Genomic DNA, 144,179 nt, shown 5'->3' with positions numbered 1-144,179 from the left:
AATAAAATAATGATATGAATGTATTAGGAACAATGTACGTTTGAGATATATCTGGAAGAAGAAAGAAGTATGGGAGAAATCAGTAAGTCAGTTGAAGCTGGAGATTTTGGGTCATCACTCTAAAAACTAATAGAACAAGCCAACAAAGAAATGAAAATTATTTACTATTATAACTTGATTAATAAACTGAAATGAAGAAATGAATATATAGAGTCAATATATATAGAGTCAATATATAGAGTCAACAGAGAAGGCATATTACCGTTGACCCATGAACAACAGAGGTTTGAACTGCACAGTTCCACTTATAAGTGATTAAAAAAAAATGTACAGTACTGTAAATATAGTTTTCCTTCTGATTTTCTTAGTAACACTTTCTTTTTTGTAACTTACTTTTATTAAAAGAGTACAATAGGGGCGCCTGGGTGGCTTAGTCAGTTGAGCGTCCGACTTTCACTTAGGTCATGATCTCGCGGTTCGTGGGTTCGAGCCCCGCGTCGGGCTCTGTGCTGACTGCCAGCTCAGAGCCTGGAGCCTATTTCAGTCTGTGACTCCCTCTCTCTCTGACCCTCCCCTGCTCACGCTGTCTCTCTCTCTCTCCCCTAGAAATAAATAAAACATTAAAAAAAAAAAGTACAATATATAATAAATATAACATGTAAAATGAATTTTTTGACTGTTAGCAGACTTCTGGACAACAGTAGGCTATTAAGTTTTTAGGGAGTAAAAATTTAAATTTTTATTATTTTTTTTTTAGTAATCTCTACACCCAACATGGGGCTTGAACTCACAACCCCAAGATCAGGAGTCACATGCTCTTTTCACTGAGCCAGCCAGGTGCCCCTAAATGGAGATTTTTGATTACATGGAGGGCCAATGCTTCTAACTCCTGCATTGTTCAAGGGTCAACTGCATTTTCAAACACAGATAGAATATCCACAAAAATTAACCAATAATTAAGTCATAAAGAAAGCTCCATATATTTCAAAAACTCCATGCAATGTAGATTATGTTCTTTCATCATTTAACAATTTAAAAATAAACACTAAAAAAAGTGACTGGAAAAAATCCCATTAGTCTAGGAACTAAAGATAACTAATAACCCTTGGATTAAAAAGAAGAGGAAAAAATTGTAAGGGAAATTAAGAAATTCTTTAAGCTGAATGACTGACTTTAAATACATGTATCAGAAAACAAGAAATATTGAGGAGAATAAAGCATGCATTAAACCCAAAGAACTAGAAAAGGAAACCATGGAATTAACATACACAAGCCAGAAGGGAAAATATAATACAAATAAGGAAAAATCAGTAGAAAAGAAAGAAATCAATAGAGATGATTAACAATCAAAACCTTATTTCTTTAAAGACATTTTAAAATCTCTTTAAAATCAAGGTGCTTTGCTGGCTCAGTCAGGAGATCATGAGACTCTTGAATTTGGGGTCATGAGTTCAAGCTCCATGTTGGGGGCAGACTTTACTCAAAAAAAATTACAAAAAATTATATATATAGTAAAATATCTGATAAAGCTGATCAGTCAAATAAAAGAGACTGTAAGTTAAGGGTGCCTGGGTAGCTCAGTTGGTTAAGCATCTATCTGACTCTTGATTTCTGCTCAGGTTGTGATCTCACAGTTTGTGAGATAAAACCCCATGTTGGGCTCTGCGCTGACAGTTTGGAGCCTGCTTGGGATTCTCTCTCTCCTTCGCTCTACCTACTCCCCAAATAAATAAACTTAAAAGAAAAAGAAAAGAAAAAAAAGCAACTGTAAGTTAAAATTTAACTCCAAAAAAAAGAAATCAACTGTAGAAAAATAGAGATTTTAGAAATAGCAAAAACTATTAGCTATATAGCAATAATATTGAAAATCTAAATGAGGGGGTGCCTGGCTGACTCAGTTACTGGAACCTTTGACTTTTGATCCTGGAGTTGTGAGTTTGACCCCCAGGTTGGGTGTGGAGATTAGTTAAAATAAAATCATTTTTAAAAAAAGAAAACCTAAAAGAAAAAAATTTCTAGGAAAATTTTGCCTGAGAAGAAATAGAAAACTTGGATTACCCATTAACTGCAAAGGAAAGAGATAATCATTCAACAGTCTAATTGCAATTTTTATGGTCAAGGTTCTTTTTTTATTTTTTAATTATGGTTAAGGTTCTTAATTTTAGTTAAGCAAATCCACTCTATCTAGTAAAACCTGAAAAGGCTTTATTAAGGAATGTGTATAAACCAGAGAATTATTGGAAAGACTGACATAATAGACTCTGACTGAACTTTCAGGAATGATCTCAAAACCCCAGCAGAACCCAGTAACCAAACGAACCATGATGACTACTATGATCAGGACTTTGCTGCCAGCACAGCTGGCATTAGTCTATCACCTCTACCTTCACGATCTGTACCATAAGAATGAATGCACTGTACCCTGTTTTCACATGACCCAATCTCGAATCAAAATTTCCTACATGAATCTTACTGTCAGAGCTTAATCACATTCAGAAAGTCTAACTGCCAGGGAATCTGAAATATGTAGATTTTACTTTCAGTTTCTGCATGTTACAAAGGGATTAGAATGAAATTGAAAAATTATTCCACAGCCTCAGATAGTTTTAAAGTTTTGAGCTCTTCAAAACTCTGAAGGTAAAGATAATTCCAGCTGATATAAAGTGTTCCAGAAAAAAACATGGAAAGGCTGTGCAACTCATTTTAAGTCTCAATTCAAATTAATTATTTTATTAATTATAATCTTCAGACCAAAAGTGGATGAAGATAATACAAGAAATATATTAGCCTAGGGGCACCTGGGTGGCTCAGTCAGTAAGCACCTGACTTCAGCTCAGGTCATGATCTCACGGTTTGTGGGTTCAAGCCCTGCATCGGGCTCTGTACTGACAGGTAGCTCAGAGCCTGGAGCCTGCTTCAGATTCTGCATCTCCTTCTCTCTCTGACCCTCCCCTGCTCACACTGTGTGTGTGTGTGTGTGTGTGTGTGTGTGTGTGTGTGTGTGTCTCTCAGAAATAAATAAAAAAACATTTTTTTTTAAATTTAAAAACAAAATATGTTAGCCCATTTCATTTATGCATAAAATGTGAAATCCTCAATATATATTAGCTGAGTTCAATGATATTTTGATAAACAAAACATGGTAATATAAGTTTTATTCCAGAAATGTAAGGAAGGTGATCACCAGAAAAGATACCTGTAATTTAGCACATTAATGGCCTAAAGAGGAAAAAATTACCTAAATATATGCAGAAAAGGTATTTGATAAAGTTTAACATCCATTTATGACATTTTTAAGGTGTTAGAAAAATTAGAAATAAAAGATAATTTCTTTAATTTGATAAAAAGCTTTTAGCAAAAACCTCCTGACAAATGTACTGGGGGGAAAAGGTGACACATTATGATTAGGAACAGGAAAGAAAGGCTTGTTAGTACAGATGCATTTCAATTTAGTAAGCAGTTCTTAATAAAATAAAAGAAAAAAATAGAAGGTATAAGCATTGAATAGAATGGATAACGATCACTGTTTGCAGATTATTAGATCTTCTCATTAGGTCTTATGAGAAGACCCTGTTGAATCAATAGACAAATTAATGGAACTAATAGTAGAGTTCAGGAATACTGTGGAGATGCAAGACAATAGGCAATAGCAACTATAATGACAGTGAATACTAAGTACTAGATAAGAAACTTTATAAATATTTATATATATTTAAATTTCATGTAAGTGTTCAAATGTTCTTTAATGTTAGCAGCAACCACCTAGAAATTAGTATAGAAAATAACTTCACTGACAATAGCAACAACAACAACTAAGTACATAGGATATAACTTAATGAAGAATGTACTTCACAAAGACCTTTTCAAGGTGTACTAAATGACATAAAACAAGACCTAGGTAAAAAAAGAAAAATACCAAGTTCATGGGTAGGAAAATTTAACACTGTAAATATCATTTTCCATAAGTTTGTCTATAAATTCAATGCAGTTTTAGTGAAAAATTCAGAAACTGGACAAATAGTTTCTAGGGAGAATAATGGACCAGAAAAAGAGAATTTGTCTTATTGGATATATTAAGACATTTTATAAAACCACAGCAGTAAAAACAGAATGGTTCTGATATAGGAACAGATAAATATTGATTCAACAGCATCATGTTGTTTTTTCAACAGAAAAAACAAAAGCAAAACCAATGAACAGGCCCCATGTTATATATGAGAATGTGTAATGTAGTAGAAATTAGCATCACAAATCAGGAGGAAAGAGGGATTATTTAGTATATGGTTCAGTGGATAGGGAAAGTAAATTTAGATTCCTCCCTCACAACGAATTCAAAAATTCTCCAAATGGATTAAAAACCTAACTATAAAAGACAACATATAAAGCTATTAAAATATATGAGGCTATCTTTGTGAACTTGGGGTGGGAAAGGATGTTTAAATAAGATTTAAAACATTTAAAATTTTTTTAAATATTTACTATTATTATTGTGAGAAAGAAACACAGAGAAACAGAGCACGAGCAGGGGAGGGGAAGAGAGAGAGGGAGACATAGAATCCAATGCAGGTTCCAGGCTCCAGGCTCTAGGCTTTAGGATCTGAGCTGTCAGCACAGAGCCCAATGTGGGGCTCGAACTCATGAACCGTGAGATCATGACCTGAGCCAAAGTCAGACACTCTACCACCTGAGCCACCCAGGTGCCCCAAATAAGATTTTAAAAGTACAAAACTTAAGGGTAGGTGGTAGAGATCAAGGGATGTGATCATATTTATATTAGCTATTTCTATACAAAGAAAACATAACTAAACATAACAGACTGGTGGTAGATTAAATGTTTTCAAAATGTAAAACTGAAAAGTGATTAACAGATAGAATATGCTAGGGACTATTAAAATCTATAAATAAATAAAAATTGGACAAGGAATAAAAATAGATAATTCATGGAAGAGGAATCCTAAGTATCCAATATAAATCTGAAGAGATGCTTAACTTCACTTGAAATCAGAGAAATTCAAGGGGCGCCTGGGTGGCTCAGTTGGTTAAGCGTTCGACTTCAGTTCAGGTCATGATCTCGCAGTTCGTGGGTTTGAGCCCCACATCGGGCTCTGTGTTGACAGCTCAGAGCCTGGAGCCTGTTCCAAATTCTGTGTTTCCCTCTCTCTCTGACCCTCCCCTGCTCACGCTGTCTCTCTCTCTCTCAGAAAGAAATTTAAAAAACATTAAAAAAAAAAAGAAATCAGAGAAATTCAAAATAAGTCAACATAGAATTTATAAAAATTAAAAAGTCAGCTAATACCAAGTGCTGGCTAGAAGGAGCCGAAATGAGAAATCTCACGCACTATTTGTGGGAGAATAAACTTTTACTATTTAGTGAAATTAATTATCTGTATTTTCTTTATATGTATCATTCCCCCATCTGGGTTTATAATGTATGCAAGTCTTTAAGGGGATATTTATGAGGATAAGAGCACAGCATTATTTGTAGTAGCAGAATGAATTCTGTAGGAGAAAACAATTTATGTACATTCAAAACACATACGCACATACAACACCATCTATGATTTCTAAGAGATACATTTTCAGATGCCTAAGGACATATACTGGATATGCTAGTGTGAACATCTCTGATGGGAAGGACAATGTAAATGAGAATGGATAAGACAAAGGGGAAAGAATGATGAAATAAAATTAGAGGGACATTTCATGGGCTTCTAATGATAGTAAAATATGAAATCTGTGTATTTGAGAGCCTTGTGACTCATGGACAATTAGCATGTTTGTCCTAATTTGGAGGAGGAATAATTAATGCTCCCAGCAAAGGATGCACATGTTTTAAAACAGATTCTAGAGGGTTTGAATGGCCTTATGTAGAAGACAGATGGATATTTGATTAGTATAAATTCTTTGCTTAAATATATACCTTCAGCGGAAGTGTTAGAAAGTAATCTGAAATTTGCCTCCAGCAATCAGTCTATGAAAGGAGTAGAAATTTGAAAATGTGGTTATTTAATATGCAAAGAGAATTTCTCTGTAAATCTGGAAAATACAAAGATATTCTTTCAAAAGTTTGCCTTTTGTCAGGTTTCCATGTAATCTGGCACTAGTTTAAAATACATCACTTTGTTTTATTCTTATGGTATTACCTCATTGCACATACCCTTTGACTAAGACATTTATTCATCAATAAATTCTCCCCCATCATTAATTCTTGTGTGAACAATATACTACCAATTATGGCTTGTAGACTCTGCTCTGTCATGCTTAACACACTGCATTATTCAGTAGCTTTGGTGTTCTTGGTATTAATCTTAGGCTCTTTAATAATGTCTCCCATGTATTATGTCATTTCTGTCAATACCATACTTAATAAATCAGCAGTGTAAAGTCTATAATCAAACAAAGATTGAAGTCTGTGGACAGTAATATTCAAAGGGCATTACTTTTCAATAGCCCAATCTCATTTAGAAGTTTTCATGAATGTTTCTCTTTGTTTAAAAAGAAAGTGTTCAATATAATCACATTTTCTATGACCCATTAATTTTTTAGGAATTATATGATTTTTCATTACTAATATTTTAAATAATATCCTTTAATTTAGTTGAATCTCTATTTAAATATCTGACCTGTCAAAAACGTTTCTAAAATGTTGTATATATGTTATTGTTTTTTAATTTTGTGATTTCTTTATTCAATGTTCTTGTTCTTTTCTATCTCATGGGAAAGTAGGCCAGTATACAAGTATTTTGAGAACACTAATGTTCTTATTTCCAGTGTTTTTCATGTCCTGGCAATATAAAATATGCTAATATTGTAGGGCACCCAGGGAAAACCCTGTGAAAATGCTGTTGCCAAGACGACTACCTGCCAGGTGATCCTGCCCCGCCCCTCTGCAGCTGAAGGAGGTGCTACCTCCTACACACTTTTGACAACTATATGTGCTCCAGCAACCCAATTGGGAAGCTCTGAATTAATCCTCTGGGATTTTTTGAAAGACAGAACTTTTCTAGCTCTTAGAGGAAGATTAGTTCTAGAACACAGTGAGATTTCCTCTTTTCCAAAGGAATTAGAAGGAATAAAAGATAGTAAAGTAGTATAGCTCTTCAAAGAGTGGGGATGACTCAGGGAAGATCACTAGGGATTTTCTCATCACTTACTTGTAGTAGTAGCATCAGCAGCAGCATATGTGATTTATATTTCGAATTGTGAAATTTGGTCCATCTGGATAATGTAGGGTAATCAGGGGATTAGCAACCTTAATTCTGTCTGCAACCTAAATTCCTGTTTGCCATGTAACATGTACTAGCAGGTTCCAGAGACTAGGATGTGGACATATTTGAGGGGGGACAGGGCTTGTTATGCATAGCATACTGTACTTTAGAGCAGTGCCCGTTCGGACCAGTCAGACCAAGCTAGGCGTCAAGGTTATATGGTAGCACCAGAGTAATTTAGGTGAAAGAAACCAGTTAGAAGGATGCTATGAACACAGCAAGCATGCTGAGTCTTGCTTATCCATTAAATCTAGAAATTACATAGTGATTTTTAGAAATATCACTAAACTGAAAGATGCATGAATATATTAATACGATTATCTCTTGTGGTAGGATTATGGATTATTTAAATTTTCTTCTTCATGTGCTGCTTATTAAGTTTCCTGCAATAAGCAGGTTTTGCTTTTATAATAAAATAATTAATATTTCAAAATTTCCAAACAGTCTTCATAGACTGTGAAAGTTATAAACAGAAAAGAAATAAATGAAATTACACATATAAAGTTGATATAAATAATAAAATCTAAATATACATAATGGCCACAAACTTAACATAAGTTAGCTAATAAATATACCAGCCACACTGTACTTCTGGGTCACATTTTAAAATATGGTAAAATTATCAAGTCATCCCATTACATTTGGCATAAGTTATTAGTAGCATCCTATTTTCTGAATTTCTAATACAAGTAAATGTATCATAAAGAGGCATCAAAATAGGTTTTAAAAAATAGACCAAGTAAATAAGAATTATTTCTTCTGATAAAGAAATTGATGAAAGACAGCTTAACATATGTTCAAAGAACAGGAATAAAACTCAGCAAACACCATGCTTCCTTGTACTTCTGTCTCTGTACCGAGTTCAGTTGTGAAGGGATTGGGAGGTAGCCAGGCAGAGCTTCTCAAGGTGCTCCATTCTGCTTCTGCTTGTGGGCTAGGGTCACTGAAAGCCCCCAATTCCAAGTCCTGAGCTACTCCTAACCAAGAAAGAAATATACCTCACTGGTTGGTGAGACTTGGGATTAGTTCTTCTGATGATTGGTCCAGTACTTGGCATGCTAGGATACATTCCCAGCATCTGGAAAATTCATTTTCTGCCTCAGTTTTTTGTAGTTAGCGCTCCTTTCCCAACTATAATTAGAGTTCTACCCACAACCTCATTCTGTCACAAATGGGCTGTCAACAACACTATACCAGCACCAACCCTAGAACACTGAGTCAGATATGTCCAAGACAGCTAAAGCCATGCCATGGAAGGTATGATTTTCTAGAATTACCATGCCTTTCCTCAATATAGCTATACATTTTTTTTCATTTTTTCATTATAAAAGCCATTACATGATAGAACATTAGAAAAATTAGGAAATAATGACACATTTTATGCACAATACCGTTACCCCAATTCTATCTTCTTAAGGAGTATGGTATAATTGTTCCTATAAAGTTTCGTGTATATAGTTGTTTCTATAAGCATGTAGAGCAAAATTTCCAATTTCAGAGTAAACTTTGCATACATCAGAACTCAGACATGTCAGGGCACATCTCTAGGTCCTGCTGAAGCTGCTAGGAGAGAGAATCATAAGGTGGGACTCTCAGGTGGGATTCCCTCCAGTCCCACTCAACCACAGATGAGTTTGGGAGAGGACTGTGACTAGATATCAAAAACCCTTCTCACCAACCGACCAACCAACCAACCAACCAACCAGCAAAGAAAAACCCAATTTCATTATTGTTTTAGATCTAGATATCAGAATTTATTGATAAAGTGAGAGGAGCAATTCTCACAACTTCAGTAGTGAATGTGGTGAGACCCCTCCATTTGGCTTGGTGACAGCCTCCTAGCCTAGTAACACAGGGAATAAAGAACAGAGGGCACGAAATGATTAGTGCATTGATTAAGTTCTTGAGCACACATGAGATGTCCTCTGAGAATGTGCAGAAGTGTTCAGGGCCTTTTGAACACTTTTGAAAGAGGAATGGCAGTCCCCACATTTGAAGATTGAGAAATATTGTGAACCCATCCTTCTACTTCCAGACAGGAATGGTTTCAAGGAATCTAGGTCCATTTTGGAGGCTCGTGAGGGAATATGATATCCCAGTGCATTGTTATGTGGTCCAAATACAACTTCCTCACCCAGAATTAATTGATAAATTTGAGACAGTGGTAGGACATGATTAGAAGACTGCACTGCAAGCTTCTGGAAGGTTGGGACTATGCCTGCCTCATTTTCCATCCCCATCTCAGCATAGTGCTACATACAGGAGGTGCTCAGTAAACACATGCTGAATAATGCCAAGTGAAGCCTTGCCCATGATGTTACATGTGGGACACTCAGAAGGCATTGCTGATTTGGGAAGTCAGTAAACTCTCTGTGACAAGAGAACTAAAGAATAAACTCTCTGTGACAAAACTAAAGAGATCCTGCAGACTGGTTGAAGCTGTCTTCAGAGGGTTGGAACTGATCAAACACTTGCGAATCATTTGTGTCCTTAGTACAAACAATCTGTACAATTGAGATGGAGTACTACTATGGTGAAGGTGGCAGTTTTGGAAAGGTGGGTGGTGGTTTGCTGACAGAATATTAAAAGAAGGGGACTGTTTGGGACAATTAGGAACTTGAGAACCAAAAGTGGATCAGGAATTGGGTATGCACACATGAAGTTATATAAGTCAGAGAACTAAATTCAAACCCAAAAGTTTAGAGGCTTTAATATATTAAGAATATTTGCTGCTAGGGAGTGCAAATTCATACACACTGTTTCAAGGGTAATTTGGTAATGTGCTAACAACCAACCATGTGCCAGTATTTAAAAGAATTAATTCCTTTGCTCCTCTCAATAGTCCTGAGTTAGGTCCTAATTTTATCTTCATCATACAGATGGGGACTGTTGGGATGAAGTAATTCATCCAAGAACACACAGCTATGAATAGCAGTGCAGTCTTTAAATATAGGTGGTTTAGCTTTGGAGGGCAGGTTTGCAACCCCTACACTGATCTACACTGATCTGTGTAGTAAGAGGTAAGAGCCTTCTGATGAGATTAGACCTATTCTGGGTAGTATGGCTGTAGACAAAGAGCCCTCTGAATCATATTTGTGTTTTTATGAATTTATTCCAAGGACACTTAATCAAATATATTTCTAAAAATATTTTTATTACAATCTGGATTATATGGTAAAAGATTAAAAGCCTCCAAAGTGAGGCAGCAAATTATAAGTGTTAAGACTCCAAGAATCTGTTCTGGGCCAGATCCTGTCTGTTTCACTTCATCATGGGTTGTTGTTAACACTGGCCAACTCTAAACTTCTGCAAAATTAGAATAAGAATGTGCCTACCTCACAGGAATTTAAAATAGGGGAATGCTGCTCTCTGAATGGCTCAAGATGTAACTTTCTCTACAAAAACTAAAATTCTTTGAAAACCTCCAAATTTATAATATAATTATAATAAATAATATATATATAATATATGTATATATGTAAAATAATAAAGCAGTGACATAACTAATCAATCTTCAGTGGATTAAAATTTGGGAAACTTTGAGGGCAGTTGTGGAGAGTGAAAATTCTAAGAATCTAGAGCAGGTCTGATGAGATGATGAATGTCCAATCTGTGTCTTTCTAACATCTATCTGCATTTTATGTAGATCAACAATCTGTGATCATGGAGGTGAGCTTGTGTCCCCAGAGACAAGGACTACTGTTGTTCCACTTTAGTTCAAAGATGCAAGGCTGCTATGCATGCTGCTTTTTTGGTTTTTGGTTTTTGGTTCTAGAAATTATTCTGCTTCTATACCATTTTAACGTTGGTGTAGTTTCTAAGTTTCACCACCAGTGGTGTAAAAGAAAATACACAGCATGGGGCAGCAATATTTTAGGTGGAAGAGTGGCTTTTGATCCCACCTCTCTTACATTGGTCCATCCAGTGAAACATTTAGTTCTCTGTGCATTGGTGGAACAAAACAGAGGACAGTGCTTTAAATCTTTTATCTTTAGTGTAACTAATTTTTACTATTGTATTGCCTTTCTTTTCAGTTTAGAAAGATAAAAAGAAGAAAAAATTACAGAGGAAACTATATTTCTATTTTGAACATAGAACATAATATTTTGAACAAAGCAATCTATTGAGTCTTTGACATGTCTTAGAAACCACCCACATGTAGGCATTTGGGTGGCACAGTCAGTTAAACATCTGACTTAGGTTCAGGTCATGGTCTTGAGCTCCATGAGTTTAAGCCCTGAGTCAGGCACTATGCTGACAGCTCAGTCTGGAGCTTGCTTCAGATTCTGTGTTTCCTTCTCTCTCTGCCCCTCTCCCGCTCATGCTCTGGTCTCTGTCTCTCTCTCTCAAAAATAAACGTTAAACATTTTTTTAAAAACCCACCCACATGAATTAAAAAAATAAAGTTTGCTCCTTCTTAAGGCCCATTTAAAGAAACTTCAAAATACAAGGAAATATATGACAATTATCTTATGATTCCTGAAATTTGAAGGACTCATTTAAGGTGAGAGTGCCAGAAAAAATTTTGCCACCAAACAGAAACACGAGCATAGATCAGCTGGTCCTGATGACCAGTAACACTGGCAACTGCATGTAGGAACAGGCACTGCATTCTGGAAACTACTGCTCACAATTTGAATTTTTGGACAACTTTTTTTTTTTAATTTTTTAAAAATGTTTTATTTATTTCTGAGAGAGAGAGTGTGAGCAGGGGAGGGTCAGAGAGAGAGGGAGACACAGAATCTGAAGCAGGCTCCAGGCTCTGAGCTGGCTGTCAGTACAGAGCCCAATGCGGGGCTTGAACCCACGAACCGTGAGATCATGACCTGAGCCGAAGTCCAACGCTTAATTGACTGAGCCACCCAGGCGCCCCTTTGGACAACTTTTAAGTGAGGGTTCTTCCTCCATAATCTTCTTTCTGAGTTACATTCAAACCCTTTTTGATTCCACTCCAGATTTTACTTTTGGTCCAGGGCTCCTGGCTGCTGGCTGAAGAAAGCAGGTAGCAGATGCTTGAGAGACACATTGCACACAGGAGAGTACAGTGTGTGTACAGGGGAAGAGACAGACAAAGGATCAGTATACAATTGTGGATGTTTGCACATCTGAGTTTTGTTATTCAGGGAGTACTGCTTTTTAGAAAAAAAAAAGTACCACTGCTAGGATCCAGTCAGGAAACTAGGGCTCAGAATGAGGTAGTACAATAGAAGGAATTTAATATGAGAATTTGTTATAAAGGTCCTGAAATCTAAGACCACCACTAGTTCTTGTCCATAGTGTCTTTTTTGTTTTTAATGTTAATTTATTTTTGAGACACAGAAACAGAGAGACAGAGCAGGGGCAGGGAAGGGGCAGAGAAAGAGAGACACAGAATCTGAAGCAGGCTCTAGGCCCTGAACTGTCAGCACAGAGCCTGACAGGGGGCCAAACCCATGAACTGTGAGATCATGAGCAGAGCCAAAGTCAGATGCCTAACCACTGAGCCACGCAGGTGCCCCTGTCCACAGTGTCTTTATCATCAAGCTGTTTCTTTCATTTAGGGAAGAATGAAGTAAACAGGTCTTTGGCAGTTACTTCTTTCTTAAGAATATTATTTCCCACTTAAATTATTTAAGATATGTGTGTAATACAGTAAAACTCTTATTTACTTTTCTTATTATTCAAAGCATATTAAAAAAGCCTTGAATGATAAAATTAACATTGTACATTTTAGAAACAAAAAACACAGAGGAAAAAACTTTAAAATACCACTTATTCTACCTCCTAGAGATAATACTTTCAAATTTTTAGTTGAAAAGCTTATAGAAAACCCTGGATAGGTTCATAGTCTTGTCAATAGTTATGTTTTGTTTTATTACCATTGAACATATTTTGTTTTCTTCTAGTTCTTTAAATATTTTTCAGAAACTGTCCATTTAGTCTCTTTAATGTTTTCCAAGTCTAAATTTCTTTCCCATTTATGTACTATTGGACATTGAGTCTATGCAACTCAGCTATTTCAATAAATGTAAAGTCTTATAAATAAGCTTTTCCTACCTTTTTGATTATTTCCAAACTTAAGAAAAGTCTCCTTAGCCCCTTTTTGTTTCTTCTTAGATTGGTGAGAGGGGGAAAATCAGTTTTAAGTATGACTTAATGTGAGTAGTGCTAAACAACATGGCTTCTTAAAAATAATGGAAAATTAGAACTTTAAAATAACAGTTATTTGAAATGAATGAAATCTTGTCATTTGCAACAACATGGATGGATATAGAGGGTATAATGCTAAGTGCAGTAAGCTAGTCAGAGAAAGACAAATACCATATGATTTCACTTATATGTGGAATTTAAGAAACAAAACAAGTGAATAAACAAAACAAAAAAACTCTCCAAAAATTGGACCCTTAAATGCAGAGAAGAAACTGGTAGTTGTTGCTAGAGGGAAGATTGGTAGGGGAATGAGTGAAATAAAGGGAATTAAGAGTACACTTATCTTGATGAACACTGAAAAATGGATAGAATTGCTGAATCATTATATTGTACACCTGAATAATATAACGCTATGTTAATTATACTGTAACTTAGGGGTGCCTGGTGGCTCAGTTTGTTAAGCATCCAATTTCGGCTCAGATCATGATCTCATGGTTTGTGAATTCAAGCCCACGTGTCAGACTGTGCTGACAGCTCAGAGCCTGGAGTCGACTTCAGATTCTGTGTCTCCCCCTCTTTGCTCCTCCCCTGATCATGTTCTGTCTCTCCCTCTCTCAAACATAAATATTTTTTAAAAAGTTTAATTGTACTGGAATTTAAAATAATCAAATACAAACACATATCTAACTGAAAAAAAAATTCACAGAGCTATATTTACCTAAACTCTGTGATGTTTTCTTTTGTATTTCACTAAGAAACACTTTTTATAGCCTCCCTAAAATACAATTATTTTGTAATATTAAAATAGAGTCAATTCAAGCAACCTCTAAATACCCTGAAAATGCCCCTTAGGCTCCTAAGTGTTCTTTTCATTTTCTGTTCTCCTTTCAATGAACCCAGTGTTTTTGAATATCATCCTTCAAGAAAAAAATCTGATTCTTTTGTATAAATGTTCCACTTTATTTAATACTGTATTCATTGAGGCAATATTATTTTCTACTTCTTTTATTTTAATAAATTGCATTTCAGCTAAATAACAAACTTGGATATATATTCTTATACTTAATATTGTTTCTGTGGGAAAGTGTTCAAAGACCTAATGTGTACTTACAAGTGAACTTTTAACAACACAATTTGCTTATAATTAAAGAACTTCAAATGTTTAAGAACTAAACTATATTTACTTAATATCATATTGATAATCCATATATAACTGGATAATATTGGGCTTAGATATAGAATTCATAATCAGGTCAAATATAAATATTATCTTTCTAAGAGATATGCGTATATGGTGTGTGTGTGTGTGTGTGTGTGTGTGTACACATGTGTGCACACACATTAGATATTAGATATGGCAGATTCATTGAAGGACCTGAGCTTTGGAATTAGCAAAACCCTTAAGTGATGCTGATCTTCAAAAAAGATTATAAATTATTACAATGAAGATCGTGAGCAAACTATATAAAATAACATTGTCACCTCTGTTGTGACTGTCTCCTTATTTAATTTTTTATGACATTTATCACCATCTGGGTTCTAATATATTTTTATGTTTTTTCTTTATTGTATGCCATCCTTCACTAGACTATAAACACCATGAGAACAGGACATTTCTTTTATTCTCTGCTTTATTTACTATTTAGTACAGAGTAGGTGCTCAATAAATATTTTCCTTGAATGAATGAAAATTGAATGAATAAACAGTGAAGAGTCTTTGTTTTTAGATTTGACATAATAAAAATAATACATAATAAAATATTGAAAATTCTGTAAATAAATCCAACTTTAAAAAAACTTCCAATGTCATACTTTTGTTAGCCCTTTAAAAATGAATGTGTCAAATCTTTGGCTAAATCTGTACAGGAAAGAAATGTGAATTCAGAGCCTCATATGACGTGTGTGTTTTTTTTCTTTCTAAGTAAATTAAAGAATTTTGCCTTAATGTGAGAGAGAGGGGTGCCTGGCTGGCTCAGTCAATAGAATATGCAACCCTTGATCTCGGGGTTGTGAATTATGCCCATATTGGGCATAATGCTTACGTAAAAAATATGACAGAAACATAACTCTTTATTTTTTTTAATGTTTATTTAGCTTTGAGAGAGAGAGGGAGACAGAGCACAAGTGGGAGAGGGGCAGAGACATAATCAAAGCAGGCTCCAGGCTCCAAACTGTTAGCACAGAGCCCAGTGCAGGGCTCAAACTCACAAACCATGAGATCATGACCTGAGCTGAAGTCAGATGCTTAACCAACTGAGCCACGGAGACGCCCCAAGACATAACTCTTTAAACCAAGCAGCATTGCTAATGGTTTTAGAATGTGGTTTCCTTGACCTTTGTGGAAGAGTCATGAATATGTTTTTCATTTATTACAGACTTCATTTGCTATATTCTTAATAAATGAGTTAAACCTCCAACACCTTAAAAAATTACCCTTGTAAATGAGTAATATAGAACTCAAATCTTCTGAAAGTAAGAATTCTTAATTCAAAAATAAACTCTTTGTTCTTTTTTTGGAGAGACAAAACTACAAAGAAATAATAAGATAGCCAGGCCCAAACCTACTCTGGCTTTATTTCTCCACAACTATTAGGCATAGGAATGCATTGGTCACAGTGTTTACCAGAAGTTCCCAAAGTTAAATGAGGGAGTGGACTTGGAATAAATTTTAAACAAATTATTTATTAAGATCCATGACTCTATTCCTTGTTGGTAACTGAACCTCCAAAGCAAATGTCCATTCCTGAACCAATTATGGATTTAAATACACAATAGCGGGAATAACTTTTCATTTTAATTTACATGAAAGGAACTACAAGTTAGGTTGGAAATAATAGAAAAAGATTCATCAACATCAGTAAGTCTTATAAGCAGTCTTTGCTTTATGCATCCTTGCGAGGTAAACCAATTCATATAACAATGCCCTGCACATTTCCATTACATCTCTTTGCTCCTTCTCTTTTCCATTCTAGCCTTCCCTTTCTAGATATCTTCTTACTTCTCCCAACACAGCATATCACATACACATGCACATGCACAAGTGTGTCTTTGGTATAAAGCTAATATCTTAAGTTTATTGTTGGCAGGTTATCTTTAGTAAAGGACCTAGTCACAGTTACTTTATTAGAACAGTTGCAATAGCTGCTCATTACCACAGAAAGGCATATGAATAAAAAAGTAATTCTGTTTTCTTATTATAAAATGCCTACCTAGTGAAGACAGCCATTGCTTTTGCCATTTCCTACAGGTGTCATACCACTCATATTACTAAAGGAGCAGAAAGAATCATTTTTCTGTTCAGTCTGGCCTCTGAAATCACATAGAAAGTTATTTATATCAAAGGCCAAAAAACCATCAAGAGCTTTTACTCAATAATCCCAGTGCTAGCAAATCTATGCTAAAAAAACATTTCCAAAATATGGAAAGTATTGCTGCAAATAACAAACCAAATTCTGGGAAAATTAAGCAAATAGGAAAATTTATTTTAAAGGTAACAGGTAAGTCACAAAATTAATGGAAATTTTGTAAAATTGGTTCAGGAATGGACAGGAGCTAAATAAAACAGCTCTAGAGTAGGTGGTCCAAGCTACAGGAATTTCCAGAATCTCTTGTCAGTGTGTTACTGCTAGAATTAGCCACTGCAACTGCTTTTCCTATCTTGGTTTCAGTGGACTTAAGATTCAAAATCCATGGAAGGAGGGGGAGGTGGGTCGGGAGGGCATCTCATTCTTTGTGTGTACCAAAGCAGTCAACACCCCGAAATGTAATGGGTTGAAAATTAAAAGAAATGTCTCATGTAATAGTTCAAGGCCAATTAGCATCTGTTTCACATCATCAAGGACTCAAGTTCCTTGTGTTTTATTGTTTCACCATCCCTGGGAAGAATTGACGTTATCCACAGGATCATAAGTTGGTCATACCCTTGTATCCAAGCCTGCAGAAAAGTGTATAGAGAGGATGAGGACAAGAAGCTTCTAAAAGATATGACCCAGAAATTATATATAATACTTCTGTTCATCTTCCATTTATTGGAAGTTATCCACAAATGCACAGAATTGGAAGTGAGGTTAGGAAATGTGGTCCATCGTGCCCAACTAAAACTTGGAAATACTCTCTTCCTTAAGGAAGAAGAGAATGGGTGTTGGGGGACCAGAATACAGACTAGGAAGAGGCAAGTAAGTCACCCAAGGTGCAAAATGTAAAGAGACACTCAATATTGTGCAGATGCATGTGTTCTTAAGTTTTGTACCTAGTTCTGGCCGTGTTGGGGATAATTAGTAGTCTCTGCCACACCTAGTTAAATTATATAGGAGCATAGGACACCTTAATTTAGAGTCCTACCAAGAGTACAGACATTGAGCAGGAAATATTTACCTAAAAGAAAGTAGAATATTATTGGTGAAAGTAGAACAAATATATGGTAGCTGACCAGAAAAAAAAAATGTCCCTTACAAACATCAAGATGGCTGTAATATATTGCAAAATTCTCACAGCTTTTCATACCCCTATATCCTTGTCCTTTGCCCTGTGAATTTGCAGCTCCCTCCAGTAAGAAGTGGAATCTGTTTTAACTTCTTGAATCAGGGTTGTATTTATCATAAGTTTTAAACAGAAAAATGCAAGGAAAGTGAGAGTGTGCTAGCCAGTTCTGAGCCTAGGCCTCAAGAGCATTTGCACACTTCTGTGCTGCCTGTGGGAATCCTGTCTAGGTGCCATGTAAACAAATGGACTAGCTTGCTACAAAGTGAATGACCCCATCGACCAGAGGCTAGTTTGCTCATGTGATATGAGAGATATTAGCAAAGCTGTTTGCTCAACCTACTGCTGAGAATAGACTCATGAATATGTCCAGCAAAGATCAGTTCAATCTTGCCCAAACCAAAAGAATGACCCCGCTGGGGGTGCCTGGCTGGCTCAGTTGGTGGAGCATGCAAATCTAGATCTTGGGCTTGTGAATTTGTGCTCTACTGTGGGTATAGAGATTACTTAAAAATAAAATCTTAAAAAAAAAAGAATGACCCAGCTGATCAATAGACTTGTGTTAAGTGGTTGTTTTTGCCAATAAATTTGGAGGTGGTGTATTAGGCAGCAATAGTTAAATGACTCTATAGCAAGAGTCATTCATTGCTATATTATTTATCCTAACAAGAAAGTAGAAGCAACCTAAATATTAGTAATAAGTTGTTTAAATAAATTACCCCACATTTCCTTGGAAGAATATTTTATAACCCTGAAGCTCTTCTCATGAAGTTCCCCTATAATCATGCTGACCATTATCAGAACAAAAAGGGGTAGTTGTTTCCCTTTCTCCACTTTCTTCACACAATCTCAGATTCCTTTTTCATGAGCTTTTATGAATTTCCAGGGTAGATTTTGTTCATCCTGAGCTGGCAGGGTGGCTTTTCTAATTTATCCTTTAATTGAGATGAAGCCTCAGCTTTGGACAAGAATTGCAACACCTACCTAAAATCTTGTCTTATGATCCTAGTGAAGTTTTGAAACTCAAGCTGCTTCAATTACTGAATCCAGCAAAACCTTCAGAACAGCAGTTTCAAAACTTCATGTGTTTATTCCTCTGGTTTGCAATTTCTTCTGTAATTTCTGATCCATGGAGATTTTTTTCTTCTGAGCTCATCTGTGTATTACAAAGGGCATTTATTATATTTTATCCAGATTGTCTTAATGTTTTGAAATGTGAAGTTTCTATGGTTATCTGTGACATGTTACTGGATATGGAAATTTCTCTCCATAATCTTTACTCATTGACTAAACAGTTCTTTAAATTACCTGACACATGCAGTCAGTACTCTACAGTAGGTGGGAGATTAAGTTCTCTCTGCCCTATAAGAGTTTACAATATAAATGCCTGGCCTTCTTTTTCTAACCTGATCTACTAAATGTCTCCATACTAAGGGTGTACTAGACTATTCACTTCTCCAAATATGCCACATTCTACTTTTCATGCTGAGCCCTCTGCCTATGATGTCTTTTCTCTTTTCCAACTATGGATATCTTATATCTTTTATCTATTGAGTTTTTTATGTACAATGTACCAATCACTCATTAGGGTTCCAGAGATGTAAAGATAAAATAAAACCCCTTTCAATAAATTTATAGCTACTCAAGCCCTGGTAATGCCACATTTCTACATAGCTTTCCTTAATTCCCCAGCAAGGATTTAAACATGTTTTATCTACATTTTTATAACATGTTTTTTGTCCTTATTTTGCACTTAACTCATTCTGTACTCTATTGTTACTTGTTTTATGCAGAACAATATTGGAAAAAATTTAATTGCTTTAACAGGTCGTATGAGTCCCCCTATAATAAGATACCCACTGATGGCTGGATGCTTTGTAAACCTCACCTGAGATGACCTCTCCCTGACCTGTGGGTCCCCTGAGATTTACTATAGCGTTTGCCTTGAGAATTCTAAATTGCTCTGCATAAGAAAAGCATGTCAATTAGGATTTAGAAATTGCATGGAGAAAAGGACAAAAGAGGTTGATTTTGGACTGGCCTAGTGGAGATTAGGAAACAAATGTTTAATACAAAAACCAAGTATGTCTTTTTATGGTTCTATCTCCTCCAACCATACTAGACTGAAAGCTCCTTGAACATAGGAACCAGCTCATATTCATCTTTGTATCTCTTGAGTACCTTGTATTATGTCTTCTCCATAGTACCTTCTCAGTAGTTATTTCTTGAACTCAAAAATGAAGATGAACAAGAGAATCATATCATATAACTAGGGCCAGAATTAGACAAGTTTCAGGGTCTTACCAATAATTCAATTTAACTCCCTCATTTTACACTTGAAGAAATGGAGAGCAAAGTGAGTTAAATAATATGCACAAAGTCATCGGGCTTGGTAATAACAAAAAATAACTTAAAATATTTATCTGATGTCTCTTTTTTAAAAAAATATTATAGCCTCTTAAAGGAAAATTTGGTGGATATCTGGTGGATCAGTAAGTGGAGCATGCAACTCTTGATCTCAGGCTCATGAGTTTGAGCCTCATGTTCGGCATATAGATTACTTAAAAAATTTAAATATTCAAAATACAAAATTTGGTAAATACATATATCAAAATTTACTATCTTAACCATTTTTTAGTGTACAGTTACATAGCATTATGTACATTCACATTGTTGTGCACCCAATCTCTAAAACTCTTTTCATCTTACAGAATTGAAATTCTATTCTTATCAAAGAGCAGTTCCCTATTTACCTCTCCCACTGTAGCCTCTGGCAGCCATCATTTTACTTTCTGTCTCTTTGTATTTGATTACTCTGGGTACCTCAGATAAGTGGAATCACACAGTATTTGTCTTTTTGTGACTGGCTTATTTCACTTAGCATAATGTCCTTAGGATTCATCAGTATTGTAGCAGGGTTTCTTTGTTTATTTTTGTTTATTTTGTTTATTCATTCATCCATTGATGGACACTTGTGTTACTTACATTTTTTTGGCTTTTATGAATAATACTGCTTTGATCATGGATACATAAATATCATTTCAAGATCTTGCTTTCCATTATTTTGGGCATATATCAAGAAGTGGAATTGATGGATCATACGGTAATTCTATTTTTAATTTTTGGGAAACCCACTACATTGTTTTCCATAGCAGCTGTACCATTTAACCACTAGCTCTGCACATGGGTTCTAGTTTTTCACATCCTCATTGGCACTCGTGTTTATTTTTGTTGTTGTTTTTCTGATGGTTACCATCCTAATGGGCATGAAGTAGTATCTCATTGTGGTTTTGATCTGCACTTCTTTCTTTCTTTCTTTCTTTCTTTCTTTCTTTCTTTCTTTCTTTCTTTCTTTCTTTCCTTCTTTCTTATTTTTTTTAAATGTTTTTACTTATTTCTGAGAGAGACAGCGTGATCAGGGGAGGGTCAGAGAGAGAGGGAGATACAGAATCTGAAATAGGCTCCAGGCTCTGAGCTGGCTGTCAGCACAGAGCCCGATGTGGGGCTCGAACCCACGAACTGTGAGATCATGACCTGAGCCGAAGTCGGACGCTTAACAGACTGAACCACCAGGCGCCCCTTGATCTACTTTTCTTTAATGATTAGTGATGTTGAGTATCTTTTCATGTGATACTTGGCCATTTGTATATCTTCTATGAGAAATGTCTATTCTAGTCCTTTATCCATTAAAAAATTTTTTTCTGTTGAGTTTTAGGAATTCTCTGTATACTCTGACTATTAATCTTTCACCAGGTAATATGATTTCCAAATATTTCCCCCCATTCTGTGTGTTGCTTTTTTACTCTGCTGATAGTGTCCTTTGATGCACAAGAGTTTTTAGTTTTGATGAAGCCTAATTTGTCTGTTTTTTTCCTACTGTTGCCTGTGTTTTTGGTGTCATATCCAAGAAATCATTACCAAGTATAATGTCATCAAGGTTTCCCTAAATTTTCTTCTAAGAATTTATCGTTTTAGCTCTTATTTTTAGGTCTTTGATCCATCTTTAATTAATTTTTGTACACAGTATCAAGTAAGGGTCCAATTTCATTCTTTTGGTTATGGATATCCAATTCTTCCAATACTACTTGTTGGAGAGATTATGCTGTCCCCATTATGTGATCTTGGCATACTTGTTGAAAATCATTTGAACATATATATAAGTGTTTATATTCAGTATTTTCATTTAATCCCATAGGTCTATATATCTGTCTTTATTCTAGTACCTCACTGTTTTGATCACTCCAGCTTTGCAGTAAGTTTTGAAATCAGTAAATCAGGAATCCAACTTGTTCTTATTTATCAAAATTGTTTTGACTCTTTGGGGTCTCTTCAGGTTCCATCTGAGTTTTAGAATGGATTTTTCTATTTCTGCAAAGAATGTCCTTGGGATTTTGATAGAGATTGCATTGAAACTGTAGATCAGTTTGGGTGATATCAACATCTTAACAATATTAAGCCCTTCAATCCATGAAAATTGGATATCTTTCCATTTCTATCTTTAATTTCTTTCAGCAGTGTTTTGTAGTTTTCAATATACAACTCTTTCATCTCCATGGTTAACTTTTAAGTGTTTTTTTTTAAGATTTTATTTTTAAGTAATCTCTACACCCAATATGGGGCTCTAATTCAAAAACCCCAAGATCAAGAGTTGCATGCTCCACTAACTGAGCCAGCCATGTGCCTTTTAAGTATTCTTTTTTATTTTATTATAAATGAAGTTATTTTCTCAATTTTTTTCAATTGTTTATTGTTAGTAGAAATGCAACTAATTTTTGCATGTTGATTTTGTATTCTACTATTTTGTATCCTACTATTTTAGATTTGTTTATTAGGTCTAACAGGTTTTGGGTAGAATCTGTAGGGTTATCTACATATAAGATCATGTCATCTACAAATATAATTTTACTTCTTTCCAATTTGGATGAATTTATTTCTTTTTCTTGCCTAATTGCTCTGGCTAGATCTTCCAGTACTATGTTGAATAGAAGTGGCAAAAGTGGGCATCCTTGTTTTATTCCTGCTCTTAGAAGAAAAGCTTTCAGTCTTTTACCACTAAGTATGATAACTATGAGATTTTAACATATGGCTTTTATGCTGAGGTTTTTTCCTTCTATTCTAGTTTATTGGGTGTTTTTGTCATGAAAGAGTATTGAATTTTGTCAAATGTCTTTTCTGCATCAATTGAGATGATCATGTGATGTTTTTCCTTCATTATGTTAATGTGGTGAATTACACTGATTGATTTCCATATATTGAATCAGCCTTGCATTCTAGGAATAAATCCCACTTGGTCACGGTGTATAATCCTTTTCGTATGCTGCTGAATTATGTTTGCTTATATTGTGTAGAGGATTTTTGCATCATTTTACCTAAGAGATATTGGTCTGTAGTTTTTCCTTGTAACATCAGTTGGTTAGATTTTTGAGAGAGAGACAGAGTGTAAGCAGGGAAGGGGCAGAGGAAGAGGGAGACACAGAATCTGAAGCAGGCTCAGAGCTCTCAGCACAGAGCCTGATGCAGGGCTTGAATTCAAGCCTAAGTTAGATGCTTAATTGACTAAGCCACCCAGGTGCCCCTCTTCTTTAAATGATTGGTAGTAATTGCCAAGTGAAGCCATTAGATCCAGGGTTTTTCTTTGTCAGGATGTTTTTGATTACTAATTTGATCTCCTTAATTATTGTGGGTCTTTTTGGATTTTCTATTTCTTTGTGTTTCAGTCTTTGTAGGTTTTATGGTTTGTTTTGTTTTGTTTTGGTATAGGTTATCCAATATGTTGACATACAATTATATACAGTACTCTCAGAATTCATTTATTTCTACAGATTTGGTTGTAATGTTCCCTTTTTATTTCTGATTTTTGTAGGTGAGTCTTAATCTTTAGCTAGCTTGACAATGGGAAAAAAGAGAGAAAACTCACATTGTCAATTTTGTTCTTCTCAAAGAACCAATTTCTGGTTTTGCTGATTTCTCTATTGTTTTTATATTCTTTATTTTATTTAATCTTTAGTATTTACTTCTTTCACTGTTTCTTGAGTGGATCAACCTTTTCCCAAGTTTAAATCCTTTGCACTAGCTTTTCCTTTGGGTTGGTATACTCCTTACCTAGTATTTCCTGACTAGCTCTTCTCTAGAAACCTTACTGAGCACTTACTCTGAGTAGCCTATAGCTATTCTCTGTTATGCATTCTTTATTCTTTGTAGCCCTTGTGAAATAAATTCACTCTGTGATATTTATTTTTTGTTTCTTCGACTCTCCTCACCCACACACATGCATGCTTACACTCACACACATGCACATAACATGTATGCACACATATTAGGAAAAAGCCCCATAAGAACAAGAACCCTCTTTGCCTTGTCCAACTATTGGCAACTCCACTGCCTAGAATGGTGTCTGGCCCAATAATAGATGCTCAATACATATTATTGATTCCTCTAAGATACTGCAAAGTCTAGTCTTTTGAAAAGGAATGATTGGCAGAAAAGTTTGTTTATCTTGCTCCTGAAAGATTATTTAGAGGAGAGAAATGCATAAAGTAGTTACTTTTAAGATAGCCATAACTAAATTTATATCTAATATACTTTAACAATATATTTTGTTTGACTACATAAATAATTATGTTTTAATATGCTATCTTTATAATATAATGTATCAGCATCTATTTACTTATTATTACATTTACTTTTGAGGCTAATAGATTTTTGGTATACAAATATACCACTGCTGAGTAAGTAAGTGGTACTAAAATGAGCATCAAACTGGGAATCTGGTGTCTTGGTTTCTAGTCCCATCTTCACTACAATGTAATTGTATAGCTTTGGAAAAAAAATCACTTAACTTATTTGCACTTCTGTTTCCTCATCTGTAAAATGAAGGGATTAAATTAGATAGAATAACAAAGTTCCTTCTAGCATCATATCTATAATTTCATAATTCAGAACCCAATTTTACTGGTTTTAGATTTTTTTTTAGAGTAGGCTTTATGCCTGATGTGGGGCCCAAGACAGGTTCGAACCCATGATCCTGAGATCAAGACCTGTGTTGAGATCAAGAGTCAGATGCCCAGCTGACTGAGTTATCCAGGCACCCCTGGTTTGTGATGTTTTTAATTACTAGATATTCATAATACATTTTTCTATACTTTTTATAATGACAAGCTCTTTAATTCACTTGTAATATATACCTCCAAATTTGAGCATGCAGATTCCTTTACAAGATTTCCATTTTATAATGGAGTTTCCAGAACTCAACCACATGGACTTTTCCTACCCTAGGCAAGTTGAGTAGTTAACTCTTGTTAAATGTTTGCTTAATTTTTAATGCATCCACATTAAGGGAAAGGAAAGATAATATAGGCAATGGCCAATTACTAAAAAAATTAATAGAGCTAGATCTAGTAGAGTAAAAGGAAATTATTTTCAAAGATAAATAATTTGGTAAATTTAAAACTGCTTTATTCAATTAGAAGTAAACCAAATGTCTAAATCTGTAAATTAGCCTCATTGTGTTGACTGTTGTCAATAATCCTGCTGCTGCTCATAGTTTGGATGTAATTGATTACATTCCAAAAGTATGTAACACTTTAAATCAAGATGTCTTACATTGAAATAACAACTAAAATCATAAATCAAATTGCATAATAGCTTAAGGAGAAAAGAAAATATTTTCAGACCTTATGATATTTACAAAATAAATTTTATCTAAATTGGTAATAACATTGAAACAAAAACGACATGGATGTATATATATAAAGAGTAACATCAAAAGGTCAGCGTTGATTTCTTCTGGTAAACTTTTGGGATCTTGAATGTAAACAACTGTTATTCATTAGAGGAAATAGATCTCAGAAGATAGCTTTATTTTCTAAACTTCCTGACCTGTCTTTGCACCATCACATGCAATACACACACACACACACAAACACACACACAAGTAAACATATTTTAGATATATTTTAAGTAAAAATTTTAGGAAATGTATTAGGAAATTGTTACTGGATTAACAATACACTTTGATGTTTTTAGAGATTCAAAGTGGGAAGACTAGCTGTAAAGACCCAATAGGCAGTTCTGCTCATTAAGAAAACTGTGGGTTGTGACTCTCTGAGATAAAAAGCTTTGATTTATTTCATTTAAGTTGTCATTTAGGGACACTTGTGTGATTGTAAAATGCCTTCTGTAGTTGTAATTAATCTATTTGATTTGTTATCATTTCCTTATAGGAATGATGTTAACATAAAGGTAATCTCTGTAGAGGTATTAGAGATTTCAGTACTGGCCAATCATTTCACACATTTCAAATTATCTTTTTTCTCTTCTCTGTAGTTAGGTCATTTAATTCATATAGAGTCCCCACTGAAACCCCAGCACATCCTCTACTGTGAACCATTTGTGGGAAGATTTGCTCTATATAATCCATTTTACATGTTTTAATGAAAAGGCTGAGCAGAAGGGATTTGTTAGACCTAATTTACATCTATTGCATAGTCAGACCTTAATTATTTAGTGGCTGATTATCCTGTTTGGGAATTATACAAGCATTTTGTTTCTACTCTTTTGCTGACTGTTCAGCCATTTCACTAATCATTAGCACATCTGCCAAGAGTGGTTTGGGGATAGTAAAGCAGAGGATCATGTTGTCCATCATTTTGCTATTTCTTAAAAGATTTAATAAAATCTTAAATGAGTGAGGGGATGGAAGCTTGTGTGTAAATCAGTGGATCTTAATGTTTTCATTATCCATGTTGTTTTCTGTCTCCTAGGGACAATTAAAAGTTCCCTATTAAGTGCCTATCAAGTACCATATGCTATGTTTATGCTAAGTATAAAATAAAACAATGTATATAAAAGTATTAACTTTAACAACATTAAATGTACATATTTGTGTGTTTATAACCCCAAAGAAAATTTCTGTAAAATTGTGCTTTACAATAGGAATATAATGTAAGTCACATATGTAATTTTAAAGTTTTTAGTAGCCATAGTAAAATCACTTTTTAAAGGTGAAATTATTTTTAATTGTATATTTTATTTTATTCACATATCCAAAATATTATCAAAAATATCATATTTACATGAAAATGTAAAACAGTTATTAATGATATATTTTACATTCTTTTTTTCATTTAAGTCTTCAAAATTCATTGTATATTTTATACTTAGCACATCTCAGGACATACTACATCTTAAGTGTACAATAGCCACATGTACAGCTAGTGGCAACTGTGTTGAACATCTCAGATCTAGAATAATATACATGAAACTACTTGGGAGACAAGGGAGGGAGAGAGATTTACTTTTTACCATGTATTCGTTTGTGCTTTGGATTTGTTTTGTTTTTTTAGGGTTTTGTTTTGTTTTGTTTTTTTGTTTTGAGAGAGAGAGCATGCGTGCAGGGGAGGGGAAGAGAGAAGAGGGAGAGAGAGGATCCCAAGCAGGCTCTGTACTGTCAGCATAAAGCCTGGCATGGGGCTTGAATTCAGGAATGTGAGATCATTATCTGAGCTGAAACCAAGAGTTGGATGCTTAACCAAATGAGCCACTCAGGGACCCCTAAAAATTTTTAATGTTTATTTACTTATTGTTTAGAGACAGGGTGGGAGAGAGCACAAGCAGGGAGGGGTAGAAAGAGGGGAAGAGAGAATCCCAAGCAGTCTCCATGCAGACTTCCGGCTTTCAGCTCAGAGCCAGATGTGAGGCTCCATCCCACGAGCCGTGAGATCATTACCAGAGCCAAAACCTAGAGTCAGACACTTACCCCACTGAGCCACCCAGGTGTCCCTGTTTTGTTTTTTAAAGAGGGGACATCACTATTGATCCCATGGACTTTATTACATATTTTTAAGTAATCTCTACACCCAATGTGGGGCTCGAACTCAAAACCCTAAAATCAAGAATCAGGTCTTCTTCTGGCTGAGCCAGCTAGTCACCCCTGTACTTTGTTTTTTGTACTCCTTGTCTTTATTACCTATTCAAAGAAATTTGAAAGAATAAGTTAATAAATTAAAAACATCATGGTTTGATCTCTGTGTGCATATGCATCCTTCTATGTTAATGGTTCTCTAGTGGGGGTAGTTTCCCCCTGCAGGGAACATTTGTCAGTATAGAGATATTTTTGGTTGAGTGGATAGGAACTACTGGTGTCTAGTGGGTAAATGTCAGGGATGCTGCTATGTACTTACAATATATAAAATGCCAATGAAGCTGAGGCTGAGAAACTGTTCTAGGTATATATTCCAAAAAGTAAAAATTTAAGTGTCTACTAGTTAGTAGTCATTGCCAAGGCCATGGCTATACAAAGAAGGATCACACACACACAGTTCCTGCACCCCAGTGGCTCACAGTTTAGTGAGGAAATGATAAAGAAGTAAATAATTAAAGTACTGTGTAAATTCTAGAATAGAGTACAAACACAGCATTAAGCAAGAACTAAAGTATGTATAAATATATTCATTAACTAGAAAGACACTTGCATGAGACGTCCATTTGAATTGAATAATTGAAACTGAAACATCAGTTATTTCCCACCAAATCCTCTGGGTTGAGAAAGCAGCACTTTATGCTAAGGCTTTGACATTCCTATATACCAACATAATGTCAATAAAAGATGTCTGAAGGGAGCCCTTAATTTGGTTATAACAACTGTTACTCTATTTCTGTGCTGAGTAGTACATCTTGGAACTTTAAAAGGACTTAGTGATATATTTTAGAAAGAATGTATAAGTCACGACTAATGTTGTTGTCTGAAAGAGATGGCTATATTTTATAAGTACAACCGTCCAAGGATTATCGTGTTTTGCATACCTTCTGCCATGAATGTCTCCATTTTTCCATGAGGCTCACAAGTTCAACTATATTTCATCACCAGACAAACCAGATGAAGCTCAGACTCTGAAATCCATTGGCTTTCTTCATTTTTAACTTTAATGCTTTATACTTTTGCATTGGTTAGTTTTTTACTGGTGAGCTTACAAGGTACTGTACACATCTGTTTTGTTTTACTTTTTTAATGTTTTTATTTATTTTTGAGAAAGAGATAGAGCACAAGTGGGTGGGTGGCACAGAGAAAAAAGGACACATAGAATCCAAAGCCTACTCCAGGCTCTGTCAGCACAGAGCCCCACACAAGGCTTGCACTCACAAGTCCTGAGATCTTCACCTGAGCCCAAGTTGAACGCCTAACTGACTAAGCCACCCAGGTGCCCCTGTATACATCTGGTTGAAAGAAAAAATCCTGTGCCCTTCTTGCTGCCTGCAAGTTGCCTGCATACAGGGCAAGGCAGTACAGGGCAGCGGTGAAGTGCAAGTGCTTCAGCATCTAATAAGGCCTGGCTTTGGGTCCCAGTTTCACCTCTTAAGGTCTAAGTACATTATTTAATCTCACCATATCTCAGTATCCTCATACAAAATGTCTGTCTTGAAAGGGTTGCTGGGTTGATTGAATAAGATAATATATCTTTATCTTTGCTAGGAATTAATCAAGTAATCAGGACTTGTTATTTAAATAGCACAAAACATAAAGCAGATTTTTAAGATTATTAGTCAAAATAATGCTATTAGGGGCATCTGGCTGGCTCAGTCAGTAGAACACGGAATTCTTGCTTGATCTTGGGGTTGTGCATTTGAGCCCCACCTTGGGTATAGCGATTATTTAAAAATAAAATTTTTAGGGGGTGCCTGGGTGCACCTCAGTTGGTTGAGCTCCGGACTTGGTTTCAGCTAAGGTCATGATCCCAGGGGTCGTGGGATCCAGCCCTGTGTCAGGCTCTATGCTGAGCATGGAACCTGCTTAAGATTCTCTCTCTCCCTCCCTTTACCCCTCTCTCTGCTTGCATGCTCTATCTCTAAAATAAAATTTTTTTAATAAAAAATAAAATAAATTTTAAAATATTGCTATTAGAATAGTGCTTATATGATTTCTCTTCTAGAATTTATTTATTAATGTGTTTGTAGTCAGTATTTTTTAAAAACCAAGTGATTTCCTATCTTTGTATTTGATACCTTAATTAAATGGAGATATTTGGGTACTCTGGCACTCTGGGTTGAATTCATTCACATTTGTGTTCATTATTTGTTTCCTACTACTTTTGGCCACTATGTTGTTAGAACACAGCTTTTGTCTTTTGATGTTTGTAGTCTATGCCTCTTCCCAGCTAAATTCCCATTGTCTATTTAAAACTGTTTTTTGAAAATTCCCTTGTGCCCTCATTATCACACTAAATAAGCCTCACTAGATAGTAACCTAAATCTCTTTAGTAACAAGCCCATCCTCAATAGCTTGAAGAAATACGCTGCTGTTCTACAGAGCTGTTTATACACAGAGACAAAAGGCTCTTCTTGATTGTAATACAGCAGACCCAGTGATTGTAATGTCACTGTGGTAAAAATGCAGCTGCATTTTTCATGCTTTCTAGAAAAGTTGAGATTAAATCTCACAATCATATCACACATATTTAATAATTTTTTAAAATGTTTATTTTTGAGAGAGAGAGACAGACAGCGTGCAACTGGGAGAGGGGCAGAGAGATGGGGAGACAGAATTTGAAGCAGGTTCCAGGCTCTGAGCTGTCAGCACAGAGCCCGACGCGGGGCTTGAACTCATGAACTGTGAGAAAATGACCTGAGCCAAAGTCAGAGGCCCAACCAAGTCACCCAGGCACCTCTATAAGTTAAATCTCAAAGTAGTTTTGGTTCACTCAAAAAAACTGAACTTATAAATTTCATTTAAGTTTATGTGGAAAGTTATGTTGTAATAAGTAATTTTTATAATATTTTAATATATGAAAATATCCACTGCATGCCTACCTAAAAGAGGCAATAGTTTTCTTATTATTTTAATGTTGTTGATACTACCCTGTTTTAATGATAGCAAGAAATGATGACCAGATTAGAGAAGGTAAATCACAAAGAATATAGGTAATTTTATTGTTTTTCTTTATTACAATCAATATTAGTAATGTTTATATTAATAGAGTAGAGCATAAATAAAAGGCAAATGACTTCTCTAATAGTCTAATGACTTGAGACAGTCAGTTAAGGTTCCAATCCATCAAGAGGGATGAGGAAAAGTTAGTAGGTTTTTCTTAGAGTGGGAGGGCCTGGTTTCTGTTTCTGTCTTTCCCTTAACCCCACAGAGGAAGATGAGAAACAGATCCAATGCTTCTTTCATCTTTATTCCTCCTGTATTTCTCTTTATTTCATTCCTGAGGGGAAAATTTCAGAGCTGGTGTGTCCAATACACAAGTAACAGATTTCAAAAGGGTGATTTTTATAAATGAAGGGCATTTATGTGAAAGGAGAAAATACAGATGTTGCTGAGGGAGAACAATTTCAGGCTGAGTAAGCCGCGTAGAAAAAAATATCACTGAAACGGGCATGGGAAGAGACAAGAGCATTCAGGGGGGAAAATGGCTGAAGAAATTAAGAGAGAACAATTGGAAGTATAGATGTTCAGAAATCACAATAAAAATCAAAAGCATCAAGTGGGTGATTTTATTTTTTCCCAAAAGGACATGTTCAAGTTGATTCTTTTTCAAGTTCTGGAAATCTGTGAAAGGTGTTGGCCATATACCCAGAAGAATTTGAGCTACTCAAGCTACTCATCAAAAGCATCTGCCTCAACTTGTTTTTCGCCTTCACCTCTTACCTGGTCTAGAATTTTAACCTCTTTTCTCATTCCTTTGGGTGATACACCAAAGTGGATTGTTATCTTAAGAAGCTACAATTAAGACTGTTGGAAATGGAAAAGAGTCCCTGAGGGTTCTTTTAGTCTAGCACAAAGGAATTTATCAAATTAACCACTTGCAAACATTAAGTGTTTAATATTGTCCATCAAAAAGTGCTTAGGGAATTGCAGGGAGAGGAAAGCTTATAGCCTAATGGTTGTACTCCTGAGGCTACCTTCTAAAGAGCAGGAAAGCACCAGACCTAAGAAAGTAGGCCTGGGATCCAGAGGGTACCCAAAGTGAAGAATGTGGAAATGCAAGAAGTACAGAGGTTTTTTTTAAAAACTTACCTATTTTACACACTTGGTTTGATGCCTGTTGATAGCCAACACTAGAATGGGCCCGGATGTGGTTCCTCACTGTCTTGAGCAGACTGGTTGAAAAGTTAGATTAGGGGAGCCTGGCTGGCTTAGTTGGCAAAGCATGTGACTCTTAATGTCAGTGCTGGGAGTTCAAGCCCCACAATGGGTGTAGAGATTACTCAGAAAAAAAAAAAAAGTTACAGATTAATTATACTACTCTTGTTCCTAAGAGTCATTTGTCTAGAATAGGCTGGTGGCATTCTTGAGAGTCCTGAGCTACATTGTGGAGCAAATGCCTTAAGGGATTACATACTTGCTGAATAGTCTCTTGAGAACTGGTTGGGATCATAATTGATTGGTTCCAGCCTAAACCAAGGGGGTCATTTGGGTAAGAGTTGACTAGTAACTAAAACTTGGGGCAGACTGGTGAGGAGTTCTAACAAGTAATTCAGTACTCTTAAAAAATGAGAGCTATTGTTTTAATCAATCAACATTGTGTGCTAGAGTCCTCTGGAAGGATATTTATAGGGTGAAAATGGACTTTATTAACTGGTAAGATTAAGATAGGTAGAGAAGAGGGAGAAGAGTTATTGATTCATTCATTCATTTGTTCCTTTGAGAAATATTTGTGAAATATCTTTAGATATTTATATTTGTATTCAGAATTTATCTTAATTTCTTCAGCCATTTTCCCCCCTGAATGCTCTTGTCTCTTCCCATGCCTGTTTCAGTGATATTTTTTTCTACGCAGCTTACTCAGCCTGAAATCATTCTCCCTCTGTAACATCTGTATTTTCTCCTTTCATATAAATGCCCTTCATATGGGCCTTGTGCCAAACACCAGGAATTTTGTAAAGAGCAAAAGTGACAAGATCCTTGCCCTAATGGGGCTTATCTTCCAGAGTGTGGAGTCATACATTAAACACAGTAAAAGGCAAAGATTATTCCAGATAGTGGTAAGGGCTGTGAATAAAAAAGAAAATCTAAAGGGACAGAGAGTGACTTGGGGGGAGGTTTGATGATGAGTGTTTTAGGTAAGGAATGTAAAGACCTATCTGTGGAGGTGATATTTGATTGAGGTCTAAGCTGGCCCTGTGAAGACAAGCAAGGGGCATTCTTAGAAGAGGGAGCATCAAGTGTAAGAGGCCTGAAATAGCAATGAACTTGATGAATTTGAGGGACAAAATAAATGAAAACAGCAACAACAGTAAAAACACAGGACAGCTAAAGAAAGTAAACAAAGGACAAAATGTCTAAGACAAAGTCAATGGCAGGCCACACAGAAACAGTTTCTTTTAATTGCAAAGAAAATTTAAAGAGAAAATTAAAGTAGAGGATAATTGCAACCTGGGGAAGATTCAGAAAAGGTCAAAGTCCCTTAAATTAGCATTATCCTATGCTGGTTTGGACAAAAGAGGGCAACTGGGGTATAGAGCCCATATAACAGTGAAAATAAGAACTAAAACCTGGGTGATGCCCAGTGTCAGTAAGGTTTGGCTTAGAGATTTGTGCCCCAGAAAAAAGGTAAAACCCTCACTGCTGCTGTTGCCAGTAGGTAAGGAAGCCCAGTGATCAACCCCAACTATAATGTTGTACTTGCCACAGTTAGTACTTGAAATGCAGAGGAAAAAGGAGAGGATGACCACTGATTTCTTCATTATTCAAAAAGAAAAGGTACATAACATAAAATTCAATGGGGTGTAAGTGTTTCATATTTTTAATAAAGTTAGAAAAAAATAAAAAATCCTGTGTGGGAACCAAAAAAAGTATTAATGCATAATTTAGTCTTTAAAGGTAATATTTTATTTGTTTTGTGTTTCAAAGGATTTGTAACATTTTAATTTGGTCTAAATTCTTTTGTCTAGGGGTATCTGGGTGGCTCTGTCAGTTAAGTGTCAGACTCTTGATCTGAGCTCAGGTCATGATCTCATAGTTCATGAGATTGAGCCCTATGTCAGGCTCTGCACTGACAGTGTGGGGCCTATTTGGCATTCTCTCTCTCTCTCTCTCTCTCTCTCTGCCCCTTCCCTGGTCATGCTCTCTCTCTCAAAATAAATAAATAAACATTTAAAAAAATTAATTCCTTTGTCTACCAATCTAAAAGACAAAGTTCATTTCTTTCCAAAAGAAGCTAAGATTTTAGTTAAGTACAAATTATATACTAGACTTCAGAACTCCAAAAGCACACTGAGTGAGGGGTTTTTTTCTTTGTTTTTGTCTGTTTGTTTGGGTTAATATGTTCCCAAGGGGTTCTAATGACTTCTCCTGAGCAGTTCTGTTTCAGTCTGGATTATGAAACTGTTTCTTCATGCATGATTTGGTAAGAAAAAAAACTATTAGACTTCTAATAAAATTGAGCAAACATTGAGCTTATACAAAGAGGAAAAAATGGGGGCACCTGGGTGGCTCAGTCAGTTAAGTATCTGACTTTGGCTCAGGTCATGATCCCACGGTCTGTGAGTTTGAGCCCAGCATCAGGCTCAGTGCTGACAGCTCGGAGCCTGGAGCCTGCTTTGGAATCTTTGTCTCCCTCTCTCGGCCCCTCCCCTGCCTTCGTTCTCTTTCTCAAAAGTAAATAAATGTTTTTTAAAAACCCAAAAATTTACAAAGGGGAAAGAAATGGAGCATAAGACATACCATCTGTAGAGTGCCAATGAAGTAGTCCACACAGCACTTTTCATGTCTCTGCACAATATCTCTCTGAGGTGACATTGTTACCACAGATGCAACTCAGAGAGGAGCTAGCAAAGATCGGAGTTGTCACATGGCTGCATAGAATTTGACATAATGACGACCGGTCATCAATCTATGTGCTGATGACCAGACAGTATAGTATTCCTTATTTAGATGGAACGGTGACAATACAAAGAACAATTTTAATTACTAACATTAAGAAAAATTTAGTAAATTCAGCTTATCAATGGTCACATTAATTGTAACATTCCCTTCTTCCATTGATAAAGTTAACTAGTGGAAACCAGGATAGAGATACTTTTCAAAGAGTGTTTATGATGGAGGAGGCCCAGGAAAGGAGGGGGGAATAAAATAGTTTGCAGCTAACTATAAACTATACCCTGCAAGGAAGCATTGAAAGCATTATCCATCCACGGTTGAGGAAAGGGAGTTTCTTTTCATTCCTTTGGTGCTAATACCTAGGAATTCATGCAAAAGCCTAGAGTGAGTATCTTAAAATGTTCAGAAACAAGCAATCTTTGTTTTTTCTTTCTTAACAGAAAAATATGCACAGATAGATTGGAGCTCTTTCAGATAACATTTATGTTAATGGATCAAATATTTTCCCTTGGCAGAAAATTGTTATGCTTGCTCTTAAGCATCAATGAGTTGAAGCCAGAGAACATACTGTTTACCCAGCTCCTAAGAAGGCCAAGTTTGTTATTGAATTTGTGGTTTCATAAACTACATCCAGAACTTACATCTCCTGTCCCTTTCTCAGAAGACAGCCTAGTGACCTAATGAGACGCCATATTCAGTTAAAAGTGGAAAAAAAAAAAAAAAAAGCCAATATTGGGGTGCCTGGTGGCTCAGTCGGTTAAGCATCCAACTTTGGCCCAGGTAATGATCTCACAGTCCATGGGTTCTAGCCCCACGTCGGGCTCTGTGCTGACAGCTGGAAGCCTGGAGCCTGCTTCAGATTCTGTGTCTCCCTCTCTCTCTACTCCTCCCCTGCTAGCTCTCTGTCTCTCAAAATAAAACAAAGACATAAAAAAATTTTTTTTAAAAGAAAAGCCAATCTTCTTTTTATCTCCCCTCACCAGAACTTTAGATTTCTTATTCTGTACTTGCTTTTAAAATTTTTTTAAATGTTTATTTAAAGTTACAAGTAAGCAACTTGCCTGATGTTACTTGAGTAGTAAGAAGCAGAGTCAGAGTTTGAACAGCTTAACCCATAATAATTACATTGCATAATATGACATAATAATTACAAAATTTCTTTGAAAATATTTCTGTTAATTTAAGTCCAGTAGTAATAATTTATTACTATAATTTATTACCCTTCTCAATTTCTCTTTAATTAACACTCTTTTGATCCCCCCTCAAACAAACAAACAAAAAAGGCCCCAAATAAATGCTTTACAAAATTATCCTACTTAATTCTCATAATAATTTGTTGACACTTATAGAAGTTATGTAACTTGCCCAAATGGTCAAATTGGTAGCAGACTGCTGAATTGAATTTGAACCCAAGCTGTCTTGAGGCCAGAGACTGCGTTGGTAACTGCCAACTTCTGCCTTTAGAACTAGCCTATGTGATAAAATCATAACTGGGTCAGGTGTTCAGCTCAGTGGCAAATAGTGGTCCCTCTTTTCAACAAGCCATATATACCATATATATATTCAGCTGGTGCTCAAGTGTAGAAACCTGCCTGATAAACTCAGTCACTAGAACCAAAGAATTCAGATCTGCTTTTCTGAGTTGTATGGCTGCATAGCTGTAGTCACTAGAGCCTGCTTGTAGCCATCAGCTTTATACAGCTTTGTAGGTTAGTGAGGTCTACCAGGATCTTTGCCTTTGCCTTTGAGAAATGGTGAATTGAACACATGTACTGAAATTTATAGTTGAAGATAACAATTAGGAGAAGTCACTTAAAAATAAAACTTATTTTCTATTCTATAATATAGTGGTTACAGGCCTCCAGAAGGATCTCATGCTAGTCACTTTGTACTTGTGTAGGCAAGTTGATGAAACCCCCTATGCCTCACTTTTCATTTTTCAGTGAAATAATAACAGCTATATTACAGAATATGGAAAGGGTTAATATAAATGATTGATAATGTGGTTAGTGCAGAAAATTGAACATAATGTTTTCAATAAATATCAACTCTTATCATTGCCTAAATTGTCAAGATAGTTACTTTGATTCTTCCCCTCTTAGAAATTTTATGCTGTTAAAGTAAGCTTTCAATATGACATAGAGTTCAACAGACAAAAAAAAAGATGTATTTTAAAATCTGATATTTATGTATTAGGTTTATGATTTATAACTCTTTCTTATAGTTTGCTCTTACATTAGTTTATCTAAAGTTCACCTGGGTGACTTAGTCAGTTAAGCGTCTGACTTCTGCTCAGGTCATGATCTGACAGCAGCTCATGAGTCCTAGCCCCATATTGGGCTTTATGCTGACAGCTCAGAGCCTGGAGCCTGCTTTGGATTCTGTGTCTCCCTTCCTTTCTGCACCTCCCCTGTTTGTACTCTGTCTCTCTCCTTCAAGAATAAATAAATATTTAAAAGTTAAAAAAACACAACAAAAACAGTGGAATCTCAGCATTCTCTACATTTGTAAAAGAGTAATGCTTTGTGGTTGTGTAAGTTCCCTGATGATTTTGCATTTGTATGACTTAATTCTCATCACAAAAAGCACTTTTGAAAAAGGTGTTGATATCTCCCCAAATGCATCTCCAGACAATATTATTTTTTGATGTTTATTTATTTATTTTGAATGAGAGAAAGAGTGGGGGAGGGGCACAGAGACAGGGGGAGGGGGGAGGGGGAGGGTTAGGTGGGGAGAAGCCTAAGCAGACCCTGCACTGTCAGCAGAGTCCTATGTGGGACCCTGTCTCACAAATGTGAGATCATGACCTGAGCCAAAATCCAGAGTCTGATGCTTAACTGACTGAGCCACCCAGGAGCCCCTCCAGACAATTTTAAATTGTGTAGGTTACAATCCCTCTAGAATTGTTAACCCATTTCCTGTTCTGAGGGAGTTAAAATGTAACAGGAAAATGCATATTTGTAGCAAAATAAAACATTCTAAACAAAGACAATTTTCTTTGTTTTTATTAACATTTCTCATAAAAATCATTAAATTTGGGGGGGAGCACCTCAAACCCTCTGCATTCCACTGTGTTCCACTCATTTAACTCCAACCAACCAAATCACAAAGGTAAGCCATTGACCATTAAGGGAACTAGATAAGAGACAGGGGATGATCAGTGGAAAATATTTATTGAGAAGCTTGTACGAGATAATGAAGATCCAGAAATGAATAATATCCAATACCTCACTCAAGGTCCTACTTACAACGAGCACAAATTCATCTGACCACTGAAGAGGAATTATCCTGCATTATGAAGCCATCAATAAATCTTTAAGTGATTGATTGGATGTTACTAAGTATGTGTACATTAAAGGTATTTTTACTCTGTGCTCTCTTTCTGAATCTTATCAGACAAATTTTGAGAATAAAAAACTATAGAAAATTATAAGGTACAAAATCATGGCATTGTTTATCTTCTTAAAACTGATATTATTGTTCAGGGTTTTTTGTTGGTTTTGAATATTTAAATATATTCAACTCTTCCCTTCAAAAGGTCTGTTTCTGGAAGGTTTCTTCCTTCTGCTCTAATCATTATATACCCTGCTGAGCTAGTTAGGTTCCAAAGGTTAACATTATTCAAAGTTATTTTTTTTAATGTTTTATTTATTTCTAGGAGAGAGAGAGAGAGAGAGACAGCGTGAGCAGGGGAGGGTCAGAGAGAGAGGGAGTCACAGACTCTGAAACAGGCTCCAGGCTCTGAGCTGGCAGTCAGCACAGAGCCCGACGCGGGGCTCGAACCCATGAACCGCGAGATTATGACCTAAGCAAAAGTCTGACGCTTAACCGACTAAGCCACCCAGGCGCCCCTCAAAGTTATTTTTGATTCTTTGAAATAATTTACTGGAAATATTTCTGAAAACAGGCATTCCACGAGACATACGCATTGCATTAACAGCCATTCTATCACAGAACAAAACCTTCCTAGTTAATATTTCTTATTTTAGGATTTTAGATGGAACCCAACAACTTCATAAAGTTGTCTTTGCTTAGACTCAGCTGTGAGCTTCCACATAAGTGATGCTATGTGCCAAGTATTGTTTTTCATGTTGGCTGATGGGCCACATTTCATCTTTCTAATGACCATTTCATAGTAAAGAACATTGAGTCATATGTAGAGCCTTTCTACACTGGGTAGAGGTTTCTAAGTCTTCTAAAAATAAAGACAAGTCTGGAGTAACGTTATACTTTTAATGCCCTGAGTTTGTTTTATTACATAACTTAGCTACAAATACTGCCAACCAGTCTCTGTTTCAAAACTGTATCTATCAGTACAAAAATGAAGGCATATGTCCTTCACAATGTAACTGTTTTATGAAAGGAGAGGGAAAAAAGAAATTCTTTCTGATTTCAGTTTCTGCTCTACCAGCAAATTTTGTTTCTATTTGTTACAGCAGCATTATGCATAAATATAGGCCTGTTGATGTCTTGAGTTTTTTGTTCAGATGAGGGTGTGTAGAAAACAACAGAAATGCGTGTAGCTTAATTTCTTGAACAAGAAACTTTATTGCATTACAAAAGCTGGGATTTGTTTGTTTTATAGTGAATACAATTTCACTGAAAAGGGTTGTAGTCTTCTCATCATATTAAACCATGGCTATTTTGGTTTTGCTTTATGTTTCTTTGTATGTATTCTCATATGGACAGCCTTACAAATGACAGAATTTCAGGAGGCATCCTCCTTGTCCAAATTATTGCTCTCCTGGACTTAGTTCAGGGAATATCTGAAATCCCATAATTCCTTTGTCCATTCCATACATTCTTTTATCCCATTAAAATGTTAATAACTCCAGACTAGTTGACACAGGTAGTCTTATCAGGTAGCTAGTACACTTGGGAGTCTTTTTACTAGGAGGCTGGATACTTGAATTCATTGATAAAATCTTTTATTTTCTTGTAACCAGACAAAGAACGAGAATGAATCTTCTCATAGAGTGGGAGATGCAATTGTGGGAAAATTCAGACACTTTTGTTTACAGCTGATCCTGTGTTTTATGTAAAACAATTGTTTAATTGACAGTGCACTCCTTAAGATATTTAGTACTTGGAAAATACATAGAGCCACATTACAAATACAGTATCTGTTTAAGTGTTCTGTTATAGATCAATTTTGCAGAATATAACTATGGTAACCAGCCTTAGAGATGGTACCCAATGACCCCCACCTCCTGGAATTCACAGTGTGTATAGTTGCCTCCTGCCCTGTACCAGGGTTAGTTTACTATGTGAACAATAGAATATGTTTCACTTCTGAGATTAGATTATAAAAGTCTTTGCAGATTCTGTCTTGGTCATTTTCATGCTCTCTTGGGTCACTGGCACTGGGGTAAGCCCAGTGTTACAGTGATGTTGTTCCAGTGTCACAGTCATGTTGTGAGTGGCCCTATGGAGAATTTCATATGTAAGGAACTGAGGCCTCCAGCCAACAGCTCCATGAGTGAGCTTGGAAGCTGATCCTCTAGCCTAGCCAAGCTTTCAGATGACTACAGTACCGTCCACATCTTGACTGCAACTTCATGAGAGACCTTGAGCCAGAACCACCCAGTTTACCCATTCTCAGATTCCTGATTTTCAGAAACTCTGTGAGATAATAATAAATGCTTTGTTTTTAAGCTGCTAAGTTGTAGGGAAAAAAAATGTGTTACCTTGCTATAGATACTGAACAATTACCCATTCATTAGTCACCAGAATCTGTAAGCTGAAATGCCTGTGAAACATCATAGTTTAGAATGAAATTTCTGCCAAATAACAAAAGTATAAACTAAACATAATAAACATAAATGCTTACAAAGTCCAGGCAGGTGGTGGCCATGACAAACTGAAGACTGTTCCCTAGGTCTAAGGATAGAAACAGCTATAAACATTTGTTGGGAATTGTGAGAATTTAGGATGCAATGTTGTCAGATCTTTTTGTTTTTCAAGGTATAGTATATACAGGTCAGTCTCTTCCCAAGCACCCATTACACCCCAGATAATTCATCCAGGCTAATCACAGTAAGTCTATGCTATCTGCCAGTTCAGGAATGGCATGTGATCCAGTAATGATAAAAAGAGTGTGAGGAGAAATCTCTTAGGAAGCTTCTGGGAAAGATTTCTTAGCTTTGACAAAAGAGGTATGGAAAGAACAAGCCTTTTCTTTTTCTATCTAGTTGTAACATCTTATTATTTGTTGAGAGTTTGAGATGAAGACAACACGAAGATGAACAAGCAAAGAGATAAAGAGCCTAGGACTTCAAGGACGTAGCGAGTCACTGAAGCTATCAATCCTAGAGAAATTAATATTTCTTATTATATGATATCATAAAGTCTGTTAAAATACCTTCTTTTAAGGCAGTTGGATTTGAGGTCTATTTTACTTGCAGCCAAAAGCATTCTAACAGATACACAAGGGAAGTTGATGATCAATAATTGTATGGATAAACTATTGATTTTTAAAATGCATGAAAATCAATTTTAAAATGATTCTGTACCAAATAAATATATCTGAATGGCACATCCATACTACTGACTGCTGGTTTGTGATTCCTCTTGTAGTCACCATGCTACCATATTATAAAAACATTTATGGGGCGCCTGGGTGGCTCAGTCGGTTGAGCATCTGACTTTGGCTCAGGTCATGATCTCACGGTTCGTGGGTTCGAGCCCCATGTCGGGGTCTGTGCTGACAGCCAGCTCAGAGCCTGGAGACTGTTTCAGATTCTGTATCTCCCTCTCTCTCTGACCCTCCCTTGCTCACGCTGTCTTTCTCTCTCTCTCTCAGAAATAAATAAAACATTAAAAAAAAATTTTTAAATAAAAACATTTATAAACTCATTTGCATTTTATTTGAAGGTCTCATTTGTTCAGTGACTGTCCATTGGCTGCCATTTTGGCTGCTAGAAGAAGTAGGAATGTCCTGATAATTGTTTTCACACACTCAAATGATAGTCATTTGCTCATTGTCCAGCACTTAACATACTGTTTCTAATTCTTACGACTTTGTTAAGCAGAATTCTTTCTGTATTACAGAGCAGCAAACTGCATTTAGAAAGGTTAGTTGTGAGTGATGAATGACTAGGAGCCAGGATCCCTTTATCCTCTCCCTACCCATACCCACATGCCTTCAGGCAATTCATTCCCCAGAGGACATTTATGGATTGAGGACAAGCCTAGGCAAATGCAGGCTCTTTACAATTAGCTGGGGTTTGACCCCAAACCCCAAAGTAGTTTCTTAGTAGCTAGGCCAAACAGGTAACCATTTTTGGTCTCTCACTTTCAACCTCAACCCATAATCAAATCTCAACGTTATGGATAAGATTACAAAGATGAAGTGAAGAAAATCACTAAGCATAAGGAAGGAAAATAGGGCATTGATTATTTATGTGAAAACAGATGTATTTACATCTTACATGATAACAGGACTCTAGTAGAGTATACTAATTACTGTCCTTGGATCTGCCCCTTCAGCGAATCTTTATCTTGAAGGTCCATTGAGAGAAGTGGGGGAGAGTCATTAGTGCCCGCGGAAGCCAAGAAACAACAACAAAAAAAACTTAATAGGAATTTGAACCCAGGTCTGATATAAATCAGTAGGAGGACAGAACCAGAATCACAGCTAGGTGAAGTAGGTTTCTGGCTCAATGGGAGAGATTTTTTTCCAACAATTTGGACTTTCTAGAGATAGAGTATGCTGGCTCCCAAGTAGGAATTTACTCCATCAATAGTTTTCCAGAAATAGTTGGAAGTCCACTTGTCAGGAGATTTTGGTAAAGATTTCTGCATTTGACAGAAAACTGGAGCTCTAAGGCCTTTTCATCCCTAAGTTCTGTGATTCTCAGATCACTCACAAGCAGTGCTAGTGTTGCTTTTCTTCCAATCTTTTCTTCTTTGCATCTGTGACCACAGCCCATTTGCAACAGAGGATTTGAAAATCCTCATACTTTGGCAGACTCCTCAGGAAAAGTGTTTTAGCTCAAAATACTAGTGTTTCATTGGATTTTGGGGACCAAACTTGTTGAGTGGTAGAGAGAGCAGACACCTCTGATAGGACAAAGTCTCAAGTGAGTAGAGTTTAGAGCAGCCTTGTGATTGTCTTTGATCCAAGAGGGGAATTACTGAGGTATGGTGAGGCACAAACTTACTGCAACGGGAGCTCCGCACAAATTTCCTGCTTTGTTCACAGGTTTTCATGGCATGACTTAATTTGAGGGGTTAAGAATTCAGAGGCAGTTACTGAGAATATACTACCATACCATAGTTGTCATTTATTGGGTACTATGTTCATCAGTTTACGTACATTGTCTCAATTACTCCACACAGATTTATCATGCAAGTACCATTACTGTCCCTTTTGTCAAGCCTTTGTCTTCGGGAAGTAAGGGAACTCATCTAAGATCCTACAGTAAGAGCTAGAGCCAGATTGAGCATTGGTTTGATTCTGAGGCTGAAGGAACTATTTTTTTTTTTTTGAGATATATTTGAAATATATGCTCTATATATGCCTCATCTATTAGTATGTATTATTTGAGTAGTCCTGAAAATGAATCTGTAGAATTAGTTTCCATATAGGGATTATACCAAGGTTGGATAAATTTAAAAAAATAAATAAATCAGAGGTGCCTGAGTGCCTCAGTTGGTTAAGCATCCAACTCTTGATTTTAGCTTAGGTCATGATTTCATGGTTCATGAGATCAAGCCCCAAGTTGGGCTCTGCACTGATAGCACGGAACCTGTTTGGGATTATTTCTTCTCTCTCTCTGCCCCTGCTTCACTCATTTTTGTTTGTTTCTCTCTCTCTCTCTCTCTCTCTCTCAAAAATAAATAAACATTAAAAAATAAATAAAAATTTTGGGGTACCTGGCTGGCTTAGTCAGTGGAGCATGCGGCTCTTAATCTTGGTATTGAGTTCCAGCCCCATGCTGGGTGTAGAGATTACTTAAAAATAAAATATTTTTTAAAATCTAAATTTTAAAAAGATGTTTTGTTCTGTTTTATAAAGTTCCGTTTTAAACAATGAGAAATATAGAGATCAAATTCCTTACCCAGAACTTCTCTTTTGCTATTGAACACTATATATAAGATCAATAGCCCTTATATATGGTTACATATTGTTAAATATAGAGCTGCTGTTGTAATCCTGGGTCTGCAGACATCTTCATGGCTGAGGGCTGGCAGAGAAGAATGTTAGCAACACAAGCAGAGGTATAAACTTTAACTCCACCGCCAGACACATCCTGCTGGCAGGAGACCTCTGCCTCTGAATCACTGTACCATTCATTTAACAATTCATCATGTATTTTCTGGACCTTTCTTTTATTTTCTTAAATGTTTGGCTAAATATTATTATTTCATTGCATCCCCCCTCTAACAGCCCGATAATGTCTTATAATTTCAAATCTCCCATAGTTCCAACACAAGCTTCGTGTTTGATTTCCCCCCTTTTTATGTGAAAGAGCAATGCTCAGTGTTCTTTTAACACATTTCTCACTCTTGAAATTGTACAAGTAAATGCTGATTTTATGCCATATGTTCAAAAACTCTTCGTTTTTCCAAATACAAGCAGTACCCAAATTGCAAATTGAACTTTTCCAATAGTTACTTTGTATACTGGTTTCTGGAACTCTGTAAAAATAATATGCATAGTGGTCATATTTCCAAATAGAACAACACAAGAGCTATTCAACCCATCACATATGTGCAGTAAAATCATCTCCTAAACAACCATAAAACCAAATGTTTATATACACAAAACATAGTTGGCATAGAAAATGCAGATATGGGGTGCCTGGGTGGCTCAGTCGGTTGGGCTTCTGACTTCGCTCAGGTCATGATCTCATGGTTCCTGGGTTCCAGCCCTACGTCGGGCTCTGTGCTGACAGCTAGCTCAGAGCCTGGAGCCTGTTTAGGATTCTGTTATCTCCCTCTCTTTCTGACCCTCCCCTGCTCACGCTGTCTCTCTCAGAAATAAATAAAACATTAAAAATTTTTTAAATTAAATGCAGATATGGAGATATATATGTATCCCACCCCTATGCCCAAGACTTCCCACCCTCCCTGCTGTGATAGGAGCAGGCAGACTCTTCTCTTCACTTTTCTAGGTTTTAGGCCTTGAGGCTGTGGGTAGTGGAGCTCTGGTAACTGAAATCAATGAGGTTGGATGATGGAATCCGGAAGTGGCAGAACTGACAAAGGGTATTATGGGGACCTCCTGGGGCCTCCTAAGTGTTGTGGTAGTGGAATGCCTGCAAGGTGTCAAATACTTGTTTCTTTCAGTTCCTTTTCCTTGCTCCTTTGTTTCTGCTGAAGGGATTGCGAGGCAGGAAAAAAAAAATTAGCTGTGGGGTTTTTGCAGTTGTTGCCAGATGGAGTGCCTCCCTTTTCCTTTGGTTTTGATAGAGGTAGATGAAAATCTGCGGAGGGTGCTCTGGCTAGGTAGTGCCTAATCCAGGCAGAAGGAGAGCATTTCTCCTTGCAAACACCTCTCCTCCCCGCAAACACACACTGTGTTGTGGTGGAGGTGGGAGAAAGAAATGCATTTCAGGGATTGGATTGGGCATTGGAAATCCTAAACGTCTGCGTGTTGGTAGCAGCAAGGAGGAATGACCCAAGAGAGAAAAGGGAAACAGTAGCAGAAGAGGGACATGACATGTAAAGGACAGGTCTGTTTAGGTCATACTTTGCCTGTAAAATGGAGGACAAAGCCCAAATGGAGGCCCCTAAATTCACAGTCCAATTGCCTGAATGCCAGTTTATTGTCTAGGAAAGATGTTTTAATTTTTTTAAATGTTTTATTTATTTCTGAGAGAGAGAGAGAGAGTGAGTGAGCAGAGGATGGTCAGAGAGAGAGTGATATACTTATTTTTTTATATTTTCTTTTTTCTGAGCTGTCAGCACAGAGCCTGATGCGGGGCTCGAACACATGAACCATGAGATCATGACCTAGGCTGAAGTCAGATGCTTAACCGACTGAGCCACCCAGTTGCCCATAGGAAAAATATTTTAAGACATAGATAATCAAATCCAGATGTGGAATTTTCTGTGGGGAAGTCCACTTTGTATGTGTCAGCCTTATAATCTGTTAAATGTAAGTAGGCCTTGGGAAATCTTCAGCTCCTTGTAAGTAATACAGGGGGCTGGAGGAGAGGCCAGCCTGCCCAAGCGTCTCTCCTCTCTGGAGTTGAGTTTGAACAACTCAGCTTCTCTTTTATTATCTTCTCTTTCATTATTTCCCTCTCATCAAGGTACAGGAACACATGAGAACTAGGTTTGCCAGCAGACCCCCCACTGAGTTTGAATACAATTGGTGGAGGAGCCTTATAGGTAAGAGAGGGCAACAGGATCTAAGCAGGCCAGCCAGAGTCCCAAAATGAGCCTTCCCTTGACAATTGGGTGGCATAAGATGGAGAAACAAGTGGATAACTCCTGTTAGAACTGTCACCTATTATATCAAGAATCTGTGATTGGTGGACTCTTATTTAGAGAGAATCAACCTCTCCCAGGTAGGTATTTCATCTTTCACTCTCTTTCACAAGTACCGTTTTAACTATGCTTTTGGAGCCAGGAAAGTGTCAGTAAAAAAACCAAAATAATATGTAAAACCATATTGATTAAAAACATGTTTTTTAAAAAGTGCTTTTTAAAAAAAAATTTATTTTGAGAGATAGAGAGTGAGCAGGGGGAGGGGCAGAAAGAGACAGAGAGAGGGAGACCAAATCCCAAGTAGGCTCCATGCTGTCAGCGCTGAAGCTGACAAGGGGCTCAGTCTCATGAACCATGAGATCATGACCTGAGCTGAAATCAAGACTCTTAAGAGACTGACCTGCCCAGATACCCCTAAAAACATTTTGTATAAAGAGTTGACAAGTACATCCTGGGATTCCTGATATTCTTTCTACCCAGTTCATTCTGAAATAAAATCAAATACTTCATTAAATAGGAGTGGGGGAGAAAATCAATAAAATGATTCATGAAAGTTAAACTAAAATGGATTATTCGAGCCAGCTTGGGAAATCAAATCAGTTTCTAATCGAAACCTAGGTTTTAACAATACATGTTTAAGTTATGCTCATGTTTTCTTTGAGGTACATTATATTATGGGCAGTATGGACCTGTAAATGGTTACCAGAAAGCAAAATATTACATCTCTTTGGACTTCCTTTTCCTTGTTTAACTTCAGTGGTCTGATCAGAAACAACTGAAAGGAGAAATCCGAAAATATCCAACTCCAATGATTTAAAAAAAAAAAAATTCTAAACCAACTTCTTTGGAGAGGAGGAGAGGAGCTGTTGAAAGGCTCTGCTAAGGTCAGGCAGAGCCAACAGTGTAGCTTCAAAGTTGCCAGCAGCCAGTCTACTTTGGAGAGGCAAATGTGTAGGCTTAAACTCAAGTCCCTTGGCCTGTAAAAACGAGGCAGGTGTCAGAGGGATGGACTTTTGGATAGGATGAAGACCCGGACGGATGAATTCTTCTCTGGTTAGAGAGGAAATTTGGTATTAAGAGGGCCTCACTGAATCCCAGTAATAACCAAACAACTGGTGTTGTCCAGGGCACCCGGTGGAAAGTGGGAGGCAGGAAGTAGAAAGGCTCAAGCTCCTTTCCCTGGGTCGGCTCGGGAATTTAATTTCAGCAAATGTTTATTGGAGCCTAATAAGTGTTGGGCACAGTGTTAAGCACAGGGATATAGGGCCAAATCAAACGTGGTCTTGTCCTTGAGGAGCTCACACTTCAGTAAAATGTCTTCAACATTCCTCATGTGCTTTGTTAACTTTTATACTGGGACTTGTCAGGGGAGAGTTGTAGCTAAATCCATCCACACTTCTGAAGATTTCAAAACCAAGAAAACTAGACAGGGCATGGGGGTATGGGGTGGAGGAGAGATGGCTACAGGGACTGGTGCCAAGCTTGGGAGCCGCCAGACGCAGGGCTCTGGTGGTGCTGCCTGCCGGCAAGGGGCAGCCAAAAGCTTCCCCCGCATTGGCACCCTCGGGCTTGGCTCCCGCACAGCGAGGCTGCGGCGGTGCCAGCAGCTGATCTGGCCCGGACCGCGGCAGGCAGCCGGGAGCTGGGTAGTGGCCCGAGCCGAGAGGTTCGGCTTCGAGGAGAGACTGCGCGCCCCGCGCCCGCAGCCAGGGGGCAGAGTTTCTGGGCTTGCCACCGCTGGCTACCTGGGGCTCAGGCCCCACCACTCCCGGCGGAGTCCCGGCGGAGTCCGCGCCTTCTCTTTGCGAGTCCTTTGCAGCAGCCGGGTCTCAGCGAGCTCAAAATTTCACTGTCCGCGGTCGCTTCCGAGGGGCAGGAGCGGAGGCGCGTCGCGGGACCCGTGGCGGGAGGCAAGGTGGGGAGGGGAAAGCGGTCGGCACGCGGGGGGCGGGAGGGGACTCGAGTGGGGGATTCGAGGGACGCTGCGGCCCCGCCTCCGCCCCCACCTCTCCTCCCCTTCAGAACCGGAGGAGCAGGGGAGCATGGACCAAACCCTGCTGCTCTGCCACCATGACGCTCGCCCGCTTAGTGGTGGCTCTGGTTTTAGGGGCGCTCCCCGAAGTGGTCGGTTTTGATCCAGTCCTCAGTTATCCCCTCCACCACCGTTATCGCCATTCGCCCCGTCCGGGTCCCCAGCACCCTTATTACCTTTCCACCCAGCAGCGGCAACAGAGGACGCCTCCGTCGCCCTCTCTCCCGCGCGTCCCGCGCCCCCCGCCCGCGCTCCATGCCCAGCGCCTGCACGCCCTCCATGCTGGGCGCACCCTCGGGCAGCACCCCGGGGACTGCCCTGCCGGCGAGCCGTGGGTCAACGTGACGGACTTCGGCGCCCCGTGTCTGTTCTGGGCAGAGGTGCCACCCTTCCTCGAGCGGTCACCCCCGGCGAGCTGGGCTCAGCTGCGAGGGCAGCGCCACAACTTCTGCCGGAGCCCGGACGGCGCGGGCAGACCTTGGTGCTTCTATGGGAACGCCCACGGCAAGGTGGACTGGGGCTACTGCGACTGCAGACACGGTGAGTGGCCCCGGGGCAGCGGCAGCAGCTCGGGCCTGGCGGGGAGCCAGCCTGGCGCACCGCCGGCTTTAGGTGTTCCTTGAAGAGAGCTAGTGAGAGTGGGAGGTTTCGGGGTTGTTGCCCGGCAGACGGCTGGCCGCTGAGTTACGGGCAAAGCGCATTGGGTACCGTGACTTCGACTTAGCGAGGCGTGCTTTGTGTGTGAAGGTTGTCGTGGGGATAGTTTTTGTGCGAGGTGCTGCGCTCGGTGTTCCTGGATGCAGTCTCTGGCCACTGTGTGTGTATGTGTGTTATGCGTGTACACGCGGGCTCGTCGGGTGGATGTGTGTTCTCTAGGGCAGTTTGCCTTGAGGGTGTTACCATATTGACACGAAAGAGGCAAAGTAAAGGAGATGAACTTTCTAATTACTCGTTTTGGAAGGGGAAATATTGAACCTAATGGGACAGCCAGTAACCTTCCCCCCACGCCATAGACCCCAATTTGGAAGAATGTGATACATCTTTTTGCCTTTATTCTCACGCTTGGCCTCTGAAAAAAGCATGGCAAAATGTCCTGGCCAGAATACAACTTGCCAAAGTGATGTTCAGGTTCTGGGGCACACTTTGGTAAATATGATCAGTGAAAGAAGAGAAAAGAAAGGAAAAACAGATAGGAATAGTAACTATCTTAGGAAAGAAGCAACTTGGCATAGTCAAATGCAGTTTTCAAGAATGCCATTTTTTAGCTCTATATGTTATTTGTGGGTATTTGGGATTAGTTGGTGACATTGAGAGATAAAGTTGGTAAGATGTTTTGGTTTTATGGTATAATGATAACATATTAATAGGTTTAACATAAGTGAATGACCTGCCTTTGAAGAGTGTTTCGTTTTGAGTTGTTGGGGCTTTGTTTAATATTAGGGCTCCCCCCTCTTCTTTAATAGCTGGAAAGAAAAACTTCCTGTCCTTCAAAGTTTGAATTTCCCTTCAAACATCTTGTTGGCAGCTCTCCATCTCAGCTATGGGGCAGGAATTTCATGAATTGGGATTCTAAAATATGTTGTACTTTGTACCTTTTGGAGGTGAGTTGAAGGTTAGCTTTCATAGTGACATTCTTTTCCTGCAGACATTTTTATTTATCTGAATTGCATTAGCTTGGAGTTAAAGGAAAGTGATAGGAAGGTTAAGATCAATTATCCTTCATCCTAGAGAATGAAGTCATTGCTATACTCGTGTTTCATGGACAGAATGCTAATGTGGCTATAAAAAAAATTGAGGTGATATCACGCAAAGAGCCCCAGCATTGTCTCATTATTTACTGTAAGAGATTATTTGTAGTAAAATATCATGTTGAGCAAACATTGGAATTTTTTTTGCTTTCCTGCTATTGTACTATATTTCATATCTTTTAAATGTATATTTAGGAAATATATATGTATATGTGTATACTGAAAAAAATATATGTACACTGAAAGAAAAGTGGAATTCAAAGTTAAAACACTATAGTGGTAAATAGCTCTCTTTCTGACACATAACTCCTTTAACTTTATATTCCAAATGAGGAGAGTAGGTTGTTCTTTGTTTTCCCTCTTGTGTTGAATGGAAATTTAAATCTAACTGCAGAACAGACTCTTTGCGATGTTTTTATTATGTTCATAGCTAATTCTCACCAGACTGAATCCCAAACACTGCATAATTGTTGTCTGTGTAGTACTTCCTGGGGCAAAGCTACTGAACACAAGAGAAACAAAAGAAACCACCCAAGATGGGAGATAAATGCTCCCTGCAAAAAAGAATAGGAAAACAATTGGCTGGCTACGTAATAATTAATTACTTTCACAGACCCAGTCTTGATAACTGAAGCTTCCCATCCAGTCCTTTATTCCTCACGTTCTGATTAGGCATGATCCATGCCTTCTCAATGACCGGCGTTTTCTGAACCATACGGCTTTCTGGTCTTGGTCCTAAATTTCACTTTGGAGGGTGAACAACGCTGTCATGAAGTAGTGAGAAGAATATGGAATTATGCTTTAGAAAACACTTGTGTCCGTTTTGGCTCTGGCAGTAGCTGTGTAGTGTTGGGTAAGACTTTAACTCCCAGAGCTTTGGTTTCCTTATCTACAGAAAAGCAGTTTTTGAATAGATTAATTCAAAGAACTTTTCCAGCTCTGAGCCTGTACCAAAATGACCTGGCCTGATAATAGCTAGAATTTATTGAGCATTCAGTCTATGTTGGAGGCTGGGCTAAGCATTTTATATATTCATTTTCTCATGTAATTCTCATAACATTAGAAGGTAGTGTACATTTTCATGTCACAGCTCATTTTGCTCTGGTTCTTTAATTATATAAACATGTAGAAATATATGTGCTATCTGATGACCCCATTTTTGTAGCTTAAGGACTAGTCTGAAAGGAAAGAGAAAGGGAATTATGTTTGGTTCAAGTCACATGATTTCCTGTATCTTATTATTTCAAAATGTCCAGATTTTTTTCTTTTTCTTAAAAAAATAAGAAAAAAAATCTAGAACAAAAGGAAAGAAAATTTATAGTAGTGAGAACCCTCCTTTAAAAAATAAACTGGAGGCCAGAGTCACATATCTGACTTCACTGAGAGAAATGAGGAAGTTGATGCCCTCAAGGTAGAAAGTTATCTACGCCTAGTAGAAGGGGCGCTAGGAGCATCTCAGGTGAGCTAGGGCAGGGTGTGGATGTGCCCGTGGCTCAAATGTCTGAGAGTGAGAAAGATGATGCCTAGGTCCTAAATGTATGAAACCCGTGAATTAGTAGTAAAGAATCGTTTGGTGGATTGGAATACCCTGAATCAGCCCAGGGAGTTTGTTCTCATAATGAGTACGTTTGCCTAGATACCTAGACTCTAGCCTTCAGAAAACCTGATTGAACAATCCTTCCATCTGTCTCAGGAATGTGCTTTTCTACTCAGCTGTCAGGTCAAGGTGATTTGGATTCTGAAGACACTGTGTCACACTTGGGAAAACCAGAGGAAGGCATCAGAACCCATCTAGAATGGAGTAATGGATGATTATGTAGACTGAGTCCATCATTCTATGACTTAATTCTGTTTGGCTGGGATCAAGCTGAAGCCATGTCTATCTATGGTAACTTTTTGTCATTCTAGGACATAGCACCCTGGTTTTTCATTTGACTGGTGTGCAGGTAATAACAACCTAGTTCACCAGAATATGATTATTAACTGCATGTGAACTAGGTTACTTTTATGTTTCTTTCTTTTTCTTTTTTAAAGTTTATTCATTTTATTTATTTATTTAAAACATCTTTTAAATGTTTATCTTTGAGAGAGAGGAAGAGATAGAGCACCAGCGGGGAAGAGGCAGAGAGAGAGAGGGAGACACAGAATTCAAAGTAGGCTCCAGCTCTGAGGTGTCAGCACAGACCCTGACGTGGGGCTCAAACCCATGAACTGTGTATGAGATCATGACATGAGCCAAGGTTGGTCACTTAACCAGCTGAACCACCCAGGTACCCCGTATGTTTCTTTTTTTTTTTAAGGTTTATTTTATTTATTTAATTAAAAATATTTAAAAATATTTATCTTTGAGAGAGAGAGAGAGAGACAGATCACAAGTGGGGGAGGGCCAGAGAGAGAGACACACACAGAATCTGAAGCAGGCTCCAGGCTCTGAGCTGTCAGCACAGAGCCTGACCTCGAACTTCAAGATCATGACCTGAGTGGAAGTTTGATGCTTAACTGATTGAGCCACCCGGGTGCCCCTCTTTTTATGTTTCTACAGAAAGAATTAACAGGCAACTGATTCCCCCCAATACCCTGAAATAATTTAGAGCTTCCTTACTAGGAAGGAAAAATCACTTTCCAATCATTGGTTGGTAATGCAGATGAGGAAGCTTGACGCTGTGCTAACTACTCTCTTACAAGCAGCTGAGTGGAACTCACCCATAGGGGACCGATGCTCGTTGGGTGAAACAGGTAAAATAAATGATGATAATGCTCTAATAATTTAGATTTCACCAGAAAGAATGATTCCTAGATCTGACTTTTTGTCATGTCATCAAGCTAAGCTGTTCATATGCACATACTCACTCCAATCTCCTGATTCAAACAGAGGCAGCAGACTTGCGGGACAGTTGTTTACAGGCTGTACTCTTTGAAGTCCATCTGGTGTTTGAAGTGAATGTTAATTAAAAAGTTGGCTGAAAGCTGTCCCTTGAATTTTTTTAAAAAAATGCTGCATCTTGATTCTATGTAGCAGGTTCTGAAAAACATTAGCAATACCAAATTTGGTACATTTCCTGGCTGGATTTTAAATTTTGAGCTCAATCTGCTCTTCAGGCTAACGCAGATATAAAATGCTTTGATTTGGGGCATTATCTGACTTTTTATTAGTGCGAAGATTTTTTTAAGAAGAAAATAAGATAGATATCCAGTTACGATTGCCTTTTATGAGTGATTATCTGGGAGTGTATATACATATGTGGTCCCTGTCATTGAGTGTGTGTGTGTGTGTGTGTGTGTGTGTGTGTGTGTTAAGGTAATCTTTGTAAAAGTGATTTGGTTCATAATTGCGGAGACAGACGTAAATATCCAACAAAAAGATACTACACAGAGGTCCCTTCATTTAATGGATACTAGGTAGCTTCATGTTGAAATAGGACAGCTTGCAGAAGAAGGAGAGGGCCCCTCCTCACTAGGTCCCATTGAAAGAACAGGAAACCTTCCTAGAATTCCCCCACAGATTTCTCCTGCACTTTATTGACCAAGACTGGATCACACGTTCCTCTGGCATTCTTTAGGGAAAATTCAGTTAACACAATTGCATAATTGAATCAGGATTTACCGCTGCACACCTGGGGACTCTCCTGCCAAGACAGAGTGAGGTAGTTGTTGAGGAGAACCAACAGGGTCTGCTAAGAAGTGTGGTTGCAGTTTGTCCCTCAATTTGGGAAACTAAATGCTATTGAAAAGTACTAATTAGGAGCGTCCGGGTAGCTCAGGAGGTTAAGTGTCTGACTCTTGGTTTCTGCGTGGGTTATGATCTCACAGATGTTGAGTTTGAGCCCCCCATTAGGGTCTGTGTGGACAGTGCAGAGCCTGCTTTGGATTCTCAGTCTCCCTTTCTCTTTGCCCCTCCCTCACTTGTGCTCACACTCTCTCTCTTTCAAAAATAAACATTAAAAACAAGTAGTAAGTAATTTGAAAAACTGTGCTGTGAAATGTTACATTCATTTTTCAGCTGTGTCTAGATGAATTGCATTTAGACCCCGGTTTGATTGAAAAAGCACATTTTCTTATTTTAAGATGCTATTTGCAGGTCTAGTAAATTTATGTTTGAAATGAATAATTCCATAATTGTTAAGAATATGGAAGTTAGCTCAGTTGCTTGGTAAACACTTTTAATTCTAATTTTTAAACTTCCCCCATCCCTGAATTAACTTGTAAAGAAAACTGTTCTCTGAAATCTCTTCTTTAGTCTGCATGGTAAACAGACATTCGGTTGTGCAACTATATGAACAACTGATTTAGACTGCCTTCTACATGGTTGACACGCTGTTACTAGAAAATCAGGAAATGTTTATTTTAGCATCTTACTTTTCTAGAGCCATCCTCCTCTCACCCCTCCCTTTTCTTCCTGCAAGTCAGCACAACAATATTAATAAAAAATTTATTATATGCAAAACACTAAAGTAATGAGATTCTTTTTCTCCCACTGCAAGATATAACCTGAGTACTTTTTATTACGCTCACCAGAAGGACACAAAGAATGGAAAATGCCAATTCTAACAAGGCAAAGGTAGATTTCATTAAATATTTTGTGAGTTCACACTAGGAGCGGCAATTACAAAGACGGATAAGAAATCACCTGTATCCTCTGGTTGAGGACACCCACTCTTTGGTTGAGATGTCAGAAGAATACTGAGCATTTTCATTACCTTTCCTGTGATACCTATTCTGGGAGACAGATAAGAGGATTACTATCAGGAGTAGTTTAATTTCATCAATCAGAGCTGAACAATAAAATGTTAATACCCACACCATTTGCTTATATTTGAATAGTTCAGAGACACACGATGAATTTCCCTCTGGAATTATCTGTATAAATTGTTGGTATACCATAATTAAACCATGGATAGAGTCTTCTTTTGTATAATACTGTATAATGTTTTAAATTAAGGAATAATTGATAAAATTTATAAACTTCTAATAATCTCAGTGTAAATGGGTAGAATTGCTTATTGAATGGATACTCACTCATTGTTTTGATACTTTATCATTTTGAATTAGACCAGTTCAGATTTTTTTTCTCAGCACTGAAGGTATCTACATGAATAATAAATGAACAGCTAATATGAATTATAGATGTGAACTAATGGAGGTAGATGTAGTTCACTTGGATCTCAGGCCAGCAGAATGTTTCATATGTTAAAAGATGATTTAATTTCATTTTTACATGGCATGATTTGAATAAAATCTTTTTCACGATGCTAAAGCCAGTTTCCATTATGGGTAAATATAATTATAGGCATAAACAGTATACTTTAGTACTATCAAATAGGATAGAGGATGAAAATAACAGCAAAATTAAACTTGCCTCCTGTACTGTCCTTGAAAAATGCAACTAACAACTTCCCAACTCAGTTGTTTTTAGGCAATGTGAATTTTTTGTATATTTTATAATTAAAATAGGAAACGATCATTTAATACATTTCCCAAGGGTTTCATTTGGTATAAGACATAAGATTATGTTTAATTCATTTGTGAAATACATGTACTAAACTGTCCAACATGCAATGGACTTTTTTCTTCTGAATGGTTCATAAACTGAACTTTCTCTATTACTTTCAGCTTTAAGTATACTTTTTGTCAAAGATTTGAACTATAACTTGATGTCATCAGCATGCATTCTTATTCCATCAGAACAATAGCAATGACTAAAATGAATCATTTTGTGCTTCTGTGAAGTTGAGAAAAGATTTGTATGATAACAGTAATTTTATTTTATTCATTTTTTCAATTGTGATTTTAAAAGATTTAAAAATATTTATTATTAATTCTATTCAGAAGACACTTCCGTTTTTGTTGTTTTTTCTTTCTCTTTAAACAAGAGAATGGCATTCTCTGAGTACGTTAGGTAGCTAAATAAGCATATCTTGTCATTTGGTTTATTTTGGAATGAGCTGAACTTACAGAACGAATATCGCTGACCCTCTTGGTTCCTTTCCTAATATTTCTTTTAGGTGTCCTTGAAGCATGGAGTATGAAAAGGGTGTTTTCGCTAGCTGTCCAAGGAGGGGTAATACCATAATGGCTCTGTTAGTTTGCTAGAGCTGCTATGATGAGTACCACAACGGAGCAGCTTAAACAATAGAAATGTATTGTTTCACAGTTCTGGAGGCTGAAAGTCTAAGGTCAAGGTATCAGCAGGGCCACCTTTCCTCTGAAGACAGCAGGGAGAGATATTTTTCAGGGCTCTCTAGTTTCTGAGAGTTCCATGGCTTGTCATGGTGTAAACCCCATCTTCAGATGGTATTCTGCTGTGTGGGTCTCTGTATCCAAATTCCTCCTTTTTAGAAGAACATAATTGTACTAGACTAGAGACCACCCTAATGCCCTCAGGTTAACTTGGTCATTGACAAAGACCTTATTTCCAAATAAGGTCACATCTATAGGTAGTGGAAGTTAGCACTTCAACATTTTTTTGTGCTAAATAGGATTCAGCTCATCACAATAGCCGTAAAAAGTGTCAAACCAATAAGACTTATGAAGGAAATTTTAATTTAGTCAGCTGCTTTCTAGAAGATTTCCATTTTGTGTCCATTGAGACATAAAATGGTTAAAGAGAATCCTTCTTTAATGTCTTTCCATTTGGGGAATTCTTGTGTTTAAAAAATGTTTTTTAAATTTTATTTTAAGTAAACTCTATGCCACAAGTAAGGCTCCAACTCATGACCTTCTGAGATCAAGAGTCTCATGCTGTGCTAACTGAGCCAACTGGGTACCCGAAGAATTCCTGGTGTTTAGCAAATTTACCCATAAAGCAAATTTGAGTAACATGAATCTTTTATGTTCCCATTCTTTTACAAAACTAGAGACTACATAGAACAAAAATAAGAGTAAACTAAAATGACAATAAGTTCAACAGTTTTCGTAGGCGATTAAGATAGTGAAATTCTGAGCATTGTTGTATATTGGCACATTTTGTCTTAAGGTGATTGTAATACCAACAGACAGTTAATTTTTTTTGAGGAGAGGGCAATCCATTTCATGAACTCTAGGGATACCTCTCCATGACATGATATTGCACACAGCTTTCAGTTCCAGACTTCCTTCTATTACTGGTTCAGTTTATAATTTTGTAATGCCTGTTATAGTTGACCTAAAATCTCTGATAAGATTTCAAATTTTAAATTATTATTAACACATTTTAAAAATAGGAATATTTAGGGGGCATCTGGGTGGCTCAGTCGGTTAAGCGTCTGACTTCGGCTCAGGTCATGATTTCACGATTCATGGGTTCGAGCCCCACATCGGGCACTGTGCTGACAGCTAGCTAGCTCAGAGCCTGGAGCCTGCTTCGGATTCTGTGTCTCCCTCTCTCTCTGACCCTCCCCTGCTCGTGCTGTCTCTCTTTCTCTCTCAGAAATAAATAAAAATATTAAAATTAAAAAAAAATAAAAATCGGAATATTTAGAATACAATAGTTACCATCAATTTGGCACTTGAGAGACTTTACGACAGTGCAGCCTGTGTGGTACAGAGACGTTAGATGAGACTGTGAGGAACATTGCAAAGTGTTTGGCTGGAGGAAAGTGTGAGGGAAGGAGGAGGGATCAACTTTAGGTAATAAAAGAACTTTATTATTAGGACAGCGATATAAATGAGTTTACCAGGCTTTGATTTTTGTGGAGTGAGTGCTTCATTGTTCTATCCTGTCTTTTTTTCAAGGATATTGCCCTTCCTTCACTTTGTAATTGTGCACCTATAAATTTGTGCGAATGTATTGCCCTACAATGCAGTGGGTTCTCCGTGGGAGAGTCAGCCTCAGATGTAGATCACTGGAAAGTCACTTCTCTCCTGGTGGCAGTGTATAAAACCTCTTCAGGCTGTCTTACACTCCTGCCTGGCTAGGTAGATTAGTTCCAATATTTCAAGTTAGAATAGAATATTTCAAATAGATTGGTGAAAGCCCACATGACCTAATTCATAAAGTACATTATGCAAAGACCATAAATGCACAGACATGGAAGAGACATGAAATGCAAAGACAGGGCAGGGTCTTTGCTCAGGTTCAGAGACAGGATGGTGGCAAGGACAGGGATCTAGGAGATAGTTGGAAACAGAAACAGTAGAAAGGATGGGAATTGAGGAAATGATCATGTCATTTGATTTGGTCCAGATCTTTGTCTTCCATAAATTGAGTTACATTTTTTAAGATTTTGACCACCTTAACCATTCTAAGAAAATAAATGAAGCAAGAATAAAGCAAAAGCGGAAACAAAAACTACGTATCTTAAATGTAGTTTAAATGTATGTAAATTATGTGTCAATCTTTTATTATTTTGGAGCATGTATTATGCTGATAGTTTTTAAAATGCTCTTTCAAATAATTATTTGAAGAATTATGAACTTCATGGAATTATGTACCATTAAGAACTACTCACTGTGATTCCAAAGTAAATAATTTCTAAGAATATTTTAGAAATTGTTATGGCCTTAAGGAAAGGATAAACTACATTGGGGGCTGGGGGATGGAAGCACCACTAGAACAGTGTGTGCATTGGGGATGTTGGTGTTGGGAATGGTTTCTGATAGAGAAGTCGTTAGTCATTGACATGCAAATTGACTTTCCAGAATTGCAAATATTTGTATTCATTTGTTAAAGGGAAATTGGATGAGCACTCCACATTTCTTGCCATGAAGCAGATACAGCTAAATGAATCCAGGCTTTCACAACTTTGGAGAATCTGAGGAATGATGGCGGAACTGATAGTTGACCTGGAAGCTATTTCCAGCTCTGTCACTGCATTCTAATGATGTGAGGGTGATAATTATGCTCTATGCAGAGTTTTCCATGCCTTATCTCCAAATGCCTTAATCTTTAGATGGTATGTTGCATCATTTCTTATTGGAAACTTTTTGGTGATTTAGGCTGCTTTTTTAATTTTTTATGGTTTTTTAATATGCATAAGTAGTCCAATTTGTTTTCATTGATAGAAATTTCTTCCAACCCTTTGACTCGAGTAATCTAGTGGAGGAGGATTAATAGATAATAGAAATTTAAATATCAGTTTGAATATTTTTTTGAGGTAAGCTAATAAATTCTTTGAGTTGAAATATGCTGGCATTTGCAATATGCATAATTTTATGTAGGTCATCTATAGAAGAGATTTTGTGATTAAAAACTCATTAAAGTTCAGTTAAACTCTTTAGACATATTTCTTTAAAAATGTTTTGCAGTTCACACTTTTCACTGAGCCAAACAGGACTTCCTCTTGCTTAGTGAATTAAAGAGGTTTGGAACGTGTGAGTGATTAAGATTTATCTGCCATGTGAATGATCCATGCCCACGCTCTCTCCTGAATAATCAGGATTTGGCAGTGTAATGTTTTCCTTCCATTTAATGTTGTCTTTTGTTTGAATTAAATGACACTTTGTATTTATCATGAGAAATACAATATGTGTTTCTTAAATAGTTACAGTTTTAAATGATGACTTGGAAAATGATAGTGGTAGGTGCGTGGGTCCCTGCAAATGAAATGAATGGATAATTTGTGAATCTAATATTTTGGAAAAATTATTTTAAAGTCGGACTTTGGAACAACTTTGAAATATGCATAATGTGACAGTTTTTTGATAGAACTTAATTTCCTAATTTTCTTAATTCTTTAATTTCTTTATCTATGAAATGAAGCCCATCATAAGTGACTTTTAACAGAATTTTGCGAAATTCTTCAGCTGTCCGAGTTTACTTCTATCTCTGCTTAAATTTCCCACTTGTGGCCTCCGGTTAGCCACTCTGCAAACCAATGCCAATAAGAAGGGAAACCTCAATCCACCTGTACTTTTTTTTTTTTTAATTTGCTTATTTATTTTGAGGACACAGAGACAGCACAAGCTGGGGATGGGCAGAGAGAGAGAGGAGAGAGAGAATCCCAAGCAGTTTCCTTGCTGTCAGCCCAGACCCCTATGCGGTGCTGGAACTCACAAAACCATGACATCATGACCTGAGCTGAAACTAAGAGACGCTTAACCAGCTGACCCACCCAGGTGCTCTGATCCATTCTCACTTTTAAGGGATGGTATTTTTCCTGGACTGTGCTTGCATTTTTTTAAGAAAAAATTAATGTTTATTTGTAAGAGAGAGAAAGACAGAGCGTGAGCAGGGGAGGGGCAGAGAGAGAGAGAGAGACACAGAATCTGAATCAGGGCCCAGGACCTGAGTGTCAGCACAGAGCCCCATGTGAGGCTCAAACTGTGAGATCATGACCTGAGCAGAAGTCTGTTGCTTAACCAGCTGAGTCACCCTGGCACCCCATGGGGGTGCTTGCATTTTAATTTTGACTCTTTTCAAGACTGAAAAGAATGACTTAAGTCATGAACTCTGGAGCAGCTCAGTGAGGATGATGTGTAAGGAAGGCAAATTTCCAGAGACACTCAATTATACCAAATGATCTATCTAGTGCTAATTTCCCTAAGATTGACATTAGGCAATGTTTTTAACACCACCACCTTTTTGAAATTATAGACATAATCTTTAAAATTTTCATGGCTACTGCTTGAGGTTAAAAGGGGAAACAACATTTTGCTCTTTCGTGATAAACAAATCCAATAGAAGGAATATATAATGCCATCAGTTACAGCTAATTTGTAAGGAGAGCACTGAATTTTGTGTCTGTGCTTCTTAACTATGACCTCATGTGAAGTGGAAGGTGATACACAAATGATAAAAATTTTGTATGTGATATAATCCAGCATTTGCGATGTAACATCAGGTATTAGTCATACTCTTCCACATTTTCCCCTTTTAAGATGTAACTGGATTTTCTGTTAGCTTAGCAAAAAAAGAAAACAGAAGTAGTATTGACACCATAATGTAAATTACCAAAAAATAATAGATTAAATTAAATAAAAAAGAATCTGCTAAATCCTCATTAAAGAAAGAAGCCCATATGCCAGGAATATGGAAGCCGAATTGTTCTGATTGGATCTCTGACTGGATTCCCACTTATGTGGGAAAATCACCATTAACTAAGGATTGTTGAAGTAATAATGTTCAAAAGCTTATTTGCTATTAAGGGATTTTGGGATTCTTTTCTACTTCAGGGTCAGTACAACTTCGAGGTGGCAAAAATGAGTTTGAAGGCACAGTGGAAATCTATGTGAATGGAGTTTGGGGTACAGTGTGTAGCAGCCACTGGGATGATTCTGATGCATCAGTCATTTGTCACCAGATGCAGCTGGGGTGAGTTTGCCCATCCTTGACCCAATCAGGCTGCTAATATCTGCGAATAATGGAGAGCACCCATCACTGCTTTCCGTCACTGGAAAGATGACGTCTTCCTTCCTTCTTTCTCATGTCCCATATTCTCCCTTCTCACAAGAGTTATAAAGAAAGGGCCCCAAGTGGAAGAAACCCTAACCAAGAAATATGCAAATACTAAGTTGTCAAAAGTCAAAAGCATCTTTTGCTCTTTGTCTTTAACAATAATTATTTAGTCCTAGGAAATAAGGAATTTGATTCTGAGAATTGTAATTTCTCAGTAGCCCATGCAGTCCTAGGCTGCTGTCATTTGCTTTCAACTGTCTATTTTTAGCCATCCACAGTTTCCATCATTTTGTGCATGAAAGAGGCAGTAGTTCACCTGTGCTCTTGTCCTGAGATGGGTAAGGGGTGATGTCCACGTCTGGGGGTTCTGTGCTTAGGAGGTCCTGCTGGAGAATGGCCACTTTCATCAGCCCCAGCAGTGCCCTGCAGTGACCATGAGCTTCCTGGCAGCCCCAGGCCCTCTCTGTGAAACAGTCTATACACGCCAACTTACACCAGCCCTGACACCTTTATGCCACGTGCCAGGGGACTTCGCCAGGAGCAGAGGGCTCCATTTTGGAACACAAGATTTTGCTTTTGTGGTTGTTCCTATTGCTCTGTTTTTGTGTCTCATTTATTTTTTTCTAAGTACAAATGCCAGATGTTTTTCTTGGCTTTTAACTCTAGAGATCTTTAGAAAGTGTGGAAAATAATCTTGTTATCAATAGGCAGGCCCAAAAGACTGGAAGAAAGTTTTACAGTTTACAGATATTTTGGACTAATAAACAGTGAGTGGTAATATTTAATATGATGATAGAAATGAAAAGGTTAATAAACTGCAGTCAGATCAGTAAGAAATTTAAGCTGCCTGCTCCCTCCTGTCTTCCTACTAGGAGGGTAGGCAATGAGTATTTAGTAAAGACAAACGGTGAAGGCTTAAGTTGTGTTCAGACTTTTGATGCTGTTAGAGCAGCATCAAATAGGCTTAATGTACTTAATTAACTAATTTTTAAAATGAGTGCTGGTATAAGTCAGGATGAAAGGAGGAGTAAGTCTGTAGAGCCTATAAAGTGTTATGGTTTTGGGGAATATTAACTACTGATTTGATCAATGAATAAATATTTTGTCTGGCAAAAAGTCATTGGCAGGTAGACAGAACACAAAGATGCTTGATGCTTTTTCTTTTGAGGGACTCAGTAGGTAACAGATCTGTAGACTGGTGTCTACAAACACACATTTGAAATACACGTTTATATGTGCTTTTATTACCCCTGAAAATCAGGGAAGAAAACGATTTCCTTTGAGACTCTGACACAAAAAAACAAAACCACTATAGTAGAAAGTGAACTGCAGTGTGGTTACTGTCCTTTGGTTGATGAAAGAATTATAAACTATCATTCTGCAAACAGAACTTCAGGCAAGGGGGTCTGATTACTCTGATTACTTATATCATCTCTTAATTGTCCTTTTTTTTTTTTTTAAAGTAATCTCTACAACATAAGACTTGCATTCATGACCCAGAGATCAAGAGTTACATGCTCTTCCGACTGAGCCAGCCAGGTGCCCCTTAGTAGTCCATTTTGTAAGAAAGAATTGTACAGTTAGATCAGAGCAGCTCAGAATTATTGTTGTTAAGACATGTTCATGTTTTTTTGAATGTTTATTTTAGAGAGAGAGAGAGTACATGCATGTGCCCATGAGCAGGAGAGGGTTAGAGAGAAAGGAAGAGTCTCCCAAGCAGGCTCCATCCTGTCAGCACAGAGCCCAAAGTGGGTGCTTGATCCCACGAACTGTAAGATCATGACCTGAGCTGAAACCAAGAGTCAGTCACTTAACCGACTGAGCCACCCAGGTTCCCCAAGACATATTTATATGTTAGATCTATCCTGAATGTTTACTGTTTGGTTGATAGAAGCTGTTGAATGTAGACAATTCTAGAGATTACCCTGTTAATCTGATAAGCACTTAATCTTTTCAAATTTAATATCAATTTGTGAATATTAGAAATTACTTATAAAATATGTACATTAGATGAGTTAAAGCAGAGTCCATCTGCATGTTATTATTTTATTTGTTGATTTCGAAGTCTTGCTAACAAATACGATATATAAGGGTTTAAAAATGATAAATGATTGCCTCTCTTGACACTATCTTGCTTACTTATAGTAATAATAATCATTTTGAAAATGCTAGCCTAAAATATTGGAGTAGGAAAGAATCTCCAAGCATCCAGACGCCTCATTTTATACATCAGAAAGCAGAGCTTACAGAAACTTGCAGCTTAGAGTAATTTGCAGCTGAGTCCAGACTAGAGTCCAAGTCTCACTGAGCCACGTGACACACTTCTTCCACAAAACCACCAGGCTTTTAAAAAAATATCTGTAGTATTTACCTATTTCCCCTCAAATTAGCCATAGGTAGTAAAGGCACATGCATACCATTAGTCATTTAAGATCGATTAAAAAGACTCATAAGTAATCAATCCAAGTTCTGATCTCCTTCTGAGTTTTGATTTGCTTGAAACATAGATCATCCATTGTTTTTCTTTTCTTCAATTTTTAAAAATCTAAATACTTTGACAAAAAATTCACCTGTATTTGATAAATCTCACCTCAATCATTGTACTTCCAGGGGAAAAGGAGTAGCAAAACAAACCCCGTTTTCTGCACTGGGCCTTATTCCCATTTACTGGAGCAATGTCTGTTGCCGAGGAGATGAAGAAAATATACTGCTTTGTGAAAAAGACATCTGGCAGGGTGGGGTGTGTCCTCAGAAGATGGCAGCTGCTGTCACATGTAGCTTTTCCCATGGTAAAAAAAAAAAAGTCTCTTTTTACTTTCATTGTGTTTTCAACAAAATTCCAGATGATAAAATTGTCTTTGTTAAATCATTTCCTAAAAGAGTGTAAACACAGACACAAGTCTGAATCATCATATTTTACAGTCTTCAGTAGGAGTGCGTCTAACATTCTGAATTGCATTTGACTTGCAAATGGTATCTCACCTTTAATGTGTTTTCTATTTTATCTAATTTGTTTACAGAAATATTATATATGAAACAATTATTTTGCTAATGAAAAGTCATGATATAATCAAGATGGGAAATCATCATCTTGAAATCAAATATAAAATACAGCAACTACAATAAAATATTGTCACTCTGCTTATAGGACAATATCATCATGGTACCAGTATTCTCCTTTGAGTTGTAGATAGCAACCTCCATAATCTGGACAACTGCCTTGGATAAAGGCTCCTTCCGTATACCATACACTTGGCCTGTATGGTTTCAGTACACAAATATGCATATGTTCATATGAACATAAGTGGAGGAGGGACTGGCTGCTCTTCATGATTGCTGATAGATTTCCTGGGATCATATTTTAATGTGACCACAAACTGAGACCAGCACACTGTCACAGCGTCCCTTCTTGCATTCTCCTTGGAGACAGAAGCATGATCAGATGTCCCAGGTCTTCAAAAGCTACCAGGCAGCCCAGGGCATTGGTGTCCGTTGGGGTACAGGTATCAGGGGAAGAATGGAAAAATTTCTCACCACAAAACATACAGAGACTCACTTTAGAGTAATTTCTATGAATTGGCTGGAAGAACCAATTGTAAGATAGGGGACAGGTATGTACTCAGAGAACCACATTTCTTTTTTGAGTGGGCCAGGTGCATGCTAAATCTTGATGTTATGTAAATTTTTCCTTTTCTTCCTTTGATTCTCCACTTTTGGGTAATGCTACTTTGGGCAGTACATGTTTATGCATTGCTGCTTCAAGGATGATGCGAATTGGGCTCAATAATGCATTCCTTTTTGTAGATTACTTTATGTTTAACCTGATTGATAAAATGTTTAACATTTTTCAAGTAGTGAAGTAAATAAAATCTTGAAAACAATAATTATTTTTCTTTCAGGATATCTATCTACTTAAAAACATTCCTCCTACTCTCTGTCGTCTATCCACCTGTTTATACTCTGGCTGCAAAGATAAACTTAAGGTCATTTATAAGGATCTGTAAAAATGTAGGAGATTGAGATAAGTTAGCAGTGAGAGTGAAAAAAAATTCAATGAGAATGTGAAAGGCTCAAAGCAGCAAACACTGAGTCTACTTCAAGGCACAGTGATAGACCCTTGACACATTTTTGTTTTTAGTTTGGAAATTACATTTAGTGTCTTGTCATCTAGTCCTTGTTGCTTTTCCAACACTTCCAAAGTAGGAGATGGGTAGCAGCATTGGGTGTAGGAAGTAGTAATCTAAATGAACATATCTCGGAGTTTTATTTATCCATAAGTTAAGCATGAGTCAACTACCTCACTGAATTCTCTTTCAAATGATTTTCAGGGGGATGTGGGATGTTGATGTCATTTGGTCCTTGAGTTTTTTAAAACTTTTTTCACGATTACTTATACAGCCAGAAAAAACCCCACGTGTTTTAAAATAAAATGTGACAGACACAAAAATAAGGTAATATGACATATGGTTCTGGGTTGTAGGTGATTTTAAGTTTCTTCTTAACACTTTGTTTTTCTGTTTTCTCCAAGCTTACCACAGTGGTAGGTGGAGGGGAGGCAGGGAGACTATAATAACTTTAAAAACGTATACATTTTTCCATAATTTTTTCTATATTTTCCAAGCTTTTTAAAGGAAAGGTAAACATAATAACATTCAAATTTAAGTTTCCTACCACCAGTCAGCCATCAGTTAATTATAAGAAACTAATATACAATATTGAGAACACTTACATTTATTAAAACTATCTTTGTCTTTTTACAAATTGTAAGTACTAGTTGATTTTTTAAAAAAAAATTTTTTAATGTTTTTATTTCTAGGAGAGAGAGAGAGAGACAGCGTGAGCAGGGGAGGGTCAGGGAGAAAGGGAGTCACAGACTGAAAAGGCTCCAGGCTCTGAGCTGGCAGTCAGCACAGAGCCCGATGTGGGGCTCGAACCCACGAACCGCGAGATCCCCACGAACCGCGAGATCATGACCTAAGGGAAAGTCGGATGCTTAACCGACTAAGCCACCCAGGCGCCCCAAGTACTAGTTGATTTATATAAATGAGCTATATTCTAAAGATTACAGTATGAGTATATGTAAATATTCACTGATCTGAATCTGTGCTGCAAAACTCAAGGATGATATTTGAACATAAATATGAGTATCCCAATACCGTTCACTGACAGCTGTGGAGGGATTAGAAGCCTATTTCATGTGGGATAAATGATTAGCATTTGGCAAAAGCTGTAATTAAATTTCTGAATAGGGGCCCAGCCTATTCTGAACCTTTTACCATATTACATCCATTATTCTAGAAAAATTATCCTGGCTTACTATTTCCCAAACACATTCAGTGTTGTGCTTCTGTGCTTTTGCTTATCCTTTTCATTTTGCCTGAAATGCACTTACCACATCTTTGACTTCTGAAATCCCATCCATCCACCTTTGCCCTCTTCAGATAACAGCTTCTTTGGAGGAGATCCCCAGACCACTTCACATCCAAACCCCTGCAAGTTCCTGATGATCCCTTCTCTCTACTCACTCTCTCCATGTCCTTAGGTAATAACCTTCACAAGGATGAGGTCTGTCTAGTGCTCCTGTGAATGCCCCGCAGCTCCTGCAAGTGCCTAATATCTGTTTGTCAAACAGTATTGAGTGAATGAATATTGCTAGTTATTTTTCCATGTTTGGGATGCTCTTTCTAGGCTTTTAGCTATCACTTATCAGTCTAATCAGCCCACAAATATTCATTGCGTACCTTCTGTGTATGCTGGAAACCTGAGATATGCCAGGGCACTGTCTCTGTCCTTAGTTCTAGCTATTAGGAGACAGACAATTGACATGTAAACCAATAAATCAGTGGCAATTTTAGATAAAGTTAATACTCAGAAGGCAATTTAGTGGAATGTGTCTTAAGGTGCTGCATTAGCCAAGGTAGCCAGGGCAGGCCTCCTAAGCAAAGGACAATTCAGCATTGAAAACTGAGGGACGCAGCCAGGGGAAGATCTATGGGAACATTATTTCAAACAGAAGGATCAGGAAGTGTACAAACCTTAAGGTGGGAATGAACCTTGAGTATTTTGGGGATAGAAGGATGAGAGCATTGTAAGTATACCCTGGTGAAGGAGGCCAGGAGTAGAGAGAGATGTTCAGGATGCTAAGGGCTAGATCAGGGCATTGTGGACTGTAATAAGGAATTTGCAATGAGAAGCCTTTGGTAGTTCTTAGAAAATGAGTGTAAACTGATTCATATCCAAATGGATTCTCAATATTGTTTTTTATAGGTATTGGCCATGATGTTCACTACCTTGTTATAATGAGTTAGGTGTTAACTTCAACTTGATTTCTGCAGATATAAAAAGGGGGACCTGGGTGGGTCAGTCAGTTAAGTGATCCAACTCTTTATTTCAGCTCAGGTCATGATCCCATATCATGAGATCATGGGATTGAGCCCCATGTCTGGCTCTGTACTGAGCATGGAGCCTCCTTGAGATTCTCTCTCTCCCTCTGTCCCTTGTTCTCTCTTTCTAAAATAATAAGAAAATATTATATGTTGGTAATGCTCAAGTTACTATAAATTACAAAATCAGTGTCACCACTACAATATCATTAAAATCAAATGTGTTTGCAGTAAACTACAGTTTTGAATGTGTTTTTTTCTGGTTTCTGAGGTTGTTGGGGGAAAAGTGAATTTAGACTATATCTTCTTTTCTTTTAAATATTTTTTAAAGTAATCTCTACACTGACCATGGGGCTCAAACTCACAACACTGAGATTGAGAGTTGCTTGCTCTTCTGACTGAGTCAGCTGGGAACCCCTAGACTACTTCCTCTTAAGAGCTATTTGTATGAACATAATTCAATTTGGAGTACCTTTTTTTTATTTTTAGAAAAAAAAAATTTAAGTAAACTCTACCCCCAGTATGGGGCTTGAACTCACAACCCTGAGATCAAGAGTTGCATGTTCTTGATCTGACTGAGAAAGCCAGGTGCCCCCAATTTGGAATATTTTAATTGGTCAGGAATACCATAATACATAATACATGTGAATATGTATGTCCAAATCACTGAAGTGGCTTAATAAATATGATTTAATTACTGAGAATGGCAAATAAATAGAATATATCTAATCTTATCAGTCAATGCGGAGAAGTTGGTGTAATTAATTTGTTTCTAATCTCACACGGCACAGGCCCATCGTTTCCTGTCATACGCCTCGTGGGTGGGAGCAGCGAGCGGGAAGGCCGAGTGGAGCTCTACCATGCTGGCCAGTGGGGGACTGTCTGTGATGACCAGTGGGATGAAGCAGATGCAGAAGTGATCTGCAGGCAGCTGGGCCTGAGGTTTGTTTTTATTCTTGTTTAGTTCCAATTTGGAATCTGTTATTTCCATACCCAGAGGCAGGTGTGTATATTTAAATTGCACATTTCCTCAGAGGAATAGAAAAAGCCACCTGGTGATCTTTGTACTAGGCTGTAGGCTCCCTGGGGAGAATTTATATGTACTTATAGGTCTCACCTGCCTGTGTCTGAATTCAATTGATTTTATATTCCTAAGAATCTCAGCCTTTTACTGCTGTTCATTAGTAGCCTTTACATTGCTTCTAGGTAATGGCCAGCACCATCGGTCACAATGACTTACTGAAGTCATCCTGTGATACTAGTTGTTAGGCTTTAACTGAAATTTTGTTCTTCTCCCCAAATATTATCTAAACTCTTGGCTTTGCTTTCTTATTTGTTAGGTTATGTGCTTAGAACAAAGGATGTTTATTAATGTGCAAAGGAAATAATTCCCACATAGGGTGTGGAAGTGAATGAAGCATATGTAATAAAAACAGCAGTATGAAAATCAATACACCATCTTGCCTGAGTTGTGATTATTCTGCAATAGCATGCTGTAATTTTAGATTTTTAGATTTTTCTGTTTTTCTTTAATGATTCAGAACATTGGTATTACAAGCCTATAAGTTCCTATAAAATTATATTATGTGATCTTTTCAAAGTTGATATTTTACTTTAACTTTGTAAATTTCTTCATTTAGCACTTTGGGGGATTGGTGATGGGGAGGCCTCTTGAGATCAAAGCTTCTCTGTTCACGTATCTTTTTTTTTTCAATGAAGCATAATCCTTGACAGTGAAGCATGATTTTTTTTCTTAAATAGTTTATTGTCAAGTTGGTTTCCATATAAAGCCCAGTGCTCATCCCAACAAGTGCCCTCTTCCATGCCCATCACCCCCCTTCCTTCTCCCCTACCCCCATCAGCCCTCAGTTTATTCTCAGCATTCAAGAGTCTCCCATGGTTTACCTACCTCTGTCTCCCCAACTATTTTTCCCCTTCTTCTCCCCCATGGTCCTCCATTAAGTTCCTCCTAATCCACCTATACCTGCAAACATATGGTATCTGTCTTTCTCTGCCTAACTTATTTTGCTCCGCATAACACCCTCAAGGTCCATCCATGTTGCTTGCTACACAAGGCCAGATTTCATTGTTTCTCATTGCCATGTAGTATTCCATGGTATAGATAAACCACATCTTCTTGATCCATTCGTCCGTTGATGGACACTTAGGCTCTTTCCATGTTTTGGCTATTGTTGAGAGTGCTGCTTTGAACATTGGGGTACATGTGCCCCTATGCATCAGCACTTCTGTATCCCATGGGTAAATTCCTAGCAGTGCTATTGCTGGGTCATAGGGGAGTTCTATTGTTAATTATTTGAGGAACCTCCACGCTGTTTTCCAGAGAGGCTGCACCAGTTTACATTCCCATTAACAGAGGGTGCCCGTTTCTCCACATCCTCACCAGCATCTAGACTCTTCTGATTTGTTCATTTTAGCCACTCTGACTGGTGTGAGGTGATATCACAGCATGATTTTTGAACCTTAAACCATTTATACTCATTTGTTTTGCAATTGTTTTTGCAACTGAAAACTCTTTTTCAGAACTCTGTGTTTATCATGAAGCAATTTTTTTTTTTAATTTTCAAATGCTTTATTTATTTCTAGGAGAGAGAGAGAGACAGCGTGAGCAGGGGAGGGTCAGAGAGAGAGGGAATCACAGGCTGAAACAGGCTCCAGGCTCTGAGCTGGCAGTCAGCACAGAGCCCGACGCGGGGCCTGAACCCACGAACCGCGAGATCATGACCTAAGCGAAAGTCGGACGCTTAACCGACTAAGCCACTCAGGTGCCCCTATAATGAAGCAATTTAAAGGAAAATACTGACATCTTAATATTTTACCTCTAGATACTTCAGTATGTATCTCTTAAAAATAAGAGCACTATGCTACATGGCCAAATTAACATTATCACAACTAATATATTTGGTAATCATTCTTAACATTGCCTAATACCCTGTCACATTCAGTTTCCCATGGTTGCCCTCACAATGTCCTTGACACACAGTTTATCTTAAGCAGAATTTAGTCCACAGTCAAGCAGTGCATCTAGATGTTGTGTACCCGAAGTCTCTTTGAATCTAGAACAGCCTCTTGTTATTCAGGACACTGACTTGTGGAAGAGACAGAACCATTTGTTCTGGAGAATGTCCTACCTTCTGGATTTGTCTCATTTCTTCTTGCTGGTGTCATTTAGTTTACTCCTCTGGCTCTTGTAATTCCTGAAATTGGAAGCTAGATCCAAATGCTTGATTAGTTCAAAGCAAGTATTTTTGGCCAGGAATCATCAAAGGTGATGTGTTCTCATCTTGCATCAGAATAGCAGGGGGTCTTTCCCTCACTGCTGAGGTGAAGCTTGAGCACTGGGTTAAGGTGGCATTGGCCCAATCCTTCACTGTGAAGTTACATAGTCCCCCTGTAACCGATTCTGGGACCTACTCACTATTTCAAGTTTATGTGTGTGACAGGATCAGCATGGCAAATACTGTGCCTCTGGGGCTTACAATGTTCAGTGGTGTTAAGTTTACTGGTACGATCATTTTCTTTGGATGGGTCAGATAGGACCAACTAGTTCCCTTTGAGAAAACTATTATTAATCATTACATTTTGAGAATAGGTTATAAAAGTGTTCTGACTAGATATCAATTTCAATACTAAATTTCCTCAAATTTCCAGGTGTTGTTGGAGTCAACATAGCACAAACTTATCAGCGTGTGTCCTGTTCTCAAAACAACCTGGATTTGAGTCGTACTTCTGGAGATGAGAAGAGTTATAGAATATCTTTTATTCAGAGTCCCTCATCTATAGCATATTTCCTAACATACAGGGGCTGTTGTCTAACACAGGTACTAGAGCAGTTAGCACACATAACAAGTATAAAATATACATCAAGGTCAGTCAAATTAGGGACCATTATAGTTGAAAGATATTATTAACATTCAAAGTAAACCAAGTATTTGGTAGCAAAATTATCAAACACTATTTCTCTATCCAGAACCTCTTTTTAGTTAGCTGTTTTATGAATTAAAATATGAATTTCATATTTTAAAACATTGTAGAGTGTGTATATGTATATTTACTGGGCTATCAATTGTGTGATCATTGTATACTAATTGATTTTCATGTTAGTTACTAAGAAACTTATGTCTTTGCCAAAAATTTTAAGAGCTATAGTAATAGCACATTTAACCTTACCAGTTGCAGTATGGATTACTCTGTATTTAAGCTATAAGGCATTTTTAATTGTTAATATATTTCTGTAGGGAAGAGGCAGGTTTTATTGCTTAGAAAAATGGATAGAAAATTTCAGAGACATACTGTGAATGTTAATTATATTTACAGTTATAGAAATGATCCTAAAAATTTATGTTGTAATGCACAGTTCTGTCTTGAGAGCCAGAGTTTTTTCACTTGCATTTTTTCAGATTACATTAAACAAGGACCATTTTGACAAACAATAGTCTATTGCATAGAAAGAATATAGAGATGGAATCACCAAGAAGACTGTATTAGTGTTGAACACGTGTGAGGGTCATGTGTTCATATCTTTCTCGAGCATTAGCTTATTGCTATATTTTAAAAAACTGTTTATTTATTTTGAGAGAGAGAGTGCAAGCAAGGGAGGGACAGAGAGGATCCAAAGCAACCTGTGGTGTCAGCACAGAGCCCAACGTGGGCCTTGATCCCACAACCCTGAGATCATGACCTGAGCTGAAATTAAGAGTCTGATGCTTCACCAAGTGAGCCACCCAGGTGCCCCTTATAGCTATGTTTTGTATGAGGAGATTCATGTATAGAAAAGTAACAGAAAGGAAAAATATGTCCCAATATATGAGGCAGCAAAAATCCCCCACAAGCCTATGCAACAAGCAACGATTCAACTTGGTAGACATTTGTTTCTATTGTAAGTACTCTGATGCCCTGAGCTGATACTGTTCGTTTGCCTTTCTTTCACTTGATTTAATGGTTATCTCATAAGCTTGCATTAAAGCAGCATTCTGCAACTGTTCTTCCTGTAGAAACTGTTTTGCTTACTTAATGGCACAGCACTCTCAGATGAAATCATTTTCAGTGGTGCATGGTTGCTAGCAGCATAATTGTTGCTTGTCTCGATTTGTGATTTTTTCTTAAGCAAATTTAATCTCAGTCTTATTTGTTTGTTGGATTCCCGGAGGGAAACTACATCATGCCTCCCTGGAGTGGTGGTTACAATTTCTTTGTGAGAGGCTGTTTTTGTTAACTTTTATCTTTTAATGGTGTCTGTAGATTTTTTTTGGAGTTGGCAGGCTTCCTAAATATAATACTGTACTTTTGATACTTCAATTTGATTAACTCAGAACTTGGAGAAAGATGAGGAGGAGGAAAGGAGGCAGCCAGATGTTAGAAAGTTGACTTGAGAATGCATGTGTACACAGTGAAGTTTCAGGTGGAGACTTTTAATCAGAGTTCCTTTTGTGCAGTTAAAGTTAAAACATTTCCTGTGTCTTTCAACACCCTTAGAAGCATAGCTTAGAACTATGACATCATATTTTATGCCATGGATACACCATAATTTACATAGGAATTTAAAAACTGTGAACACATCTTTTTTTTTTTTTTTTTGGCTATGAAATGATCAGACAATTCAATTTTATTGAATGATCAGAATAAAAACCTGGTACAAATTGCTATTAAAAATACTTCTTTCCTTTTTTATTTTACTTTACATTAATTTTTTCATATTTTATAGATTTTACCATAAAGATAAACCTAGTACAGGGAGTTATTGAGCAGGAGAGAGACCTTGTCTAACAAGAGGTAATTAGTCCCTCTGAGATTACCTGAAGTCATACTGTTAAGTAAGAACCAGAATCTTGAGACTTATGGTTCCCAATGTAGAATTTTTTCTTTCATGTTATACTGTTTGCAAAATAGCCAGCTGTTATTAAGAACAAATACCAATAATAGAGCTGAAAGAAATAGGGAAGCCAAGAGATAAAGGTGAATTATAAGGAGAAAATGATGATGACATATTTTAGATGGACTACATTTGAGGTGCCATCGATACATCATTGAGAAAGCCCCAAGAGGCTGTAAGATAGCAAAGTATTTCAGAGTCAGCTCTGTTTTAGCCAAACAAGTTTTACTATCCAGTGGTGGTGTAACACTGGGCAAATCATTTAATTTCTGGAACTCAGTTTCCTCAACTGTATATGGGGATCATAACATTGGGTTGTAGGGAGGATGAAATGAGTTACTACATATAAAGCTGTTAGACCAGTGCCTGGCATATAGTAAGCATTCCGTGCACATCAAGTATCACTATTGGAAAGGCAGGGAATTTGTTCTCCAAGAGAAATCTTGGAAATTGATCATTAAAGGTGAGTTTTTTTACTGATAAGTAAAAAACACTCATAGTGTCACAAACTGATATTTGCAGTGAAAGAACTAATCTTTCATAATCTAACAAATAATGATCTTGCACAATACAGTTGTCTAACTCTATTATGCATCTACTCAAAGTAGTAAGTAAGCCTGGGGATTGAATTAGTTAGATGGTGCTATTTATTTGGTCTTTTACTATGAAAACAAACAAACTTTACACGAATACAATCAGATTAGCTAAATAGGTTAAAGAATGTTTTGGATAAAGATCAGAGGTAGAATCAATTTAGTATTTACTAGGCATTGCTGTTATGTAGGTCAAATAGCTTTGCAGGGAAAAAAAAAACCCTAATCAATGTATGATATTAGAGCACCCCTATTCCACAAATTTATTCTGTGGTCAGAGGGTAAGAAAGTGGGCCACACTGGAAATTTTACTACGGATGAACTGCCCAGGGTTGGTGTGGGAATAATTTCCGTAAGGGAAGGACAAAAGACATGCAGCTTTATCGAATTCACATGGCAATTATTTGACTTTCACAGTCCATGAGTTTTATGTTGCTTTTCCCAATATTACACAATCTCTATAGAAGCAGAGTCATCAGCTTCTTTGGTGTTCCCTAAAAGCCAGTGCAGTCCAGGACATCAGGAAATACTATTGGCTCTGAAGGAATGTGTGTATATGTAAAGTTATCTCCTTAATTTTTCTAAGCTCGAAAACGAGCCAGAAAACCTAGTCTGTGTTGCATTATAGTTTCCTGGTTAACGTCTTTGTTGTTGTCATCAGATTTATTCTTTTTTTTTTCTGATTGGTTAATTTCAATTAAACATTTTGAGATCATTAAAATAATGTTTATAAATAATGGAAAATATGGAAATATATAAGGAAGGCCATAAAATACCCAAGTGGTGTTTCAAAATGCATTTAATCATAGATGACTTTCCTCAGAGTCACTACTAGGGGCTATTCCTCTTGTATCTTGTGTTCTCCCTTAAGGAAGAGACACAGTTCAGAGGCAACTAATCAGGCCTTTTGATTTTCCCTAGGACCTCTATCACATGATCTTTAATATATTTGAAATACAATATATTTCAGTTTGCCCAGTCTATCTTGAATCACTCCCAGCTAATCATTATTTTAGGGTTGGTTTTTGGGGAAGGGCAGGGAATAAAAAGCCTTTAGTTTGTAACCGTTTAACCTAAGTAATTTACAAAAAATGATACTAATCTTTTAAATCTCTAAAAATATGTTAGCTAAGAATGCAATCTTATTGTCTTAATGTGACCATTGAGCATCTTGTCAAATGTTGGATGGCCATGCATATTTCTTCCGTGATAGCCTGATCTTCTTCATTCCCCTATTTAATGTTGATTGTTTTGTCTTTCATTATAATGTAATTATAACATTATTATTATTATTATTAATCTCTAGGAGTTCTTTTCTTTGATTGCTGTTATATATTGCAAATATTTTTTTCCTGCTTATTGGTTTGCCTTTTGATTCTGTTTATGGTATATTTTGCTATACAGTATTTAAATTTATATGTGGTTAATTTTCACTTTTTTAGTTTTTCTGACTTCTGGGTTTCTCATCTTGCTCAGGAAATCCTCTTTGTCCCAAGGTGATATTATTCTTACACTATGGTCTTTATTTTATTCGAGCAACTTCTTAGCCTTCCATTTTTCCTATTCTCCCTCTTTCTCTTCTATTTTTTCTAAAATTTTTTAATGTTTTATTTATTTCTGAGAGAGAGAGAGAGACAATGTGAGCCGGGGAGGGTCAGAGAGAGAGGTAGATACAGAATCTGAAGCAGGCTCCAGGCTCTGAGCTAGCTGTCAGCACAGAGCCCAACACGGGGCTCGAACTCACGAACCGTGAGATCATGACCTGAGCTGAAGTCGAACGCTTAACCGACTGAGCCACCCAGGTGCTCCTCTTCCTTCCTTCCTTCCTTCCTTCCTTCTCTTTCTTTCTTTCTTTCTTTCTTTCTTTCTTTCTTTCTTTCTTTCTTTCTTTCTTTCACTTATTTTTGAGAAAGAGAGAGAGAGAGAGAGAGAGTGTGTGTGTGTGTGTGTGTGAGAGAGAGAGAGAGAGAGAGAGACAGAAAATGAGTGGAGGAGGGGCAGAAAGAGAGGGGGTCAGTGGATCTGAAGTGGGCTCTGTGTTGACAGCAGAGAGCCCAATGTGGGCTCGGACCCAATGTGGGCTCATGAACTATGAGATCATGACCTGAGCCGAATTGGATGCTTAACCGACTGAACCAACCAGGTACCTGCCTGCCTGCCTGCCTTCCTTCCTTCCTTCCTTCCTTCCTTTCTTTCTCTCTCTCTCTCTCTCTCTTTCTTTCTTTCTTTCTTTCAATATTTAGGTTTTTAAACCCTCTGAAGTTTACTTTTTGTTTCTGTTATGAGTTTGGGATCAAATTTTATATTCTTCCATGTTCTTTACAGTACCTAATCCTGGCTCTGTGAATTGTACCCATTGAAATTTTCTTCAGTAGATCTTTTTCTCTCCTGGCTATTTCCCAGGGCAACGATCCAAGGAGTCTGTTAATCTGCCTTTCTCCAAAGCTTTCCTATCTGGCTTCCCCATGACCTGCATCAGTCATCCTGTCTTCTCCACCTGTGTTCTCCAACTTTCAGTGTTCTCTAAATCAGCTTTCATATTTGCTTTCATTAATCTCCTTCCTTTAGAGCAAGGGTCAACAAACTTTTCCTGTAAAGGGCCAGATAGTAAGTACTTTAGACTTTGCAACTACTCAACCGTGCCTTTGTAGTACAAAGGTGGCCATAGACAGTAAGTTGGGAATGAGTGTGGCTTTGTTCCAAAAAACCTTATTTCTGGACAGTGAAACTTGAATTTCATATGGCCTTCCCATGTCAGAAATTATATTCTTGATTTGATTTTTCCCCAACTGTTTATAAAATGTAAAAACCACTCTTAGCTCATGGCCGTATAAAAACAGGTGGTATGCTGAATTTATTCCTCTGGTTATAGTTTGCTGATCTCTGCTCTGGAGCCACAAGCAAGGGATCGGATTCTTTGAGCCTATCCTGGACTGTCCCTGTTTAAAAAGGTGCCACGGTCTCAAGAATGCATCTCCAAGCACCTCCCTTCTTTGAACCAAACTTAGTAAATATTTTAACATATTTAAAATAATACATTTCAGTTATTCAGGCTTCCAAATTCTGGGACTAATTCACAATCAGTACATGACTTTAGGTTTTTATTTTCAGTGGGTATTACAGTGTTCCCATGTTCAGTTTCATGTGAATGTTGTATGAAAATCTTTTCTTGGGGAAGGAGATCTCTACTCTGCTATGGGCAACTTAAAACATTTTAAATTTATTCACAGCCTTAGAGACTACTGTTGCAAGATCATTTGGTTATAGAATGTATTTTTCTGGGAGCATAAATGCTGACATTAGAAAAAAATATTTGTTTTGGCCACTACAATTGTTTTTGATAAAATGCCTTACGTACACTAAAAGTCTTGAAATTGTTGGCCTCCGATTATCTGTGTCTCTGCCACAAGAATCCCAAGTTGAGTGATGCAAGTCATAGCTTAATGATCTTTTGGGCCATCATCTTATGATCCTTAAAAAAAATAGCACAGATTTGTCCAATATCTTACAGGCTACAAATTACTTCCATAAATATATTCTTTTAAAATCATTTCAAAATAAATAAATAAAACATGTCTACAACCTTAAAACCAGAAAAGTTAAGATTTTCATTGATTCTACCTTCCCCACCACTCACCTGAGTCTACCTTTGGGGAGTAGGGAGAACAAACACTGCAATGTTTGTTTAAACCAAATACCAAATGGGTTTTAGATAAATTGCTTAGCGGTGAAAAATATGCTATTCATCAACCATGAAGGGGAAGCGTCTTGATAGTGCCAGAGAGGGAAAGGTACCAACATTTATTCAGTTCCTACTTTGCATCAGTTTAATTCTTATAACCCTGCAGGGAACATTTATCATCTCTATGTTCAAAAGAAGCATTTCAGGCCTGGAAGGTTTTTATAACTTCTCTGGGGCAGCTTAGCTTGGTAAAAATAGAGCTTAGATTTGAGTCTGAAGGCCTGGCTCCACATCTACTTTTCTTCCTCAAAGAGTCAACTTTGAAAGAATAAGCTTTTTGACATGATCAGTAATGTATGAACATTTATGTGTGTCCACATTACACTCTCCTGTGGGCACATAGACACACATTGAAACAACTGAAAACTTCATTAAAAAATTCTATTAATTGAGCCTTTGTTCCTTTTTCACAGAGTAGAAATGGATTTTTGTTCTGATGTATGTATCCCCTAGCAAATCAAATTCACTCACAAAGTTGTATCGTTTGATAATTTCATTTGTGTTAGGATTATTTTTTTCCTTTCACCTTTGTCTGATTAGCTTTAGATATTAATCTTTAATGTTCGTTGGGACAGTCTTCTCAGAGGCCACTGTATGACAAATATCAGATAGTGATACAAGTGCAGAATTCTAAATTTAAAAATTTTAACTTCACCAAAATATGCTGCATAAGCTACTTATTTTTTATTTCCTCCAGCTTTCTTCATACCTCCTCCTATAATCATTACTTTATCCTTCCCCTTGAAGACTCTCTGAATATTAAACAGGAAGTGGGTCAAGTATTAATGGAACAAGTATTTGCTTTAATAGTATTTAAAGGGTTTAACTTCCAGATTTTATTTATTTATTTATTTAAAATTCATTTATTTATTTTGAGAGAGCGAGCATGAGCAGGAGAGGGGCAGAGAGAGGTGAGAGAAAATCCCATGCAGGCTCTGCACTGTCAGAGTGGAGCCCAATGTGGGGCTTGATCTCACAAATCATAAGATCATGACCTGAGCAGAAACCAAGAGTTGGACACTTAATGAACTGAACCACCTACACACCCCTGGGGTTTGTTTTATACTCATGTTCCCTAAAAGAAACGTCTGTAGTATCTAGTAAAATTAGTCAAATAAGCTCTTTTTTAACCATGAAGTTGATTATCTAAGAATTGCCATTGCTGGGGTATTATACTCATTTAGCAAACCTTTTTTCCCTTCAATATATTTTGGTTGTAAATTCTCAAGATAGTTATAATGCTATGATAAAAGGGCAACTCAAATAATTGGGAATAATCAGAACTATCAATGCTCTACTCTAAAAATTAAAAGGCTAAAAGGGGTTGAAATTGCAATATCTGAAGTTATTAACCATTTTGACAATCAATCATGATAATATTCACTGAAATGTGACATTCTAGAATGTGGTATCACTTTGAATTGTGTGAGAAGTAAATTTAATACAAATACATTTGAGTGAAGAGATTTTTTTTACTCTTTATTTATTTATTCATTTTACAAATAGTTTATTGTCAAGTTGGTTTCCATATAACACCCAGTGCTCATCCCCACAAGTGCCCCCCTCCATGCCCATCACCCCCCCCCACATACACACCCATCAGTCCTCAGTTTGTTCTCAGCATTCAAGAGTCTCTCATGTTTTGCCTCTCTCCTCCTCCCCCACTATTTCCCCCCTTCTTCTCCCCCATGGTCCTCCATTAAGTTCCTCCTAATCCTCTTGTATGTGCAAATATGGTATTTGTCCTTCTCTGCCTGACTTATTGAGTGAAGAGATGTTTTAGTTAGAAACATGTTTGGCTGTGAGTAACAGAGAACTGGAAATAACAGTGGCTTAAACAAGATAAGAGTTTATTTCTCTCTCAAGAGACCAGAGGTAGCCAGCTCAAGGCTAATATGGTGGTTCCACAATCATCAGGGCCCAGGCTCTTTCTTGCTTATAGTTCTGTCATTCTTTTTTTTTTTTTTTAATGTTTTATTTATTTTTGAGAGGGAGATAGAGACAGCATGAGCAGGGGAGGGTCAGAGAGAGAGGGAGATACAGAATCTGAAGCAGGCTCCAGGCTCTGAGCTGGCAGTCAGCACAGAGCCTGACGCAGGGCTCGAACCCATGAACCGTGAGATCATGACCTGAGCCAAAGTCAGATGCTTAACTGACTGAGCCACCCAGGCGTCCCTAATTCTGTCATTCTTAACATGGAGCTTCATGGATCAATATGGCTTCTCAAGCTCTAAACATCACCTCTGCCTTGCGGTCAGCAGGAAGGGGAGAGTGGAACAAGAATACTTCCTGGAAATGATACAGGACAACATTTCTACCTAAATATCATTGGTCAGAACTTAGTCATCTAAAATGGGTACAGAGCCTTAGTTTGGGATGATTAAGGAGTTCTGGAGATGGGTGGCAATAGTGGTCATAGTTGCACAAGAATGAGAATGTGCTTAGTACACTTAAAAATGGTTAAAATGGTAAATGTTATGCTATGTATATTTAAAAACAGCCATCTGGAGGAAGAGGCTGGGGAGTGTGGTCTTTACTCAGGATAGCTATTGCCCTCCTAAAAATCTGTGGTTCCATTTCTAATGAAGAAAAGGAGAGTAAATATTGGGGGATAACTAGCAGTCTAAAACATTTGTGATGGCTGGGTGCCTGGCTGGCTCAGTCGCTTAAGTATCTGACTTCGGCTCAGGTCATGATCTCATAGCTCCTGAGTTCAAGCTCCATGTCGGGCTCTGTGCTGACAGCTCAGAGCCTGGAGCCTGCTTCTGATTCTCCCTCTCTCTTTGCCCCTTCCCCTCTCACGCTCTGTCTCCCTGTCTCTCTAAAAAATAAACAAACATTAAAAAATTTTTTAAACATTTGGGGTGCCTGGGTGGTTCAGTCGGCTAAGAGTCTGACTTCAGCTCAGGTCATGATCTCACTGTTTGTGGGTTTGAGCCCCGCATTGGGCTCTGTGCTGACAGCTAGCTCAGAGCCTGGAGCCTTTTCAGATTCTGTATCTCCCTTTCTCTCTGACCCTCCCCTGCTCATGCTGTTTCTGTCTCTCTCTCAGAAATAAATAAAAACATTAAAAAACATTTTTTAAAAAAATTTAAAACATTTGTAATGGCCAAAAATATAAAGAGCAACAAACAAGGGAACAAGAAAGAAATACAGCTAGTCATGTGTTACCTATGGGAGTGAATTGGTAAGGGCAAGTATGGATTAATCATAATTATGCTTTTACTGGGGTAAAAGAAATTACATCAGACTAACTTTTAATGTCTAATCCAGAATTCTTATGTTTGTTCAGTGGCATTGCCAAAGCATGGAACCAGGCATACTTTGGGGAAGGCTCTGGTCCTATAATGTTGGATGAGGTTCGCTGTACTGGGAATGAGCTTTCTATTGAGCAATGTCCAAAGAGTTCCTGGGGAGAGCATAACTGTGACCATAGAGAAGATGCTGGAGTATCCTGTACCCCTCTGACAGGTAAGAACTTCACCCCATTAATCTACCAACTCTTGCCCCCACCATCATCTGGACTTACTTTTTCTTCTCTTCAATTTAAGATAATATAAATGAGCATACAAATGAATTCTACAAATAAAGCTAAAAAAAAAAAACCCAAACCCAAATGAACACAAATTGTATATTAAAATGGTATGTTCTTATTCATAAATATTTCTGAATTTGTCAAACTAAGGCTATACAGTCCTAAAAATAGAATTTAGTTGCAATATATAATCAAATCCAATGAGCAAAATCAGTGTACAATGATAAATTTCACATATTAGGTATATATTTAGTTCATTTATCTATTGCCTTGTCTCGATTCAGAATATGTTCATAACTGGTGAAACCATATGGGATGGTCGGTTAAAGCACAATAGGTGAATGAACCAACTTAATTTGCCTGTGGTCAATTCTCTGACTGTTCCAAATTGTAGCACACTGGTCATGATATGTCATGTGTTATAAAAAGCGCGTGTCTGAGGACAAATTAGTGTGTTTGCATATGTATTTACATGTTTTGTGGGAAGAAGGAGGAAAGGGACAGACGAGAACTTGGTTCATCACAAATCCATTGTTTATATGGTAAAAAGAAGTAAAGAAAAAAAATGGGGAGTTTTAAACTTTCTTTAAAAAATGAAAATAAAAACTTCAGCGTCCCATGAAATGCTGAAGTTATACATGCCATTGTTTTTATTAGCAGAATAACATGTTTATATACAATAGAAATATAAAATTTATACCAGATTTTAAACCAGAGCACATTCTCTTCTTGGGTCCTCCATTTCCTCTTTCAAATGAGTGTAATCTTGTAGTGTTACTGTGATGGTCAAATGAGGTAAAATGTGTAGCAGCATTTTACAGACTGTCAAGTGTTATATTAATAAAACGATTGTGTTGCTAAGAGACCATTTACTTTACAGATCCCAGAGATTCATGAAAAGTATCACCTTTACCCAGGATTATTTATATGTTTCATTTGGGGATGTTTGGATTTTTTTGCATGGATGTGGCTTTTAAATCTGCTTTTCGGGGGATAAATGTATTGTATTATATATCTGCTTAGCAGCTCTTAACAGGGTTTTCTGGGAATTATTCATTGAACTTGTAAGCTTCAAATTCAGATCTGTATTATCAATAAAAGAACACAAATGAGACATATATGCCAGTTTTTATAATTTATGAATGCCTAAGGAATAATAAATGCATTGACATGATAGACCACACTTTAACCAGAATAGCTTTTTCTGTCTTCATATTTCAATATTTTTCTTCATTTGCAGTTAAAATTTTGAACTATTTCCAAGTTGCTCTGTTTTCTTATTTTTTAAATGACTAATTTTCTCATACTTATGGAGATTGAAGCTATAGGAAATTTTCCAAATATTATTTAATCTGGAGAAATCTAAATAACTGTTTTGGAATTGTATCAGAGTATATTTTTCTACTCAGCAATTAGGAATGCAAATAAGGAGAAAAGAACATTTTGTTAGGACAGTATGTGTTTGTCATACTTCAGAAACAATCCAGTGACAGATTGTTGAGCACAGTCTTGAAATAAGTTTAACAAAAGACCAAGAGAGAGACCTGAATAGATGATAATTTTAGTGAAATTAAAATGTTGTTCTATCTTTTTTGCTAATTGATTTGCTCAGTCTCTGTGTCTCCTTCTTACCACAGATGGGGTCATCAGACTTGGAGGTGGTAAAGGCAGCCACGAGGGTTGGCTGGAGGTGTATTACAGGGGACGGTGGGGGACTGTCTGCGATGATGGCTGGACTGAGCTGAATACATATGTGGTTTGCCGACAACTGGGATTTAAGTAAGTTCCATTGATATGATGCAGTTGAATGCAAGTTATATCTTTTAAATTACCATTTTGCAACCCTTACTTATAATTTCTATAATACTAACAGTACATGTTCTCTATCATCTGTCTACCTACCTACCTACCTACCTATCTATTCACCTATCTATATATGAAGTACCAAAAAAACAAAAGCAAAAACAAAAACAATAAAACAAATAACATTTTCTTTGATGACAAATAACCATGTCTTGTTTTTGTCTCATTACCTTTCATGTTACCACCCCTGTTCTTGAGTAATTGATTGGAGCCATGGGTGACTTTTAGGTTTTCTTTGTGTCCATTCAAATAAGACCGTATGCTTTGAATGCTCAACTTTCTTCTGACATATCACTGCTGTTAGATGTTCTTAGTTCTGACATCATTGTGTCTAAAATTGCAGGCAAGTCCAGTGTCAAATTCTTTGGTATTACATTTTCCCCTTTCTTAAATGTGATGACAATTGTCACTTTTATTTGAGAAAAACGGCCTTCTTGTCATGAGATGACCTTTAGAACTCACCCTTGACCTTGCTCTCTTTAAAGCTAGTATCACACTTTGGGCAATATATTTCATGTCACACACATAATGCATTCCAGAGTAAAGACTTCAGTTGGTTGAACTAACTGCAAATGATGTCTTTTAGCTAATATTTGAATGAAGCCTATGAATGCCGATTCTTGTTTTTCATCTTTCTGGGTCATACTTGAATTAATTGTCTCAGGCTTGAAAAAATTGGCAAAATTATTTCATACTTGAGACAGAGCTAATTGCAAATACTCATTAAACCTTAAAAATACACTTTTATCCAAGCTAAATATGATCATGTTTAAACATATTTTTTAAATTTGTAAAAGTAATATAAAATATTAGAGTTTGCAAAATAAAAATTAAAAACTACCCCTAATTTTTCCATTCTTAAACCATTATTATTATAATTTGTATTTATAATTTTGTAACAGCTCTAATAGTAAGTACATGCTTTTTCTATCCACATTTCTTACCTTTATGTTACTATAGTCATGATGTTTATTGATAACATTATGTCCATTGAATATTCATGTCATAATTTACTTAATATTTAGGTTAGTTTATTTTTTCCTGTTATAACTAATGATATCATGAAGATATAAATACATAGTATTGCCCAATATTTTGAATTTTCATGGACAGTGCAGTTATAAATTTTGGGTTGAGGGGTATGGCATAACAGCCAAATACATATTAATGTTTAATTTGTAAGAATTATTTAATAAAATACTATTTCATCTTTAAGTGAATGTTAGATCTGAGAACTGCATTCCATTTTCACAGATTTAGAAAGATTCATTTTCATAGTTACTATTTTCATATTTTTCTTTATTAATAAAAACAAAGTGAGACTTAGATTTTCTATTTTACTAATTTTGTTTTACAAATATATTCAAGTTTTCTTATACAGAGTTATCAGAACTTAATGGTTCTCAAGTATTCTCACTAATATTTGTTAAAAGTTCTAAAAGATTATGTTAAAAGGTTGAATAGGCATGTATCACATTTACTTTTTGGTTTACAGGAGAATTTCTAAAACGGAATGCCATTTTATAATTTTTTTTTTAATGTTTTAATTTCTAGGAGAGAGAGAGAGACAGCGTGAGCAGGGGAGGGTCAGAGAGAGAGGGAGTCACAGAGTGAAACAGTCTCCAGGCTCTGAGCTGGCAGTCAGCACAGAGCCCGATGCGGGGCTCAAACCCACCAACCGTGAGATCACGACCCAAGCGAAAGTCGGACGCTCAACCGACTAAGCCACCCAGGCGCCCCAAAAAATGGAATGCCATTTTAGAATAAGGAAGGGATTAACTCTGAGTTTCTTTGCACAAATAAAATCCCAAAGTAAAATGACCTCTTGTTATCTGTTACATGGTTGATATGGACAGACAGTAATCAGAATGATACATTATGGGAATGTAGAAGTTGAAAGTGGTAGCAATATGAGATTTAGGATAATTTTTTTTCTGGCTCAGACTTGGTTAGTCAACAAAATAGGGGAAATTAGAATAATTAATTAAAAGTTACTCTATTTTAATCTATTAAAATGTTCATCTTCTTAGATAAATGTATTAAATATGTACAAAGGAAAATGGGAAAATTCATGACAGAAAGATCTCTTTGTATGCTTTGTACAGAAATAATAAAAGCATTCAGTGAAGGAAGTGATTGACATAAAATTTTAAGAGTAAGAGTTTAATTATATAGACTCTTAGAACTGAAAGATACCTTAAATAGTTTTTAGCTCAGTGATTTTTGGAGATTTGGATTTTACAGAACAAAGAAAACAAAATTGGAAGGATGAATGAAAGTACAGACTGACTTAGTTACCGATTTTTTTATTTTGCAGAGTTTTCCTATTTATAATGTTTGTATTTATTATAATTTTTTGTAGTGCATTATTACAAATAATGTCAATTGGTCAACTGGAACAAATGTAATTTCTAAAAATTTTATTTTATTTTATTAAAAAATATTTTTGTAAATGTTTTATTTATTTCTATTTTTTTAAAAATTTTTTTTTTTTTAATGTTTTTTTTATTTATTTCTAGGAGAGAGAGAGACAGCGTGAGCAGGGGAGGGTCAGAGAGAGAGGGAGTCACAGACTGAAACAGGCTCCAGGCTCTGAGCTGGCAGTCAGCACAGAGCCCGACGCGGGGCTTGAACCCATGAACTGCGAGATCATGACCTAAGCGAAAGTCGGACACTTAACCGACTAAGTCACCCAGGCGCCCCTCTAAAAATTTTAAAAATCAGATTTATGTAACCTCATGAAAAGCTAAGAATGTTACCATTATTCTGATTTTTATGAGCCAAAATCCAAGCAAGTCTCATGATGGATTGGGTGTAGTGCTTGAGAAATCACTGAACTAATATACAGTTTTATTTTGGAATGGATGATACGAAAGAGGCCTAGAGAAGCTGATGAAATCAGATGAGCTCAGGTGGCTCTTCAGGGCTGAGACAAGACAACTCTTCTAGTTTTATGGTTCATGGTATTATTTCCATTGTCAGAAATTGGAGGTTTATCTCTTGTTTTGCATTCTCTCTGGTGAGTTAAATTATAGCCAAAACAGAAGGATTAATGGGAGAAAGGTATTAATTATCCATTAGTTACCTGTTGAATCAATCAAAAATTGTTCAGATGATCAAAATGTGTGCTGAAAAAAAAAATGTGTGCTGGAGTGAACACTGCTCTAAGAACTGTGTCCTTAAGATAGGAGAAAGAACTGGGGCACCTGGGTGGCTCAGTTGGTTAAGCGGCCAACTTCAGCTCAGGTCATGATCTCACCCTTCGTGGGTTCGAGCTCCGCATCAGGCTCTATGCTGACAGCTCAGAGCCTGGAGCCTGCTTTGAATTCTGTGACTCCCTCTGTCTCTGTCCCTCCCCTGCTCATACTCTGTCTCTCAAAAATAAATAAATGTTAAAAAATTAAAAAAAAAAAAAAAGATAGGAGAAAGAACAAATACTTATCCTCCAGAGTCGTGATCCTTAATTAGGTTGTTTTTATGTTTTGTGGTTCCTTGATACAAAAGACAGCAGTTCCATGCACAATGTTTATTTTATTGCCACAGATATGGCAAACAAGCCTCTGCAAACCACTTTGAAGAAAGCACAGGGCCCATATGGTTGGATGATGTCAGCTGCTCTGGAAAGGAAACGAGTTTCGCTCAGTGTTCCCGGAGACAGTGGGGAAAGCATGACTGCAGCCATCGGGAAGATGTTGGTATCACCTGTTACCCTGGTGGCAATGGACAAAGACCATCACTGGGTGAGGATTGGCCACAGCTTTTGAGTGTCCATAATTCAATAGCCCACGCACCTCTATCCACGGGTCTGGCATATGAAGCATTTCTCAGCTTTGGCTTTTTTAAGTCAGTTTTCTATAATGCTCTAAATCAACTTTTGAGTCTCTCCACCAAAAATTTACTCCTAAAGTTATTGTTCTTTGTCTAGGAACTTAAGTTTCTCACTAAAACTCTTTATAGTCACATGTATCTGAAAGATTGAATAAAGAAGCTATAATGCCCATCCGCCATTCATTGGTCCCCTATTCTGATTCTCATTCACCTTGAATTCTAATGAAAAGTTGGGGACAGGATTTAAAAAAATCAGAACAAAACAGTGGTTCTCTCTCTTATGATTTATTTCTTCTTTAGTCCCAAGGCCTTGTCAGTCATTGGTTACCAGCCATTCATTGCTGTGTCCTAACTTAGATCTTTTAAATTTCTCAGTGGGTTCCTATCTGGATTTCATTGGAGTAAATAGCCTATCCATCTTTTTAAGATAACCTGTTACCTGAAACCCATCAGTATCTTTTACTGTTCCTCAGTTCCAAATTTCTCTAGACTTGTGGTTGGTTAAAAGGTAAGTAGCTCATCTAATAGTCTAGAAATATTTATGGATAAAGATCCTTTTGTGAACAGAGAGCAAGTACATGTCCTTGGCAGACTTAACATCTGACTGTTCTTAACATCTTAACATCTTTTGAGGACAGCAGAATAAATATGAATGGATAAGACAGAGGGAGATATTAAAAAGACTTATCAAGATACTACCATGGCTCAATTATATATCTAAACACATAATTTTTGGTGAATAGATACTAAAATAATCCCAAATGGTCTTTACTTTTCACCTCAGAGTTTAATTGACCCCTTTTGTATCTTTCTGTTTTGAGACTATGAAACTTAGATCTTCACATTATAAAATAACAAAACTTGTTGGTCCCACAGCTTTAACTGTATTGTACATTTCAGTTTGTCAAAGCACATAGTTGATTCCTCATTGTACTCTAAACTGTGAGAACATGGTGATTCACTGCACTAATTGAGCATTATATCAAGTAAAAATAAATTTTACTCTATTCCTTACAGGCCATACTTCCAACTATACTTTTCATTTGTTCTCTCCTCTTGCCCCTTTCTTCTTCTGGAGGATTGTAATCCTCCCAGGATTATGTGATGGAAGATTATATGTGGTTGGGGTGATAGAACCTATTTGCTAAAGGGGTGCCTGGGTGACTCAGTCAGTTGAATGTCTGACTTCAGCTTAGGTCATGATCTCAGGGTTTGTGGGTTCAGGCTCTGTGCTGACAGCGCGGAGCCTGTTTTGGATTCCGTGTCTTCCTCTCTCTGCCTCTCCCTCCCTCTCCCCCTCTCAAAAATTAACATTAAAAGTGTTTTTTTAATTAAAAAAAAAAAAGAACTGTTTGCTAGAAATGGATACCCTAATACCTAGATAGCAGGTATTTGGATCATGGAGTGATCTATTCAGGCACATTAATCATTAGTATTCCAGGGGATGAACTGCTGTAAATACTACACAAAATATCCTAATCTGAGTTATCTGAAGGCTTGTGTGGTTACATACATGCATATGGTTAGGCAACCAATCTCTTCAGTTCCCCTGAAGATCTTTATTTCTAAGATTCTAGATATAATTTTTAAAAATTTAAAAAGCTGAGGATGATAATTATTAATAAAATATGTGATCATTATTATAAATGTCTTGAGTCTTAATTTCAGTAATACATCTATTAATTATTAATTTGTCTGAAGAACATTATGTCTGAGCTAAATATACTTTTGGAATAGAATCATATTACCATTTATCCATCCAAAGAGATCATTACTTTCCCACTTATCAAAAAGGACTGCATATTTAAAATTGAAGTTTAGTGATATACAAAACAGCATTTTAAAAACAATTGGGAGTTTTTACTGCTTGGACACTGTAATAATGAGCTGTTGAACTATTACTGTTTTCAAGTATTTAAAGGGTAACTTATGGAACTTAACTCTAATGAATGAGTGTCTTCAAAATTAATGAAGTGTCTTCAAAATTAATACTTATTCAGTAGACACTTTTTATATTTGGGTGTATGGCAGATGGAATGCTAAAAAGCAATATTCTAATTCAATAAAAGACATTCTAATAAAAATGTAGTTAATACGTGAATTGGGAGAAATCTGTGGAATGCTAAATATGTGGATTTCTCATTTTAATATTGCACTGATTATTTTTTTAAGTTTTATTTAAGTAATCTCTACAGCCAATGTGGAACTTGAACTCATGATCCCCAAATCAAGACTCTTCTGACTTAGCTAACCAGATGCCCCAGTATTGCACCAATTTTTATATTTCAGAGTATTCTATCCTAGAGAGATTTCATCCACAGTGAGCTGGTCTCTTATCCAATTTTGCAGTATAAAACTTTGACTTTTAACTTGAGCTAAATTTTATTTTCTAGTAAAAATACTATTTTCTAAAAATAATGTATTAAATCAATGTTACAGGAAAATTAAAATAAAACATGTAGAAGTCCAAGTTTGAGGTATATAATTAAATTATATGTAATTAAAGATACCATATACCCTCAGGACTATTTAGTTTTCCCAAGCATTTTATACTTAAGATTTTTAGAAATAAAACATGTATATTATTGCTACCATAACAAAAAGAACTTAAATAGTAAGGTGGTATTGACAGAATGGCTTTTGTCATCCAGTTTTCCCTTTATGTGTTGAAAATCCAATGCCTTTGTAAAATGAGGGCTAAAGCTAGGTTCAGAAATATTGCATGCATGGTTTATAGAAAGCATGCAACTGAGGCTTTAAAAACACTTTATCATTTTTATTTTTATGGTATATGAAAAACTGCCCATAAAATAACTAGAATGGAAGGTGGAAATTAATTCCATGTGCCGTTGTTTTCTTAATTTTGGACCTAACATCCCAAAATGTAAAAATTAAGAACTTTAAGAAAAAAACTTCACCTTTTTGGATTTTTTTTCTTTGAGAATCACTTTTCTACCTTATTCCTTTTACAAAAAACTCCAAACTTTCAGATGCTTTAATAAGAAATGTAATGTTTCAAATATACTGTTTTGTGACATGGCTAAAACCCCAACATAAGCCGTGCATAGGGTAGGCACTCCATAAACATTTGTTGATGCCAAATAAATTCTACTATGATGCCCATCCCATGAAGTGAGTAATGATGGGGACAGAAACTAAAGAGCCAAGAATTTTGGGGGTGACAAAGGATAGTGAAGTAAAAATGAATCAGAAGAATCAAAGTAGGATATGTCCATCTTGCCAACAGTATTTTCCATCAGTAAACAAATGCCAATCTAGCAATGTTGTATGTTGTTTGAGAGAGAAATGATATTTTGTTCATTAGCTGCTTTCTTCACCTCTTAAGTTTTGATCATTTCCACATGCTTTATGGTATTCCCTAAATCCTTCCCAGTAAATCTTTGGGGCCCTGAAGCTGGAGACCCTTCTAGTAACTAGGTAATCTAAAGTGTATTGGGTTGCTTGGGCTGCTGTAACAAAGTACCACACAGTGGATGGCTTAAACAACAGGTATGTGTTTGTTGTCTCACATTTCTGGGGTCCAAAATCAAGGTGTCATCAGGATTGGTTTCTTCCCAGGGCTAAGAGGGAAGACTGTGTTCCAGGTCACTCTCCTTGTCTTACAGATGGCCGCCTTCTCCCTGTGCCTCCTCACAGAGTCTCCCCTCTGTGTATCTGACTGTCCAAATCTGCCCTTTTTATAAGGACATCAGTCATGCTGGATTAGGGCCCACCATGATGACTTCACAGTTCAACCCATAACAGTCTGCAAGGTGCAGTGAGGGCACTTTCAATTAAATAGCACCATATGTATGGGTGTCGATAGAGATGTATGAAATTCTTTAAATCACTTCATTTACATAACTTAGATAAACCTCAGTTTGCCAGAGGTCAGTTTCTCAACTTTAAAAAAAATGGAATTACTTTACTTATTTTAAATTTTTATTATTTTTATTTTCTAGCTGCAGCATTTTTTTAAAAAATTTGAGGCATAATGGGCATATTATATTAGTGTCAGGCAGAAAACATAATGATTCGATATTTGCATACATTTGTGAAATGATCGCCAGAAGTCTAATTAACACCTGTCACCTTACATTGTTACAAAAAAAAATGTTCCTGTGTTGAGAATTAAGATCTACTCTCAGCAACTTTCAAATATGAAATACGGTATTGTTAAGTATATTCACCATGCTGACATAACATTTCCCTTCAATTTTAGTTATCTTAGTAAGTTTTATGATTTAAGCCCTTCCTTTGAAAGCAATAGTAAATGGGAAGGCTAAGGTGAAAATTGTTCTTGTTAGCTGCCTTTCTTTTTTTCTCCCCACACATTCAGGTTACCCATGCATGCCAAGGGCATATATATTTATACCTTCTTAAATATTTCAGCTTTGGAGTACAAATTTCTAGCTGTGTTCAAGGATAAATGACCAGACATGCAACAAAAAAAACTCTAAGGAAATATATTTTACTATTTAGAAGGTAGTGGTAATAATAAGAGACTCTTAATGATAGAGAGCAAACTGACTGTTACTGGAGGACAGGTGGGCAGGGGCACGGCTAAATGGGTGATGGGCATTAAGGAGGGCACTTGTGATGAACACTGGGTGTTAATGTGTAAGTGATAAATCACTAAATTCTACTCCTTAAACCAATACTACACTATATGTTAACTAACTTGAATCTAAATTTAAAAAAAAAAGAAGTTAGTGGTAATAAAACGATTCACAATTTACAGTGCTAATCATTCATTCATTCATTCATTCATTCTACAAACAGCTACAGCCTGTCCTCTATGGCACTGTTCCAAGTGCTGGGAATTCATAGTTGAGCAAGTGAGTACTCTGACCCCAAGACTTCAAAAGATATTGCAAAAGTGGATACAGTTTTTTATTAATATTTCTTCTCTCTCATTCATTCTCTTGTATTACTCCACTGATTTTAGAGTTAATTAAAAAAATGATTTGTGTTATATAAAGTCTCTCATACTTTGAAATCAGTTTGCTGTTTTGACTTTTCTAATACTTTTGAATCATGACTTAGGTTTTCCTATCAGACTGATGGATGGAGAAAATAAGAAAGAAGGACGAGTGGAGGTTTTCATCAATGGCCAGTGGGGAACAATTTGTGATGATGGGTGGACTGATAAGGATGCAACTGTGATCTGTCGTCAGCTAGGCTACAAGTAAGAAAAACCTTATTGTTTGGGATGGTTACTTGATGAACATTTCTGACTATTCAGGTTTGTTCTAATGAGTTATTTCCTACCTAAAATTAAATGTCTATGAATCTATTGAAAATACTGGCAGTGTGCTGACTTCATTCAGAATTGTGAAGAGATACTAAGTAGAGTCTATCTAAAGTTTTCTGTTTACCTACAAGCCATATACACTGTCACATAAGGAACATAGCTTTTGAAGTGCCTAGCAGGCTCAGTCTATAGAGCATGCAACTCCTGATCCTAAGGTTCTGAGTTCAAGTCCCATGTTGGGCTTAGAGCTTACTTTATTTTTTTATTTTTTAGAATTATATAAATATAATTTACATTATATTTTACATTTTATTTCATTTTTATTTTATTTTATAGAGTGTGTGAACAGAGAAGAGAGGCAGAGAGGCAGAGGGAGATAGAGAGAGAGAGAGAGAGGAGAGAGAGAAGGAGTCTTAAGCAGGCTCCACACTCAGTGCAGAGCCTGATGTAGGACTCAACCCCATGACCATGGGATCATGACTTAAGCTGAAATCAAGAGTTGGACTTTCAACCAACTGGGCCACCAGGCGCCCTGGGCTTGGAGCTTACTTAAAAAAAATAAAAGTAGTGGGGCGCCTGGGTGGCTCAGTTGGTTAAGCGTCTGACTTCGGCTCAGGTCATGACCTCGCGGTTTGTGAGTTCAAGCCCCGCGTTGGGCTCTGTGCTGACAGCTCAGAGCCTGGAGCCTGTCTTCGGATTCTGTGTCTCCCTCTCTCTCTGTCCCTCTCCTGCTCACACTGTCTCTCTCTCAAAAAAAAAAAAAAAAATTTAAAAATGTAGCTTTTATCTCTAATAGCAAATAGTCTAGTAACTCAACTATTCATAATACTGCTTGTGTCAGGCAGAAGTGTTAGCCTTTTCTCTATGATTTAAGTTTCAATATTGTAGCCTTTTAAGAGACTCTAGAGTTATTGAAATTGTAGTTGGCTCTCCTTATTCACAGTAGTTCCACTCTCTAAAATCACAGTAAACACCGCATTAGCTAATGCTGAACCATTTCTTCTAGAGTTAAGGTTGAATAAGGCAGTACTCTGCCTTCTCATTTTAGCTCTCAATCTTGCAAACAATTGAGAATTTTGTGGTCTGTTACTACCTTTTTTTGCATTTTTATGCTTTTTTGGTTAATCATTTCACTGTTGAAAATGCCCCGTACTCAGTGCTGAAGTACTATCTAGCATTCCTAAAAGCAGGAAGGCTGTGATTGTGATGTGCCTAATGGAGAATATACAGGTTTCACTGAAGCATGAGTTATAGTGCAATAAACATGTCGCTAAGTAGACTGGGAAAAGGACAGTTGTTTCAGTTTGAAAGCTGCAATAAATAGGCAGATTATCTTCTTGTGATCCCTCAGCTGGGCAATGCACATTTTTTGAGACTTTGTGCCTGTCTGCAAATGACTGTGAAAGCACTATGAGTATTGATTTGGCAGCTACAAATATATGTAGCATGTTACAGTTCAGAGGATATGAAATTGAAATGAATATTGAAATTGAATTGATGAGCTCATAATAGATTACTAATATTGGTTTGGATCTTTAACTATACAAGTATACATATCTTAAATATTGATAAATTTAACTGGTTATTCCTATGCAGAATACATTTTTATTTCTAAAAGTATTTCTAATTTAATAAAAATTCAAATGCTTTTTCTAAATTTTTAATTCAAAGTGTTTTTTGGTTACCCAGAAACTTCAATTTACTACTTAGTTTTGGACCTAGTTGCAATTCCAATTGTCTTATGGTAAATGGGACCATTATTTGTGATCTAGATTTTCAGTGTTCAAATTGGTATATAACACAGATTTTCAGCTTTCCATATATGAGAGAGTAGAAGGAAGTTAGGGACAGTTCACGTTAGATGCCTCGGTGAACTTTGTCAATGATTTGTTTCCTTTGCTAACTACATTTCTAACACTCCTTCTTTTATTTGAAAAAAAAATATTTTTCTTACATTGAATTCACAGTGAATTTATCCAAAATCAGCCATTAAAATACAGTAAAACCTTGGTTTGTGAGCATAATTTGTTCCGGAAACATGCTTGTAATCCAAACACTTGTGTATCAGAGTGTATTTCCCCATAAGAAATAATAGAAACTCAGATGATTTGTTCCACAATCCAAAAATACTCATATAAAAATGATTACAATACTGTAATATAATACAAAATAATTAAGAAACTATAAAATGTAAAGAAAAATAAACAAATTAACCTGCACTTACCTTTGAAAACCTTTGTGGCTGGTGTGAAGGAGAAAAGAGAGAGGATTATTGTGTAGGATGACTTTCACTATCACTAACTGCTATCTATTGGCTCAATGGAATTTTTTTTCTTTTCATGCAACTTTAACAAGGAACCTGTCCAATGACCTAGAATGAAGCAAAGCATTCCGAAGCTTACTCATGTATGGAAAAGGAAAGGACTGTCCATAGGTGCTTTGAAGTGACAAAAAATATACTAGTGCCAGTTGTGAGCACCTTCCAATGTTCTGAAAAATCACTGATTTCTGCCAAACACTAGCCTGAGACCAAGCATACGAGCATGGGAGATGATCACCCACCCTGTAGAGAGAAAGAGAGAGAGGAACCATTGGCTCAGTCATAATCATGTGACATTTGGTGTCCCATACTTCTCATGTTGCAAAACATCGCTCATTTATCAAGTTAAAATTTATTAGAAATATTAGCTCATCTTGGGGAACATTTGCAGGATAAGTTACTTGCAATCCAAGGTTTTACTGAATATTGCTGTTTGAGACTGGTTAGTTGGCCAACTTTTATTTTTCATTAGAATAATCCAGGAAACCTAGTGTTATCTTTGGAAATAGGAAGGGAAAGATCAAATTTGATCCTTGAATTGTATGTCCAAGTCAAGTTTAATGAGAGGAGACGTTCATAAGCATATCCATCAATGCATTTTCACTTTAAATTCTTTCTACATTTTTCATTGCTTTTAACTTATCAGTTAGTCCATTTTACATTTAACTTGAAGTTTATTTATTTTGAGAGAGAGAGAGCAGAAACGAGTGACAGAGAAAGAGAGAGAGAGAGAGAGAATCCCAAGCAGGCTTCGCATTGTCAGCTTAGAGCCTGATGCAGGGCTTGATCTCATGACTTTACAGTGACTTTACAGATCATGACCTGAGCTGAAATCAAGAGTTGGACGCTTAACTGACTGAGCCATCCTGGTGCCCCTTTGCATTTAACTTAAATGGTGAACTTAGGTAAGAAATAATATAGATTAAGTGAACAAAGTTGTTAGCAATTTTCAATAATATTTATGTAAGAATTATCAAGAAAAGTGTTGAAAGAAGGTCTTACTGTGTAATTGTTTCTTTAAAGTCTCTTAATAAATAAGTCAGTAATTTAATGTTATAACAAATTAAATAATCATCTTCTAGTGCACAGAGTATAATTTGCCATCAAATAATATTTAAATGAGAATCATTTGAATATTTGATCAATCTAAACATACTTGAGCAGCGCCTGGGTGGCTCAGTCGATTAAGTGTCCCACTTCAGTTCAGGTCAGGATCTCACGGTTCGTGGGTTCGAGTCCCACGTCGTGCTCTGTGCTGACAGCTCAGAGCCTGGAGCCTGCTTCAATTCTCTGTCTCCCTCTCTCTCTGCTCCTACCCCCACTCATTCTCTGTCTCTCTCTGTTTCTCAAAAATAAATAAACATTAAAAATTAAAAAATAAATAAACACACTTGAATGTTTTTATAATTTTCCACTGAGGGGAAATGGATTTCATATAAGAACAGATATATATATAATTGTAAACAAGTATGTGACTAGAGTATATTTTCCCCCCCAGGTCTACTTGGAATTGTTAAAAATTCTTTAGTAAGGCATTTGTTTGTAGAAATCAATCCAGAAGACTTTTAAGTTGTCAAAAGGCTTGGGTCTTATTAATAGGAGTTTCAGAGATCTGTTCCCCAGCCAACTATATTATATGTGAGGCTTTATCTTTGGAAATACCGAGAATCCAAAGAGCATTAGAAAGTATTTCCACAATGGGAGAAACAAAAATGAGGTAATAAAAACCAGGAAACATGAATGGTAACAAATGTAGATGTACTTAAAGTGAACAGAAAATAACAGGCATTATTTAATTATGTATTACATGTTACGTAATGTCTGACAAAGTCAAGCAAATGAGCATATTATTTTTAGAGGGCTCAGAGAGAACGTGCTGCTATCAGTTACACTCGTTAAGATAGACTAAATAGCTATGATAGACATTCCATTCTATTTGAACTTTGTGTGAATCCATTAGCATATGTTCTCAAGATGACATTATTCTTGTACTGGATATTTATCTTAGTACCCCTTAAAAGAATTTGCAAAATAGTGTGTCCCTAGGGGCGCCTGGTTGGCTCAGTAGGTTAAGTGTCTGACTTCGGCTCAGGTCATGATCTCACGGTTCGTGGGTTCGAACCCCGCGTCGGGCTCTGTGCTGACAGCTCAGAGCCTGGAGCCTGTTTCAGATTCTGTGTCTCCCTCTCTCTCTCTACTCCTCCCCCACTCGTGCTCTGTCTCTCTGTCTCAAAAATAAATAAACTATAAAAAATTTAAAAAAAAATATTGTGTCCCTAGACAGTTAGTAGAGACCTAAAATTAAGTAGATCTACTATTTACCTTATAATTAAATAGCTCCAAAGGATTTAATTTCTGGCATATTTGTGTATGACATTTAAAAATAGAATAGTTCTATCACTCCTAATTATAATCCAGTGGAATATCAGAATAATAGTGACTTGATACTGTCTGTCATCTATTTAAAAAATACATAAGGGGCACCTGGGTGGCTTAGTCAGATTAGCATCCAACTTCGGCTCAGGTCATGATCTCATGGTTCATGAGTCCAAACCCTGCATCGGACTCTTTGCTGACAGTGCAGAGCCTGGAGCCTGTTTTGGATTCTGTGCCTCCTTCTCTCTCTGTCCTTCTCCTCACTCATGCTCTGTCTATCTCTCAAAAATATATTAACATTAAAAAAAATTTTTTTAAAGCTTTCAAATCAGCAGGAAAAGATTTTGGGACAATGAGCTTAGGGACAAAAATAAAACTAGATCCCTTACTACCACTAAGCAAAAATAAATTCTAGATAGATCAGAACTATGATACACAAAATAAAAAAAAAGAAAATCTTTTCTTTGAATAATCACATTTTAATTATACATATTTCAAATGAATAACTTGCTTCCCAAAGACTTTCCCTGTATTCAGCAATATATATCCAGAACCATAAAAAATGTTTATTCCTGTTGAACAAAAATACTACTTCTGGGGAGAAATCTAAGCTGTCCACAAAGACTTCTGTTTAAGAGAGAGAGAGAGAGAAGGATGCCTTAGTGGCTCAGTCAGTTGGGCGTCCAACTTCAGCTCAGGTCATGATCTCACGATTCGTGGGTTTGAGCCCCGCATCGGGCTCTGTGCTGATAGCTAGCTCAGAGCTTGGAGCCTGTTTCAGATTCTGTGTCTCTCTCTCTGACCCTCCCATGCTCACACTGTCTCCCTCTCTCAGAAATAAATAAAACATTAAAAAAAAATTTAAAGAGAGAGAGAGTGCTTGTGTATATAATTATAAAAAGTCTTGAATTTTAAAAATAAATGTGCAGCCTCAGGGAGATAAACTAATTTTTCTATGTTTAAAGTTCGATGTAGAACTCCCTGAATAGGAATCACCTAGGGCTTATGAAAAAATAGATTTCTAAGTGCCACTGGTGGGTGATTCACCAGAATCAGCCCAAGTGGTCTTTTAAGTACTCTGAAGTTTGAGATCCATTACACTAATGTGTACAATGAATTTTTTTAAACATTAAAAATTATAGTTAGTTTTTTTCCCATAAATGTATACAGGAAGAGAATGTACCTAAATGCTAACAGTGTGTTGTTGGGATTTTTTTAAACTTTTATTTGTAAATTTGATACAGTATTTATTACTTCCATAATTATTAAATGAGTTTTATAGTAAAAAAGATTTACTCTAAGAATACTGTAAGAATCATCTGGGCGAAGGGATATTCCACAACTGTAAAAATTTATAATGGGTTAAATCTTATTTTTATTTGCAACTTATGTCAAGTAGCAGTTACTAGTAGCTGTATCAGTTTTTTACTTTTTCTTTCTTTTTTAATTTGGTTGTTTATTTTGAGAGAGCAGAGGAGGGCTAGAGAGAAGGGGAGAGAGAGAATCCCAAGCAGGCTTTACACCCTGCACTGAGCCTGACATGGGACCCAATCTCACAACCATGAGATCACGACCTGAGCTGAAGTCAAGAATCAGGTGCTTAACCAACTCAGCCACCCAGATGCCCTGTATCAGTTTTGGAGTGAATGTGTTGCCAGCCACAGCATTTGAGGCCAGGTCTCATTGCTGAAGAGGGTCATTCAAATGAATTTCTCAGGTAATTTCTATCAGTCAACTTTGGTAAGTTTCCTGTATAACTAACTATAAGGAAAGTATAGTAATTTTATCCTTGCTAAGTAGAATATATGTTGATGTCAGAAATCGGGGCCAAATTGTCATTTTTAATGAGCCAGTTTCTTTTGATTTAAAACCTGTCTTTTGCCTGTTTTTCTCTTGAGTTGGTAGGTTTTTAAAATTATTTTTAAATGAATTTTGAGAAACCTTTATATTTTGTATGAGAATTGTCTCTATTGGGTAGATTCACCAAAAAATATGTTTGTATATGTATCAACCTTTTAATTTATCTTTTAACTTTCCTTAGGGTGGTTTTAGTAAAGTAGCATTCTTATTTTTTATTGAATTTATTAGTCCTTTAAAGTATACCATCTATGTCTTGTTTAATAAATCTTTCCCTAACTTGAAGTTGTAAGGATAATTCAAAATAAAACTTTGCCTTTCATGTTTTTGCCATTCATTTATCAGGAATTAAGTTTTGAATGTGATATTAGTTTGAAATATTTCACTTTAAGCTGTTGTATTTCAATATTTAAAAAGTACTGTGTAATTAAGAACAAACAACAAAAAAGTAACATACCAAAGTAAGTGTTCCTTCTGTTTGTGATTCTTGATTTCTTTTTCTCTTCTAAAAATTAGACTTTTTTACTTTTAGTGTAGTCTTTAAAATGTTTAGCTCCCTAGGTTATTATTTAGCCTCATAATTTTCTTGGCAATTTTAACCAATTTTAAAAACACTGTTGTGCTCTTTAAGAAAATTTTGAGATGATTTTTTTCCTGCTGAAACTAGAGTTTAAGGGGCACCTGGGTTACTCAACTCTTAGTTTCAGCTTAGGTCACGATCTCACATTTTATGCAAGATTGAGCCTGGGTCAGGCTCTCTGCTAACAGCATGGAGCCTGCTTGGGATTCTCTCTCTCCCCTCTCTCTCTGTCCCTCCCCTGCTCATGTGCATGCACTCAATTAATCTCTCTCTCTAAAAATAAATAAATAAACTTTATTATTAAAAAAAGAAAATGATCTTATAGTTGTAAGATCAAGCGCCTCTTTGGGATCTGGACTGGGTGTTAGAGCCTGCTTAAGATTCTTTCTCACCCTCTCCTTTAGATCCTCTTCCCCTAATAAAAAATAAAATAAAGGGGTGCCTGAGTGGCTCAGTTTGTTAAGAGTCCTACTCTTGATTTCTGCTCAGGCCATTATCTCATAGGGTCATGGGATTGAACCCCAAGTGGGGCTCCACACTGAGCATGTAGAGATTCTCTGCTTAAGATCCTCTCTCTCTCTCTTTCTCTCTCTCAAAACAAAATAAAATGAATAAAAAATCTTAAGAAGTTGAAATTAGGGGCGCCTGGGTGGCTCAGTCAGTTAAGCATCCAACTTTGACTCAGGTCATGATCTCACGGTTCATTAGTTCAAACCCTACATCAGGCTCTGTGCTGACAGCTCAGAACCTGGAGCCTCCTTCAGATTCTGTGTATCCCTCTCTCTCTACCCCTTGTCTGCTTGTATACTGTCTCTCTCTCTCAAAAATAAACTATTTTTAAAAAATTAAAAAAATAATTTGAAATTAAAAACAAAAACAAAACCTAGAGTTGAAGACTACCATGAATTTTTTACATGCTATTAAACGTGACTTTCTTAGCAGAAGTTAAATTAGAGGCACCTGATACAGTAAAGAAACTGGACTAGCAAAACAAAGAAGGTAGAATTATTACCTCTTTTAAGCATGTTTTTGATAGTCATGAAATAAATGTGGGGTTTTTTTTTAGCGTACATAGATGCTGTTTAATATACAAAAGTTAATTGAATGAGAGTATGTTTTGTGATTTGTTAAAATGTACGGTTGACGGGTTCTCCACATCCTCAAGAATGCTCTGTTTCTAGGGGCCCTGCCAGAGCAAGAACCATGGCTTACTTTGGGGAGGGGAAAGGGCCCATCCACGTGGACAATGTGAAGTGCACAGGCAATGAGCGTTCCCTAGCTGACTGTATCAAACAAGATATTGGAAGACATAACTGCCGCCACAGTGAAGATGCAGGAGTTATTTGTGATTATTTTGGCAAGAAGGCAACAGGTAACAGTCATAAAGGTAAGTCATTTTCCAGGGCCTGCTGTACAAGTCAAAGAGCACTCTTCACTTCATTAGGATACACAGTACTTTGATAACAAAAAGCCTCTTCATAAGATTATATATATAAACCCTGGTTCCTGGCACTTGTAGTTAGAGGCAGCGGTTCCTGACAAACTTGACTCCATGAGGCTTACAGAGAGAGTAGAGCTCAGGGGCAAGAGTGGATGTACAGGAGTTTAGAATCTCTGGCATTGTGCCCTTTCCACATCCTCAGCCATTTCTGTACCAGTCCTTCTCTGGATGTAATAAAACTATCAAACTTGTCAGTATCCTTGAAGATTTAGAATTGATATTTACTTCGTAAAGAGAAGGCCAGAAATGAAAATTTAAAGATACGGCATAGAAAGGAACTTCTTCCACTCTTACTAATATTTTAAACAACAGAGATACTTTTAAAAGTGATTGCAAGAAGAAAATGATCTTTCGTAGATTTTATTCTCTGAAATTTAAAAATATAAGGGAAATGAGAATCTTTCAGTATAACATAGTAATAGATGTTTTATACTTAAATAGAAAGGTCCTTGAAAGCTGAGTGTAACTTTTATGAAACAAATACTGCTTTATTTTTTTTTTGTTTCTTTTTTTAAAATTTTATTTTTTAATTTATTTTATTTTATTATTATTATTTTTTTTTACAACTAGTTTATTGTCAAATTAGTTTCCACATAACACTCAGTGCTCATCACAAGTGTCCTCCTCCATGCCCATCCCCCCTCCCCCCCCATCCATCAGTCCTCAGTTTTTGTCAGCATTCAAGAGTCTCTCATGGTTTGCCTCTCTCCCTTTCCCCCACCATTTCTGCCCTTCTTCTCCTCCTTGTTCCTCCATCAAGTTCCTCCTAATCCTCCTATACGTGCAAACATATGATATTAGTCCTTCTCTGCCTGACTTATTTCGCTCAGCATAACACCCTCAAGGTCCATCCATGTTGCTACACATGGCCAGATTTCATGCTTTCTCATTGCCATGTAGTATTCCATGGTATAGATAAACCACATCTTCTTGATCCATTCATCTGTTGATGGACACTTAGGCTCTTTCCATGTTTTAGCTATTGTGGAGAGTGCTGCTATGAACATTGGGGTACATGTGCTCCTATGCCTCAGCATTTCTGTATCCCTTGGGTAAATTCCTAGCAGTGCTATTGCTGGGTCATAGGGGAGTTCTATTGTTAGTTTCCTGAGGAACCTCCACACTGTTTTCCAGAGGGGCTGTACCAGTTTACATTCCCACCAACAGTGTAGGAGGGTGCCCGTTTCTCCACATCCTCGCCAGCATCTAGAGTTCTCTGATTTGCTCATTTTAGCCACTCTGACTGGCGTGAGGTGGTATCTCAGTGTGGTTTTGATTTGTATTTCCCTGATGAGGAGGGATGCTGAGCATCGTTTCATGTGTCTGTTGGCCATCTGGATGTCCTCTTTGGAGAAGTGTCTGTTCATGTCTTCTGCCCATTTCTTCACTGGGTTGTTTGTTTTTCGGGCGTGTAGTTTGGTGAGTTCCTTATAGATTCTGGATATTAACCCTTTATCTGATATGTCATTTGCAACTATCTTTTCCCATTCCGTTGGTTGCCTATTAATTTTCTGGGTTGTTTCCTTGGCTGTGCAGAAGCCTTTAATCTTGATGAGGTCCCAATCATTTATTTTTGCTCTTGATTCCCTTGCTTTGGGGGATGTGTCCAGTAAGAAGTTGCTGCGGTGGAGGTCAAGGAGGTTGTTTCCTGCTTTCTCCTCTAGGGTGTTGATAGTTTCCTGTCTCACTTCTTACACCATGCACAAAAATAAACTCAAAATGGATAAAGGACCTGAAGGTGAGACAGGAAACTATCAAAACAAATACTGCTTTAAATGAATAAAGAAGTAGCAATTTTGTAGAAAACTACGGTTACATTTTATGAATAGAACAATCATCTCTTTATGTGTATTGAAAGCTCAGAGTTTTGATACATTGGATTTTCTGAAAAGTAGGTTTGTTTATATTTAAGCATTCTCTTTCTCTAACATCTATTCATTGCTAAAGACAATGCAAAAATAAACTGGATGTTGTCAATATGATTCTTCGCTGTCTGATGAGCTTTTGAGTGTGAAGAGTACTTACAGCATTTTGTGCTTTGTTTTTTTATACACATACATGGACACACATAAGTGGCTTGCTAAGTCAGATATTTAATATTATTAAATAGTATACTTGTCTATAAGTATTAATTATAACTTATTAAATTCCCTTCAGTAATTTAAACTACAGCTAAAACTTGAGTGTATTAATTCTTTAGATTATGTTAAATTTGTTAAGTGGTAGAAAAACATAAAAATTCAATGATTGTAAGATGTTTGTACTGTATTCCCATGTAAACCTACTATAAAATATGAAATACCATATTTATTTATTTATTAATTATACATTTGTTTTTATAACTTCCTAGAGTTGTAACAACACTCATTTGGATACCTTTGAATGGTTCCAGTGCTAATATACCTCAGATAAAAAGATTTCATCTTATGGGCACTGGGTGGCTCAGTCAGTTAAGAGTCTGATAATTGATTTCGGTTCAGGTCATGATCTCACAGTTCATGAGATCAAGCCCACATCAGGTTTCACAGTGCAGAGCCTGCTTGGGATTCTCTCTCTCTGCCCTGCCTGCACACTCTCTCCATTCCAAATAAATAAATAAGCTTAAAAAAATATTTCTTCTTAAACCAGCTGGATTACATAATTTGGTTTGTTAACCTATTGATTTTGTATTGAGGCTCAAGACCTAGTGACTTCTATAAGGGGACTGAAACTCAAGGCATTTGTTATTGGTCATCTGATGGATTCCTTTGATAAATTAACATAATTTTGCTTAAAATATATTTTTTGTAACAGTGTATTTTATGGCTTAATAGATTTTACATTTTCTCAATCTGGTACTTTGCCCCAGAATGATGTAAACTTTCAGTTTTGCTTGCTCAGTATTACATCATTCTTTATCTTGGCCTTATATACATTGACCTGACTTGGAGAATTATTTGAAACTTATGTTTTTCTAATATCTTATAATTTGCTTTGTCATCTAGAGGACTCATATCCTAAGAGATGAGAATTAAAGTTTGACAGCTTGCCTCTGAGATCATTTGGCAAATTAATGATCTTGGTACACATTGTTGAACTTCTTTCTCCATGAAGAAATAACTAGGGCTGATCCCCTACTGAGCTCACTTCCACCTGGTTATTATGGGAGAATATGAGTGTGGACTAGATTTTCATGCTCTTGGCACAATTCCCAGCCTTCTCTTCTTACGCAGATAGAAAAACATTGTCTATCTATACTTTATACACATGTACTTACCCAGAGAAACAAAATGCCCCTATAGGGATTCCCCTCCTAAAATTATTTTTAAAATAGCTATACTTTATTTTATTTACTTTTATTTACTATGTATACCACCTTTTCATATATTTTAGTTCTTATTTCTTTTTTATGCTCTTGTGAGTGTCTGTTATCTTGGGAAGTTTGACTGTATTTCCTAGAATGCCATTTAGATTGTTTAGTAAAGTCTTTCCATATATAATATGCTATAAGCATAAATATATGTGTAAATGTAGATCAGAGTCCCATTCTGGAAATATGCTTTGTTCATCTGAGTTACAGTTTGTATACATAGCCTGAAAGAGTGTTGTATGTGAAAAGCAAGTTTACACCTGTACTGCCTTTGCACTTCCCCTGTTTAATGTTGCTGCACTCCGAAACAGTCTCTTTAAGCAGCTGAGAGGGAGTTGTAGGCACCTGTGGGATGATATGCTGGACAGGGTCACAGCCGGATGTGGGAAACCTCATTTATCAAATTCCTCATCTACTTGTGAATTCTTGTTGCCTTGGCTAAATGAGAAGACTTTTCATTAAAAAAAATCTTTTTAATGTTTATTTTGAGAGAGAGAGAGAACGAGCAGGGGAAGGGTAGAGAGAGAGAAGGAGACACAGAATCCGAAGCAGGTCCAGGCTCTGAGCTGTCAGCACAGAGCCCAATGTGGGGCTTGAGCCCACGAACCATGAGATCATGACCTGAGCTGAGGTCGGTCACTTAACTGACTGAGCCACCCAGGTGCCCCGACTTTTAATTTTTATTATAAGAGAAGGCATCCTATACTTTGAGGAGAAAAGACATTTTAAAATAGAGAAGGAAACGTCAGGAGACTGTGTCACTTGTGCCTTTACACCACTATCAGCAATATGACAGTCTGATTAATAACCTATGTCTGCTTCAGAATCCCTCTCATCTGTTTGTGGTTTGAGATTACTGCACCGTCGGCAGAAGCGGATCATTGGTGGGAAAAATTCTTTAAGGTAAAAGGCCCTTCACAGGACATTTTTCATATTACAGAACTATTTATGCACCTACAATGTTACAAATTGGTGGGTTTTCTACTATGATATACGGGATTTATTTTACTTACTTAATTCCCTAAATTAAATCCAGATTACACATTTTTTTGACCTACATTTACTTTATATAGACCATATTCTTAGATCACTACCCCCTGATTTATAAAATAGATATGTTGCTGACAAATTATGTGGTCAAAACTCACTAACAGGAGGTCTGAAAAAAATATGTAACTACAAGATTCATTTAATTTAGAATGTATTTGTTTTGGACTGGACTCTTTTTAATCTAATTTTTTTATTTGTTGTATTTACTGATAGAAATCCAGTACTTTGCTTATGAAATACTTCTTCAGGCTACTTAGGTGAGGTAGTGAGGAGAGAAAGTACGCTTCAAGCAATGAAATATAGAGATGACTGGATTTGTTTCCACGAGTGTCAGAGGTGGGTGGGATGCATACAAATGTCCATAAGCAGATCTTCAGCATGGTCTGCCCCGGGTTTTGGGGGCACTGTTTTCAAAGTAGGAAGAGACCTTACCTCCAGGGTCCCTTCTAGGCTGCTCTCCTCCCACCAGCAATCCTTCCAGTCACTTTCTTAATGGATGCTTTTCTTTGCTTTTCACTTATATGGACTTATGTGGCTTACTTTCTTCTTAGGGGTGGTTGGCCTTGGCAAGTGTCCCTCCGGCTTAAGTCGTCCCATGGAGATGGCAGGCTCCTTTGTGGGGCCACGCTGTTGAGTAGCTGCTGGGTCCTTACGGCAGCTCACTGCTTCAAGAGGTACGTGTCCACCTTTCTAAATAAGTCCTTTGGGCTCTTATTTGACAGTTCTTCCAATCCCTTCCTGCTCCATAGCCTACCAGAAACTTGGGGTGACAGAGCCGGGCTACTGATCTTCTTTACCTGTGCCAATGGCACCGTGGAAGCAGGGGAGGTAACGGAAGGAGCAAAGAGAGCCCTCAGGAAGCTACTTCCTACCCCGGTGTTAAAGCAAACTCTATATTTGGGGGGAAGAGAAGATGCATTTTGGGAGGGGAGGCAGCTCTGTTAGCACTTCCCTCAAGAACTTATCTGAGGGTGAAATCATATCCCAGTAGACCAAGAAGAGATCTCAGATTATCCAGTTATGAATGCTAAGAGTAGGGAGTGCAGTTTTCATTGGTTTTTGATCCATTGGGTTGGGTCTTAGTGTTTTGTGTCTTTTAGATTTCTCTATTTGTACCTTCTAGAAAGTCCAGGTTGCATCCTGATTATTTCCTCATCTCCCAAACACTTTATCAGTCCAATCTGAAGTCTTCCCAGTTGAGAGGGGAGAAAGTTGGTGTGCCAGAGTCACACTGCTCATGGTGGCAGCGTCTGCACTAGGACTTGGCTCTCCTTTGTTCTGGTCATGTGTTCTTTCGCGGGCCTGGCTAATGGATTCTGGGACTTAAAAATGTATACCAATCCTTGGGAAAATATTGGTAATTAAGGAAGCAAGGTGATACAGGAGTTTCATTCTATAATTTTGTGTATTTGAAAATGGTCATAATAAAAAGTCTTATATAAAATGTATAACATGTCATTGAAAATTTCTTTTTTTTAAATTTTGTTTAATGTTTTATTATTTCTGGGAGAGAGAGAGACAGCATGAATAGGGGAGGGTCAGAGAGAGAGGGAGACACAGAATCTGAAGCAGGCTCCAGGCTCTGAGCTAGCTGTCAGCACAGAGCCCGATGCGGGGCTCGAACCCACGAATCGTGAGATCATGACCTGTGCTGAAGTCGGACGCTTAACCAACTGAGCCACCCAGGTGCCCCTATTTTATATTTTTCCATATGTGACACAAGTCTTCACTATATATTTACAATTTATCCATATAGATTTTGTTCACTTTAACCGCCATGTGAATTTTAACTTCTACTATAAGGCTAAGTCACAGTTTATTTATTCTCCTACTAATGGATAATTAGCTGATTTCCATTCTTTCACAATGGAAAAACAATGCTGTAATAGACATCCATTGTATGTCTCATTGAGTACATATATGTGGGAGCATTCTGCTAGAGTATGGGCACAATTCAGTTTCACTCAGCACTATTAATTTATTTTCTAAAGCAGTTGCATCCATTTATATCATGGCAGTGGGCAAGTTCATTTCCTCAAATCTCTACTTCAACTTGATACTATCTATGAACATTTTTAATTTTTGCCAATCTTAGACTTTTTGGATTTCTTTTTAGTTCCATTTCCCTGATTAGTGGCTTCCTCTTTCATGAATTCTTTGTTTATATTTTTTGCTAATTTTTCTATTGGATTGTCTTTTTGTAACAGATTTAAAAATTTTGTTCTGTGTACAGAGCATCTGTTGTTATGTGTTACAAATACCTTTTCTCAATCTGGGGTTGTGTCCTGTTACTTGCTTAAGATCTTTCTCTTAAGAAGATGTTTTAATTTTAATGTTCAAATGTGTCAATTTTTTAAGTTTGATAAAAGTTTTTATATTTTATTTAAAATATCCTTTCCTAGCCCCAAATAATGAAGATATTATCTTAATTCTTCATTAAGAAAATTTATAATTTTGTTCTTCATGTTTAAGTTTTTAATCTGTTTACTGTTTATTTTTATATGTATAGTATGAAAAAAGAGCTTCATTATATACTTTCATAGATAATTTACCAGAACTTTTTATTGAACATTACATTGTTTTAAAAAAAATTTTAAATATTTTTTAATCTGATAATGGAGATTTATTTTTTCTTTTTCTTCTTTTTTTAATTTAAATCTTAGTTAGTTATAAACATTCTTTACCCAATGATTTCAAAATTGTCAATTATGTTGTATGTCGAGTTCTCATATATCTTTGTGTCTAGGATCTCTGTTCATTTCCTCTTATCTATTTGATAGATATTTATGGAGTAATCTTCCATTTGTAAAGTGTTCAGAGGACATACATATTTATATTTTACATAGCCTTTGTCATTTCTGGGATAATAACTGAGTTTGAGAGTTCAACTCTATATCCATGTGTTACATGAACAGCAGAGACAATAATAATTATATTCATTCATTAACTGAACAGAAATTTAATATTCCTAGCAATATGCCATAGGATATAGTGGAGAGAAGACAGATAAGGATCACTGCTATGATAAGAGTTTTCAATGTAGCTATAGGAATCCAGAGGAGGGAAACATTTATATTGCTGATATGATAGTATCAAAAAAGGTTGAGGCATAATTTTTTTTTAATATTTTTATTTATTTCTAGGAGAGAGAGAGAGAGAGAGAGAGACAGTGTGAGCAGGGGAGGGTCAGAGAGAGAGGGAGTCACAGACTGAAACAGGCTCCAGGCTCTGAGCTGGCAGTCAGCACAGAGCCCAACGCGGGACTCGAACCCACGAACCGCGAGATCATGACCTAAGCGAAAGTCGGACGCTTAACCGACTAAGCCACCCAGGTGCCCCTGAGGCATAATTTTTAAGGTGTGGTTGTCCACCATAGTATTAGATACATTTAGCTTGTTAAAACTCCAGATTCCTAGGATTCTACTCCAGACCTAAATCTTTGGAGCCAAGCCTCAGGAGTAGGCATTTTAATCAAGCATCTCTGATGATCCTTCTGAATACTAAAGGTTAAGACCCACTTGCCTAGTGGATAAAACAGAATATTATCTGGATGTTTGAAGAATGATGATGAGGAAGAATATAATGGAGCTGGTAGAATAGTTACCCATGTCCTATTCAACATACTAATCACTGAACTGAAAAAGGACACTAATGGTAAATTAATTATATTTTTGGATGCAATAATATTGGAAGGGACACATTTTGGAAGATAGGATCCATAATGGGAAAAGATCTTGATAGGTCGACTCTAATGAGCAGTGTGGAATAAGAAGGAAGTAAAACGCTGACTTTAGTTCCAGTAAATGTGGCTTAAATGTAGCACAAGTGAAAATGACCGCATGGGTTTTAGTGTCCTGAAACCTTAATACAAGTCAGTGATATAATACAGTTGCCCACAAAGTGAATCAGTTTTGGGCAACACTGAAAGAATAGTGTCAAGGCAAAGTAGCGATGAGCCTTGCTATTCTTACTGTGCTCAAGTTATTGTTAGAAAAACATTGTAACTATCAAACAGAGAGAGCTGGGCTCAGTTCTCGGTGCCACATCATGAAAAAATGACATGGTGCACCAGGGAAGGCAAATAGAGAGGTGAGATTGTGTGGAACCAGATTAGATTTGTTACCTGTTGCTTCAGATACTACAGATGTTAATGGGAGAAAAGATAATTTTCATTTTAACCAAAGAGTGGTTTATTTTTTTTTTACTTAATACTTGGACAATTCAAAGATGGAATGGGCTGTATGTGGGAGGAAGAATAAGTTCTTTTATGAAGTGTGTTCAAGTACAGAGGTTGTATTCATGGATTGGTAGAAGCTGGGCTGGATAACCATCTAATGTTGAGAGAATAGTGGGAAAGAAGCATGGGACATATTTGAACAATGGCAGTTATTAGCTAGGATAGTGATCTGGAGTTTTGGTAGTAGACTTACAGTAGAGAAGCAGGAAAGACCCAGGGGCATCTGGGTGGCTCAGTCAGTTAAGTATCCAACTCTTGATTTTACCTCATGTGATAATCTCATGTTTCGTGAGATTGAGCCCCACATTGGGCTCTGCACTGACAATGAAGAGCCTTCTGGGATTCTCTCTCTCTCTCTCTGTCTGCCCCTCCCCTCACTCACACACTCTGTCAAAAATAAATAAGTAAACATTAAAGAGAGAGAGAGAGAGAAGCAGGAAAGGTCTGGAATGCCAGGATACTGAATTTCTGTTTCATTCACTAGGTGGTAGGAAACCCCTAAAGGTTTTGAGCCTTGAAATATGATCAAAGAGGGGTTTTAAGATGAGTCATTTGGAGATATATAGGATCGATCTTAGGATGTAAAGCAAAATTATTAATCCAGGTGTCTGAATAAGCTTCAAATTCAATGAAAAGTTTGCATATATGCTTCTGGAGTGACTCCAATTGATCCGTGTTACCAGTGATTAATACTCACTATGGTAGGAACTGAAAGGAGACTATTTGTAATAGAAGATGAAAAAGAAAAGGAGGGAGGGAAGGTAGAGTCATGGTGATAAAAATCAGTATGACTGGGTACTGTGTAACAGGAGACTTGGATCTGGCCATTGAGAACAAGGTCACAGTTCTTCAATTTTAACTGTTTAATTTTGTGAAAACTATTTAGCTTCTCGGAGCCTCAGTTTTCCCACTCATAAAATGAAGGCAATAACATTCCACAGTGAGGAACAAATGACCTGCTAAATTTTTGAAAGTATTATATAAACCGTAAAATTCAAAACAAATGTTGACTGTTATTATGCTGGGGTTCCAAAAGAGAATCAAAGATTATTATTATCAAAAGTAGGAAATTCTGAGTGATTCATTCCACTGATCACTGGAAAAGAATAAGGTAGGAAACTGCAAGGAACCTGGAGAAGCCTGGCTTAGGGTTTAGAGTTTAGGCAAAATAATTCAGTAGGCTCAGTTTAGATTATCCTCTTATTCTAGATGCTTTGTCTTTCAAGTCTCTGCTACAAGTTATAGACTTCAGGGTTCAAGGCTTAAAGTATTAAGTAGTAAATTACCCAACAATTCCACAGGAGTTGAGCACTTTGATCTCACTTTTGGGTTCCTATAAAGTCTTCCTTCCTTCCTTCCTTCCTTCCTTCCTTCCTTCCTTCCTTCCTTCCTTCCTTTCTCTCATTTTTCCGTTTTTTCTTTCTTCTTCCTTTTTTCTTTACACATGTTTGAGTTGTTTGTTTACATGTCATTATTCCTCCTCTGGCCTGCTCCTTCTAGATTATTGCTTAAAGTCAGTAATCATCTCCTTTCTGTTTATAAACTGAGTGTCTAGTATATTACTTGGCACATAGGAGATACTCCTAAATGGTTGTTGCATGATGAAAGTGAGGGCTCAGTTGCCAGATAGTGGATATATTTAAGAATGTTGGACTCTTTGGAGAATGGTGGTATTTTAAACCTGGGTCAACAGATAATTCCTTCCATATGTCATTTCTGAATTTCTTCCCTTTATCTGCACAGTAGAATGTAAAGACAGTTGATTAAAAAGCAGAGGAGCATATTATGATATGCAGCATTTTGATGTGTTTTAGATATAATTCAAGATTCTTTTAATGTGTGTAGGAGAAAATTGTCTTGCAAATGTGTTTTATATCCATCTGCCTTGGTCTGTAACCTTTACCAGATTTCATAGACTTCCTGTTTTGAAGTGCCTAAGGAGCTACAGCTCACATCTTTATTGCAGTGAGCTTATTAAAAGGCATAAGGACAGTTACTAGTGATTAGAATAAGCTCCAAATTTTGTTTTCTTCTGGGTTCAGGGACTTTGGATTGAAAACAACCCTCCTTTAATCATCAGGAACTGTGAAATTTGCAGAAATAGATTTCCTCTGGAATTGCAGAGACTGCAATATAGAAGTGATATTGTCAGATTCTGAGAGGTTACCTTCCTTTTAGATTTCTTGGGAGTCTAATTTAAGGTCTACTGGTAGGGGAGTATTTGTTTTTTAATACTTATTTAGTTTTGGGAGAGAGAAGGGGGAGGGGGATAGAGAGAAGGAGACACAGAATCCGATTTTAGTATATGTGCTGCCGAAGCGAGCACTGGAGACACAGAATCCGAAGCAGGCTCTAGGCTCTGAGCTGTCAACACAGAGCATGATGCAGGGCTTGAACTCACGAACCGTGAAATCATGACCTGAGCTGAAGTCAGATGCTTAACTGACTGAGCCACCCAGGTGCCCCAGGAATATTTTGGAATTAGCTCATACTCCTGTTTTTTATTTGTATCTCTGCTGCTTCTGTAACTACTGGACTTCTGTATATTCCATATAATGTTTTCTTGTTCATCAAGCCTTCTTTGGTGCCTAATCCTTGCAGTAACGATATAGGCCTGTGCTCTTTAACACCTATTTCTGAATAAGGCCTAGATTGCTGTTCCCATCTGTATTATTTTATACTATGGGATGACAGCTCTTTATGTTTCTTTGTTTTGCCGTTGTAGTCATTATATAATCCTCATATCTGAACAATCTAAGAATGTTGAGATCAGAATGCAGTTACTTTAGATGCACTATCCTGTTACATTCATTTTATATAGTCTCTTTGCATGATAAAGGTACTTTATTGTTAGCCTGACAGTTCTAGTAATCAAATTCTAATTCGTTTGTAACTTTCACATGTTGTGATATGTTCCAAACACTTTTTTTAATGCTGGCACAAAAACTGAGGTAATTGGTGAATCACCATTTAAAGGTCTTCTATCTCATTCTTCGTATTTTCCCTAGTGTTAATGCAATACAGACCTTGGAATACAATATCCTGTTGGCATTTTGAAGTGGAAACTTGGGACAAATCAAGTGTTTTCAGAGTTCCTATGAATCTTACATGATATAAATTGCTTGCTTTTGATATTTTCTGCTCTAAATTATGAGTATCATGAAATGGCCTTCTATGGTGCTGCAGAAATATAACTGAGAGAAAAATTACTGAGTATTATACTAATTACTTTTAGTTGTTTGTTCTGGAAACAAACATCATTTTGGAGGGAAGAATGTACCCAAGTCAAGGACTCTCTTTTTTCTGTGATTCTATTGCAAATTTGATTTGATCAAGCATATAGCTTTATCTAATTTTATCTTTGAGTTTTTTGCCTCAAAACGCTATAGCAGCTGGAAATTGTTAAAGATTGTTGCTCTGAAAATTAGAAATGTTTAGATCTTTGTAATTACAAAGATGAGGCACAGAGGTAATGGAGTCATGTTTTAAAGACACAAAGTATCAGGTGCTTAGCATATGCTTCATCATGACCTAGCATCTAATAGAGTTCATTAAGAACATGCTCTTTGGTAGTATACCTAATACTGTCAATCATGCTAAAACCATTCCCTGAATACACACACACACACACACACACACACACACACACACACACGACAGTGCAAGGTTCTACAGAGGCTTCTAAGCAACTGTAATCATTTATACAAGCAACTTTAGTCAGTCACTGTATTTTATTTTTATTTATTTATTTCAAGAGAGAGAGAATGTGTGTGTGCATGTGTGTGTCTGTGCGTGCATACACACATGTGTAGAGAAGGGGCAGAGAGAGGGAGAGAGAGAATCCCAAGCAAACTCCACGCTGTCAGCACAGAGCTCGACCTGGGGCTTGATCTTATGAACATGAGATGAAAAACTGAGCTGAAATCAAGAGTCAGAGACTTAACTGACAGCTACCGAGGTGCCCCAACTCTTCTATTTTTAATTCAAGTAACTTTTTGTTCTTTATTGTAACTACAGAATCTCAGAAAAATGAGGACATCGGATTTGACTAAACTGCTGTGTTTCAGGTCCTTTCTTGCTCAAGCTTGTCTGGTAATTTCATCCAATATTTATTTGAGGGGTAGTTGAGGGCATTTCAGCAAAGCAAACAACTGAATGGTGTGTCCGCCAAAACCTGCAATGTTTGCTTTAGAAGCAGTTTTGAATATAACAAAGTTTGTCTAAGTAATAAAAGCTTGACTAAGTTTTTATGTTGAAAAAAAAAGTTTCCTTGATACGTTTTCTGGAGAAGCCTAGAACTATAGTAAATGTTTTCAAAATCCACAATCGTATTGGGAACCTCAGCCAAAGTGTTATCCCTGAAGTATAAGAGAGGTGACAGTAGAAGACAAATATTTGGTTAGCAAACTAATCCAGTCTTCTTTTGGATGCTCTTCAAATTCCAAGCATGTGATCATGTCTAAGAATAATCGGAGTGAAAGGAGCATGGGAATCACTGCTTAGGTTTTGCTGGTCCATTTCCTTAAATCAGGACAACTTTAAGAATGTAGGTACTAATAAAGGGATTCATTTGACAAGAATGTGTTTTTTTTCCCCCCTTCTAGTCAGGTATATATTTTATTTTTATTTTCAGTTTAATATCAACTCCTGATTGGTGAGGATACTAATTCTGGAGTACTTTCAAAACTATTGGCTGAAATCTGCTTGATTTGAGGACACAGAATACATACGGAACATGTGTAGGATTTGGGGTTTTGATACCTTTATGTAATCTCTTACAACGCTCACTTCACTTTGAGATTCTGGACATGCAGGGGCAGGAGTTATCACTATGCCTTTAAGTCTTGGGTATAGTGCTTCTCAAGTCTGTGAATTAGAATCACCTATCATTCTACATCAGCCCTATTAATTTAATATTCTCAGAGATTGTGTGACCTAGACATTTATATTTTTAAAAGTGGTACAGGTGCTTCTGGTAAACAGCCAGCATTTAACAAGAACATTAGATATTTGGGGGCTTTCAAAAACTTCAGTGATGGTGTTGTTATGAGAACTGGTAAGAAGCTGACTCTGATTTCAGTAAGTTAGGGATGACAGTATTATGTATGTGGATGTGGATGCCTTTGAAAAGTTGTTTTACATTAAGACTTTTTTCTCTGTGCCAAGCACTTTGCTTAGTGTTGAAGATACGAAAGTGAGAGTAGCATGGTCCTTACAATTAAGGAGCCTTTACTTGGGGAGACCTAACGTCTTAATTTGTCTTAGAAACTGTTAAAAATGCTCTGAGAGTGCTAGTGGGAGTGTTCAAAGGCAGGATTGGTCAGTTGACGGGCAGGGCAGGAAGAGCTTCATGTGAGGTTCTGGACTTAAGACTTGAGTGATAAAAATCAGCTTTTGCCACTTTTGCCACGTTGGATGGGCAGTGGGGGATGATACTGCAAATAGTTTGAATAAAAACTGGTCTGTGGGACACCTCTTCAAGCAGCTAAAATGACAGGGTCACGGAGACCAGGCTGGTATCAGGTAGGTAAGAGCCATTCTTGGATGAATTTGCATATCATTTAAGGAATTTGAACTTTATTGTGTAGATTGTGGAGAACTCTTGAAGGGTATATAGAAGAGTAGTTCTATTGTCGGATAGAAACTTCACTCTGGCTGCAGTGTGAAGGAGGGACTGAAAAAGTTACAACTTGAAGCAGCAAGGCCATTGGACAAGACTATGCAGCAGTCCAGGAATGAAGTGACACATTAAGGCAAGACTGCACAAGACTTTAACACTTGGGTATTTTAAAACAAAATTTCCTTGTTACAGTAATGTCCTATTTCTTTGTTTACTGTCTGAAGACCCAATTTTCAGATAATGTAGAATATATTTATACAGTTAGTTTAGATACAAGGATTATTTTAGTGAAGTGTCACAGCTCTCTTTCAAAGAGTGGAAAAATATTGTTGCAGTGACTTTCTTTTCCTGGTTCAACAGTACTGTAATTATCTGAAAGGATATAAAAAGTTCACACATGAAGGGAATGCCTCATAATCCAGGCTTAAAAATTATAAACAATGTAATAAACAATGTAAGAGACTACATTGAAGAGATATAATAAAATAGAATGCTTAGTTTATGCCAAACTATTTCTCTAAACCAATGTGGTCTATTAGAAATACAATGTGAGCCACAAATGTGATTTTCCTAGTAACCACATTAAAAGATAAAAAAATCCAGACAGGTGGAATTAATTTTTATATTTTATTTAACTTGATATATCCAAAATATCATTGCAAAATATCTATAGAGACAATATATCTAGTATTTTTTTCATATCACATATTCAAAATCCACTGCACATTTTATACTTTTAGCATATTTTAGTTCAAACCAACCACATTTCAAGTACATGTGGCTACTGGCTACTGTACTGGACAGCAAAGCTCAAGACACTTTCTTCAATTCCATTCTAAAGATATATGGAAACATTTCAGCAGCACTTTCAAGGATGCATTAGCAATTATTCTTTTCAGAAAGGTGTTAAATCACTTGAAGTTTTACTTTAAAACCAGAATACATTAATTAGGCATCCTGAATTCTTAAAAAATGTTTATGTTTTAGGGGCGCCTGGGTGGCTTAGTCGGTTAAGTGTCCGACTTTCGCTTGGGTCATGATCTCGCGGTTCGTGGGTTCAAGCCCCGCGTCGGGCTCTGTGCTGACTGCCAGCTCAGAGCCTGGAGCTTGTTTCAGTCTGTGACTCCCTCTCTCTCTGACCCTCCCCTGCTCACGCTGTCTCTCTCTCTCTCCTAGAAATAAATAAAACATTAAAAAAAATTAAAAAAAATGTTTATGTTTTAGAGAGAACGAGCACACGAGCCGGGGAGAGATAGAGAGAGGGGGACAGAGGATCTGAAGCAGGCTCCAGGCTGTGAGCTATCAGCACAGAGCCCGATGTGAAGCTCAAACTCACAAACCGTGAGATCATGTCGTGAGCCGAAGTTGGGTGCTTAACCAACTGAGCCACCCAGGGGCCCCTAGACATATTGAATTTTTATAATATAGTATCAGTACACAGAAAGTGGAAGTGAGAAGTATTTAAATCTGATTTTTCTCCATGACTATTCCTTTTACAGTTTCAGGATATGAAATAATCCCAAACTTAACTTAAATTTTGAAGAGGAACCCAAGAGGATATTCTCTGGGAACAATATATAAAAAGCTTTCTGAATTTTAAGGATCTGTGATGACTTATGGTTGGAAATGGAGAATCAAGGAATCCCAGGAAGTTATTAGTATTAAAGATCAAGAATAGGTTGCTGTATAAGCTAAATCATCTTTGTTGCATTGTTCAGTTTTTTGAGCTGACATAGCTAAGAAAATTGCTTTATATATTGCAAACCCCGTGTAGGTGTAGAAATTTTGAGCAACTTAGAACTTCTAGTAATTTTACAGGAGGAAATGGGAGGCTGTATTTAAATTGTCATTAGAAAACTCCAAATTTTCAATACAGACTTCTGTAAATTCACATTCAAGTACAGGTCTTGTATCTAGTGGAACACTTTAAAGTTTTCATAAAAAAATTAAGGTGAGAGCTGTAAAATGCACATATTCCCATCTCAACAATCAGACGCTATCACAAAGTAGGTGCAGGGTTGATAAAACCATAGTTGGAGTTCTGGCATATAAAAGGAATGAAGGACTGAGATTTTGCAAAGGAGTAGTTGTGGAGTCCAAGCCTGGTAAGAAGGGAAGTCATAAGCAGAGTGAGACTGAAATGAAAAAACTAGTGGGGATCTAAGGATTGAAGTCTAATGGGGTTAAAGAATGGTAGAGCTCTAAAACTGTAAGGATATGAGGTACAAAGTAGGAGATGCTTCAAATCAAGACTTCAAAATTGTGTAGTATTTGGTGAATACAAGGTCTAGGTCTCATGATGGCAGCAGGTGACTGAGATGAAGAATAGGCTCAATGCAGGTGAGGAAGTTAAGGAAATAGACACGGTATTGGAAATTAAGCCATTAAGAATGTTTTAAGTAGTGGTAGGAGGTAAGTGAACAAGGTGCTATATAATCTTAAGTGAGAAAGAGGAAGTAACTTGAAGTGGGTTGGATCATATATTCTTTCAGTGCTTCTCAACTGTGGTCCATTTGCACCATAGGGGATGACATATGGAGAAGTCTGGAGACATTTTTGGTTGTCACAACTGGGGGTGTGTGTATGTGTCTGGATGTGTGTATGTGTGTTTTACTGGCCACTTTGAGAAGAAGAGGCCAGGATGCTTCTAAACATCCTACAATGCACAGAACAGCCTCTCACAACAAAGATTTCTCTGGTTCCAAATGTCAAAATAGCGCCGAGGTTGAGAAACTCTGCTTTAGGGGATGCACCAGCATCAAGGTATGTTGGTTGAAAAAGCAGGCTGAGAACTATCAATCTAGTAAATATTTCTACTTTTCACTGAATAGTTCCTTAAGGAAAAAAGACATACACATTAAAAATATCTATTCCTTCATACACTAAATCAACATACATATGCTGCATTCCTACTTAATGGGCATCACTATTCTTAAGTGTTTTAGAGTCATCAGTGAACAAAGATCCCTGTCCTTAGTTACCTCTTGTTTAAGCAGGGGGAGACGGGGCAACAGACATAATTAATTAGAGTGTTAGAATATTGGGAGTGCTGGGGGGTGGGAGGGCAAAAGGTGGGCTGCAGTTTTAAATTAGGTCTCACTGAGGTGACATCTTCACGAAGATTTAAGAGGTGAGAGAATATAATGAACTATGTTGCCCTGAAAATATAGTTTTGGTTTTCATTCAGTTTACAGGAGAGAGGAGTAAAGCAGGTATGTGCTAAGTGCTTTGAGGGACCCAAAGTTAGACCAGCCATGGTTTCTGCCCTCAGGGAGGTTTGTGATGACCTACTATCTTGGAAATGATAGAAAAATGAAGACACCAAATATATGATAGTAATTTTGCCCTATTCTGTCTGTTCCTCTTTTGATCCTTTATCATGGTGCAGAAATAACTGGTTAATGATTAGCTGTTATTTTCCACTGATGCTGCATAGTTGTTCCTTCTCAGAAAACCAGGACAGGAATCTGGATTAAACAGTGAAATGAACAAAGTGGGTTTTGAGTACAGGACCAAGAGCAGTAGGGTCAGAGAAATGCAAAGAGTAAACTTCCAGAACGGTATAATGCATAGGAAGAAATGCTTACAGTATCTGCTGACAGTTACCAATCTCCAGCCTCTTACTAGCTCTCTGTCTCTCAGGTACGGTAACAGCACAAGGAGCTATGCTGTTCGGGTTGGGGATTATCATACTCTGGTGCCAGAAGAGTTTGAAGAAGAAATTGGAGTTCAGCAGATTGTGATTCATCGGGAGTATCGACCTGACAGCAGTGACTACGACATCGCCCTGGTTAGATTAGAAGGACCGGAAGAGCAATGTGTCAGATTTAGCAGCCACGTTTTGCCGGCCTGTTTGCCACTCCGGAGAGAGAGGCCACAGAAAACTGCCTCCAATTGTTATATAACAGGATGGGGAGACACGGGTAATGCAGATAATACAAACAAATGACATCTGGGCACCTTGTTGTGTCTGGAATTATCAGTACTTTTGGGTGTACATTGGTAGTAAAATCTTAAATGGGTTCAGGCTAAGTTGTTTGGAAATTCTGTCAAGTGTGTGATGCATGCATGTAATGTGGATTTGTATCTCCAGGGTACTGTTATCATTAAGTTTAGCACAAACTGACAGAACTCAATCACCTGAAGGGCTGGTAGAGAATCCTACTTTCAGTTGCCTACATTAGTAAAGAGACAAAAGAAATGATTTTAAGATCCTGCTCCAACACTTGGGCCTGGCTGGCTGTATTACACCTCTCTGTATCGTCTTGGTATGGAATTATATCAGTGTACATCAGCTAGTGCTTGTTCAGAATGGTCCTTGAAACAACAGATGTGGGGCTCACCTGGATTGGGTGCTTGATTCCCAAATGGCTACTGAATAAGGAGAAACGATAGGTTGACCACTCTCCACTAAAATGTTCAACACTGATAATTGTACTCTTGAAAAGAGCATCAAGTAAATATTTCTACAGGTGATCATTTCAGTGTTTTATTTAGTAAATATTTGTGTTCATCACACACTGCATTAAATCTGGGCTTTATATTTGCATTATTTCATAGCTGAAAAAAGGTAGAATATCTGTTGCAGACACAGAATATTGAAGAAGCATATTCCGACCACTGCTTAGATAAATCACAAAGAAAACATGTCCTGGATGATACAATAAAATCAGGTCAGAGTAAATGCCTTCTCTGTACACTGCGTGGAAGCATAAGGCAAATCAAGTGTCTGAGACTCAAGTATATCCATTTTCAATTACTTAAGGAGGGAAGGTTCATTCACCTTCTTTTAGACACAAGTTAACAGAAATAACAAAGTCAATTTTACAAAAGGTTTTATTAGAAATTATTCCAACTGAGTAAATAGGATGCAAGGAAAAAGGTGGAATTTAGATCCAAGAAAACTGTCATGGAGGACATTATCAATTATACATATTAGCCACTGAACAGTGGGTGGCTTGGCAGTGAGTATACCAACATCAGATGGTAACTATACAGGAATGTTTTGCTTCTCAATTTATCAAATGCCATACTTCTACTTGGAGTTCTTGCCACTTGTGTCCTTCCATAGCCATTTATAGCTATCACTCATCTAAACTACTCTATGCCACAATAAGGCTTTTATTTTCAAGACTATTAAATGTTCATTGACTGTTAAATGTAGTGCTTTTCTGTAAGATCTTTAGCTGGTATCTAATTCTGATTATTTGGTCTGACTAGGACGAGCCTATTCAAGAACTCTACAACAAGCAGCCATCCCCTTACTTCCCAAGAGGTTTTGTGAAGAACGTTACAAGGGCCGGTTTACAGGAAGGATGCTTTGCGCTGGAAATCTACATGAACACAAACGTGTGGACAGCTGCCAGGGTGACAGTGGAGGACCACTCATGTGTGTTCGGTCAGGAGAGAGTTGGGTTGTGTATGGGGTGACCTCCTGGGGGTATGGCTGTGGAGTCAAGGATTCACCTGGTGTCTATACCAAAGTCTCGGCCTTTGTACCTTGGATAAAAAGTGTCACCAAATTGTAATTCTTCATGAAAACTTGAAGAGAAAAATGTTGGAAAATTTTCAGCCTCCACATTAGCACTCAGCCAGAGATGCCAACTAATGGGGATGAGAGCCATGTTCCTTCTTTTGTGTTGTGATTAAATCATGTGCACCATTGCTGCTTGAGAATTTGTGATGTGAACATTCTAATACCTCAGTGTAGTACTAATTATCCTTAATTAGCATTGTGGCCCACCCCAAAACTACTCAAAAATCTTTATTAGCATTCTCCAGACATGACTGTGTATCAATTGTGCAGTAAGGCTGTTTTTACATTCATTTGGATGGAGAGCTTGTAACTCAATCAATACTCTAGAAGAGTCAAAGTAAGAGTGGCATTGTTTAATTAAGCTCAATTTTCTCCAAAAGGCTAAGACATCTTCACACATTGAATCTCTGTAGCCTTTGACAAGTAAGGAAATCAAGGGCCAAAAAGGTGGAGAAATTCCATTATAAACCTAGACTAGAATAGGGTCAGTGACCATACACGTTCCTGAATGAAGCCTTTGTACTATGCATTATGACAACACATTCTAGCTACCTAGAAATTTTGGAAGAATTCCTGATAAGAATGCCTTTAAACTGTTGGATGTACAAACTAATTTATCCACCTTATTTGTTAACATCGTCTAGCAATAACTTCTAGCTACTTCAGATTTACAGCTTGATAAAAATTTTCCTTGGCATCATGTTGTTTGCTGGACCATGACTTAAGTCAGAGTGCCATCTATTGCAACTTTCTTGTAATGACTAAAACCTGTAGATTTCCACTATCCTGACAGTCCCAGCTAATAAAAATACTGTTAAAAATGCTTTCTATGCTTATATAGTGGGAAAAAGCTCTAAAATAACTTACTTGTTTCAACCGCTTTAATTAATACACCAGCTATGTGCTAGGCACTGCTCAAAGTGGGTATGGCCCTCAGTAACCATTTAAAAAAGGGTGGCAATGTTGTATAGTATCCTTAGCTTTCGAATAGTCAAACAGGCTCAGAGGCCAAGGTGAGACAGTGGGATCTAAACTTCTGGAGTCTCAGTGCTGACTGAGTTATTTTCAGCCTCCATTGCTGACTAAAGGCAAGCTTTCCCTATGGCTATTTCTCAACACAATTTAGGGACAGCTGCTTTACACTATGCACCCTTTCAGGACATTCTTGATAGCAATGCAAAATCTTTGCCCAAACAAAAAAGGCATGCCTCTCAGGCTACTTAAGTAATCACAAGACAATGACTGCTAATATCAAGGGCCCTTTGGGTGTTTTTAAACAGTTTTTGTATATCCATCCAAGAAATAGATGCATAAAAACAGGTGAAGGCAGTGTGAACTTTAGGATTAAATCAGGTTAAGTGGTTATATCAACATGGAGGGGACCTCACCCCTTTCCCTTCTGCATCTATTTGTGCCCCTTTTGTAAATCCTCAGCTTTGTAAAAAACTGGTGCTAATGTAAAGGTGCTTTATATAATAGTTCACTATTTTGCAGAATTGCAATGCTATGTCAGGCAGAGTAACATTAAAACTTTTGTAAAAGCTCAAGGTTTTCATAAAGGAAGAACTTTTCAAGCATTTACGTCTAGTGACGATAGTGGTGGAGACAGTGCACACTTGCACAAGGGCTGAAAAATGTGCAATACAGGAGAGAAAATTTATCTTTACGGAAACTTCGCACAGGCCACCTTTATAATTATAGTGCTGATGCAAGCTACATTTATACTGAAATTTTAAGTCAATCGGGAAACTACTTGGTTCATAAAATATGCCTTGATTATAGCTAATTTTTTTCTTGTTAAATGTTGTGTGACTTTTAAAAGACACAAGTGTTCAGTGCACATCTGTGTGAATAAAGTGCTTAGCTGTTCACCTCTTATAGTAGCCTTAATCTTTTGTGTGGTATTTTATGACAAGAGACAGAGACCACCTTAGACCACTGAGGTCTAATTATAGGAGTCTTTATTACCTGCCGGGACTGCACAGTTAACAGAGAACTGTAAATGTGTGGCCCCCAGTCTAAGGGCTCAGGGCTTTTTATATTGAGCAAGCAGGCAAGCGGGAAGCTTGAATTGAGCAGTATGATTGGTTATTGCAAAACGCTACAAGGTGATAAGGAGAGAGCCCTTATCCTGGTATGCAGGGAAAACATTCCTCATTTTGAAGGCAAGGTTCAGGATTGTAGGGAAGTTTTAAGGGAACAGCCATTATCTCGAGGACAAAGTATGTAAACTGTGTCATAAGCAACCAGGAGACATCAACCCTTGCTCTTATTTTTTCCTTGCACCGGTGGATAGTTATGCAGCCCCCTGAGTGCAGGCCCCGAAGGTAAACTCTGGGCCAAGATGGAAGGACTGAAGCTAAATTCATGTGCAACATTCCCCACTGGCTTTAGGTGGGGAAATCATGGACTCCTCATCCCAGTTGAGACTGCTGTAGAAGACCTTAAGACCATCATCTTAATGGAGTTTATTCTTTTTCTTACAAAGTTGAGTAGCCAATTTATGAGGCTTGGGCAGATTAGGAGGCCCAGGAGCAAGAGCACTAAGGGACCTGTAACAGCTGAGGGGAGAGTTGTTAACCAGGGAGACCATGAGAATAAAGACTGATACCAACTTTCACCCTGCTGTGGGAATTTTTAACCAGGGCCAAGTTTTCTGATTGCTCCAGAATTTGTATAAAACAGGCATTTTCCAGTATGGCATAAAGGTCTCCTTGTTTTATTTAAGAACAGGAGGTCCAGCCTTGTTGGTTCTGGAAGACAACTTCAGCTAGGGAGTGAACCTGTATTTCAAGCTTAGTAATAGAAGCTTCCATTAGACTGAGGTCCTTGTTCATCTGTTTGCTGAGGGTTTAAAACTTTGGTCCACAACTATTAAGGAAGCTGTCCCGATAGCTAGAGTCAGCATTACCAGCCCCCACCTAAATGGGTACTAAGGCCAGGGGTCATTCCAAAACGACATGTGGGGCATTATAAGGACTACAAAGTATAAGACATTCCAGTCCTCATTAGTGAAGAGTGGGCCTGCGGTACAAGGAGTAAGTAAGGTCAGTGGTACAAGCAGACCAGGTAGTGTCAGGTGTCACGAAATACACATTTTGAGAGGCACTTACGAGTAGAACAGAGCTACAGGAATCTTTATAGGCTGAGGTGCCCAAGGAGTAGCTTGGAGAGGCCAAGCAAGTTCCTTGTCCTTGTTGGTCGCCCAAGGTTAGTTTGGGCTGGGTTCCCCATTTGCGGGAGGCTGTTATTTGTGGGGCCCCCAGGGCTACTTGTTGAAGTCTCATTATTATTTCCCAAGGAGATGTTAGCTCCAATGCTGACATAGGGGGCCTAGGGTTGAGACTGAGTCAACAGTCAGGTCTGGGTTTGATCATTTAGGAAGTCATATGTGGCCTCAATGAGGTTTAACAGGGGATCAAGTTACTGTGGGAGGCACTAATTGGGCTGGAGAATGGGCAGACAGGAATCCGGTGACAGAGGAGGGGAAGGAGTACTTACTGGAGCTGTTGATTTAGGCTGTGGTTGGTTTGTGCTGAATTGTAAACAGGGTCCCGGGGTTGTATCTGGTCACATAGAGACCCCAAATTTTTTCCGTGTCCCATGGTTTTTTTTCTACAAACCCCACCCAACTGGGTTTTAATAGTTATGTTGATTGAGGCTGTTAGAGGTAGTGTTGTTTTTTTGACCTCTATGAATACGTCCCCTTTAACCCAATCTACTGCGGTTTCACATCCCCATCAGGCACAGCGAAATTGCCCCCTTTTCTGACAGACATTTGCCCCAGTGGCTGGGCAGACATAGAACTGCCATCTTTTCCAAAGCTGTGGTTGTTTAACCTACGATTTATCCATCCTGGGCATGGGTCCGAGGTTAAGGACCCATGGGTATTATCAGCCAAAAGTTGGCAAAGTTCGACTGTAAAGGTAGGCTGTGTCTGTAGTCATAGACTGTAGGACCTTCCCGGAATCTCTGAGTTTAAGTTCCCAAATATGAGGTACTGGAATGTGAGGGTTTACAACAAGTGAATAGCAACAAGGCAAATAATGAATTAAAAAGCAGAGCATAGAAGTCTTAGCCGGGCATTTGGGGACAGTCTCGTAGTCCTTTGAGTGCAGGCCCAGAAGGTAAACCCTGGGCCAAGATAGAAGGACTGAGACTAAACTCATGTGCAACAATGTCAAATGACTGCTGTCCCTTAGGAGTAATGTGGTTTTACATGTTGCTCCCCCTACCAAGTACTGTAATGTTTTACAATACTCATTCACAACACCTCCATACCAGCTCCACTACCAGAAGCAGGTGGTTTGCTACCTATTATTTGTAACTACCTTAACACTTCCTTCTCATTTAGTCATAGAAAATGACTTTTTTTCAGATGAATCGAGCCATTTTATTTAATTATAGTAAGCAAGCACACACTTATTGTCTTCTTATGCCCAAGTAATATTCTGGCCTATATGGGAGACCACCACCCCAGATTATTTTCCATTCGATATGCAAGAAGTTGAGATTTAAAAATCACGTTCGGCAGCACACCACCAGATTCGAAATAAACAGGATTTCACCCGTATCATTTTGAATTTCTTCATCATCTGCAAGAGAAGAAAACCAGCTTTATAATCTGATGTGTGTGTACTAAGTCACAGTGCTGAAATCTTAGCAACTTCAGTTACTTTCTAGTTAGTTGGCTATTCTTCCAAATTACCAAGTAACAGCAAACTGGGTCAATTCTGGTCTTCCCATTCCTTAGCACTAAGGATTCCGTATTAATGACAAAATATGAATAAAACGGAACGTACCTGGTCAGGTTTTCTGTCATCCACTGGAACGGTTAGTTCAGCTTCCTAAAAACATTTAAGCAACAGTTAGATGCGTGCCCAATAACCTAGCACCCTCCAGGTTTTCAAGTGATGAATGTTACTTGTGCAAGTCAGAATCTGATACCAATTAAATGGTGACAGCTTTGCCAATAAACAAGAATATGCTCTTCCATGGCTAGGAAGGGAGACTGCCACGGCTGACAGGTCCCAAAGATACATGGAGATTTACAATCCCAGAACTTATAAGCAAGCAACACTACAGATATTACTCACTTTCTCGGATCTAAATGTGGCGGGTATCAGGACTCGGTGTTACTACTTTAACAGTGGCGGAGTAGATTCAAGATGGCCACTTGACACCGACAGCCGAATTCGCGACCTTTGCTGGTCATCAGGTGCACGATCGAATGCCTTGCTGTAGAGCCCAAAACCATGCGCGCTCGGCTTCCGACTCAGCGCCCTGGGTGGCACGTGGCCGCCGCGTGACCAAAAGAATACCTCAGGTTTTCGAACCTAGAGGTTTCACAGCTGTCGCTGACCGATCACTACAAGACTCCTGAATCTCATGCATTTTAACTAGGCCGAAAAGTTCTGCCTCAATCACCATCTTAGTGCACAAAACACGACAGCGCACCTCAACCACGTAACCTAAACCCGACGCTTCCCGGATGTAAAAGGCCGAGCACTTGGGCGCAAGCTGTCTTATAGAGCTGGTGACGCTATTCCGGGAAGTGCCGCGAGGGGCGGGCCCACACAGCTTTTCCCTCCGCTCTGCCCTTCCCAGCCCCTCCGCCGTTCCACCCCTTCCCGACGCCCCCTAGCTCCTCAGCGTTTGCTCCACCTCCCCCGCCCACCGTCTGGGCGGGGCGGTTCATCCCGCCCTCGATTCTGACGCACGCGCATACAGGAGTCAGAAAGTTCTCGCGAGATCAGGAAATCCTGACGCTGGTTTTTGTCTTCTTGACCCGGGAGGTGAAAAGCTTTTGTTTCCTGTTTGCTTTAAGGATAGTTAGAGGTTGCCCTTGTTACCGAAACGCCAGGTTAGCTAAATCCTCAGCTTTTAAACCACTAGGTAGGTTAATATATATGGAACTAGCTGATTTTTCTGTCTATTAATGATCGGAGACTTAGGTTTTCAGCTGGAGTTGCTGTTCCTGAAGCACAGTTATCAGTGTTTTGCAAGGGTTTTTGTTTGGAGGTTTTGGGGTGTATTTTGGCGGCGACGGGGGAGGGTGTCTAATCTCTTAGGGGTATTTACACTCATTACTGAAAGCCTAGCCAAAAGACTGTGTATATACAAGAATAGAAAAAGTAAAGGACGTTAGCCTGAAGTCTATGGGAGGCCCACTTAACGAGTATGTCTGAACATTTCCCGTGTTGCAGACTGACCCACAGTCTGTTGTCCGTATTGGCCGCAGCTGGATGACTCTTAAAAGCATTATGTCTGCTCTTACCTCCCTACTGTGCGTTTCTTTGAGGGCGCAATTATAGAAATAATCGAATTAACCCTTGTAAAGTGCAATTAAACATATTTAGGAAAACATTTAGTTCTAGACACGTGCTTATTAAATGCTATTAAATTTATTTTCAGTTTCCCCTTGTTATTGTCCTCTGATATGAAACAAAAGGGAGGTTTTACTTAGTAGCGGACTATTTGGGAAGGTATGTTGTGGCAATTGCTGTCAGGAAAAACGGTATCAAAAATTTATTCCCCAGAATAAGTTGGGGAATAAAGTGCCACATAAGAGATCTACAGAAGCCTCATGAAATCTTTACGTACTGTTCTGGGGGGAAATAGTTTATTAGAGCAAACATTCCTATTATGATTAGAACGACCAGCTTATAGGAAATGAATTTTAATTAGAAAAAGCTAAAGTTGTTTCTGAGGCTCACCTTTCACCCTATGTTTTTCTGACTTCATCTTCATCTCACTAATGAACGAAAAAGTGCTATTCTGTAACAAGAGGTAAATACCAAAGCACAGCGGAGAGTTTTGCTTAATTAGATTTCATGTCGAATCTGTAGCCACCTGTATTACTTTGCAAAGGCTGTCCGAAGAAAATGCCACAGGTTGGGTGGCTTACTACAAATTTATTTTCTCACAATTCTGGAGACTAAACTCTGAGATCCAGGTGCTCACCGGTTTGTTTTTAGACCTTCGATGGCCTATAGATGGCCCTCTTTTCCCAGTATCTTCACATCTTTAACTTCCGTACCTGTTTGTATCCCAGTCTCTGAAAAGGACACCAGTCATCTTGGATTAAGGCCTGTGTTAATGACTTAACCTTAATTGCCACTTAAAAGATCCTGTCTCCAAATATTATCATATTCTAAGTTATTGGCTGTTAGGATTTCAACATATGAATTTTGGGTGACACAGTCCAGCCCATACGACCAGCCACTTATGGTAAGCTATAAAGGTACATTGAAGTTTTAAAAGCTATGTTTCCATTGGGCTAAGGAGTAAAAACACCTGAGACAAAGAGTGAAGAGTCTCTGCTCCCATATTTTAGGTTCTTTTCTCCATCTTATATTCCTTCCCATCTATTTCCCATCTAGTTTTTTTCTTTTATTTAAAATTGAGGTATAATAACATATTAGTTTCAGGTAAACAACATCATGATTTGATACTTGTATATATTACTAAATGATCACCACATTAATCGAGTTAATCCCTATCCCCATAAATAGTTATTAAGATTTTTCTTGTGCTGAAGATTTTTAAGATTTTACTCTCTTAAGGGAGCCTGGCTGGCTCATTTGGTGAAGTGTGGCTTCTTGAGCTCAGGGTTGTAAGTTCAGTCACCACATTGGTGTAGACATTACTTTGAAATATTAAAAGAAAAAAAAGATTTACTCTCTTAGCAACTTTAAAATATGTAAAAGTATTATTAACTGTACTCCCCATGCTGTACATTACATTCCCTTATTTATTTTATAACTAGTCTGTTGTACCTTTTGACTCCCTTTACGCATTTTAGCTACCCGTTCAACCCACCGCCTCTAGCAAGCCCCCGTCTATTTTCTGTATCAATTAACTTGGTGTTTTTGTTTTTGTCTGTAGATTCCACATATAAGTGAGATCATATGACATTTGTCTTTCTGTGACTTATTTCACTTAATATAATGCATATGGTACATCCATAATGTCAACAAATGGCAAGGTGTCATTTGTTTTTATGGATGAGTAGTATTCCATTATATGTATGTACATCCACATCTTTAGCTATTCATCCATTGATGAATACTTAAGTTGTTTCCATATTTTGGCTGTTGAAAATAATGCTGCAATGACAATGGGGCTGCATGTATCTTTCTGAATTAGTGTTCTTGTTTTCTTCATATAAATACCCAGAAGTAGATTGCTGGGTCATATGGTAATTCCATTTTCAATTTTTTGAGGAACCTCCTTACTGTTTTATACAATGGCTGGACCAATTTACATTCTCATTAACGGTGCATAGGGTTTTCCTTACTCTGTATCCTTGCCAACCCTTGTTATTTCTTGTTTATTTTTTNTCATATGGTAATTCCATTTTCAATTTTTTGAGGAACCTCCTTACTGTTTTATACAATGGCTGGACCAATTTACATTCTCATTAACGGTGCATAGGGGTTTCCTTACTCTGTATTCCTGCCAACCCTTGGTTATTTCTTTTTTTTTTTTTTTTTGTTTTTTTTTTTTTTTGATACCATTCTGACTGGGGTGAGGTGATATCTCATTGTGATTTTGATTAGCATTTCCCTGATTAGTGATGTGGGGATCTTTTCATGTGTGTGTTGGCTATATCTGTATCTTCTTTGGAAACATGTCTATTCACATCCTCTGCCCTTTTTTTAATTGCATTGTTTAATGTTTTGCTTGAGTCATATGAGTTCTTTATGTATTTTGGATATTAACCCCTTATTAGAAACATGACTTACAAATATTTTCTCCTATTCAGTAGATCGACTTCATTTTGTTGAAAATTTCCTTTGCTACAAAGAAGCTTTTTAGTTTGATGTAGTCCCATTTGTTTACTTTTGGAGTCAGATCTAAAGAATCATCACCATGATCAATGTCAAAGATCTTACTGCTTATGTTTTTTTCCTAGGAATTTTATGGTTTCAGGCTTACATTCAAGTCTTTAATCCACTTTGACTTCATTTTTTGTGTATGGTATAAGATAGTAATCCAGTGTCATTCTTTTGCATGTGACTGTCTAGTTTTCCCAGCACCATTTATTTAAGTCTGTCCTCTCCCCATTGTACATTCTTGGCTCCATTGTTGTAAGTTAACTGACCATATATGCATGGGTTTATTTCTGGTCTCACTATTCTGTACCATTGATCAATGTGTCTGTTTTTATGCCAGTATCATACTGTTTTAATTACTGTAGCTTTGTGGGGCATGTGGATGACTCAGTTGGTTAAGCATCCGATTCTTGATTTCAGTTCACGTTATATCTGAAGGTTTGTGAGATTGAGCCCCACACTGGGGGCTTGGGATTCTCTCTCTCCCTCTCTCTCTGCTCCTCCCCTACTTGTGCTCTCTCTTTCTTTCTCAAATAAACTCTAAAATAATAATTACTATAGCTTTGTAATAATACGGTTATCAACCAGGAAGCACACTAGCTCCACCTTTGTTTTTCTTTTTTTCTAAGTTTATTTATTTATTTTGAGAGACAGTGTGGGAGGGGCAGAGAGAGGGAGAGAGAGAATCCCAAGCAGTCTCTGCACTGTTAGTTCAGAGCCTGATGCAGGGCTCAAACCTACAAACAGGTCATGACCTGAGTCCGCATCAAGAGTTGGACACTTAACTGAGCCACCTAGGTGCCCCTTTGTTCTTCTTTCTCAAGATTATTTTGGCTGTTTGGAGTCTTTTGTCGTTTCATGTAAATTTTATTATTGTTTGCTTTATTTCTGTGAAAAATGCCATTGGAATTTTGACAGGGGTTGTATTGAATTTGTAGATTGCTTTGCATAGTGTGGACATTTAAACAGTATTCGTCCAGATGTTCCATTATTTATATGATCTTCAATTTCTTTCATCAGTGTTTTATAGTTTTTAGTATACAAGTTTTTCACTTTCCTCATTAAAATTTGTTTCTAAGTATTTTTTGATGCAATTGTAAGTAGAAGTGTTTCTTACATTATAAAAAAATGGAAGCATATTAGAGTTTATATCGTGATTTTGTATCCTGCTACTTTACTGAAATTCATTTATTCTAACTGTTTTTGGGTGGAGTCATTTGATTTTCTATATGTCATATGCAAATAGTGACAGTTTTACTTTTTCCTTTTCAGTTTGGATGCTTTTTATTTCTTTTTTTTACCTAATTACTTTCGATAGACTTCCAGTACTATGTTGAATAAAAGTGGTGGGAGCATCCTTTCTTGTTCCTGATCTTAGAGGAAGAGCTTTTACCTTTTTACCATTGAATATGATATTAACTGTGGGCTTCTCATGTTTGGCCTTTACTGTGTTCAAGTATGTTCCCTCCTGCTATACCTACTTCCCACTTTGTTCAGTTTTTAGTCATAAATGAATGTTGAATTTGCATAAATTTTCATGTGTCAAAATACTACTCTGCTTTGACTGCTTTGATTGAACATACTTGTTCTGTGAAACTTTTCATTACTCTGAATTTGCTTTCCCTTTTTGACACACTATATTACTTGGATTTTTCTTGTGGTATCTTAAAGTCCTTGTGAAGGGACTGTGTCAACTCTCATTTGAAGTGCCTATCAGAGTGACTGATGTTAAAGAAGCACTCAGTTGGATTATTGAATGCTTTGAAGCAGTCAGTATATATTTTACAAGAATTGAGAAAGTTTTATATTTAGTTTAAAAGTGATTTTTTTCTAGGAGGTAGAGTTTGATTCCCCCCCCCCCACCCAAATAAAGTTGAGTATTGGCTGTACTTAGTGACTTACTTTCAAAGGGTCTGTAAGGAAAGAAGGGGAAAGTATAACTCTACAGTGGAGAAATATAGCAAACACTACCTGGACCAAGTGATCAATAGTAACATGAGCAAGAAGTCGTATTGATAGTGTGTACCTTGGTAAAATTTAATGAAAACATTTCACCTCCTTTGTGTTATTCTTCCCCAAAGCCCTAACCCTAGTCATACCATAAGAAAAAATATCAGACAAAATCAAGTTGATGGACAATCTACAAATTACATATCAGTACTCAAAATTGTCATGATCTTGAAAAACAACAAAAGTCTGTGATCTTGAAAAACAAGAAAAGACACACCAGAGGAGATGACACATGATGACTAAATGTAATGTGATATACTGTCTGGGAACCTCAAACAGAAAAAGGACATTAATGGAAAACTAGTGAAATCTGAAGAAAGCGTGAAATTTAGTTAATAGTAATGTGCCAATGTTGGTTTCTTAGTTGTGACAGATGTATATGGTATTACAAGATGTTAACAATCGGGGAAATTGGTTGGAGGATATGTTGGGAACTCTATTATTTTTTCAACTTTTCTGTAAACCTAAAACATTTTAAATAAAGCTTAATAAAACAATCATAAGTTTATAGTCTATTATTTTTGTTTTAAGACAAGTTGTGCTTTAGTGATGGTTCCTATATACTCTTAGTGTGAAATTTGTGGCTGAGATGATGATATTTCTAAATTTGTGGGAATTTGAGATCAAGCCTAATTAGCAGCTGTTCAAGCCAAATCTTTGAGACTTAGAATACTTGGTAGAGATTATGTGGTAATCGGTAGAATTAAATTTTTATTGTAAATAAAGGTTGGCTTAAGGATTTTAAAGGTAGACTGCAAAGTGAAGTTGTTAGAACTGATAAAATGATGACTGGACAATACTTAATTCTGCTTTTGATATACTAACTGAAAGAGTTCATTATAGAATACTCATTTTCCAACTATGCTACTTTTCCCTACTCTATTTCCTTTTTCCTTTTGTGGTTTTAGTGTAGAAACTATAGTAATCATCAGAGAGGCAAAATTAACATAACAGCACAGCTCTCATGAATGTTGAAATAAGTGGGAGAAAATATCAGGAAATGGCCTATGGGCTTATTTTCATTTTAAGATACTTAGGAAACCTAAGCTTGCAGTTGGTGTGTACTAGCAACATGATAGTGCTGGTAAGAGAATTGTAATACAACTATAGTGTCTAGAAGAGTTGAGAGTTCTCCCCTATCTCTATTGGAATATTCTTTTTGGTTCTGAACACTTTGTTCATTTTTTAAACATTTGAAAGACTCTGTCCAATGTTTATTGAGTATAGATGGCCCTTGCCTCAAAACTCCAATGGAATTGAATAACTTATAATCAGTGATGTCATAGTTTTTCCAGACTATTCAAAACTCAAAGCCCAAGAGTCAGCTTTGATTTCTCCCTATCCTCCATTTTCAATTTTTAGTGTATTTTTGTATTAGTCAGTGTATTTGTTATCTAGCAGTATGTTTCACATTAGCCTAAGCATAGTGGATTAAAACAATAAGCATTTATTATCTCACATATTTTCTGTGGATCAGGAATCCAAGTACAGCCTGTCTTGTTGTATCTCACTCATGAGGTTGTAGTCGGGATATTGACTGAGGCTGCAGGATCCTCTTTCCAAGGTTGCTCAGTTACAGGCTTAGCAAGTTAATGCTACTTGTTGGTAGGAGACCTCAGCTTCCCAGCGTGTGGATCTCCCATTTGGCTGCTGGAGTGTCCTCATGAGATGGCAGCTGGCTTCTCCCAAAGTAAGTGATCCAAGAGAGGAAGTACCAATGATGTTATGACCTAGTCTGAGAAGTTACTCGCTATCACTTGTTAGAAGCAAGTTATTAATTCCAGCTCACACAGAAAGGGAGAGAAATTAAACTCCATCTCTTAAAGGAGGGAATATAAAAATTTGTTGATTCAAGTTAAAGCTGCTGCAGTAAAAATGGGTGAGGTTGTGTTGGGAGTTATAAGCAATCCAAAATCATTGTTGCTTAAAACAAATGTCATATATCTTGTCATATTTTTGTCCATTTTAGAGACTTAGACTAAGGAAGCCTTCACCATTTGTAATGTTACAGACAACAAGAAGGGTAATGGGAAGGTAGAGAATCACATACTTGTTTTTAAAGGCTTCCATTCTGAATTGAACAGTCCTCACATTGCTTCATATCCCGTGGACAAAAGCGAGGTGCATGGCTACACCTAACTGCAAAAGGGTGGGGAAATGGAAGCCTACTATGTGCTTAGAAAGAGAAGAATCAGAAATATCAATGAACAGCATTAGTAATTTCTTCAGTTGCCATGTGATAACGTTTTTGAAACTTATTTTTAGATTAACTTTTCCTTTATTTTCATACTGCTAATCTCGGACAACATGTCTAAACTGTCTCCCTACTTTTCAAATTCCCTATCTCCACTCAACTGAGCATATTTTTGAAATATTAAATTTCCTGAAATACTATTTTCTCTATGCTTGTCACTTGCTATAGAAACTGTAATGGCTTTCCCTCTGGATTATCAGGTCAAGTTTCTAATCTTTGGACATATTATAATGTGTGGTACACTTACCATGCTCATTCCTAGTTTTGTTTATGGTATTTCATAGCATAGACTGTATTTCCCATTTTTCCTACCCATCCATTAAGACACACCTCAATTATTAAATTTTTTTACAGGAATCTTTATCCAAAACATCTCTTCCCTTTTTGCCATCCTTAATATTTATTCTTTGTGCCTTTGTTTTCAAAAAATTGTTCGTCTGTAAATACTTAATATTCCTACTGTATGATTTCTACACTGGGTCCTGTTCTTAGTGCTGGGGCAAGAGCAGTAAACAAAACAGCAAAATTTCTTACTCATGGAGTCCATATTTTAGGAGTATAAACCAGGTGTAAGTAAGAGTATCAGAGTTCTATCATAGGGGCAGATACAGATCGATCTAGTGTAAGGTTAATCACAGCTGTCCAGTGCAGGAAGCAAGGAAGTGGCCCCTGAAGAATGAACTGAAATCCAGGAGAATAGAGTGGAATCTACACTGATTCCTCCCTGCTTCCAAGGGTTCACCTTCGATGATGGAGGTGATCTGCAGGAGGAACTGGTCTTTTGTTACAGACCCAAATTGCTGGATTTGAAATAGAGGATCCTGCAAGGAGTAAAGAAGATACAGACCTGGCTTCGGCTCCAACCTACAAAACTGAGATAGCAGATAAGTGACAGCTTGCTTAATTAGTAATATTGCCTTATGCCCTGAACTGACCTTCCAAGTGTGAAATTCTGTGATGGCTGTTTCACCTCCACCTACTATGCAAACAGTCTCTTGTAGTCCATGCTAACCTGGAACTATTCAGGCAAGAAAATGGAAATGTAGTACTAGCTTAGCTAAGTTGACAAAATAGAACCACAATAAGTAACTTATATGAAAATTAAAAGTCAATAAGTGCTATGGAGAAAAATGAAGGGGATGAGAAATGTTTGCAGTGAGGATGGAAATGATTTAAAAAAAAAAAAAGTGTTCAGCCTAGATCTCCTTGAGAAGGTGGCACTAGGTCAAAGAGTTGAAGAAGGTGAGGGAATGAAGCATGCTGTTATCTGGAAGAAGAATATTCTAAGTATCCAGTGCTTCCTGAGTGGCACCATACCTGGGTTGGTAGACAGCCTTTTACAGGACTCCCAATGATCCCCATCTCATGTTACTCCCTGCTTTATGTAATTTCCTTCCTTTGCATGGCAAAGCGATGAGAGGACACTTCTGAAATTAGGTTATAAAAGACTGATTTGTTTCTTGCTCCCATTCCTTCTCTCCTGTTTTTGGATGCTTGCTTTGATGAAACAAGCTGGTATATTGGAGAGGCCTACATGGTAAGGAACAGAAAGTGGTCTCTGGCCAACATCCAGTAAGGAACTGAGGCTATCAGACCAATAGCCCCTGAGAAGCTAAATCCTGTCAACAATCACATAAGGGAGATTGGAAGTAGATCTTTAACCAGTTGAGCCTTGAGATGACCACAGCCCCAGATGCTGATTGCAGTCTGTGGGACAGAGAAGTAGAGAATCCAGCTGAACCAGATAATACTGTTTTAAATGAGTACTTTTAGGAATAGTTTGTTATTCAGCAGCTGATAACTCATATACATGGCATGTTCAAGGGACAAAAATGAGACCAGTTTGGTTGGGGTGGGATAAGCAGCAGGTAATGAGAAAGATGCAATAGACTTTCTAGATCCTTATGAGTCATTAAATGATTTTTAGTTTTAGTTTGTTTTGAGTGAACTTGGTAGTTTTGGGAGAGTATTGAGTAGAAGAGAGACATGATCTTAGGATTTACATGGTTTTATTCAAAGGTCTATTGAGAAGACGTACAGAGTGTCAGGAGATAGAGTGTGAACAGGGAAACCAGTTAGGCTAGTGTAATAATGCAGTTGAGAGAATGGTGGTGAGTGAGAATGATCCCAGTAGAGAAAATTATTCAATTCTGGATATATTTTTATGGTAGAGCTAATGGAATTTGATGCTTGGATATAGTTGTAAGAGAAATGGATACAGACTATGAAAAAAATAGCTCAAAAGTTTTTTGATTATTTGTTGAGATGGGGATGACTGTAGGAGTAGGTTTTGGGGACGTAGTACTCAGGAGCACAGTTTTGCACATGTTAAGTTTGAAATATTTTTTAGACCTCTAAGTAGAATTTTTGAGTAGAGAATTTAATGTCTGAGTATGGTATTCTGGGGAGAGACCTGGGCTGGGAGCTGTTAAAGTGTAGAATCCACTTAAAGCCATGAGATTGAATGCTAATAACAAGAACAAAAGACAGACAGAAAATGGGATCAAAGACTGAGCTCTTGTGCATTCTCAACATGTATCTACCAGGAAAAGTAGCAGGAACCAGTAAAGGAGATTGAGAAGTGAGGAACAGAGGAAAGCCATTGGAGAGTGGTATCCTGAAAGTCAAGAAGAAAGTTTTTCAAATAAAAGTTTGTTCATGGTACAAATAAGATGAAAATTGAGAAATGACCATTGTCTATAGCAATATGGAGGTCATTTGAGACCTTGTAGAGGACAGTTTCACAGAGAATGGGAAGGGAATTGGAGACCATAGATTTAGATGAGCCATTTGTGGAGTTATGCTAGAAAGGAGAAGAAAAATGAGACAGTATCTGAAGAGGGGTGTGGGACCAAGAGTGGATTATTTTTTTTTCCTAGAGGTATCACAATCCCAGATTTCAAGGTATCCTACGAAGCTATAGTAATCAAAACAGTATGGTACTGACACAAAAATAAACACATAGATTAACAGAAAAACAGAGAATCCAGAAATAAACTGACACTTATATGGTCAATAAAGCTTAGAAAAAGGAGGCAATATATATAATGGGAAAAAGACAGTCTTCAACAGACAATGCTGGGAATACTGGACCACTTTCTTAAACAATACACAAAAATAAATTCAAAATGGATTAAAGACCTAAATGTGAGACCTGAAACCATAAAACTCCTGGAAGAAAACATAGATGGTAATTTCTTTGAAATTGACCATAGAAACATTTTTCTAAATATGTCTCCTCAGGCAAGATAAAAGCATAAATAAACTATTGGGACTATAGCAAAATAAAAAGCTTCTGCACAGTGAAGGAAGCTATCGACAAAACAAGCAACATACTGAATAGGAAAAGATCTTTGTAAATGATATATCTGATAAGGGGTTAATATCAAAAATATATAAAGAATTAATACAACTCAATACCAAAAAAACAATCTCATTAAAATTGGGGCAGAAGACATGAATAGACATTTGTCCAAAGAAGACATACCGATGGCCAACAGACACATGAAAAGATGCTCAACATCACTCATCATCAGAGAAATGCAAATTAAAACCACAATGATATATCATCTCACACCTGTCAGAATGGCTAAAATAAAAAAATGCAAGAAATAACTAGTGTTGGCAAGGACGTGGAGAAAAAGGAACACTCATGCACTGTTGGTGGGAAGGCTAATCAGTGCAGCCACTGCGTAAAACAGTATGGAAGTTCCTCAAAAAAATTAAACAGAATTACCAGATGATCCAGTAGTTCTACTCCTGGCATTAACCCAAAGAAAATAAAAACACTAATTCAAAAAGATGATATGCACGCCTATGTTTATTGCAGCATTATTTACAATGGTTAAAATATGAAAAGCAACTCAAGTGTTCATCAATAGATGAATGGATAGAGGTGGAATACACACATACATACATATAATGGAGTATTACTCAGCCATAAAAAAGAATGAAATCTTGCTATTTTCAACAACATAGATGAATCTCGAGTGTGTAATGCTAAGTGAAGTAAGTCAGACAGGGAAAGACAAATACCATATGATTTTTATTCATATGTGGAATTTAAGAAACGAGGAAGCAAACAAAAAAGAGACAAACAGAAAAACAGACTCTTAAATACAGAGAACAAACAGGTATTTGCCAGAGAGGAGGTTGGTGGGGGGATGGGTGAAATAAATAAGGGTGATTATGGATACACTTATCCTGATAAGGACTGAGAACTGTATAGAATTGTTTAATCATTATATTCTACACCTGAAACAAATATAACATTGTATGTTATGTTAATTAGACTTGAATTTTTAAAAATGGAAAAAAGTGGATTATTTTTTAAGCGTGGGAAAGTATAAAGCATGTTTATATTCTAACAGGGAAAGATTCAGTACAAATGGAAAATTGATGATGCAGGAAAGATTTGGTGAATTGCTTGTGCAATTGCTTTGGGATCTTGTGCACAAAGTAGGAGTGAGCCCAAGATGGTAGTTCAAGCAGTCCATCAGCAGAAACGGAAGTATATGGATATAGATGCTAATAGGTAAGTGATGTGGTGGATTGAACTTTTGAATATTCGTTTCTATTAATTTATTACCTCCCCCCCCCCCCCCCCCCCCCCCAGTAATAGAAAGCAAACTCATCAACTGAGAAGTTGGGAGAGGGAGTGTTGTATATTTTAGGAGAGAGGAGAATATAGTTAGGAGACAGTGTGAGTAGTGGAAATGTAGTAGGATTCCTGGGTCACATAGGAACCCACTGGGGTTCTTATAATAAATTTAAGTTCACTTAAAATATTAGCATGATTGTATATTTTCTCCACACCAAGCTCAGCTACATAGGTATAGATGTAAAGCTGACAAAGAGCTCAAACAAACTAACTTTGCCAGGAAAGTAAACAAGGAGAGTGGCAGGAAAGGGAATGTATGCAGAGAGTGGTTGTATTGATTTGCCATGGAATTTAGACTGGTTAAGGAGGGATGATGACACATTAGAATAGTGAGAGACACTGAAAATGTGAGTAGGATTAATGAAACTTGAGGGGATAGTGGGTCAAAGAATTTTGGAATTTGGGTACTGGAGTAATGACTCCAGGAAACATCTATATATATTTATTGGGAAGATTACCAAGCATCATACTGAGCCCTTTATTGTTTAGTATGACAGGTAGTGGAGTTGCCCAGTTGCTCTATCATCTTAAACTGGCTTTCATCACCTCAAGAGTGATTGCTTGACTTGGTTGTAGAAATGCATGTCAGTGAGATGTTGCACTCATACTTCATTAAATATTTAACATCTCAAAAGCTCAGCTTTTTCTTTTTCCCTTCTCAAATGGCCTGTGACCCTTGATCTTTGGTTTAATCTGTTTATTAATGAGGGCTTTTTTTTGGAGGCTTGCATCCCCTTATGCAAAAGATTATATAATACTTAATATAGCAATATAGTGCATTAAAATGGAAGGTCTTATTGCTGTTTTAGAGTAAAAATATAAACTATATTTGTAAAATACTCCTTTATATTACACATATTAAAACAATTTGACATTTTAAAATTTATTTTGAGAGAGAGAGGTGAGGGGAGGAGTGAGGGGCAAATAGGGAGAGAGAGAATCCCGAGCAGGTGCCATGCTCAGTGTGGAGCCCAACACAGGCTCGATCTCATGACCATGAGATCATGACCTGAGCTGAAATCAAGAGTCTTGTGCTTAACCAACTGAGCCACCCAGGCACCCCAGCAATATGAAAATTTAATAATTACTTGCTAAAACTCTATTTTTCTTTATTTTCTCCTATAATACACTTTATACATGTGTCAGGACATCAAACATTTACTATAGAATTCATAACCCTAGTTTTTTGATCCATCATCCATAAGAGTTATAAATATCTTTATTAGTGAATAGATAAATAAGCTTATGTTCACTAAATAAGCTTATGTTCACTAAACCTAATGGAATGAAAATTATAAGCAACCAATTTTTATAAAGTGCCACTAGGTGGCTCTATTACCCTATTATTTAGGTCTGTGTTTAAACCTTAGATTTTAACTTAAACAAATTCATTTATTGTGAATATGTAAACGAATGTAGATAATAACATCAAAATGTCATCATATATAATGAGTCTACGAAGCCACCCTCTGGACTCCAGTTTTGTATAATATTTGTATTATACAACCTTAGTTGTATGGGCTCAGAAATAAACCTTAGTTTCTAAATAAATATTGAAAACCTTAGTTTCTACTAGAAAGAAACAGCTTTCCTCCAGATGTAAATTCTAAGAATATGATTTGAAACCACAGAGCTTTTTTAATATTTGAACTTGATGTATATAAGTCTTAAGAAATACTGAACCAAGTGAAGATTTAATTCATTTCCTATTGTCTTAAGTATTTAGGTTGATACATATTTTAGTCTGGAGTGTATCAAAGTAGACCATGATTTTGTGGAAGCAATAAAATTTTTTTGCCCAATCTACTAAAGGACAAGGATATAATCATATTCATCTTACCTACAGCAGTACTTGGTTCATGGTACATGCTCAACAAATGTTTGTTGAACAAGGAAGTTGGCATTATAAAAGTGAAAAAAAATTCTGAGGAATTATACACAGTGTTCAAAAGGAAAAATGAATAGTAAGTTATTATATTTAAGCAAAAATAACAAGTGTTTTTTGGCCCTGGGCACATCTTACCTCTGTCTTTGCCAAAAATTTTAAATTGTTTTTTTTCTCATGTGGTGATATATTTTAAATTTTATAAGGAAAATAATTTCACAGAGAAAATTTAATGACAAAGTTTGAAACTGGTCCTTATAGGTAAATATTTATAATTGGACTAGATCTCCATTTTCTAGTTTTTTAAAAATGTTTTATTGATTTCTGAGAGAGAGATTAAAAGAGAGAGAGACAGCATGAGCAGGGGAAGGTGTGAGAGAGGGAGACACAGAATCTGAAACAGGCTCCAGGCTCTGAGCTAGCCATCAGCACAGAGCCCGATGCAGGGCTCGAACCCATGAACTGTGAGACCATGACCTGAGGCGAAGTCAGATGTTTAACCGATTGAGCCACCCAGGTGCCCCAAGATCTTCATTTTCTTTACAATCTTGGTATTAGAAGTTTATATTCTTCATGAGATAGGATTATATTGGTGAATTTCTATTTGATTTTCAAACAAATGACAAGACTTGTACAATACTCTGAAAAATTTTAGTTTAAGCTGAATTTAGAAAAATTTTAACGTTATTTTTTAAAAATAAAATCCTAAAACTCTGAAACATTGATGTAAGAAATTGAAGATGACACAAACAAATGAAAATGAAAATGTATTCCATGCTTGTGGATTAGGAGAAACAACATTATTAAAATGTCCTTTCAATCCAAAGCAATCTACATATTTAATGCAACCCATATCAAAATACCAAGAGCATTTTCCCAAGAACTAGAACAGATAATCCTAAAATTTGTATAGAACCATACAAGACCTCAAATAGCCAAAGCACTGTCAAAAAGGAGGAACAAAACTGAAGGTATCAGAATCCCAGGTTTCAAGCTATACTACAAAGCTGTAGTAACCAAAACAGTATGGTATGGAAAAAAAAAAAAAAAGAAAGAAAAGAAAAGAAAAAGACACGTAGATCAATGGAACAGAATAGAAAGTCCAGAAAGAAACCCATGGTTTTATGGCCAATTAATCTATGATAAAGGCAAGAATATGCAATGGGATAAAGTCTTTTAAATAAATGGTATTGGGAAAACTGGACAGCTACATGCAGAAGAATGAAACTAGACCACTTTCTTACACCATACATAAAAATAAACTAAAAAATGGATAAGAGACCTAACTGTGAGACTTGAAACCATAAAATGCCTAGAAAGAAACACAGACAATAATGATTTCTTTGACACTGACCAGAGAAACACTTTTCTAGATATGTCTCCTCAGAAAAGGGAAACAAAAGCACAATTAAACTATTGTGACCACACAAAAACGAAAACCTTTTGCAAAGTGAAGGAAATCATCAGCAAAACAGAAAGCAAGCCACAGAATGTGAAAAGATATTTGCAAAAGATATATCCAATAAGGAGCAAATATCCAAAATACGTCAGGAACAACTAAATACTTAATAATCTCATTAAAAATGGGCAGAGGACATGAATAGACATTTGTCCAAAAAATGTTCTACAAATGCCCAACAGACACATGAAAAGGTGCTCAACATCACTTATCATCAGAAAAATGCAAATTAAAGTCACAATGATATCACCTCACATCTGTCAGAATGGCTAAAATAAAAAATACAAGAAATAATAACTGCTGATGAGGATGTAGAGAAAAAAGAACCTTTGTGTGCTGTTGGGAATGCAAATTGGTGAAATCACTGTGGAAAAGAGTATGGATGTTCCTCAAAAAATTAAACATAGAATTATTATATGATCCAATAATTCCACTACTGGGCATTAATTCATAGAAAAGAAAAACACTAATTCAGAAAGACATATGGACCCCTATATTTATTACAACATTATTTACAATAGCTGAAATATGAAAAGCAACCCAGTGTTCATCAATAGATGAATGGATAAGGAAGGCATTATATATGTGTGTGTGTATACACCTCACCCCCCCCCACACACAATGAAGTGTTAGCCATAAAGAAGAATGAAATCTTGCCATTTTTGACAACATGGATGTGTCTACAGGATATAGTGCTAAGTGAAATAAGTCAAAGAAAGACAAATTCCACAGGATTTCACTCATATGTAGAATTTAAGAAACAAAACAAATGAACAAAGAAAAAAGAGACCAAAAATCTGGAATTAACTACAGAGAGCAAACTGGTGGTTACCAGAGGGGAGGTTAGTGGGGAAATCAGTGAAAAAGGTGAAGAGTGATATATTTAAAAAAAAGTAAAAGGATTTAGGTTAAGAAGATATATAAGAATACTCCAACTTAATATGTAAGATGTTTTAGTAGTTTTTTATTTAATGTTTATTTTTGAGAGAGAGAAAGAGAAATAGAGGTGGGGAGGGGCAGAGAGAGAGAAAGACATAGAATCTGAAGCAGGCTCCAGACTCCAAGCTGTCAGCACAGAGCCCAATGTGGAGCTTGAATTCACAAACACTGATATCATAACCTGAGTGGAAGTCAAATGCTTAACTGACTGAACCACCCAAGATCCACTTAAAAAAAAAATCTTATTGCTTTTATCAAATATACTGAATTCCAAGGATTTCTTTCAGAATTCTTCTTCTTTCTAAGACATTGTCCATTTACATTTACATCAGTTATACTAATAAAAGGGTTTTAAAGACAGATAAAAGTTATTTTTCTGGTTGTAATTCTACTTAGTTTTCTATAATTTTATTTAAAATTTAAAAATAACTACTGGGTGCCTGGGTGGCTCAGTCAGTTAAGCATCTGACTCTTGGTTTTGGCTCAGGTCATTATCTTCATGGTTGGTGAGATCATGCCCCAAGTCAGGCTCTGCACTGAGAGCTGGAGCCTGTTTGGGATTCTCTTTCTCTCTCTGCCCTTCCCCACCTTTATTTCTCTCTCTCTCAAAAATAAATATTAAATAAAAAACTACTAAAACATCTTACATATTAAGTTGGAGTAATATAGTAACTTGTGCTCTCTCTCAAAAATAAATAAACATTTAAAAAAAATAAAGGGGGAGGATGAAGATGTGGAGCACAAAGGACTTTTTTTTCTTAAGTTTACTTATTTAGAGAGTGTGAGAGCACTAGTGGGTGCAGGGAAGAGAGAGAGAGAGAATCCCAAGCTGGCTCCAAGCTATCAGCTCAGAGCCTGAGGCAGGGCTTGATCTCACAAAACAGGAGATCATGACCTGAGCCAAAATCTGTTCTGATGCTTAACCAACTTAACCAGCTGAGCCACTGACACTTAACCAACTGAGCTAGCAATAAGAATTTTGAACACTCATCATTCTTTAGGGCATTGGACAGTAATGACTGAGAAGGTGTAAGGAAAGTTATACAAAATGAAAAGACACAAAAGAGGGTCTTAAAACAATTATTTATTATTTCCTCAATAGGTAATCATCAATGATAATGACAATGTCAAATGTTTATTGCGTACTTATACACTCATTAACTCATTTTATTCTCATAACAATTGTATGAGGATATGCTCTTTTTGTTTTCTTTTAACAGATGAGAAAATTGAGGCACAGAGAAATAATATAAGTAAGGTTAGATCTGGGTTTTGAGGGTAGTGAGACTGGCTCAGAGTTAACATTCTTTTTTTAAAAATTTTTGTAAGTTTTATTTATTTATTTATTTTTTCACCTATAATCCAATTTTATTTTTTTTATTTTTTTTTTTTACAA

At 37.1% G+C, this 144,179-nt stretch overlaps 1 protein-coding gene, 1 long non-coding RNA gene and 1 other non-coding gene across 4 annotated transcripts; 1 reads left to right on the top strand and 2 right to left on the bottom strand.

The window, feature by feature from the left end:
• The first annotated feature begins 48,158 nt into the window (after window positions 1-48,158).
• On the top strand, window positions 48,159-122,617 carry PRSS12 (serine protease 12). 2 transcript variants are annotated; one of them, XM_039253819.1, is made up of 13 exons: window positions 48,159-48,706; window positions 61,003-61,141; window positions 63,836-64,014; window positions 68,400-68,550; window positions 81,126-81,304; window positions 83,006-83,147; window positions 86,775-86,971; window positions 92,106-92,247; window positions 100,628-100,833; window positions 105,121-105,199; window positions 105,898-106,020; window positions 118,846-119,126; window positions 120,424-122,617. In XM_039253819.1, exons 1-13 carry the CDS (start codon window positions 48,205-48,207, stop codon window positions 120,729-120,731), a joined length of 2,628 nt encoding a protein of 875 aa, XP_039109750.1. In that variant the 5' UTR covers window positions 48,159-48,204; the 3' UTR covers window positions 120,732-122,617. The 2 variants fall into 2 exon arrangements, with proteins under 2 accessions (XP_039109750.1, XP_039109751.1); XM_039253820.1 differs by lacking the exons at window positions 61,003-61,141; window positions 63,836-64,014.
• Window positions 122,618-125,113: 2,496 nt separating this feature from the next.
• On the bottom strand, window positions 125,114-126,251 carry LOC120246346. Its single transcript, XR_005532022.1, has 3 exons — window positions 125,836-126,251; window positions 125,542-125,586; window positions 125,114-125,334 (listed from the first exon to the last, which is right to left on the bottom strand). It is a non-coding gene; the product is annotated as an uncharacterized LOC120246346 (long non-coding RNA).
• LOC120246361 lies at window positions 125,655-125,785 on the bottom strand. Its single transcript, XR_005532026.1, has one exon. It is a non-coding gene; the product is annotated as a small nucleolar RNA SNORA24 (small nucleolar RNA).
• Window positions 126,252-144,179: the final 17,928 nt, after the last annotated feature.

The sequence above is a fragment of the Hyaena hyaena genome, unplaced genomic scaffold (assembly GCF_003009895.1).
Source record: "Hyaena hyaena isolate Hyena2069 unplaced genomic scaffold, ASM300989v1 scaffold_466, whole genome shotgun sequence".
NCBI lineage: Eukaryota > Metazoa > Chordata > Mammalia > Carnivora > Hyaenidae > Hyaena > Hyaena hyaena.
The sequence above is the reverse complement of the archived record's forward strand: the minus strand, read 5'-3'. Positions and strand labels throughout refer to the sequence as shown.

Excerpts from the sequence above, each read along its gene's own strand:
- PRSS12 (XM_039253819.1), top strand. The coding sequence starts at position 48,205 with ATGACGCTCGCCCGCTTAGTGGTGGCTCTGGTTTTAGGGGCGCTCCCC. Across the intron at positions 61,142-63,835 it reads TGTCACCAGATGCAGCTGGG|GGGAAAAGGAGTAGCAAAAC; the intron begins GTGAGTTTGCCC and ends TTGTACTTCCAG. Across the intron at positions 68,551-81,125 it reads TGCAGGCAGCTGGGCCTGAG|TGGCATTGCCAAAGCATGGA; the intron begins GTTTGTTTTTAT and ends ATGTTTGTTCAG.